The 138,631-nt window shown below is 40.3% G+C and overlaps 1 protein-coding gene across 1 annotated transcript; it reads right to left on the reverse strand.

Moving 5' to 3' along the window:
• Positions 1-52,346: 52,346 nt before the first annotated feature.
• fam199x (family with sequence similarity 199, X-linked) lies at positions 52,347-112,704 on the reverse strand. The gene is made up of 7 exons (XM_077235714.1): positions 112,398-112,704; positions 105,680-105,853; positions 75,760-75,979; positions 75,473-75,625; positions 74,964-75,125; positions 59,935-60,183; positions 52,347-55,372 (listed from the first exon to the last, which is right to left on the reverse strand). Exons 2-7 carry the CDS (start codon positions 105,844-105,846, stop codon positions 55,202-55,204), a joined length of 1,122 nt encoding a protein of 373 aa, XP_077091829.1. The 5' UTR covers positions 105,847-105,853; positions 112,398-112,704; the 3' UTR covers positions 52,347-55,201.
• Positions 112,705-138,631: the final 25,927 nt, after the last annotated feature.

Consider the following 138,631-nt stretch of genomic DNA (forward strand, 5'->3'; position numbering starts at 1 on the left):
AGGGCGTGGCTAGGAAGTGTTGAGGTGATTCATGATTGGCTGTTTGCTGCCCCGAGTCAAACGAGACCACCCTCATGTTTCTATGACAATTCAGTCCAGAGATATCCCTTCGATCTCTTTCAATGGAAGTCTATGGGAGTTGTTGCTAAGGTGCTCTAAATGGTTGCTAGGGCGTGGCTTGATAGCTTCACAATGATCCTGAGAGACTGATTGGTTGTCTGAGTAAAATGAGCCCGCCCCTTTGTCTCTACGACACTGTGATCCAGAGTTATGTTCAATATAAAAGCGGTTTCTATGGTGTAGGACGGCCCATTTCATGGGCCGTCCTACACCATAGTAAGTCAATGGGGAAACTTTGGGCAGCTCCTGCCCCCCAGGGGTGCAACTTTTACCCCATTGTGTGGTATGTTCTTACAGAGTCTGTCAGCCTCTTCAAATGTGGTAAATTACACGTTTCTGCGACATCCTCGTTCCGAGCTACGACTCGTCAAAGTTTGACGCAATGTTAAGTCAATGGGATTTTTCGGCCGGTTTTTCGCCCCTGGGGCGAACATCGTACCCCCGATCCCTTATAAAAGTCATAGCACACCATTCCCGAACAGGCCGCACGTTTTGACGCCTCATTCGTGGGTCTGTGACAAAAACTGCGGGAGGAGTAGCGCGTCAAAAAGTGGCCAGAAGAATAAGAATGAGAAGAATAAGAATAACTAGAATGTACATTTCCAGAAGAAAATGTGAAGTGGTGCTTGCAGTGGCAAAACTCGGCACTCGGTTGCTAGGGTGTTGTGGGTGGTTGCTCGGGCGTTGCTAGGGTGTTATGGGTGGTTGCTAGGTGGTTGCTAGGGTGTTCTTGGTGGTTGCTAGGCGGTTGCTAGGGTATTCTGGGTGGTTAGGGCATTACTAGGTGGTTGCTAGGCTGTTCTGGGTGGTTGCTATGGTGTTGCTAGGCAGTTGCTCGGGTATTCAGGGTGGTTGCTATGGTGTTGCTAGGCGGTTGCTAGGGTGATGCTAGGTGGTTGCTAGGGTGTTCTTGGTGGTTGCTAGGCGGTTGCTAGGGTATTCTGGGTGGTTGTTAGGGCGTTGCTGGGGGTTTATTGGTGGTTGCTATGGTGTTGCTAGGGTATTCTGAATGGTTGCTAAGGTATTCTGGGTGGTTGCTAGGGTGTTGCTAGGGTGTTATGGGTGGTTGCTATGGTGTTGCTAGGCGGTTGCTAGGGTGTTCTGGTTGGTTGTTAGGCGGTTGCTAGGGTATTCAGGGTGGTTGCTATGGTGTTGCTATGCGGTTGCTAGGGTATTCTGGGTGGTTGCTAAGGTGTTTTGGGTGGTTGCTAGGGTGTTCTGGGTGGTTGCTAGGGGGTTGCTAGGGTGTTCTGGTTGGTTGCTAGGGTGTTGCTAGGCGGTTACTAGGGTGTTCTGGGTGGTTGCTAGGGTGTTGCTAGGCGGTTGCTAGGGTGTTCTGGGTGGTTGCTATGGTGTTGCTATGCGGTTGCTAGGGTATTCTGGGTGGTTGCTAAGGTGTTTTGGGTGGTTGCTAGGCGGTTGCTAGGGTGTTCTGGGTGGTTGCTAGGGTGTTGCTAGGCGGTTGCTAGGGTATTCTGGGTGGTTGCTATGGTGTTGCTAGGCGGTTGCTAGGGTGTTTTGGGTGGTTGCTAGGGTGTTTTAGGTGGTTGCTATGGTATTCTGGATGGTTGCTATGGTGTTACTAGGTGGTTGGTAGTGTTCACATTTGGCTACTATAGAGTTTTTATAATGTTAATGGCATGATTTAGCACTTAGCTAATCAATATTAGCATGTAGCTATTCACAGCTAGCATGTTTAGCATGTTGAAAGTCCTGTGTGCTAGCATGAGTCAAAAGACCCAAACCCCATCTCTATACGATGTTCTGATGCAGAGATGTAGGTCTTGCAAAATGGTTGCTAGGGTACTCTGTTTGGTTGCTAGGGAGTGGCTTGGCAGCTGCCAATCATGAAACTCCAAAGGCTGCTTGTCAGTATGAATTATATAAACCAACCCCCATCTCTATACGATGTTCTGATATAGAGATGTAGGTCTTGCAAAATGGTTGCTATAGTACTCTGTTTGGTTGCTAGGGAGTGGCTTGGCAGCTGCCAATGATGAAACTCCAAAGGCTGCTTGTCAGTATGAATGATATAAACCAACTCCCATGCCTCTGTGACATTCAGAATGGAAGATATTCCTCTTTGGATTTTGGTTGCTAAGGTGCTCGACAATGGTTGCTAGGGCGTGGCTAGGAAGTGTTGAGGTGATTCATGATTGGCTGTTTGCTGCCCCGAGTCAAACGAGACCACCCTCATGTTTCTATGACAATTCATTCCAGAGATATCCCTTCGATCTCATTCAATGGAAGTCTATGGGAGTTGTTGCTAAGGTGCTCTAAATGGTTGCTAGGGCGTGGCTTGATAGCTTCACAATGATCCTGAGAGACTGATTGGTTGTCTGAGTAAAATGAGCCCGCCCCTTTGTCTCTACGACACTGTGATCCAGAGTTATGTACAATATAAAAGCGGTTTCTATGGTGTAGGACGGCCCATTTCATGGGCCGTCCTACACCATAGTAAGTCAATGGGGAAACTTTGGGCAGCTCCTGCCCCCCAGGGGTGCAACTTTTACCCCATTGTGTGGTATGTTCTTACAGAGTCTGTCAGCCTCTTCAAATGTGGTAAATTACACGTTTCTGCGACATCCTCGTTCCGAGCTACGACTCGTCAAAGTTTGACGCAATGTTAAGTCTATGGGATTTTTCGGCCGGTTTTTCGCCCCTGGGGCGAACATCGTACCCCCGATCCCTTATAAAAGTCATAGCACACCATTCCCGAACAGGCCGCACGTTTTGACGCCTCATTCGTGGGTCTGTGACAAAAACTGCGGGAGGAGTAGCGCGTCAAAAAGTGGCCAGAAGAATAAGAATAAGAAGAATAAGAATAATAAGTATGTGAGATAACAATAGTGTTGCTTTGCCATAGGCAAGCACCACTAACTAGAATGTACATTTCCAGAAGAAAATGTGAAGTGGTGCTTGCAGTGGCAAAACTCGCCACTCGGTTGCTAGGGTGTGGTACATGATTGCATACTAGGCAACAAACATGTCTGTACTATGTTCTGGTGCTGAGATATGGCTTATTCATGTTGTTCAGGTGGTTGCTAGGGCATTGCTAAGGTGTTCTGAGTGGTTGCTAGGGTGTTTTGGGTGGTTGCTAGGGTATTCTGGGTGGTTGCTAGGGTGTTCTGGTTGGTTGCTAGGGTATTTTGGGTGGTTGCTAGGGCATTGCTAGGGTGTTCTGGGTGGTTGCTAGGTGGTTGCTAGGGTGTTCTGGGTGGTTGCTATGGTGTTGCTAGGCGGTTGCTAGGGTATTCTGGGTGGTTGCTAGGGCGTTGCTAGGCGGTTGCTAGGGTATTCTGGGTGGTTGCTAGGGCATTGCTAGGCGGTTGCTAGGGTGTTCTGAGTGGTTGCCTGGGTGTTGCTAGGCGGTTGCTAGGGTATTCTGGATGGTTGCCAGGGTGTTGCTAGGCGGTTGCTAGGGTGTTTTGGGTGGTTGCTAGGGTGTTGCTAGGTGGTTGCTAGGGTGTTCTGAGTGGTTGCTAGGGTGTTGCTAGGCGGTTGCTAGGGTATCCTGGGTGGTTGCTAGGCGGTTGCTAGGGTGTTCTGGGTGGTTGCTAGGGCGTTGCTAGGCAGTTGCTAGGGTGTTCTGGGTGGTTGCTAGGGTGTTGCTAGGGTAATTTGGGTGGTTGCTATGGTGTTACTAGGTGGTTGGTAGATGTCAAAGATGGTTACTGTTCAGTTTGTAGCATTTTATTGGCATGATTTAGCACTTAGCTAATCAATATTAGCATGTAGCTATTCACTGCTAGCATGTTTAGCATGTAGCAAGTCCTGTTTGCTAGCATGAGTAAAAAGAGCCAACCCCCATCTCTATACGATGTTTTGATGCAGAGATATAGGTCTTGCAAAACGGTTGCTAGGGTACTATGTTTGGTTGCTAGGGAGTGGCTTGGCAGCTGCCAATCATGAAGCTCCAAAGTCAATGTGAATGTATAAACCAACCCCCATCTCTATACGATGTTTTGATGCAGAGATATAGGTCTTGCAAAATGGTTGCTAGGGTACTCTGTTTGGTTGCTAGGGAGTGGCTTGGCAGCTGCCAATCATGAAACTCCAAAGGCTGCTTGTCAGTATGAATGATATAAACCAACTCCCATGCCTCTGTGACATTCAGAATGGAAGATATCCCTCTTTGGATTTTGGTTGCTAAGGTGCTCGACAATGGTTGCTAGGGCGTGGCTAGGAAGTGTTGAGGTGATTCATGATTGGCTGTTTGCTGCCCCGAGTCAAACGAGACCACCCTCATGTTTCTATGACAATTCAGTCCAGAGATATCCCTTCGATCTCTTTCAATGGAAGTCTATGGGAGTTGTTGCTAAGGTGCTCTAAATGGTTGCTAGGGCGTGGCTTGATAGCTTCACAATGATCCTGAGAGACTGATTGGTTGTCTGAGTAAAATGAGCCCGCCCCTTTGTCTCTACGACACTGTGATCCAGAGTTATGTTCAATATAAAAGCGGTTTCTATGGTGTAGGACGGCCCATTTCATGGGCCGTCCTACACCATAGTAAGTCAATGGGGAAACTTTGGGCAGCTCCTGCCCCCCAGGGGTGCAACTTTCACCCCATTGTGTGGTATGTTCTTACAGAGTCTGTCAGCCTCTTCAAATGTGGTAAATTACACGTTTCTGCGACATCCTCGTTCCGAGCTACGACTCGTCAAAGTTTGACGCAACGTTAAGTCTATGGGATTTTTCGGCCGGTTTTTCGCCCCTGGGGCGAACATCGTACCCCCGATCCCTTATAAAAGTCATAGCACACCATTCCCGAACAGGCCGCACGTTTTGACGCCTCATTCGTGGGTCTGTGACAAAAACTGCGGGAGGAGTAGCGCGTCAAAAAGTGGCCAGAAGAATAAGAATAAGAAGAATAAGAATAATAAGTATGTGAGATAACAATAGTGTTGCTTTGCCATAGGCAAGCACCACTAATAAGTATGTGAGATAACAATAGTGTTGCTTTGCCATAGGCAAGCACCACTAATAAGTATGTGAGATAACAATAGTGTTGCTTTGCCATAGGCAAGCACCACTAATAAGAAGAATAAGTATGCACAATAACACTAGTGTTGCTTTGCCATAGGCAAGCACCACTAACTAGAAACAGAGCATTTCCTGCGGAACATGCGTGTGAATGCTTAAAATGCTTAACTGAAATGCAAAGAAAGAAAGAAAGAAAGAAAGAAAGAAAGAAAGAAAGAAAGAAAGAAAGAAAGAAAGAGAAAGAAGGATTAGTTAGAAAGAAAGAAAGAAAGATGGATTAGTTAGAAAGAAAGAAAGATGGATTAGTTACAAAGAAAGAAAGATTAGGTAGAAAGAAAGAAAGATTAGGTAGAAAGAAAGAAAGAAAGAAAGAAAGAAAGAAAGAAAGAAAGAAAGAAAGAAAGAAAGAAAGAAAGAAAGAAAAAGAAAGAAGGATTAGTTAGAAAGAAAGAAAGATGGATTAGTTAGAAAGAAAGAAAGATGGATTAGTTACAAAGAAAGAAAGATTATGTAGAAAGAAAGAAAGAAAGAAAAAAAGAAAGAAAGAAAGAAAGAAAAAGAAAGAAGGATTAGTTAGAAAGAAAGAAAGATGGATTAGTTAGAAAGAAAGAGATTAGGTAGAAAGAAAGAAAGAAAGATTAGGTAGAAAGAAAGAAAGAAAGAAAGAAAGAAAGAAAGAAAGAAAGAAAGAAAGAAAGAAAGAAAGAAAAAGAAAGAAGGATTAGTTAGAAAGAAAGATAGATGGATTAGTTAGAAAGAAAGAAAGATTAGGTAGAAAGAAAGAAAGAAAGATTAGGTAGAAAGAAAGAAAGAAAGAAAGAAAGAAAGAAAGAAAGAGAAAGAAAGAAAGAAAGAAAGAAAGAAAGAAAGAAATAAATAAATAAATAAAGAAAGAAAGAAAGAAAGAAAGAAAGAAAGAAAGAAAGAAAGAAAGAAGGATTAGTTAGAAAGAAAGAAATATGGATTAGTTAGAAAGAAAGAAAGATTAGGTAGAAAGAAAGAAATAAGGATTAGGTAGAAAGAAAGAAAGAAAGAAAGATAGATTAGTTACAAAGAGAAAGAAAGATAGATAGATAGATAGATAGATAGATAGATAGATAGATAGATAGATAGATAGATAGATAGATAGATAGATAGATAGATAGATAGATAGATAGATGGATAATTTGGACACAGAAAGTCAAATAGTTAGACAGGCAGATAGATAGAAGAGGATAAAAGGAGGAGTAGAAAGGAGAAGAGATTAGGAAAGGAGGGGAGAAGAGGAGGAGTACATTTACATTTATTAATTTAGCTGACGCTTTTATCCAAAGCGACTTACAATTGCTATGTATGTCAGAGGTCGCACGCCTCTGGAGCAATTAGGGGTTAAGTGTCTTGCTCAGGGACACATTGGTGTCTCACAGTGGATTCGAACCCGGGTCTCTCACACCAAAGGCATGTGTCTTATCCACTCTGCGCCATCACCACCCCAGTAGAGGATGGAAGGAGGAGAAGAGGAGGGAAGAGGGAGGGAGAACAGGAGAAGCAGAAGCATAAATGCAACAAAAACCTGTAAAGTTCCTTCAGAAAAGAGCTCAGTGACTGTGCACCAATCAGAACACAGGACCAATTATGTGTGTCTCCCTTTGATCTGTGCCCCTTTGATCTGTGCTAATCAACATCACCTGTGCAATTTAGACAGAGGGCAAAATCGCTGATACTTGGCCTCGAACAAACCTCCCTAGAGACAAAACTATAGGTTGTATCGGCGAAATGACCTGACCGTGAGCGAGACAAGGCCTTTGTGAACGATGAGATGTATTTTTTGTGTGGATAGAGTTGAAAAAAGAGACCACTTTGGCAAGTTGAAAAACTAGTGATCAGAGCATTACGGACCAAAGTTTGACCTGAATTTATAATTGCTGCCAATGGAGGATTGTCTGTCACTCTTGTCCTTTGGAAGGACACAGAGGAAAAACTGTAAGTCCGAGGGATTTACTAAACACACGTGAGGAAGCACAACAAAAATACCTACGTTTCAAGTATAATTACATGCCCGAAGAGTTAAAATTGTGGCCAGGCCAGCGATTTAAAAATTATTTTTTACGATTAGTTTTCAAGCTGGCTCACTCTAGCAGATGACATCACGTGCTCTAGCTCTGAACAGTCTCTCTCATCCGCTTCCATTAAAATCTGAGAAACGGCTTGAAAAACTTCATGAGACTAAAGTAGAGATTGTGAAAAAAGTATAAAAGATTTCAAAAAGTTGAATACAACGTTAATAGCTTAAAGATTTCTCAACATTTTAAAGTTGAAATGACAAAAATAGCTGAAAGTATCCAGAAGTAGTGGGCTTTGAAAGCAGAAGGAGCATAAAGCAGGATTTGAAGAATTCTCCATTGACTTACATGTTAAAAAAATGCACAAAAAGATTAATAATTTAAAAAGTATAAAAGTTATAAAAAAGAAAAATAATAGCACACATGTCCTTGAAAAGCTGAACATTTTGATACTTGAATGGTTTTTGTAGCACAAAGTAGAGAGGAGTTGAAAGCGACCACGGAAGAATACGGAATAATAATAATAAAGATTTGGATTTCAATAGTGTGAATGCTTGAAAGCATTCACACTAATAATAAGTATACACAATAACAATAGTGATGCCCGCTAATTAGGATTATATTATATTAAGTAAACATAACTGGTGTGTGTGCATGTGATAAATCTTTCTGATTTTATATCTGTTATATAGGCTATTATTAGCTACATGGACCTACAGTGTAATGTAATATAAGGTAGGGGTGGAACGGTACATGTAGCCTATTCGTATTGAACCGAATCGGTACGGGCGTCACGGTTCGGTGCACAAATTTACACGTAGAATAAACGGTATAAAAATAAATAAAACTCTAAATAGCGATAAAATTCGCTCAATTCGGTTTGGGCTGTGTGATATTCTTTGGTGCATATACATGAGGAGGCATGTAGATAAATTAATGTGAATCTTTATTAACAGATGCAGAGCGGAACGTGCCTCTTAACACCGGCTCAGCAGAAGACGTGAACCCTATACAAAAACCCATGCTGCCCTCTACTGGACAACCTTGACTATAGCATAATTACTACATCCCCTTTTCCCAGATAACACTAGCTTCCAATAGTATTTACATTAATCTTTACAATATATCCAGTTTATAACTTTTGTAAATTTTACCAAGTTGTAATATGTAAGGAACCCACACAAAACCATAACATGTGTGCATTTACAACATAAACTAGGGACTTTGGGTGGACTACCTCCGTCCCAGTGAGTTCCAGGACGCATTCTTGCCCTGTGGCTGGGGAACTCACTTCTAACTACTCATAATCCTGTAAGTATCTCGGAGTCTTCTTCTGTCTCGTCGACCTCCTTAACTCTACATTGTCTTTCACCACAGGATTTTCTGACCTTAACACCCCCTTGGTCGTTTCATCTGTCTGATCCCCATTAGTGTCTTTGGAGATTGTGCCACCCACGATTGATGTTAACTCTTCCCCCTCTTTCCTAGATGTTTCCTCCAACACCAGAGTTTCCTCTGAAGGCCCAACATGCCTGTTCCTCACTTGATCTATGTGCCTGCGCACTATCTGGCCATTCCCAAGTGCAACCGTACAAGACATCGGTCCCGTCTGTTTCTGAACTGTCCCAGGAACCCAAATAGACCCTGATCCAAAGTTCTTAGTGTACACTTGGTCACCTTCAGTCACCTGTCTCTCCCTAGCATGTCGATCATGGTAAAATTTTTGCTTCATCTGTTTTTCCTGCACTTGACTTTTAAAGTCAGGATGGATGAGATCCAGGGTAGACCTTAGCTTTCTTCCACACAACAGTTCCGCAGGAGATTTCCCAGTAGTCGACTGTGGTGTGATCCTGTAACTGAACAATGCTCTAGCAAGCTTTGTCTCAATGGAATCTCCTGTGCTCTTTTTCATCAGACTTTTGAACGTCTGCACTGCCCGTTCAGCAAGTCCATTAGAAGCTGCGTGATATGGTGCTGTGGTGATGTGTTTGATGCCATTTCGGGTCATAAACTCTTGGAACTCTGCACTTGTGAAACTGCTGCCATTATCCGACACCACCATTTCCGGTATCCCATGTTGGCTAAAACTTTGTCTCAGACATTGAATGATTACAGTAGAGGTAGACTTATATAACGGGTACACCTCTAGCCATTTAGAGTAGGCATCCACTAAGATTAAGAACATTCTCCCTAGCCACGGACCAGCATAATCAATGTGGATTCGTCTCCATGGCAGGTTTGGCATCTCCCATGGATGTAAAGTTGCACAGGGGGGAGAATTCCTATTCTCTTGACATGTGGCACAAGTTTTTACCATCCCTTCTATTTCCGCGTCCATCTGTGGCCACCACATGTAACTTCGTGCCAAACCTTTCATTCGGGTTATTCCAGGGTGATTGATGTGTAATTGTTTCAATAGAGCTGCGCGGCCCGGCGGGGGAACCACCACGCGCGCTCCCCACAGAACACAACCTCCCTGTACACTGAGTTCATCTCGTTTCTTAGTATATGCTCCAAAAACGGACTCGTCCATTCTCTTTGGCCATCCTCTGAGCACATACTCTCTCACTCGAGTTAAAACTGCATCTTTGTCTGTCCATTTCCTCACTTGTTCTGCTTTGACAAGGGGCACATAATTTTCTTCAAGCAGAAGTACTCTTTCTTCCTCTGCTTGAGTCTCTATTCCTTTCTCTGTTAAAGGCAGTCTGCTTAGTCCATCCGCATTTTGATGTTCCTTGCCAGCTTTGTATACAATGGTGTATTCATATCCACACAGTGTCACAGCCCATCTCTGTATACGTGGCGAAGCCATTTGTGGCACTTCTGACAGTTCATTAAATAATGAAATCAGCGGTTTGTGATCCGTTACAATGGTGAACTGCCTCCCATACAAGTATGTGTGGAATTTCTTTACTCCAAAAATGACAGCTAGACCTTCCTTCTCTAATTGGGAGTAATTCTTCTCAGCTGCATTCAGAGTTCGTGACACAAATCGGATCGGCCGCTCTGTGCCATCCTCCATCCTGTGCGACAACACAGCTCCAACCCCGTATGGGGAAGCGTCACAAGCCAGAATGATCGGTTTCTTTATGTCATAATGCACTAGAATGGCTGAGGACTGCAGAAGGTTTTTTGACTTTGCGAAGGCTTCTTTTTGTTCAGAGCCCCATGCCCATTTTGTCTCCTTCCTCAACAGTGCATGTAATGGTGCTAACAAGGTGGATAGACTAGGCAGGAATTTATGATAATAGTTCAACAGGCCTAAATAAGCCTTCAATTCACTCACAGACTGCGGTGTGGGGGCTTCCTGGATCGCTTTGACTTTTTCTGCGACTGGATGCACACCTGCGGCACTGATTTTGTGGCCAAGAAATACCACCTCCCCTCCAAGGAACTCACACTTGCTGCGTTTCAATCTCAGCCCACTTCTTTCTAGCCGAGATAATACCTCTTCCAGGTTTCTTAGATGTTCTTCCTCACTAGTCCCTGTGACTAAAATGTCATCCAAATAAACTGTGACGTGTGGCATGTTTTGGAAGATTCTTTCCATAGTGCGTTGGAAAATGGCTGGCCTCGACGCTACTCCGAATGGTAGCCTACAGTAAGTGTACAGTCCCTTGTGTGTATTGATAGTGACATATTTCTTGGCACTTTGGTCAAGCATGATCTGCTGATACGCGTGGCTCATGTCCAGCTTTGAGAATTTCTGCCCTCCAGCTAACTGTGCAAACAAATCGTCCACTTTAGGAATAGGATATTGTTCCACACTGGATGCTCTGTTTACTGTGAGTTTATAATCCCCACAAATTCGAATTGAGCCATCTGGCTTCTTCACAGGTACAACGGGTGCAGCCCATTCTGAAAACTGTACTGGTTCTATAATTTTCTCTTCCACCATTCTTTGAAGCTCTGCCTCCACCAGGGGTTTTACTGCAAAGGGTAAACGTCGAGGCTTATAGAATCGTGGCTGTGCTTCGGGGTTAACATGAATGTTCGCTGTGGTGCCTTTAAGCTGTCCCAGCTCTTCTTTGAACACTTCCGTGTGCCTGTCTAAAACTTCTGACAATTTTAGCGCTGAAGTCGTTGTTACTTTATTTACCAGCTGTGGTAGCAGCCCTAAGTCTTTTAGCCAACCACGGCCCAACAAATTTGGTCCTGCCCCTTCTACTACGACCATTTCCAGTTTTTTTTCTACTTCCTGGCATGTCACTCTTCCTGTGACTTCTCCCAGCACCCCCATCTTCTCACCTGTATATGTCTTCAAGTTCAATTTGCATGATCTCCACTCGGGCATGTCTGTTCTTTTCCATAGCTTAGAATATTGCTCCTTACTGATGATTGTGACACCACATCCTGTGTCCACTTCAAAATCCACTTCCATGCCATTCACCTTTAACTTTTGTGTGATAGGAGCCACTTTAGGTAGGTTTTGTGATACACTGTAAATTGTATTGATATCACTTGCATCCTCTTCCTCACTCACTTCCTCCTCTTTGACTAAATGTGACCTCCTACCTTTCTCTTTTTCCTTTCTCTCCACTCTTTGGCCTTTGAACGGTGCTTTCTGTAAACTAGCCCCAGCTTGCTTCGACTTGCATGCTCGTTTTATGTGTCCCCGCTTCCCACATTTATGACAGAGTTCGTTCACAAACCGGCATTCCTCGGGCGCATGATTTCCTTTGCATCTATAACACACAACGTCTCTTTCCGGGCCTTTCCTTTCCGCTGAGTACACTTTATGCACCGGTGTTTGTCCTTTCAGCATCCTCGTTGCTTGCGCTGTCTCCTCTGTTAACATTCCTTGTAAATCTTTTACATTTTTGTTTGCCGACTCCATTGCAATGACAATATCAAGCAATGACAATATCTGTCATTGCTTGACAGATATTAAATGCTTTCTCAAAGTTTAAGTCCACTTCTGACAATAGCCGTCGCTGCATCCTGTCATCATTCACTCCACACACGAGTCTGTCTCGCAGCATTTGCGAAAGTGTTGCCCCGTACTCACAATGTTGTGCTAACTTTTTCAACTCAGCCACAAAGTCAGCAACAGTCTCTCCATTCTTCTGTGTGCGTGAATTAAATTTATATCTTTGCACGATTTCACTCAGCTTCGGATTATAATGGGCTTTGAGCATGTTTATCAACTCCTCATATGTTTCTCCCCTGGAGTCATGGGACACAGTAAACTTCTCAACAAACTATAAGTGGCTGCACCTACCCCACTTAATAGCACTGCTTTCTTTTAGTCAGCGTCGGTAATCTCATTTGCTTGAAAGAAAAAGTCCAACATTTCACTGTATTCCTCCCATAATTGTGTCTCACCGTCAAAAGGGCTCACCGTTCCTAACAGCGCTGCCATCGTGTTTATCCACAATCTGCTCTTCCCTGCACGCAGTCAGCACTCCGTGTAAACTTTTCAGCCTGGTTCTTCAGTGCCTTTTAATCCTCGTCGCCATTTATGTGATATTCTTTGGTGCATATACATGAGGAGGCATGTAGATAAATTAATGTGAATCTTTATTAACAGATGCAGAGCGGAACGTGCCTCTTAACACCGGCTCAGCAGAAGACGTGAACCCTATACAAAAACCCATGCTGCCCTCTACTGGACAACCTTGACTATAGCATCCCATTTACTACAGGCTGAACGCAGCATATTGAACAGACTGCGATGTCAATATTGCAATGCTGAACTGTGTGTGTACGCGCGAGAGAGGGAGAGGCGCGGGCGCGATCGAACTGTGTGTGTGTGTGTGTGTGTGTGTGAGAGAGAGAGAGAGAGAGAGAGAGAGAGAGAGAGAGAGAGAGAGAGAGAGAGAGAGAGAGAGCGAGAGAGAGAGAGAGAGAGAGAGGCGCGAGCGCGATCGAACAGTGGAAACAAAAACATACTCCGTAAACATATAATTCAAACTGCAAAGTGTTTACATATATTTCTGTACACTCGCAATAAAACACAACAGTGTGCTTTTGTCACACTGTCTTGTCAAACTGTAACCTACAACTATCACCCAACCAAAATCGCACACACACACAGTTGTACTTTTAAATTACACATTCTACATTGGTTAAAAAAAGAAAATCAAAGGTGGTTTTTAATGGTAGCCTAGTATTATTTTATACGCTAAATCAATTATTTATCATGAGAATAAAGTTAGGGTTAATTAAAATTAAGAAAAACAAATATATTGATCTGAAATATGGCAAATTAATTTTAAATTCATTCAAACATACCAAACATATCACAAGGTCTTTGTCTTTTTATTAATTTAATTAATAAACTAATTAAATTACATAAAACTATGGTCAGTGCACTACAAATAAACTGGTTCTATGCCTTTATTAATAAAACTTATTTAAAAAATACAAGGCTTAAGACATTTATAAAAATGCCTTCTGCATTTTTGTTTTGCTTTTCACTCCATTGTACTGAAATCGTACCGAACCGTGATGTCTGAACCGAGGTATGAACCGAACCGTGACTTCTGTGTACCGTTCCACCCCTAATACAAGGATAACCAGAGGTTTTCACATATTGACTTTTGCAGGCAAGAGTAGTTGAAGAAAGTAGCTGGAGCCTAACCATTAAGGCTAAAAGTCCTTGGACACAATTATTGTACTTTGTTTTTTTATATTTTCATTTTGCTTGTTATAATTTTACTTTTTAAAAGATGCACGGTTATGTTTTGTTTGAACACTGCACTGGGCTTATTCCTGTTGTGAACCTTTTTAGTGTATAAGGGGAATATTAAACAATAATACTTTGTTTTTGTGTTTGTTTTGTTAAAGCAATTCACATGTAGGGATTCCCACCGTCTGCCCCTGCCACCCTGCCAAGACCTCTTGCCACCAAATATTTTTTTTTTTTAAAGAGGAGATTAATGTCATTTTAGAGGAGGTGGAGCTATACAACATATTTTATTCAGCGGGTTTAAGGGCAGTCATACAAATAAAACAAAAACAAAAAATCTGGGAGATTATTGCTACAAAACCGACAGCAACTAGGGGCATTAAAAGTTCAGGGAAGGAGGTCAGGAAGAAGTGGCAGGACTTTGCCAGCCTTGCTAAAAGGAAAAGGGCACTGCAGAGGACAAAATTTAATAAAACAGGTGGTGGTACCAATTATTCCCCCTTCTCACAGCAGAGAAAGAAAAGGCTGTGTCAATATTGGCACAAGTGCTTCAGATGGCATTTGTGGTGGTATTGACATCCATGGAGGAGTAGGGGTAACTCAACCTGAGCCTAGTCAGGTCCTTCATGCTCAGAGGAACCATCAGTTTCATCTGCCATATCCCAGCATCTACCATCTCCTAGTCCTCCAAACAACCCTCCCAGGCCTCAGCCTCCATCTTCTGTTGTCCAGACTGCAGCCACAACATCTCAGCAGTTTGAGAATGTTTGTTGTTGTAGTCAGGGTATATGAGAGTGTCCTTATATATAAGGAGGATGAAGAGGTGGAGAAGAACAAAGATGGCATGGGACCACATGATGGCCAACCAAGAAACAGGCTACATGGCTGGTTTTCGTGCATGTCAGCAAGTCATTGACATATTTTTTTAGTTCATCCTATTTCCCCAGTCTTTGAGGATATTACACCTTTTATTATTTTTTTGTTCATTCATTTAATTTAGATTTGAATTATTAGATTCAATTATTTCTTTTTTTGTTTTTGTTTTCTGCCCTTTTTAATTTTTTTATTTATAAATTCATTTAAACAAAAACGAGTAATAAAGTGTACAATAAAGTACAATCAAAACCTTATATTATAATCACATTGCACTTGAATAAATTTAAATGACTAATGTGCCGGTTGTCCTGCAGGTGACCTCATAACTCTGTCTTCGTCGATGCACTTGGGGATTTACGATGCTTTTGGGAAACAGACTGTAATATTAAGATCATTCGTACGATCGTTTTTACGATCTTCTTAGGCTTACGATGCTTTTCGGAAACGCAGCCAACTGGTAGCCTAGGCACTACGCAGCAGTTCGCGCGAGTCTCTTCAAACGAGCAGCAGGTAACGTTTTACGCTAATACGAAAAATTACATTTATCCTACCAACACCATGCTACTCTAAAAGTTGCTTCAGCATGCGAGTTATTCTTAACTACAATAAAAGCAGAGCCGGCCCGAGCCTTTTGGGGGCCCTAAGCAGAATTTGATTTTGGGGCCCCCTCCCACTACGCGGAGTCACCTGTGCTTGACGATTATTGACACAAATACCACGCAATAATGATACATTATAAATTAATACAGTGAGGTTATGTCTTATTAATACAAAATAAATACTTAATAAAAAATAGATAGCCTACTTAAATAAAAAAGTTTTAACTTTTACTTTACTCTTTTACTAACTCTCTGAAACTTATTAAAACAAACTGTTTTAAAACATATCAAATAAATTATTTGCTAGAATAATGACAAAACTGAGAAATCAGAAACATAAGAGCAAGGGTTCAACAATGACAATTATTGTTGAAAACTGTAAAAAATATTATTATTTCTCATTATTTTTTTTATTTTTTTTATTATTTTTTTTTGATTATTATTGTAACAGACTTTGTTGGATAGCACATGACAGAATCCAACAAAGCCTGTTACTATAATACCGGTAATGATGTACTGGCGCTCGTTGTATATGTGTGTATGCAATGTATTTTCCCCCTCGGGGCTTGCCGTAGGTAGGAATGGGTCAATTGCTGCAAAAAAACATACCGTGAATAATAATGCAAACATACTTTTATCTTGCTCTTTTTGTCTGCTACTCTGTCATTTTTTCTATCTATTTTCGGCACCAGAGGGATACGTCCTTTTTTGCGACATGGCTTAAATATTACTGTGACTATGCGCAGTTGCGCACGAATTGTCAATGCACGCGCGATGTGTCTAGATTATGCGCATGATTTAAACGCTGGCAGACACAGCAGCAGTTGTAGGCAGGTATATTGATCATGAAATCAGAATTTTCTTGTCTTTAATTATTCATTCATATTAATTCATTCATTTATGTCACTTGTTTAAGTCATCTAATTTTTTTTTTCGATTTTTCGACTCGATTGGGGGGCCCCCTGGTGGCCAAGGGGCCCCAAGCAGCCGCTTGGTTCGCTTATGCCTCGGGCCGGCCCTAAATAAAAGTATAACTCGATTTCAGACGCATTCTGAGTGACAATGTCATTCGTTTTTATCCAAGGAATACAAGTTCAAGGGGAAATACATCTAGCAGTTAGTTAAATTAAATCTTAAGTCCATGTCCAACTCTAAATTGTAAGGAACTTATATCTTTGATTTCATAGTAACGCTTTACAATAAGGTTCATTTGTTCATTACTCATGTATGAACTAACATGAACTAACCATGAGCAACACATTTGTTACTGTTGGCTATATTTTAGTTAATACTACAACTGTTAATTGTTTATTCATGGTATGTCACAGTCAGTGCATTAACTAATGATAACAAATACAACTTTTGATTTTAATGTTTTAGTAAATGCTGAAATTAATATTAACTAAGATTAATAAATGCTGTAGAAGTGCAGTTCATTTAGCTAATTTTAACTAATGAAACCTTATTGTAAAGTGTTACTGATTCATGACATCTAACACTGTCTTTCATACATATAATACATAGCTAAATTAAATTTACAACATGAACAAAACTAAAAATTAATTTTCCATCATTACCTTCTTGATTCTCACTGTTTTGTTTGGTAAAGTAAATCATATTTAGTAATTATCATAATTTCCCTATTTTCATTTGATGTGTTATGCATTCTAATAATTGTATCAAAATATTTTATTATAATGCCAAGGAAAGAAAGAATAGAAACAAAAAAAATCAAGAAGTAATAATTTTTTTTTATTTAGTGCCCTTTTTGGTCCCTCCGCTCCTGAGGAGGTCTGTGCACGCCATTGATCAATGCTATAATTAGCCTAAACAGACCATGTCAAATATATATATATATATATATATATTTTATGTGCCACGCACGTTTAAAGAACAAACAATAAAATCTGAACCAGCGCTTCTGCTCCTGTAGGCTATTGAGAGATAACATGCAGCGCGTTTCAGTTACGATCCTGGTTCCAGTGGCCTTAATAGGCTACATTGATTCGCGGCTTTTTAAAATGTCACAAAGCGTTTTGAGGTGGTTTTGAACGAAATATTAAAGTTTATAATTAAGTATTTTGACACACCACGCCGAGTGCGTATTTTAAAATCGGGTTTTATTCTGGCATTGAATTAGAGTTCGACAAACGCGGCGGCGCGTTCACTTGAATTTATTTTTCTCATAACAGCTAAAATAAAATCATCTTTTAAAACTGTAAAAGGTCTACTTTTTTCATGTAAAGTAGGCCTACAGTCACAATAGGCTAACGACAAAACGTTTTCTCGCTCATGTGAGCGAACACACACTGGAGATACAAACGTTTAATGGTTGAATTTACGATTCGAGCATTGAGATGACACGGGTTCAAGGCCCGATCAAACATGGACTACTGTAGTCAAATTTTATATTTAGGCTATTAAAGCAGAGTGATTTGTCTAGTTCTAAAACTCTGTTACACCATTTAGTTTTTTGCTTATATTTATAAAATAAAATTATCATGCATTTCCATTTTACACTAAGGAACAAATAGTATCCAACAGAACGACTTTACATCTGTATAATAATAGCAATCGTAATTTCAAAAGCAGTTCTGTAAAAATAAATAATAATAATAATAATAATAATAGCCTAATAATAATAATAAAAATAATAATTTGATTTTTAAGGTTTTAAGTAAAGTGCGATTTGCCAGGGGGACTTCCTTCTGGTCTAAACATCCCTGCTTCTGCTGAATTATTTTAATCCCCACACCCCTCCCTCCACAGTAGCCTAACCAATGCTATAGGCTACTTCACCAATAGACAATAAATATATAAAATAAAGATAGCCTGCAGTAGGCACGTTTAAACGACAAACAATAAAACCAAAACAATTGTTTCAGTTGTTCATTAGTTCCAGTCGCCTTAATGCATTCAGGGCTTTACAAAATGTCACAAAGCGTTTTGAGATTATTTTGAATGAAATATTGTGTTTTGGCACACCACGCCGAGTGGCCATATGCATTTTTCTAAAATCGGGTTTTTTTCTGGCATGTTGAATTATTGTCGATGCATCGTTCTTGATGCCTAACTGTTTATTAGCGAGTTTATTGACTGTTTATTTATTTAAAGTCAAACGTTTTGTTTAATTAGCAATGGCAAATTACAACCTTTTGCTACATTTCTGTAGAGCCGCTACACAGACAACAAAACTGATAAAGGAAGATTGTCAGCCGATCGCGTCAGAAAATGAAAAAGCTTGTCTTCAGTCTGCTAAATTATTGTGTAAAAAAACCACTAAAATCACTTAAGCTTGAAACCCCATCGAATACTTCAAGGTGTAAATAAAGTGTCGAAACTGTTTTTTTTATTTATTTAAAACAGCTGCATCCAGTTTAGAGTTTCCTTTGCGATGCAAAATAAGAAACACAGAATCTTATTCTTGCGACATTTTAAATTTGTATTGCCAAAGAAATTGCATATAAATTAAACAATTAAAACAGTACAAAAAGAAAATAGTCAAAAGCAACATAAATTAAAAACATGCGTTTTTCTTTGCCTCTTTCTCGCGCTGGATCTCTTTTTAGCAAGTTTATTTAGTATCCCTTGCTGCGCGCGCCGTTTCTCTCTCGAAATTAAACATTTCAGGATAAAAACACATCATACAGCTGAAAATACTGAATATGTCGCTAGGTGTCATCCATACAAATCGCGAAAAAAATACAGTAACCAATTATTTAGCCTTTGTTGCTTCAAAGACACAGCATGCCTTGTTGAATTCACCTTACAATAAAACGAGGTTGATCGCGAATTAAAGAGCTCTGTATCTGCTGATCACTCACATTCGTTTCTTGGCATGAACGCGTTTCGTCAGCAGTTCATGTTTAGATAATGCCAGATTGTTGTTAATCATACACACTGCTCAAACATTCTAAAACTCCACAAAACCAGTTGAATAAACTGGATAGAACACTTCAATAAAATTTTTTTGTGATTTTTTTAAAATATGCTACAATAAATAAACTACAATATTTATAAGATATGGGGCCTGCATTTGGACACATCGAGATGTTTAGGGCCTAACCTTAAAATAATTTTGCCTTTGCTCATCATCCAACACTCTCCATATGAAAGAGGAACATTAACACCTATTGTCCTGCACCCCCATGATAAACCAACTGAACTGTCCCTCCAAACCCCCCACAGGCTATCTGAGTTTGAGATTGACTTAAAACAAAGTTTTAAGCGCAATTCACGCTTAAATCGCTATTCTAGACATTAGCATTAGGCTATTAAAGTGTTGATAATGAAGGAATTAAATGATTTAAGCTACATGTAGTGATATTTCTGTCATAAAAGTTTATTACTAAATATATAATTATTTCAATAATTTAAGAAATAAAACTGGTTTGGGCCAGTTTTTTTCCAAGCAAATCTAAATTTCACGAGTTCACACTTACATACAATTAAAGGAAATAAAGTATAATGCGTATTTGGCATGCTGTCCGGGGGGAGGACTCCGAGCTCGGAATTTGGCCCGAACCCAGAGTACTCCCCCCTGTATGTAAAGTGGTTTAGGACTAGAAGAGTGGAGAAGGGGAGGTGGAGGGATGCTGCTAAACTGTCAGAGAAATGAGGTGAGACTGCTGAGTCTATATATACACATTTTAATCATGATTGTTGAGTGCTCTCCACCCGTGTTAATTATCTGAACGTGCTTCTCCCGAACTTGTTAATAAAACATCATTTGTTGAGTGCTCTCCACCCGTGTTAATTATCTGAACGTGCTTCTCCCGAACTTTGTTAATAAAACATCATTTCACGAGTTCACACTTGCATACAATTAAAGGAAATAAAATATAATGCGTATTTAGCGTGCTGTCCGGGGGGAGGGCTCCGAGCTCGGAATTTGGCCCGAACCCAGAGTACTCCCCCAAAAAGCTGGAGAGCAGAGGACAGCCGCCGGACTAAAGACCCCCCAAATTAGTGCCGATTTTGGCGAGCTGGCGTCTCGTGAAAGGGTCTGGGCGCTTGGTCGGGAGGGCCCGTGGTGGCGGCTCACTGCGCTGGACTGACGGGCCCTGCCGACCTGAGGATAGGGAGCAATTGTAATTTGTAATGGCAAATTTAGGAGAGTTGTGCCTTCTTGATGGGAGCTGTTCGCGCAAATCACGGACAATAGACCGAGAGGCCCATGTAGCTTGTGGAGTGGCCTTGCTGGAAAAGAGGAAACGGGAAAGAGGAAAATGAGTACTCGACCGGGAGATTTTCTCACACTGCGTCGCTGGACGAAAGAGAAAACATAAGTGCTCTACCGGAAAAGTTCTCACTGCGTCCGCTGTGGGACTGAAGCCTGCTGGGCAGAAAGAGTAAACTGGAAAGATAAAAATGGTTACTCATCCGGGAGATTTTCTCACACTGCGTCGCTGGACGAAAGAGAAAACATAAGTGCTCTACCGGACAAGTTCTCACTGCGTCCGCTGTGGGACTAGAGCCTGCTGGCCAGAAAGAGGAAACTGGAAAGAGAAAAAATGATTACTCATCCGGGAGATTTTCTCACACTGCGTCGCTGGACAAAAGAGAAAACATAAGTGCTCTACCGGACAAGTTCTCACTGCGTCCTCTGTGGGACTGAAGCCTGCTGGGCAGAAAAAGGGAAACTAGCAAGAGAAAAAATGATTACTCATCCGGGAGATTTTCTCACACTGCGTCGCTGGACGAAAGAGAAAACATAAGTGCTCTACCGGAGGAGTTGTCACTGCGTCGGATGGGACCAAAGCCTGCTGGGCAGAAAGAGAAAACAGGAAAAGAGAAAATTGGTACTTGACCGAGATATTTTCACACTGCGTCGCTGAAATGGTGGGGTGGATTTTTGAGTCGATTTTGGAGGTGATAGCGAGTTCCAAGCATCTAAGAAAACGAAAGAAAGCTAGGGTGAACATGCCGTCAAGTGTGCGAGCGGTGTTGAGGGGCTGGTAGCTTGAGCGGAGGGTATGAATACATTTGGTGAGAATATCAAGCGTAATGGGTTGTCTGGCGTCGAGATGGATGGGCTGGGATCTTTGGATCCCTTTGATCAGCAAGACGGTTTGTGGATTATTTATCTCAGGGGAGGGAGCTCCGTACGTCAGTTTATGAAAGAACTGTATGCCGCTCAAGTAACCTTTGATAGACCCGACTTGCAGGCCCTTAACACTGTTAAGGTAGGAAATAAATGAGGTGATAGAAAGGAGAGAAAAATCAATGACCTTTATTATTGCAATGCACTGTTGCGTCGTTGTCACAATGCACTAGAATGCTACTAGCAGACCATTCTTTTCCCCACAGGAAAGCTGCTACCACGAGAGGGTAGAGCTCAAACAGGGCTGAGGATTGAGATGTACCCTGGAGCTGTGGTGGCCACGTAGACGCGAACCAGCGACCTTGGTAGAATCCCCCGAAACCGATTGAGGGGGCTGCGTCTGTGAACAACTGGATGTCAGTGGGGGACAAAACGAGATTGTTATAGAAAAAAGAAAGGCAGTTCCATCGTTTTAGAAATACTAACCATAACCCGAGTTCGTCGCGACATGCTTGGGTTATGGAAATAAGGTCCTCTAGTGAGTGAACGGAGGACGCGAGTGAGAGGAGGTGCGATATGAAGGAGCGGCCCTGCGGGATGATACGCATAGCGAAGTTTAAATGGCCGAGCAGGGATAGGAGTTTGCGTTTTGAACATTCTGATTTTTCGAGGAGGGTGGCTGAGACGAGAATTATTCGGTCGATTTTCTCTTTAGGTAGGGATGCTTGGAATTTGACTGAATCCAGGTTAATCCCTAGGAACTCGATAGAAGTTGCGGGGCCCATGGTTTTTTCCTGTGCGATGGGGATTCCAAGGTCGGAAAAAACGTTTTGGACCGTGACGAAGTGTGCGGCTGGGATGGCATTGGGAGGCGAGATTATTAAGAAATCATCTAGCAAGTGAATGAGGTGGGGAATGGCGTAGTTGTTTGTCAAAATCCAGCATAATCCAGCATAAAATCTGATAACATCGAAAATTTTTGGACTGCTTTTGCATCCGAACGTCAAGCGTACTGCAAAATAATATTTTCCGTGCCAGGAGACTCCGAATAAGTGCCAAGAATCTGGGTGAATAGGCATTACTTTGAAAGAGGATGTAATGTCGAATTTAGCCAGCCAGGCACCCCGACCTGTGATTTTGATCAATTCGATTGCCTGATTTATGTTGTGGTATTTGAGTGAAAATTCATAGAGGGGGATTAAGCTGTTTATGCTAGGGAACGAGGAATTGTGTGGAGCTGACAGGTCAATTATTAGGCGTTTTTTGCCCGAAAATTTCCTTGTAGCCACTCCGATGGGGCTAATACGAAACAGATTGAATGGAGGATCGTCGAACGGGCCGATCATGAAACCTGACTCGACTTCTTTTTTGATCAGCTGGTCTACTACTTCGGGTTCTAAGGAGGCGGATTGAAGATTTTTTGCATGTGATATTTTGGGAGAGCGGGCACTCTAGACGTTTAAAAGACGTTTTTTAGACCTGACAGCAAATAATCAGTAAATTCAGCGTTCGGGTGATGCGCTAGTTCAAAGTGCATACGCGAAATATTTACTGGAGTCGACAAGTAATCTTTTGGTTTTTTATTCGCAGATTTGTACACTGGACATATGATGCGGGCATGGGCGCCGCCACAAAAGCTACAGATATGCAAGAACCGGCAGCGCGGTCTGCTACATTTGCCTGAATTGAAATGATTGCAGGGTTGTCGGTTTTCCACGAAAGAGGAGACTCTCCTCTCAGGGTCGTAGTTTGCGCTGGTTGCTACGCGGGGCACGTAACTGGTGGATTTTGCGGTGCTTGTTCCTGAGCAGGAAAGAGATGAAGGGTTAACCTGCAGGCATGTTGATGTTGAGTGCGCCACTGATCTGCAGGCGGCGCAAGAAATGTTTTTACATCCTAAAAACACCCTGCTGTGGAGATCCGGGTCTAGCGCAACCCAGTAAGTGCACTGGTTCCACTGGGCGACACGCATGTGACTTTTGACTGAAAACAGTTTGTGATAAGTGAACTGAGCAGATGAGCAGAAGAGAGATCTACGTCCGCACCTGAAAGAATCTGTGCACGGATACTTTGGGAGACTGTTGGTGGTTCCATGGCGATGGCATTGGACGGGACGGGCATTGGATATGCTGTGAAAAGAGAATGTACAGACTTGAGAGCTGAGAAGGGTATGAGCCGGGGCTGAGAGTGTTGGCGGTGGCCTCACTGTTGGATTACCCGCTGGGGCTTGAAAAGGAAAGTTAGTTGTAGGATGAAAAGGATAGGAAGGGAGGTAGAAAGAAGAGTGGGCTTGCGGAGCAAGCTGAGGCAGGCTCGCACTCATCTCAGCCGCTGGAGCTGCAGGCCACTGGATGTGGGCGGGGTTGAAACCTGTTGGGTGAAACTGTTGAGAGGAGTGGGTTAGTGAAGCTAGCGGCGGTAGCCTCGCGCTAGCATCTGCTGCTGGAGCTGGAGGCCACTGGAAAGAAAAAGGGTTAAAAGCAGTGTGAGAATGGAACTGAGAGGCTGTGGAAAATCCGCTGAGACCGGCTGCATGCGGCTCTGCTACGGCGGGAGCCGTGATGGAGAGCTGGTTCTCGTCAATGGGTGGGAGTTGGCCTGAAAAGGCCGGATCTGGGGCACGGCCCTGGCTCGCTGAAGGCCTGCGACTCGGTGGGCGAATCGAGCCAGATCTAGTGCGGGAGGATGACGGTGGAGGCTGGGCTGGTGATTTTTGGGCCCTGCGGGCTTTGCTCTGACTGTGAGACTTTTGGGAGTGGTTAGCTGACTCCGTTAAAGTCACATACAGATCGTACAGCTCCGCTTTGTTCATCTTCCGCGAAGCCTGTACTTCTGAATTGCCCAGTGCTTGCCTCAAACCAGCCACGGTCCATTTCCCGATTGGTGGAATCGTCGGAACGGCCGAGCTGTATGAGGAGGCCGGGGAGGAAGGTGGAATCCTCGACGGGGGCGGTGAAGAGTGGCCTCGGCGTCTTGGTGAGCGTGGGGCTGATCGGGCCGGTGTACGGCCGCGTGAAGAAGCCTGGGGCTCTGGTGCAACGTCCGGCGTAGGGTGAAAGTTTGAGGGGCCGGCGGAATGGGAGGGCGCATCCGTGTCGATGATTAATCCTTCGTCGGAAGAGCTTGATAGTTGGGACATGGTAGCGGCTGAGAACCAGAACTAGTAGCTATGCTGCTAAACTGTCAGAGAAATGAGGTGAGACTGCTGAGTCTATATATACACATTTTAATCATGATTGTTGAGTTGAGTGCCCTCCACCCATGTTAATTATCTGAACGTGCTTCTCCCGAACTTTGTTAATAAAACATCATATAATCTTTAAACGCATGTTCTCATGAATTCTCATTTGTTGTCATGAACAAAATGTTCAACTCAATATTAAATTCTACAGGGATCGTTAGATCCTTACAACCAGGGTGCATGCAATTTGTGAATTAAGTTATTATTATTATTATTATCATTATTATTCAAATAAATCTCGAACCACGGTGCTTCGTGGTACTGCTGCTAAACTAAATAACATTTATAGAATAATTATGAACTTAAATGAAATAATATCGCAACATTTTGACAAATAAATAATTTGATCTGTTTTTACATTTTAATTCAGGGCGATTTAGCAAATTAGAGCGAGATTTTCACCCTTGTCATTTTCTCATTGTGAAGCGCTAACATGATGGCTAAACTGGTAGGCCTCTCGTTTTCTTATGGATTACATAATCAGAACACATTTATTAGCCTAAATGTTTAGACATTTAAAGGCTTTAGTTTAGACCTAGCCGATTTCTTATCGTGACTGAGCTGAGGCAAGTGGCTTTCGGTTTCATATTTGTGACGCGCAATTCCCGGAGACAGAGACGACAGATAGGCTACACTTTTGTCGTTAGCCTAATGAATAAAAGTTTACAGTTTTGAACGATGTAGGCTACTCTACTCTTATCTGTATGACCAAAAAATCACGGAGTAGCCTATTAAGTTATTTTTTATGAAAAAAATAAATCCAAATGAAGACGCGGCCGCGTTTGTCGATGCAGTTAAGCATCCGACAGTCTCATGTCATAGCGTTGACCACTGAGCTACCGTCAGAACATTGTTCGATCAATGTCTTATGCTTTTTGCAAAGCCTCATTGATGTAGCTTAATATGTTTCTATAGCAATGTTTTAAGTTTTCATTATTTATTCAATTTTATCTCAGTATTTTCAGTATTGTGATTATGAATTATTTTAACTACGTTTCACGTGAATTCATCTGCTGCCAGCTTTCAATCGCTCTGAATGAGCCGCGGCGCGGCGGCAGATTACGCAATAGAGAGGATAAACGGATACTATTCAAAGTCTGTGATTGTTGCGCCTCTTAGCGGTAAAAGGCAGCAAATACACCCCACATTTTACGCCGCGGCAGAACGGCGGCGGTAAAAGTTTTATTCTGGTTGTCCACCTACTATAGCTTCCCCATTAATATTAGTCATCAATCTCTGCAACAATTAAATATTGGGATATTGAAATGAGGCACTCCAGACGAGGATTAAAAAAAGCCTAATTGCAGTTCTACCACTGCTGTTAGACTCTCCATAGGGAACGTTCTGAAGATTTCTCGATACCAGAGTGAGAGTGAAGGGGGTCTAGATTGAATCCACTCAATTAGAATGTATTTCCTAGCAAAACTCAATATATTCATTACTGAGATTTTTCTCCCATGTGCACAAGATATGATTAATATCAATATCACTGTGATCCATTGAATTGAGAAGAACCTAAACTTTTGAAATAAGATGTTGCGTATCAGTCAATTTCAACAAAAAAACACAGTATCACTTGTAGCCTGGCCACATAGGGTTTAATAATTGTATGGTTGTTTAGTATAAATGTTATACTTTGTAATATAGCTGCAATAATGTGATTATTTTTACCGTGTTTTGTTGCCCGCAAGTCTTGGGCTGCGTTCCAAACCGCATACTCAATGAGCAGGGAATTAATTTCAATGAGTAGCCTACTTACTTAACGAGCGCTAAAAGAGTAGGTACTTTATAGCCAAATCTCGTTGAGTATGAATGCGATCCGGACATCATCCGCCATGTTGACGTTATCATGTGACCTACGACACGTTATCACAAGCGCAACAACTTAAAAGATGAACGACACGTTTAATTCATCTATCTGTAAATATCTTGATATTGATGAAACTTGTTCATTTTGTGGTATTCTTGAAGAAACAGCTGCCAATTTATTTTGTGAATACATTTAGGGTTGATTTAAGTTGTTATATTTTAAACCCTTCTAATGTGACACACAGTTACTTATAACGATTTTTTAAGAAACCCCCAAATCGTTATCTCTTGAATATGTTGTTAATTTCTTTATTTTATACCCAAAAAGTTTCTCCTTCAAGTTTTCCTCTTTTCTTGATGAATTTACCTCTCGTTTCATCCCTCAGACAATAACAACAAAACTATTGTTTAATGTATTATGAAGAACTATTTATATTTAAAGATATTTAGCCTTGTTATTGTTCTTTTTTCCTGTGTATAAATATCATATTATGATGTACACAAACCAATGATCTTTATGGTTTATGTTTTGTCATTATGATTGTTCATTGTTAGATACAACTAGTATCTTTCCATGATCTTTATGTAATAAGTTTATAAGTTTAAATTATATGAGCGACAGGTGCACTAACACTTCATAACATCAGTAACTCGACAGCACAACCTAGAACAGTTTTCCTCTGCGTTTACTGTCTGCAGTGCACAAAGAGACGGGCCGCTGCTCGAAGATCTCCTTTGGAGAAACTGTTGACTTTATACTCGAAAAATGCAAGTATCGCTCATAAAAAATTAATATTACCTCAGAATGAATTGCATTGTTAGCCCACCCCAAAACTTAAACAAAATAATATTAAATGCTGACCAATACTTAATTATATTACTTTTTTTTATATACTAAAAATGATATAATTTAATAAAACAAGCAAAATGTAATTTGTTTTGTCATATGAGTTATGCATGAATACACGTGAACATCTCAATTGTCAGTCAAGCAATGAATTAATGCATACATTAAATAATTATATTTTATATACTGACAACAATAAGAAACATGAATAAATGAGTAAAAGAACAAATAAAAGTAACCATCACACAATAAAAAAATGCATGCACATGAAACAAATCTTTATTCAAACTACAAGCATGTATTTGGGCGCTGAAGCCCACATCCTACTGCCATCTCAACACAGCGGTTCCCATTCTGCGGCTTTATTCTGATGAATTCACCAGAGGTGACCGTGCCCTCGTGCCGGAGCTTGTTGCTGCGCTGCGCTTCACAATCTGAGGCGATAAGGGCAGATGGAGAGATCTTATGACAGTCTCATCCATGGCACTGTTTCCAGGATTCAGCTCTGGGCTCCTCATCCTCAGTGCTCACACCAGTCTGAATAAAAACATGTTTAGTTACTTTATAGATTTATTTATTTACCTTATTTACAGCACATTAGTCTAATGTCAACAGTGTTGACAACAGTGAATTAACGTTATCCTATCCTATGATAATGCCACACATACATCACTCAGATGTCTTTTTCATGTTGTGATGTGCTCATCTGCAATATGTCAATACTTACAATATTTTCCTTTCAGATGTAAATAGACATTTTAAATAAGCGTGTTTAAGATGTATATGGTTATGTAAATCCACTTTAGAGACGTTACGTGTGCTTAGAGCTCCCCTGTTAGCTATACAAAACATGGTTTTACACCAAAATCACAACTATATACTGTCTAACTACTTTACACCTTCAACAGTTAAAACGTCTACTCTATTGTAGTTTAACACATAAGGAACCGTGTTTACTCACATTTGAAAACCCCCGGCGTCGCTGATCTCCGTGATGTTTGATAATGACGTATGCTCTCGCGTGGCCTCCTGGGATAGAAGAGTATAGGCTTGTTTGAGATGCGCCTTGCCTCGCCTGAAATGTAGTCGAGAGTAGGCGGCTGCAGAGAGAGGAGGAGTGAAAAAAGCGCAGGCAAGCCAGACAGTTCTCGTTTCTCGCAGTGGATCTGACCCTGCGAGATCAATGATGGATATCGCTGGATTCACGGGATTCACGCTTGTGCACAGTGTTGCTAATAAACTGGATGCAATTTAATTTCTGTTGCCTTTATATGAAAATAAATATAACGAACAAGACAATAACAAGTACTTGTTATTTAATTCCATTCCAAATAAGTGTTTATCAATCATTTTTTCTGTAATACAGACATAGGCTATGTGTTTGTGTGTGTGTGTGTTTAATAATAGGCTAAAATGACATTGCATAACTCATAGAGATCGCACTGTCCGAGAGTAGCCTACATATACGAGTATCCGAGTTTTAAAATCAAACATTTTAAAAGAGAACAACACATCACGGTTGTTTAAACCAATCAGCATTAAGCTGTGTCGTCAGCAAGTCGTTTCCCATCATGCTTTTGATCAGCGCAGTCCGTGGAGAGCAACTGCGCGCGACTGCAGAATCCGACACATGCGCCTTGCGCTCGCGAGAGCTTTTTGACACACGTCAGCATGACATCAGAGCAAGGCGGACCGCATCTCGGACACATTTCTAACCAGCATGCATTGCGCACTGATCACCGGTGATCGGTTCTGAGCAGATTTTGCTCGTCTCAAACAAGCCTTATCCATCGGTTGAGCACTCAAAAATCGGGCCGGAAGCAGTAAGCCATCCGGGAACTTCTCCCCTACTCTTTTATGAATACTGATGTTTCGAACGTACTGCTTCCTTCACGTACTGTTTTCGCCTACTATACAGTAGGAAAGTAGGCACATTCGAACGCACTTAAGTCCAAATCTCGCGATAATTGGTACGTCACCCAGGTAATTCTCGCCTACTCTTTTGGATTAATACATACTTTTTCGCTCGCCAACTCTTTTCCCATACTAAATAGTAGGGAAGTATGCGGTTTGGAACGCAGCATTGATGTTATAGTAGGCTTGTTTGAGATGAGCAAAATCTGCGCAGAACCGATCACCGGTGATCAGCGATTAATGCATGCCGGTTAGAAATGTGTCCGAGTGCGGTCCGCCTTGCGCTGATGTCATGCTGACGTGTGTCAAAAAGCTCTCGCGAGCGCAAGGCGCACGTGTCGGATTCTGCAGTCGCGCGCAGTTGCTCTCCACCGACTGCGCTGATCAAAAGCATGATGGGAAACGACTTGCTCACGACACAGCTTAATGTTGATTGGTTTAAACAACCGTGATGTATTGTTCTCTTTTAAAATGTTTGATTTTAAAACTCGGATATCATGTTTTATGTGTATATGTAGCCTACTCTCGGACAGTGCGATCTCTATGAGTTATGCAATGTCATTTTATTATTTAAAAAAACACACACACACAAAAAAAAAACATCCATGTCACAGCCTAGGCCTATGTCTGTATTAAAGAAAAAATGATTGATAAACACTTATTTGGAATGGAATTAAATAACAAGTACTTGTTATTGTCTTGTTCATTATATTTATTTTCATATAAAGGCAACAGAACTTAAATTACATCCAGTTTATTAGCAACACTGTGCACGAGCGTGAATCCCGTGAATCCCGCGATATCCATCATTGATCTCGCAGGTGTCAGATCCACTGCGAGAAGCGAGAACTGTCCGGCTTGTCTGCGCTTTTTTCACTCCTCCTCTCACTGCAGCCGCCTACTCTCGACTACATTACAGGCGAGGCAAGGCGCATCTCAAACAACCCTAGTGTTTTGGTTTTACTATCGCGAGAGCTCGCGGAGCTCCAGGGAATCCCCCGTGACGTCAGTCAGGATTATTGACTTTTACTTCCGTTTAAAAGAGCCGGGAAATCGGCGTTGAAGGAGAACGCAACAATTGCTCTTGTGGAACTAGCGATCGCTCGCGCGGCTGGAGATATACTGAGTAGGAAGGACTCCTCGTGGAAATAGGATTATTCAATTGGATTATTTCACCTGCGATCACTACACAGGACAGCGCTGTTCCTCTACACGGGCACGGACTTTGGTCGGCTCACCGGTGAGGCCGATTCAACACACACACACACACACACACACACACACACACACACACACACACACACACAGGACAGAAACACTCATACTTACCGGCCTCAATGTATATATTATAATTATTGTTGGTGTGGTTATTTAATACATTTTGTGGTTATCCATCCATCTTGTTGTTTATTTTAGTTTTCAATGTGAACAAGTTTATTTTACACTAAGATAAAAAAGTTTTTTTCCCCCGAATTATATTTTGAGGTGTAACCTGCTTCAAGTGAGGCTTAGCGTTACATATTGGTGGCCCTTTATTATTGTGTGTTTTTTTATTTCTTACTCAAGATGGATGTCAGAAATACTGCTAATGTTACAGAAGTTGTAAATACAACTTTTTTTATTCACAAAAATACAAAAGACTTAGTTACATTTGAAGATGGCCAGCAAGATATGGAAGTAACCAAAGTTCAAGAGATGCCAAGTTCTTTTGTGAATAGATATAATCCCACTGCTGAAATAACATGTCACGGTTCATTGATTCACTGACTCTTTCTCGCGCTGTGTTTGTGCTGCTCGTTAGTAGGGGCGTGGTCGCTGATCAGCCACTGATTGTCATCAGCGCCAGCTGATCCTGATCAGCGATCTCTATTTATACCCTGGTCTTTCGTCTTGTGTTTGTCAGATCGTTGTTGGATGTATCCTGTGCTGTTTGTTCTTCGTCTGGTGTTCCCGTTCCTGTTTTGGAGTCGTGTTGAGTTTACTGTCTGCCTGCCGTCGTGTTGAGTTCCTGTCTGCCTGCCGTCATCGGAGGATTCTGTCTCATCTCTTCACTTCACGGATTATCGGGTGGCTCTCTTCACTTCACGGATTATCAGGTGGCTCTCTTCACTTCACGGATCATCGGGTGTCATCGCATCACGGACTGTCGGGTTGCTCATCTGCCCCTGCGCTACCATTGTGCTCTGGACTGTGTTTTCTCACCACCTTCATTCTGTGTTCAATAAATCTGTTTTTCTGCACTTGCATCTTCTGTCATCATTCCCCCCGTTACATAACATCAATGATTAGCTCTTTATACATTTCTGATGATGAACATGATGAGGGTGATGAATATGATGATAAGGAAAGTATACAGAGTGTAGAAATGGTACAAGCAATACAAACAGACATGGCTCAATGTAAAGGTGATTTATTGGCCCTAAACCAAAAATTACAAAACCGGCATTGGACAGTACCTTAAATCGTGAAACAAGTTTCAGACAGGCGGTGGATTCTAGCTTGGCAGGGCTGGAGGATTATTTTATGAATGCGCTGGAAAAGTTAGAAAAGGGGGTTACCGATTGTTTTCTGAGGAGGGATTCTAAATGGGAAAGTCAGCTGAGAAAGCAGAAACTCACTAGTACTCCCACCATCACCAGATTACAAGAATATTCTCCAGATCATTCCCGCTTTTCCACTGTTCAGTCATCACGAGCACCAGCGCTAGTGCCCAGAGGGCAAATCCACCCCCATAAGCCCCTCAATGATACGTATGACATTCAACATCCTAGCAATGTTAGACCCTCTAGTGTGCTTACGTCCACAGTAGTGACTGGTTCATCCTCATTCTGTGCCCGACCTCCTATCCGCAACGAGTTCACTTGTTTGGGGACGCAAGTGGGACGGCGGAGGTGCTTAACTTCATGGAACAATGTGAGAACTTCCTGGAGATCCGTCCACTTCCCACTGTGGAACTCATAGGAACCTTGAACACAGTGCTGAAGAGACCCGCTCAGAGCTGGTGAAAGGCGGAGAAGCTCAGGGTAACGGATTGGAAATCCTTCAAGAAGGCATTCATGGCTGCTTTTCTGCCTGATGATTACCTCTCAGAAGTGGAAGAAAAGTTGAGAACTATGGTTCAGCTGCCACGACAACGCCTGAGGGACTTCGCATATGACTACCGAGCCCTATGTCTGAAATGGAAGCCAGAGATCTCGGAGGAGGAATTAGTACATCGAATACTGAATAACAGTGGCAGGATGCCAGAGGGGAACCGTGGACCAGCTTGTGAAGGTGGGGTCGATGTTGGAAAAGGACCACCTGGGAGCCAAAGACTACTGGCATAAAGTCGACTCCCAGAGCAGCAAAGAGAAGATATACAAGAAATTTGCTGAACCTTCCTTTAACCCTAACCTGGCCGGAGTAACCCTAGCACAAGTCCAGCCAGTTTCAGCTCTCCTGGTGGTACCTGTAAGGGTGAATGGGAAAGAAGTGAAGGCGGTTTTAGACACTGGTAGCACTTTCACCTTAATGCAAGAAAACCTGTGGAAACAGTTGAAAGGAGAGGGTCCATCCATCCTTTCCTCCAGCCCACAGAAATTCATCATGGCTGACGTAACGGTTCACCAGTCCAGAGACCTGCAAAGGATCAGGATTCAAAGGCATGACCAAAACTGCAGTATGGATACGTATATCTTGAAAGACACTCGCCTTGCATTTTCTTTTATTGCTGGGCTGGATTTCCTGAGGACCATGGGAGCTGTGCTGGAAGTAGGACGAGGACGATATGGGTTAAGCTCTGAGAGAGGATACACCTATTACCCTTTCTTACCATCGCAGCTTCCAGCAGGACCAGCTATCACGTCTCATCAAGATCTTTCACATATTACTGCAAAGATAAATTTATATTTTGCATTACCTTCCACTGGTAGAATTCCCGAACTCCTGGATGTTTCCCCTGAGGTCAAGACCTGGGACTCTGAAAATCAGGAGAAATTGAGGAAGTTGCAACAAGCTTGGCCACGTTCAACCTCGAACCACCTGGGAAAGACATCCCTTGTACAACACCGAATTACATTGTCTGAAGACATACCTCTCAAATCTCGGGCTTATAGAGTTTCTCCTTTTAAGAAGCAAATAATTGAAGAGCAAGTTGATCAGATGCTGAGAGATAAGGTCATTGAACCCTCCTTCTCGCCTTGGTCTTCACCGGTTGTCCTGGTCCCATAACCTGACGGATCGTACAGGTTCTGGGTGGATTACAGGAGGCTGAACAGCAAGACGGTATTTGACGCATATCCAATGCCGTTGATTAACGGCATCCTTGAATCACTGGAAGGAGCCTCATGGTTCAGTTCATTGGATCTGCAGTCTGGGTACTGGCAGGTGGAGATGGAGCCATCGAGTAAAGAAAAGACTGCTTTTATTTCATCCAAGGGGCTATTTCAGTTCAAGGCGATGCCGTATGGGCTCAGAAATGCTGCTGCAACCTTCCAGCGTCTAATGGAGAGAGTCCTGGCTGATTTGAGGGGAAAAATTTGCTTTGTGTATATTGACAATATCATCATCTATTCAAACTCACTAGAAGAACACAGTCACCATCTTAATATACTTCTCCATAGACTTACCCAGGCGAACTTGACGTTGAACATGAAAAAATTCCACTTCTTCAAACGTCAACTCAAGTTCCTCGGCCATATAGTCTCTGGGAGGGGAGTTGAAATTGACAGAGTGAAGACCTGGACTGTGGCAGAGTTCCCTCCACAACAAGACCTCAAAGCCTTGCAACGGTTTCTAGGCCTGGCCGGGTGGTATCATAAATTTATCGCACGCTTCGCTGACATTTCAACACCATTGAACAACCTGAAAAAGAAAGGAGTCAAGTGGGAGTGGACCACTGAATGTCAAGCAAGTATGGATGCACTGAAACTAGCTTTACAAAACTCCCCCTGTGTTAATACAACCAGACACCACCAAAGACTTCCAGGTTCATACGGACGCTAGTGAGGTAGGACTGGGAGTCATCCTCACACAACAGTTGGAGGAGGGGGAAAAGGTGGTGGCGTATGCTTCAAGGACCTTAACTGGAGCTGAAAAAAATTACAGCACCTCGGAAAAAGAATGTCTGGCAGTGGTCTGGGCGGTTGAAAAGTGGAGACATTACCTAGAGGGAAGACCCTTCGACGTCTTCACTGACCATGCGGCTCTAGCATGGGCATTCAATTGCCCCAAAGCCTCCTCACGTCTAACACGCTGGACACTTCGCCTGCAACAGTTCAACTTTCAGGTACATCACCGGAAAGGTTGCCTCAACATGGGACCGGACGCTTTGTCTCGGGTCCCGGAGATACCTGATGTTGATTCGGGCACATTGCCTTTCCATTGCTTCACCACATGCTATTACATTACCACACTCTCTGGAAGAATTTATGAAAGCTCAACAATTAGACCCTACCATCGCTGACCTGCACTCTAATATCCCACCTCGATCAGTCAAAGCAGAATCCGTAGTCTTTGAAGATCTCCAAGGGGTGCTGTACCGTAAGGTTACTTTAAAGGATAATAGCGACAAATATCATTAGTTGTACCCCAGACGTTAATCACTGAATTCTTGCATTATTATCACGAGAATCCACTTGGAGGGCATCTCGGACAGCTGAAAACTCTGCTGAGGATTCTTGACGTGGCATGGTGGCCGTCTGTTAGAAAAAACGTGTGCCAATACGTCAAAAGCTGTGAGATATGCCAGAGGTATTAACCCAGCAATACAAAACCATCTGGATGGATGCAGAGCACTCAGGTCACGGAACCTGGACACACGCTAGGGGTCGACCTAATGGGACCCTTTCCCCAGAGTAAGAAACAGAACATGTACCTCCTGGTCATAGTAGATTATTTCACGAAGTGGGTGGAAATGTTCCCGCTGAGAGACAGCAAGACCCAGAAAATTGTCAAAATCCTTAGAGAGGAGATTTTTACACGGTGGGGGGTACCCAAATACCTGGTGTCAGGTAGGGGTCCTCAGTTTACATCAGGTCTTCTGAGCGAGTTATGTAAAACATGGGGTTGTGTGCAGAAACTCACCACGAGTTATCATCCACAGGCAAACTTTACGGAAAGAATCAACCGGACAGTAAAAACGATGATTGCTGCTTATGTGGGGCAGCAACATAAAACTGGGACCAGTGGATACCGGAGTTTCGTTATGCCATTAACACCACTCAGCAAGAGACCACCGGAAAGACACCCACGGAGCTCATGCTGGGCAGGCAAATACTAGGACCACTGGAGCGTCTGATTCACAAACCACCTTCACCTGATCAATCTGCTTTTTCCTTGTAGAAAGACAAAAGATCTTGATGGAGGGAGTGAGGAATAGAATGAGGATGAGCCAAGCCAAACAAGCTAGGTATTATAATAACCGTAGAAAAGATGCGCAGTTTCATCCGGGTGACCTGGTTTGGATCAAAACCCATCCTCTCTGTAGTTCCTCAAACAAATTCTCTGCCAAGCTAGCGCCCAAGTGGGAGGGTCCAGCTGAAATCAAAGGTAAAACAGGGCCAATAAATTACACAGTGTGCTGGGGAAATCCACCAAGAATGAATATTATAAATGTGGTCAACCTGAAAGGCTATTATGGACGCTCTTCCCCGATGCCGCTGGCTTGGGGGGGGGGGGGGGGGATTATGTAGCCTGGCCACATAGGGTTTAATAATTGTATGGCTGTTTAGTATAAATGTTATACTTTGTAATATTGCTGCAATAATGTGATTATTTTTACCATGTTTTGTTGCCCGCAAGTCTTGGTGTTATAGTGTTTTGGTTTTACTATCGCGAGAGCTCGCGGAGCTCCAGGGAATCCCCTGTGACGTCAGTCGGATCAGGTGGATTATTGACTTTTACTTCCGTTTAAAAGACCCGGGAAATCGGCGTTGAAGGAGAACGCAACAATTGCTCTTGTGGAACTAGCGATCGATCGCGCGGCTGGAGAGGCTTGTCATAGAATGAGTAGGAAGGACTCCTCATGGAAAAAGGATTATTCAATTGGATTATTTCACCTTGGATCACTACACAGGACTGCGCTGTTCCTCTACACGGGCACGGACTTTGGTCGGCTCACCGGTGAGGCCGATTCAACACACACACACAAACATTGGACAGAAACACTCATATTTACCGGCCTCAATGTATATATTATAATTATTGTTGGTGTTGGTTATTTAATACATTTTGTGGTTATCCATCCATCTTGTTGTTTATTTTTGTTTTCAATGTGAACAAGTTTATTTTACACTAAGATAAAAAAGGGTTTTTTTCCCCCTAATTATATTTTGAGGTGTAACCTGCTTCAAGTGAGGCTTAGCGTTACACACTGTATACTGGCATGTCCCCAGGGGGCTTAAGGTTACCCGAATTTATAAAATGCGACTCTGGAGGTATCCCCCAAAACTATCGCTTTCAAGATCGCATTTCTCCTTTAGTTAGTTAATTGTCATTTTGGTGTTATCCCAAACCACTCTTATCCCCTTCCCATGCCATCAATGAAACAGATTTTTGAATGCCAGGAAGAAAATCTCTATTGCCCATTTATGGCGTCAAGCTTTACAAAAAGCCCCTTCTCCCTGCAAATTTCATAATATTCTGCCGTTAACTGTGTTGAAAGTAATATGATTATTTTTAGGCAACAACCTAAGACCCTTACTCTTTGTAAGTAGACTTAGCAATGAGTAAGGCATCACAGCCCACTTAATCCACACAGGGCTTCTAAATGAGAATGCAGCCAATTCCAAATTGTGTGGGTATGGCAAGCCCAATTGTTAAACCTTAAGTTAGGTACCGCTTGTAAGAAATAAAGGTACATCATCTGCATATAACGCAATTGTATTAATTGACTGGCCAATCTCAACACCCTGGATATCAATGTGAGTTCTAATAGTCTCTGCAAGGGGTTCCAGAATTAAGGAAGAAAGGAGAGTGGAAAGAGGGCAACCTCCGTGCCAAAACCACCAGGGACTGGAGCCCTACCACCTTTCAAAGACTTAATTGCCTCCAGCACCTCTACCTTTGAGATGGGCTTATTCAGGTCTGCCTGTTGCTCATCAGATAGGCTAGGGAGTTAAATTCAGTTTAAAAAGGAATTATATGAGTCAACTATATGTACTATATGAGTACAAATTCTGATAAAACTGTTTCATAATAGTGTTAATTTGTTTTGAATTATGAGTTGAACTGCCCTTGCCATCTTTGAATGAAGAAATCATGCTTGCCTAATTCCTGCCACTAGCCAATTGTGCTTGTAAACGACATGGCTTTTTGCCGTATTCGTAAAGCCTCTGCCTTGCAAAGAGCATTGAGGTCTTCGCCTTCCTAGTTAAGATTTGATTAAAGGCTGAGCGAGCTGCATCTAATTCTTTCCGGAAAACATGTAAGGGGTTGTTAATAAACTTATCCTCTAAATCCTTAAAGCTGCAGTCTGTAGTTTTTCCCCTTTGTCGCCATCTCTGTTCAAAGTCTGCCATTTCAGTTATTCGCAGAATTATCAACTTTACGTGGGTTGTGCCTCGGCACGGCACCTTGTGAATCCAGTGTTTTGAGGAGAATGTGCGGCTGTCGTGTGGATACTGTCTTTCGGAATCACAGATTCTACTTTTTGGAAGTATGACCAACATACGAATTTTCACCGGAAAATGTCATCTGAACATGTAAGTAACATCCACTTTTGTTCTGACTAACTAAGCAGAAAAAAGTTTTGCAGTAAATCGCGCCGATTAAATCTAACGATCGCTTGTCATATCACGTCAAACCGTGCAAATTATACTTTGTTCTCAAATTGTTAATGTTAACAACATCAGCATTGCGTCACTAACAGAGTAGGGTATAACGCGTTACAAAGTAACAAAGCGTTACTGTATTCTAATTACTTTTCTTGATAACGCAGTAATGTAACTCATTACATTTAAAATTTGATTACAGTTACAGATGTCAATAAAATTAAGTTACTTGCGTTACAAATGTATTGTTAAGAAAAAATATTTAGTAAAATGCATTTCTAATCACGTTTGGCCGGCTGCGTCAGTTAATGAGCATGCACTTTAATGAATTACCGGAGAACACGCTTCATGAGGAACACACGCAAGGTCTCTCGCTCTCTCCCTCTCCGCCGTGCACGCGCTACACGGTTTGGAGCACAGTCTCTTCTGTCTCGCATGCGCGCTCTTGCTCGCTCTAGATTCCGGGAGATTTTAACTAATTTGCGGGCATAAGGGAGCCGCTATCAATATGCGGGAGGCTCCCTGAACTTCCGGGAGACTTGGGATGTCTGCAATATTAAATTACGGAAATAACAACCCGATCTCACGACAATTCGTACGAATTTTACGAGGTGGCTAATTCGTACGAATTCATACGACCTCACTCGTACGAATTAGTATGAGTTTTGCTAAATCGTACATGTATTACGAGTTGCCCAATTCGTATGAATTCATACGATTGACCTACCCCTGACCCCACCCCTAAACCTTCCCATCACGTGGGTTTAGACAAATCGTACGAATTAGCCACCTTTTAATCACTCGTACAAATTCGTACGAATTAGTCGTGAGATAGCGTTGAGTTTCACTCTGTAGAGTATTCTTGTAGTTTTAATAGGTTTTCAAAGTAACTTGAATGTAAAGTAATTAGTCATCTGATTACTTTTTACATGCAGTAATCAGTAATGTAATCAAATTACAATTTTAAAGGAGTAATTAGTAATTTGTAGTGACTACTACAATTTAAATTGACTACATTTAATGCCCTTCCGATATTATCCTTGTTTTCGCATGGGCCAGGTTGCAGTCTCTTTTTTTCTGTAGCCACGAAGTCCGAACAAAGTCTTTTGCATTTTACAAGGGATGAATCTGCAGTTGTAACTGGTGATTGTCGTTTGAACCTTTCTGGATCCGCCATCAAATTGATAAGTTTAATTATATCAAGTACTGTGAGAAAAGGCTATAAATCTCCACCTCCAACATCCTCACACGCTATATGGCATACTAGCCGTGACTCCTTATTTATGTGTACAGATGTGACGTAATGACGCGAAGACATGCTCAAATTTCCTGCGGAAATCCACCAGTAGGGGAGAGTGGGGTAAGATGAGCCAGTGGGTAAGTTGACCCACCCCCTGTTTCTAGTCAATTATAAACATTTGGCGTCATGTGACCATACATTCTGAAGGACTCAATCATTTCCATTTTGGTGTGAAGAGGAGAAGCACTTGGGACAAAAGGTAAGTTTTTTTTTCACAAAGTTTTGCTTGTTAAAGTTAATTTTCTGCATTGCAGGTATACTAGCTGTTGTGCCAAAGCAAATGTATCTAAAGTTGTGTATGGTACATGTTGGTGATTTGTCAACATATAAAACCATGTGAATCATTAAGCTAAAGGTTAGCCTGAATTGCTAAGCTTGGCCGTTTTTACCAAAATGGGGTCTATGGGGCAAAGTGAGCCAGATGATGTGGGGTAAATTGAACCAGTGGTTCAACTTACCCCTAACTTAAGGCACTGAAGTTAAGTTAAATTTTAAGCATAACATTGTTTTAAATATAGTATTACACAACTGTTAACCATACATTATACATTTCATAAAAGCTATCATGCCAAGAACCTACAAAAGAAGAACCAACTGGGGCTCAACACCCTTAGAAGAGATGGAGAGAGCAGCCATTGATGTTGAGGGTGGAAAATCAATCAGATCAGTGGCGAAGGATAGAAATATTGACAGGTCAACACTGCGGAGATACATAAAAAAGAAGGAGGTAAAGACAGTCAAAACAGTAGGGTACAGTGGAACAGCAGAAGCCAAGAGGGTCTTCACATTAGAGGTGGAAAAGGAGCTTGCCAATCACATCAAAAAGTTGGCTGAGCAGTTCCATGGCCTCACTCCAAAGAAATGCTGTAAACTGGCATTCCAGTTTGCACTAAAAAACAACATCCCTGTCCCCAACAACTGGAAAGAGAAGGGTTTAGCGGGTAGGGCGTGTAGAAAATTACATTATTCATTAATACAGGAAAGGCTGAAGTCTGTGGTTTCATGCCACAGTATCATGAAATTAATTCTACTTTTATTAGGTCGAGATTGGTTCAAGAAATTTATGGCACGCCACCATCTTTCCTGTCGTATGCCTGAAGCAACATCTTTAGGAAGAGCAACAGCCTTCAACAAAACAACAGTCAGGGAGTTCTTTGATAATCTGACAAAAGTGATGGACAGGTGACAGAATTAATATATTTCCATAATATTAAAACAAATGAATGGCAACTATAGCAAGATACAAGAGTAAACTACATTTACTTTACAATAAAATGGCATGTGTTTTATTATCAACCACAGTTACCAGGATATGCATTCAGGGCTGTTTAGTAGGATTTTAGCATTGCTTGAAAATCTTAACTATTCTGAATTTTTGCATCATGGCTCTTGTCTTTGTTATATAGGTTTAAATTCCCTCCAAACATGATTTATAATGTTGATGAAACGGGTGTCACAACAGTGCAGACACCAAAGCAAGTTGTGGCAGAAAAGGGAAAGAAACAAGTGGGGGCCATCACATCTGCCGAAAGAGTAGAGCTTGTGACGGTGGTCTGTGCAGTCAATGCTACTGGGAATGCAGTGCCTCCTATGTTCATCTTCCCAAGGGTTAGATACAAAGATCATTTTATTACAGGAGCACCACCAGGATCAATTGGTTCCTCCACCAGATCTGGCTGGATCAATGAAGACATCTTTGCTGAGTTCCTTGAACATCTGGTTCAGCATACCAAGTGCTCCTCTGACCATCCCATGCTGCTACTCCTTGATAACCACGAGGCCCATATTTCACTGAGGGCACTGGATATAGCAAAGAGTAAGGGGATTGTTATGCTCACAATTCCACCCCACACATCTCATCGCCTGCAGCCCCTGGACAAGAGTGTCTATGGTCCATTCAAGACCTATTACAACAGAGCTCTTGATGGTTGGATGAGATCTAACCCAGGCAAAACAGCCAGCATATACCACATCCCTGTATGTGTGAACGAGGCTTTCATGTCGGCAATGACACCACGGAATATCTCTTCTGGATTCAGGTCCACAGGGATTTTTCCTTACAACAGAGATATTTTCTCTGATGCAGAGTTTGAACCATCCATGGTGTCAGACAGGCCAAACCCTGATGTGCTGTCTACTTCTGAAGAAGATCCATCCATGGCTTCAACCTCCACCTCGACTGAGTTGCCTTCACAGGCATGTTCTTCAACATGTGGAACAAATTCACTCCTCACCTCCCCTGGATATGTGTCTCCCACTGAAATTCTGCCCTTACCCAAAAGCCAGCAGCCTAGGGCACAGACAAAGAGAAAGCGAGTGAAGACAAGGATCCTGACTGATACACCTGAAAAGCAGGCAATAGAAATTAAACATGAAAAGAGAAAAAACAAACTGAAGGGGAAACAAGTAACCAACATCAAAGAACAAGGAAAGTCCAAGAAGAAACAAACCAAGAAGAAAACCCTAGTGTACAGCAGCTCTGAGGAGAGTGATGTTCCCATCCCACTTGATGACACATCTGAGTGTGACAGCTCCCAGGATGAAAGTAGTGAGCCAGACATCTCAGATCTGTCAGTTGGTGACTTTATTATCGTGAATTTCACGACCAAATGCAACAGCTACCATTATATTGGCTTGGTTGAGAGCCTTGAGGGCAATGAAGTTAATTCAAGATGCATCAGAAGAATCCGAGGGAGTACTGGCAAAGACAAAGCCACCTTTGCATTCAAAGAAAATGATGTGGGATCTGTCCCACTGAATGATGTGCTGAAGAAGCTTCCTAAACTTCGAAAGGTTGGAGGAACTGCAAGGAGGGAGCTCAACTCATATTTCCCTGCAACCTTGATGGATGGAATGTCCAATAGTCATTTTCACTGTGCTGAGGTCTGGAAGTTCAAACTGTTCTTTTGTTCTCACACGTTCAAAACTGTGAAACTGTTCAACAAAATTGGAAATTAGAACCAAACACACTGGAGAGACGTTCTTTCTGCCAAACACATTTGTTTGTTTGTTTGTTTGTGTGTGTGTGTGTGTGTGTGTGTGTGTGTGATTGGACTTGACTTGATTAACAGCATAAGAAATTCAGCATATAACCATATTTCTTGCTCCTGAAAACTATGCTGGCAGTCCTTCACTTAACAGAAATTGTTCACCAATACAAAAAATAAAAGATTAAAGGGAAAATTAAACTTTAATTGGTTTGTTTTGTGTTGTTTGAAGTAGCTTCAAAAAATAACATTGTTTGGAAAGGTAAGTGTATTGTTATTTTTTTTTTTATTTAAAGAGGCAAGTTATTATTATTTTTATGCTTGCATTAAAACGTGAAAAATAGTATGGTCAATTTACCCCCAGATGGCTCAATTTACCCACTGACTGGGATCAACTTACCCCTAGCCTGGGGTAACATCCCAAATTAACAGTAGATGTCTTCATTGTACTTTTGTCTCAATTTCCCTTGCCTGGAGATCCACATAAGTAAAAACTGGCTCATCTTACCCCACCCTCCCCTACCACTGTGAAGGGTTGGTCAAAATCCCTTGCCTCTTCAAATACATCTATAATCATATCCTTTTGAATGTATATACTTCCTTTATAAAAATCAATAATCAAATATATTCATTATCACATAATAATTTTTATATTCTTTGTGCTTGTGAAATTATATTGTCTTAAATGCATGTGATGTAAGTAACCAGTTTCTTTTAGGTGCATTCCAATCTTACTTTGAGATTGCACGCAGTACACGCAGGACACGAAGGCCACGTAACCCACAAGGCCGTTTGTCTCTTTCTCTGGTATCAGTAGAGGGTCCTAAAGGCAGCGTGGACACATATGATTCTTCGCTGGACATATGGTCAAGCTATATTGAGCGTTACTATATCGAACTTTAATTGTTGTATTAAAATGTATTCTTTCCAGTATATTTCCTTCCTTCGGAGTAAATGCCAGTGATCTGTTTTTCTCCCAAATGAGTGAATGTTTTAGCATTATGTTTTGGTATACTTAACTGATAATAAGGAGCTCAGACTCTCTTCAGCCTTGATGGGAGCTGTTATTTGCTAGTGTCTGTTATGTGTGTGTGTGTGTGCGTATGACATTCTATGTAGGTTCTGGACGTTCGGACCAGACACCCCGGCGCCCTTCTCTAACCTGCGAGGCCACCACAGACTAATCTAATGAGTGGACGACAACTATCTTGACTAATGGCGATAGGCACCCCTATCTCCTCACATGTGTTAAATTGTTTAGGCTCTTAATGTTTCTTAGCCAATGAGAATCATTCAACCTGTAAGCAATGACGTAGCTTAGACCTTGGAAATGGTATAACTGCTGTGATCTTTGTAACTGTAAGCGGGGCGGCCTACGAACTCCTGTGCGAGTATTGAAGCTGACTTCTGCTGATGAAACTGCAAACTATCTTCAGTAAATATTTTCTTTAATTTTTTATAATTCTGACTCTGGGTCTTCATTCTTCATATCTGGTTCTGGGTCTTTAACTGTACACCCCTTACAACTGGAATTAAAAACATTATTACAAGCTTACCATTTTTTTATCGAGCTAAGGCAAGCAGATAGTTTTGAACACTGACTCGTTATGTACATGCTCAATTTTATTTTGGATCATTTTTAACCCAAAAAAGTTACGGAATGCAGCATTAACAAGGTGTTCTAACTCGGTGGTCCTTCAGGACAGGTTTGGGAAACACTAACACTGCACGTTTTCTTTGTCTCCCTAATCAAACAAACCTGATTCAACTCATCAGTTAACTAGCAGAGCATTCATTTAGTTCGCTATTAAATAAGAGATCTAACGCTAAAATGTGTGTTTTTTTTTTAAAACAAGCTGAACGCTCGTTGGCGCGGCGATCGGTTGTCATGGATACAGTGTTCTCTTGTGGCGCGCAGCGCGCGCAGTCTTCACTCGGACGCGCGCTTCAATCTATCGCTGTTGCGAAGACTCTGAGTGTTTCTCAAAACCAAGAATGCAAAGAACGGACTTGTGTTCTTGGGGAGAACGCTCTTGCTAGTTGTTCTTGGAAGAATGAACTCACAAGGTGACGAGCACACAGAACGCTGCTGACAGTTTGAGACGATGTGTTCTTGCTGGTATTGCGCAATAATTCCCCCGCACAGACGCCGTCTGCAGTACCCAAACATGACGAGAATTATTGACGATAACAGCCAGGCTTTATCGCCCAATACCCTCGGCTCAATGGATTAATCTACAACTGTACACTACAATGTAATTTAAGTTATATTCATAACAATAAAGCAACGCCTGTCTACTTTCATTCTGCTTCTGTTGTTTGTTTGTGTACATCACTAGCCAAAGGCGGGAAAAAAACGCCGGTAAAGGGCAAGCTATTGGTTGTCGTTAAGGTAGTCTATTGTTTGGAGAAGATCAAATAATTAAGGTTAAATAACTGTTAGTTCAAAGATGGACCGGGTAATGTTAGCAGTCACCATGGGTATACTTTACCAAGAAGCAGAAAAGGAAGCTGCTGAGCTGAGAAGGCGTATACAAATGAGGAGAACTAGGATGAGGAGGAAGATGGAACGGCAATATGCTATTTTAGCGCTTGTCTCTGATTATGTACGTACATTATCTTATAAAGTTGACTTAAATCAGCACTTAACTTAAATAATAGTGGCAAACATTATACCCCCAGTACCATCACCTCCTCACAAAATCCTAGGGGAGAACGCTGGATGAATAGGAAAAATTACTAGTTTATAGTTTCCTTATCCAATAAATTGGGATTAGGTAAATGGAATAGCAATAGCTTGTTTGAGTAGCTTAAATTACAGTACGCTCTGCACTACCTTAGACCTGTATCAAAAAAGGTTCACACTCACATTTTCAGATAAAACAACTCAGGAAAGCATTGTACAATAAATCAAGTAAAGTTTATTAGAACATCTATAGCCTACATAATTTTAAGAAATACATATAACCAGACTAGAAGGAATGGAACTTACCATTTTACTTTCCATTGTGTTGGCCTTTCCTTGCTTTACCAAAATTATAATAATAAAAAAATAATTTTAGAATGTTAATCGATGATAAGTAATATATATGTGTGTGTTTTTCTTTTTTAAACACAGGATCAAATGCCTTCTCAGAGGTATGTACAAATAAATAACTATGTGCCAATCCTCACATCCTTTTTCTCTGAAGCTGACCTAAAACCAGCCTTTAGGCTCTCCAGAGAAACCATCAACCTGCTGGTCCAGATGTTGCCTCGGCAAAAGCCACATGGATGGAGCCACGAAATCGAGGTGGCTGTCTGTCTCTACTGGCTTGCATGTGGCACCTCATACAGAGTGACAGCAGACATCTTCGCCATACCGAGAGCCACAGTTGGCAGAATAGTCCACAGTATAGTGGATGACATGATGGCCATTGTTCACAAGGTGATTCATTTCCCCAAGCCAGAAGAGATGGAAGAGGTCGGGGCAGGCTTTGCTCGCTTGGCTTGCCATGAGGCATTCCGCTGTGCGGCTGGAGCAATAGATGGGTGCCGCGTCAGAGTACTTCCACCTGCTGAACCACAAAAGAAGTGTTACTTCAATCGCAAGCTCTTCCCTTCTGTGGTTCTCCAGGGTGTGTGTGATAGCAAAGGGAAATTTCTGGATATTTACATTGGCAACACCGGATCAGTCCATGATGCCCTTGTCCTCCGGAGATCTCCAATGTACAAGGAGTCCCTATATCCACCAGCTGGCTTCTTTCTTCTTGGAGACGGGGGGTACCCATGTCTGCAGCATCCTCTCACCCTCATGACGCCATACCGCCAGCCTGTAGCGGGTAAGAATACACAGAGACAATTTTTATTGGATTTGTTACTTTGCATTTGAAACACTACATATATTTTTACATTACCTGTATTTTAATCATCAGGCCAAGTTGAAGCACGCTTCAACAAGCACCATGCCAAGGCCAGGAACATCATTGAGCGTACCTTTGGAATGCTAAAAACCCGCTGGCGAGCCATCTTCCTGAGGGCTTTGGAGATTCGGCCTCTATTTGCCCCTAAAGTTATTGCAGCATGCTGCATCCTACACAACCTCTGTCTCTCGACAGATGATATCCTGGAGGAGGAGGAGGAACTTCACGATGAGGATGAAGATCAGGGGAACGTTCCTGATGATGAGGATAGGGAGCTCTCAGGAAATACTCTCCGTGCCAGACTTGCTGCACAGGTGTCTGCCCCTGGAGAGCTGCCTGCATGTCTGAGGGAGCATGATTACGACTGAGGGGATAAACCTGAGTGAATGCCCAGGGACAATAGATGCAAATAAGCTGCTAGCTAACTCAGTTGCAATTATTTTAAGTGTGCACTGTCCCTGTCAAATAAATAGTGAATAAATGAAAATGAAATGTAAATGAAAATGTTACCTTGAAAATATGAATATATTTATTTGTATCATTATATTAGTTAGACTGTAAAATTGTTTAGTTGATGAATAATTAAAAAATACTGTGTATGTGGTCATTGACTGTTTTTTTTAAGCACACCTAGCAGAATGGCAATGACAACAGGAAAAAATACCTATTACCTATTTTAGTTGAAAAGAAACATGCCAAATTTGATGGCTGTCTACAAATAATATCAAAAAGAAGGCATGATTATGACTGCCGTTGTAAGACTTGCTTTATCACCTTAAGTCAAAATATGTCTTTCCTGCAATTTCAAAAATATTTATAGAAGTAGTAGATTGAGCGTTACAATTGTTGCAATACAACAATCGTAAATCAAGAACAGTTCAAATAATACAGGCTATTTACAATTTATTTACAAGTCTCTCAAAGAGAGTTAAGTATCTATCTGCCCTGTCAGAGGCTGCTCTTTCCCTCGCCACTGCCTCCTGCTCTCTCTCCTCTTCCCTCTCTGCCTGCTCCTTCATGAAATCCAGGAGTGCCTCACTGACCCTGGCCCTCTTCCTTGGTGGCGGATTGGCCCGTTCTTTGGGAGGGGCAGAGGACGGAGAGGTGACAACGCCACCTGTAGTGGCAGTCAGATTTGCTGACACTACCAGGGACGGACTTATTGAGTGCTGCCCCTGGAGTGCAGCATCCATCTGACTGTACCACTGCCAGGTAGCAGCAGTCACCCCACCTGCCTCCACCCCTTTCCCTGTTGGAGGATCCCTAAGTTCCTAAAAAATCATTTATAATGGTGAAAACTGTTATTGAACATATTTGTAGTCCCAAAAAGTTTCCGCAGATGAATGGATTCACAAATGTTTGCTGCAATGCTATCCTGTATATATTCCCTTCATGTCAAGATATTTTAAGTTAATAGTTATTTTAAGATATCTTGCAATAATGATAGAAGTTAAAATACTGATGCCAAACATAATATACATATATATATATATATATATATATATAAAAGTATATTATGTTTGGCATCAGTATTTTAACTTCTATGTATATATATATATATATATATATATATATATATATATATCAATATTGATATAAATTTTCCACACAGAAAAAAAAGAAAGTTTGGATATGTTGTTTAGTTTACAATTTCTTAAAAGTGTTTGATAACGTATATCCTTGCCCTATAATACTTGTACTCCACTTGTAAAAAATAATTGCATATTAACTTGGTAAATCTAAAAAACTTGGTAAGTCCCACTACATTAAATGGTAGGTTACCTTGTATTTTTCCTTAAGGTTGTTCCATTTCTTCATAGCTTGTTTGGCTGTGATAGCCAGGTCAGACTGGTTCACAAATACTCTGAAAAAAGCAAAAAGAAGAGGACAACTTAAACACAATTACTAATATTACTACTAACAATAATTATTATTGTCACTCCTCTACTCCCTGCATGCATGTACTATCATACACTTAAGTGCAATACTGCCTCCAAATAACTTTCTGCATTCATATCATAACCAAATCATAAATGTCACATGTAACTTACTATTTATTTTGCTTGTCACTAGTATTTTGATTTCTTAGTTTTATAGTATGTATTTGTTTTCTTTCATTTTGATGCATAAAACTCTTCTGACTGGCTGGCAGACACAACCAAACACACCAATCGACCAACTACCCTTAGCGTACAAACCTTTTTATATAACAGTCTGTAGTACAACAAAATACAGATTATGCATAACGTTACTCACTCCCATCCATTTTTGGAGGAATTCCTCCGACCAGTGAATAGAGCCTCGTTGGCCGCTCGCCATGTAATTAATGCTGCGGTTTCCCTAGATGTCCCTTGGTTTCAATTATTATCACATTATTCAGAATGCAATTACATAATAACAGCGGTACGAAAAGTAAAACTGTCTTACAGATGTGGGTCTGGCTTTCTTCTGCCATTATTGCTCCGCTTCAATTGTCTCTTGACTGTGGGATAAAACGAGTCTGTGAGCAGACTGGCCGGTTGGCTCGCGCTTTATGGAGATTCCACTTCCGAAAACGTTTGAGCACATTTTCGATTCGCCATAAATTTTCGTAAAAATTCCAATATTTGAAATCTACACAGTTGATTTCTCGCATCAAATGTTCTCAGAAGTGAATTAAGTGATGAAATAGCGTACGAAATTGTAGAAAAACGACTTACTGTATTGACTTGCCTCTCCTTCCTGGTATGCCGAAATGAATGCTGGGATATTTCTGCCGTCAAGTTCACACAAGTTACCAACCGATGCATCCTCGGTAAAATGGGCGTGTCAAGAACACTTCCGGGATTTTTAACCGTTCTTGTCAAAATGCAAACTTGTGTATTGGGACAGTATTTGGGCCACGAAAGATGACGTTTCACAAGAACACAAGGACACAAGTACAGACAAGAACACAGATTGAGAAAGGCCCCTAGTTCGTTCCTGCTTCTTTTTTTACTTTCTGAAAAAAATTATAAATGAATTTCACTGTATGTAGTCTTAAGTATGAAAGAAATGTATGTACATTTTTAGAATAACTAATTTCTACATTAAACACAACAATACGCAATCGCATTCGCGACTCTCCTATGATTAAAGGCGACACTTCCGGTTTTCTTCCCACCGGAGCCTCGCTTTCGATTTCAAAATAAGGCTGCGTGAAATAAGCATATTCATTCCGGTGAAATCACAAAATAAAATGCAGTTAATGCACACACACGTGTCCCTGCTTGATATAGACTGTAACCACTGATGAACATATTCAGTTTTGATGAGAGAAAAAAAAACTATATGGGTGCGGATTAGAACCCGTAACCTCTGACACACTTGGCAAAAGATCTCCCGATAGACCATTTAAGAACTGTAATTAATTTTGCGGATCGATGCATTTATTTACGGGTTGAGCAAAGAGGCTGTACAGTTTGACCAGCGAATTGCATAGTAAAACGAATACCGCGCTGAATCAGATCTTCGCAGGATTTGTTGAAACTGGGCAGTAACAGTAATTGCTTAATGTGAAAAATATTGCCCAAAATGCATTGTTTTATAAAGTAATAGAAAACATTACTGTTTTAATGGAAAAACAGTATGTTACAGTCAGACTTTGGTCGTGTTTTAACAGACGTGTTTTAACAGTCGTGTGTGACATAAGTGATGTCATATAATGAAGTTGACAAAAGATTTTATTGGCTGGTCATGTCCCCTTCATTTATATAGTGCTTTTAACAATATAGATTGATTCAAATCAGCTTTACAGTGATAATAGGAAATTAAAGTAACAGGGATTATTTTGGCTTTACAGCAGCTCTAGAATAAAGTTAGGTTTCACTTTATTTTGATGGTCCCTTTTACACATTCGGTTGACTATAATTAACATTGCACCTACCTGTCTACTAACTCTCATTAGAGTGTAAAATGAGTATTAGTAGACTGGTAGGGTTAGATTAAGTTGGCATGTAGTTGCACAGATACTTATAGTCAGTAGAATTTGTGTTGGAGGATCATCACAATTAAGTGTTAGCAGATATTAAGTAGACTACTATAATGAGTTAGTTGACATGTAGTTGCAAAGTTGATTATTAGTGAACAGTATGTTCAAAAGGGGCAATCAAAATAAAGTGTTACCTAAAGTTATTGTCCAACTGAAGTTAGTTTTGATCAATTTACTTCCGTTGCAAAGATCATTCGTTATTAACTTAGGGGCCGCTTACACGACACCGTTCTAACAGAAAACCCGTAAATGCTAAACATAGGCAGGCAAAAGTTAAACACAACTACAGCACAGTTGTCATTGTTTACACACAGCGCCTCAAAATTGTTCACACTTGTTTCTAATGATGTGATCAAACCAACTGTATAGAGTGCTCAGGTGACACAGGTGCACTGAATGTTGATATGAACAATAGATGGAAACAACCTGAAAAGGAGAAGAAGAGTATGTGTAAGATGTGGTGGAGGAGGAGGAAGAGGATGAGAAAGATCAAGGCGAGGACAGTGTTGTCAAGGCTGGATCCATCACACCAGAGACGTCTGTTCTGACATTGTCTGCGAAGACATCACGCTGAGGCTGAATGAATCTCTCACTGACTTTGATTTTGCAGTTGCACAACTCTTGAGTCTATGTAACATACTTTTCATTTAGAGTAAAAAAATAAATAAAACTTTTTGGCTACAGTATGCAAGTGCTGAATATATAGAAATATTCAATACAAACTTGTAGAGCACACAGTATAGTTTAATCACTTTACTACTGTAGGTTGCGATTACTATACGTTTATACATAATTGCAAAATTTGTTTACTGTTAGAATATTTTTTTTTCTTCTGTAACTGCATGCTTTGGATGCTGTATTCTCCTTAAAAAAATGTTTGTGATCGTTAGAATATCTATTTCAAGTAAATACTTGGTTATTGTGGAATGCATGCATGAAAATTTTTTTTTTAGCTTATGTCTTTGTTGTAATTTTACAACGTTGGGATAGAATGGTAGTCAAAATAGCATGTGCACCTTGCACATCACATGGAGGCATTGCACTTCTCAAATGTTCACATATAGGAGAAATACTTAAAGAAATATAATGTATTTCATGATTCACAATTTCTAAATGTGTTATTTGTTAAAATGTTCAGTTTAGATCAGATTTGAATCATTCTAAATGAAAAATTATTTCTGGTTGCAGTTTTAAGTCCTTTCAGTACCAGTATTTGAAATTGTTCCTGTATGTTAGCAGTAAGTATAGTTAACTGTTTTTTTTTTTTATCTGGGCTTTGTTTGTTTGCCCAAATATCTGCTTGTTGCAAGGCAGACACTGTTTGTGGAATGCTTTGGAGGATGGCTATTAAAGGACAGGTCTGGATGTTCAGACATATAGGGGGTTGCATGGTCCATTGTTCAGTGACTGGTGTTAATGTTCTGGAATGTGTAGGATACAGGAAGTGCAATCTCCGTCTCTGCTTTTCAGAGGAAAGGAACTGCTTTTGGGATTACCATTGCAAGTGAACAATGGACACTGTTTCTTTGACAGTTTTCAAACTGTAAATATAAGAATATGACTGTTGGGTGATCATTATTATTATTGATGATATTTACTGTTATGGTGCTATGTAAGCAATCCAAACTTCAAATGAGCCCTTAGTTGTTCTGTATATTTGTTCTGACAGTAGCTGCGTTTACATGGACCCTTATAATCAGATTGACGGCTCAATCGATCTGATTGAGCTCAATGGGATTGAAAGGGGTGGTTTATTCCTTTTGTAATCCGATCGAGAGAACATGTAAACACTTGATCGGATTGAAAAACGAAACTGAAAGGATTGCGCATGTGCAATGACGTTGAAATAGTGTAATGACGTATGACGCACGGAACGAATTGTTCTTCCTGTTGAATAAAGAATAAATGCGTGAATTAAAGTTTGGATTTATATCCATTTTGCGAAAACACATTTATGTGACCAGGTGTAAATAGATCGGATAGCTATCTGATTTATCAAAACGATTCTGAGAATGTTATGTGGTTGGAGGATGAACCCAAGCGCAGAGAGCAAAAGCCTTTCAAATATGACTAAATAAATATTGATACATATTTATAAAGAGTAATAACTCTCGAAACTGTTTAATTCTCATTTATAAAAATGCTAAATGTTTGACTGCACAATTACTTGCATGACTGCCAAGACAATACACTTTCTGTAAAGATAGATTTAAATGCTGAAAGTAGTTCATGTAAAGAAAATATATAATTGACACAAAAGCTAGTATGATGTGCAATATATTTCACACCTCAATCGTGTCATACTTTGATTTTATTTGATGAAATTAAGAATATTCAGACATTTCAGCAAAGCAGTTAATTTCATACTAACTTCATCTTACACATTTATATGTCCGGATCAAAATATCTATGTACTAGTCTTACAAATAGTGTAAGGAATGACAAAATGGTCTTCTCTAAAAATGTGTTATTTAGACACATTGCAACTAAGCAGATTTTTGGGAATTATCCCATTGTTTGAATATCTGCGCATTTATGTTTAGAGAGATCAAAGAAAAAATACTTTTTTAAGGTTAATCCCCCTTTTTTTTTTATTAAAATCTTAATTTTTGCACAATGTTGTTTTCTACACATTTGCAATAAAAGGATGTTTAAATGGAAAAATAATCCTTAAATAACACATTTGTAAGGTTTAAAAAAAATGAAGTTTTGTAACTACACTAATGCTAACCATAAGGTTGCATAACCGTAACAAATTCCAAAATGTAATGTTTTTTTACACTAAAAAGTAGCCCCCTCACTTCCAATAACCCAGATTACATAAATATAATCACAATAAAAATGTGGAAATATTACTTTTCTCCAACTTGGCTAAAAGAGAGCAAAGTAATATTTTTTCAGGTATCGTGTTCTATTCGTTTTTAATATGAAATTAAAATGACAAAAAGTTCAAAACCTTATTTGTATGACCTTTCAAATTCATTTTAAGTAGATACAAAATGAAGGCAATGACTTCATTTGTCAGTGTTCCCTCTATGCCTGAGTTCATATTGTATGTACTTCAACAAGCAATAATTGCCCAATAAATGATGTACATACGAATTATATCATTGTATAACATGATGAAATATATTTTCAAATATTCGTCACTGTCCTTTTAATGTTTTTAAACACCATTTAACAACTTGAATTCATAAGGTACAATGCACATTTAACTGCACTGTTACAAGATGTCTGGATGTTTTATCTTCTGGGCAAGTGTCAAAACCTTTTTTTTTCTTATGTAAACCAAATATATATTTTTTCCAATGCCCTCCATATTTATCAGACTCTAAGGTTTAGCGTTCATCACTAGTCTGGTGAACCATTAAAAAAAAATCCCTATCATTTACAGTATGTGCTGACTAAAATTGTACCAAGTACAGATTAAACTTGGTAACAGATGCAATTGTGTGCTTGCTTAATTTTTTTTATTTTCCCAAAAAAGTGTTCAATTTCAAATACATTTTTGCTGTGGTACCAAGAATCATGAAACTTCGTTGCCACTGTAACAAGGATACATTTTACTAGTCAGTACCAAACAACTTTAGGAGGCAGCAGTCTTTTATGGGTCTGTGGACTGCATGCACAACTCTTCTTTCAACCAATTTCGTGTAGGTATGTGCACCTATGATTTTACTTAAGAAAACTGATGAGATGTACATTAACTTACATTTACATATATGATAAACGCTCACTGGACATGTTGGTCAGACAGCATTTACGGTTAGGATAACTGCATAGAAACAACAAAAGATCTGGGGCCTCATGTACAAAACCTTGCGAAAATTTCATCCTAAAAGTGTGTGCGAAAAATTCCCTTTATAAAACCCAGTCAGCGGAAGATTGTACGTACATGCACCTCCACCTCGAAATAACTATATATGGAGCTAGTTTCATTATGCATATCATTATCATTATCTGCATATCATTACCATATGCATATCCCCATCCACCTGATACCATGTTTAACGGTACAAGACATTAAGAAAATATGAGATATGAACTATAAATGTGGTCAAATTACAGAATCCTTGTCTTGTTTTAGAATAAATATATCAAAATATCTGCAAAAGCTAAATTGTATAAAATAAGGCCTACTTTTCGGAGAAGGTTTTTTTAGAGAAGAGCTATTCTCTTTCTTTTTCACTGGCCAAACAGTATTTTTAATTATTTTAAACAAATAAAATCAATGCAATTGTCCCTATAAAGGTAAATATATGTTTTAGAATGTTTATATATTTTTAATGGAAACAGACCGGCCTTATTTTTTGCAGTGTAAATACAACTGTCTGAGTCTTTGACAAAACATTTTTAAAATAAAATGTCCAAATCTTAGTTTTCTTCAAATACAATTGTATTTTTCACAATACTGGGAAGATCACAGGAGGAGTAATCATTAGGATACCGTGCTAATGACATCAACAGAACACCTGCGTGCACCAGTGGTTGTACAGTGTTGTCATCGGACCCATTCAAACCGGCCAATGGACCTTGTTTACCGGTCCAATGGACATTGTTTACCAGTCCAGTACTGATTTGTCTTATCAGTGAACAAAAGTGTGCATCATTGATTATTGTTCTCGCGAGAAATATTTTCTCAGAACAAGAGTAATGGAATTTAGATTAAAGAGGAATTATCATGCGCCAAGCACTCTTCGATGTCATTAAAACATGAAAATGTAGCATGCCACAGGAAAAGAGTTCAAAGCAGCACATCCACTACAAATATTTCTAAATTCATAATTTTTGTTTAATTTCTGGATAATGACTAAGTAATTTGAGCGCTTATTTCGATTAAATATTCCACTCATTAATGGAGTTGTGTATGAAACACATTAAAATGAAAACAGTTTATAATCATTCTGTTTACTTCATTACTTTGCTCACTCCAGTAAAAGAATGCGTACGCACATTATTAACGCTAAACTTCTTTTTTTTAAATCCTGATATATGCCAGGAAAATTACATACACATATTTCAATGCCTTCTTTTGTGCGCACGCAACGTTTATACATCAGGCCCCTGGTTGCCGAGAAATGTCTAGAACAGAGTTATTAAAGCTGCATTGGAAGAGGCTTAGAAGGAACACTGAATAAATCACTCTCGTCACATCAATACATCAACATCATCACAATGGTCTTCCTCTGTGACTTTAAGTGAAAGGACCTCCTCATTCAGGAAGAGGCCGCTCAATCTCTCTTTGCGAGCCTGTCTCTGCTCCTTCAGCTGGCGCTTGCGTAAAGCTTTCTGCTGCATCTTCCTCTGCTTGGAGCGTTTCTGTAAAAGATGATGATCACAACATTATGTTTTTACTATTAAGAATAGCAAAGCATTTAAAGTTGTGATTTCACCAATCCAGTCTTTATAGGTAAATTAAGCTTAATCCACACAGACAGCAACTTTGTCGCTTGGACAGTGATACAGTGAATCTCTATCGTTGGTTACCATAGACCAGGGTTGGTCTTAGATCAAGATCTTCTGGATTTCTAGAAAAGTGTGTTTGTTGGAGTTGAACCATGTTGGACATTGGCCCTCCAGGAGCAGGATAGGAAACCCCTAGCAGCACTGTTTACTCAATATTATTATTAAAATATTAACGGTTATACAATACATCTTTTGTATTTATATGGTTTTGGATGTGACAGATTTTAAATCTCACATACGCTTTTCCATGCATTATTTATCTTTAAAGTATATGTATGTATATATATATATATATATATATATATATATATACACACATACATATATATATATATATATATATATATATATATATATATATACCTATATATATATATACATATATATATACCTATATATATATATATATATATATATATATATATATATATACCTATATATATATACCTATATATATACACACCTATATATATATATATATATATATATACACACCTATATATATATATATATATATATATATATATACACACACATATATATACACATAAATACACATATATACACACATATACACTCACCTAAAGGATTATTAGGAACACCTGTTCAATTTCTCATTAATGCAATTATCTAATCAACCAATCACATGGCAGTTGCTTCAATGCATTTATGGGTGTGGTCCTGGTCAAGACAATCTCCTGAACTCCAAACTGAATGGCAGAATGGGAAAGAAAGGTCATTTAAGCAATTTGGGCATGGCATGGTTGTTGGTGCCAGATGGGCCGGTCTGAGTATTTCACAATCTGCTCAGTAACTGGGATTTTCATGCACAACCATTTCTAGGGTTTACAAAGAATGGTGTGAAAAGGGAAAAACATCCAGTATGCGGCAGTCCTGTGGGCGAAAATGCCTTGTTGATGCTAGAGGTCAGAGGAGAATGGGCCAACTGATTCAAGCTGATAGAAGAGCAACTTTGACTGAAATAACCACTCGTTACAAGCGAGGTATGCAGCAAAGCATTTGTGAAGCCACAACACGCACAACCTTGAGGCGGATGGGCTACAACAGCAGAAGACCCCACCGGGTACCACTCATCTCCACTACAAATAGGAAAAAGAGGCTACAATTTGCAAGAGATCACCAAAAGTGGACAGTTGAAGACTGGAAAAATGTTGCCTGGTCTGATGAGTCTCGATTTCTGTTGAGACATTCAGATGGTAGAGTCAGAATTTGGCGTAAACAGAATGAGAACATCGATCCATCATGCCTCGTTACCACTGTGCAGGCTGGTGGTGGTGGTGTTATGGTGTGGGGGATGTTTTATCGGCACACTTTAGGCCCCTTAGTGCCAATTGGGCATTGTTTGAATGCCACGGCCTACATGAGCATTGTTTCTGACCATGTCCATCCCTTTATTGCCACCATGTACCCATCCTCTGATGGCTACTTCCAGCAGGATATTGCACCATGTCACAAAGCTCGAATCATTTCAAATTGGTTTCTTGAACATGACAATGAGATCACTGTACTAAAATGGCCCCCACAGTCACCAGATCTCAACCCAATAGAGCATCTTTGGGATGTGGTGGAACGGGAGCTTCGTGCCCTGGATGTGCATCCCACAAATCTCCATCAACTGCAAGATGCTATCCTATCTATATGGGCCAACATTTCTAAAGAATGCTTTCAGCACCTTGTTGAATCAATGCCAAATAGAATTAAGGCAGTTCTGAAGGCGAAAGGGGGTCAAAGACAGTATTAGTATGGTGTTCCTAATAATCCTTTAGGTGAGTGTATATACACATATATATACACATGCATATATACACCCGGTATGCAGTCAGAAACATGTTTTATACAATTGAAAAACTGCAAACAGCAAGGATACATTTTTTCTCCATTCTTCCATCACCCGCAGTAGCTGAGAGGAAGTGAACTGTCTTCTAATGGTTGTCGCTGGACACATTCGGTCGCCAGAGCATGTGGTCGCTCGTGTCACTGGATGTTGTGAGCTCTCTTTGAAATGGTTTTGATTTAATCCTGTGATTGGCAATCAGCCAATCTTTCTTAGTTCTCTCGAATTCTCTCATTTACTAAACCTCATGAAATTCCAAATATATTACTTTTTCTTCAGATGAACACAAAGATTTTCAGAAAAATAACCATTCACTTATGTGAATCCATAAGTGAATGAGAGCAAAAATGTTCAGCCAACAGTCTTGTATGCATTCATGAGAGGGTCAAATTTATGCGATCTCTCAACATGACGCAAACATGCTGTGAAGCTTATGCGAGAAGTAAATATAGCGGAAGTGCAGAGGAATGTACATAATCCATACACCTGTTACAAAACTGTCAGGAAATCTGTGCTTCTGTATTTTTATCCACACTTTTAGCATGAAAATCATGAGAAAAATCACAACACCCATTTGCCCAAAACGTTCATATAAAGCGTTTGTGTCTTTTCAGAAGACTTAAATTAAACTGCTCGATACATATGGATGTATCTTGCGATCTCTATGAAAGTTTTAAAGCATCAGAGTTTTAGGTGAATAGACTTTCAATGTAGGGACAGAAATCTCTCAGATTACATTAAAAATATCTTAAAAATACAGATACAGTTAAATTAGCAAAGAACCAGTATATTTATTTAGATGCATTAATGATAGAGCAATTGAGTGTGTGAATTATTAAATTGTGAAGCTGTGGGTTGTAGTTACTTCAAAAGTAAAAAAAAGTATGCTATAACTGTTCACATACAGGACAGCGTTGACAATGAGTTTCTGCCCTCCTGAATGTTTCCCCGTGCGCGTTATCTTCATGTGTGTCTGTAGGAGTGTTCGTGTGCCACAATGTATCAGCGAAGTAGTTCAATAAAATGATACACATCCGATGATCTAAAAATCGCTGGAATGTTGACTCCGGCAAGCCTTAAAACACATACAATTGACAAAGTTGAATGAAAACGAAGTGAAAGTGATCTGGCTTCCGGGCTCACACGATGTCAGAGACACAATGTGGCTTGGCTCTCTGTGTCACAGAAAGCAGCTCGCGAGCACTCAAGTGAGATGTCGTGCGCTGTCTGCGCGTGTGTGTGTTCTTTACTGAAGCCAAAATGTGTCCAAACAACAGACACTGCGTTTTTCTTTAGTACAAGCTGCTCCTGTTTCTCTGTTGACTCAGAATCTGAGTTCTCCTCCATGTTGCTTCCATGCTGCTGACTGGACAGGGTGGAATCATGTGACTACACATACGGTAGTATGTTTTTAAGGGGAAAGAATTAACAGGATTAAAAAAACAAATAACCAACATGGGAAAATTGTCGGTTAGAGGTTCTGCATTTCGGTTTCGATTACTTTTTGATTAATCGTCCAGCCCTAATCTGGACTCGTGCCAAAACCATGTACTAGTCAACAAATCTCTTATTTACATTGTTTGCACTGTTAGTTATGATGAAACCATGAGTTAGTGTTCAGAAATCGAGTTGCAATGACGAGATCGCTGCATTCATGCGCTCAACATGTCTGTGACCGCCTACAACGCTCATCACTGCAACCTTTTAATGTCATGCTCTAAATATAATGCTTTAGATCTAAATATAGTTCTATAATCAATACTTTTCATGATTAGTTAACCTTGAGAGCTGTAATAGTAAAAACGTGTTAAGTTTTTGAGAGTTAAAATTTAATACCAAACGCTTTCACATACAAAGATGTTAGCCAATCACAGCAGTGGGCGTTTACACTTAAGTCTCACAGCAGACATGCCCCTTAAATTTCAGAGGGCTAAATAGGGTGGGAAATATGCCTTTATTTCTAAATTAGGGCAATTTTTGATGTAAAAATCATACTAACATTATAAGTGTACAGGGAACATTATAAAACCATGCAGTTTATGACACCTTAAAGACTTGCAATGTAAACACAGATGTAAAAATCATACTAACATTATAAGTGTACAGGGAACATTATAAAACCATGCAGTTTATGACACCTTAAAGACTTGCAATGTAAACACAGCCATGGTCACAGATCATTAAGGAAACTAAACACCATATTAAAAACCAAAGGGATGTAAAACTTTAAACAAGACCATTTGTGTAAAATTCATTTTTTGTTTTGTCTTGTGGAATATGTATAAATATTTGTTACATGAAACAGGGAAGTAAAAAAAATTTGTGAATATCAGGGAAGTATTAAAAAAAACATCACTATAAGTTACTGTTATTTAGTCCGTACAGTGAATGATTTGTCAGACTGATTCAATCTGTATTTTTTTTTTTCATTCAAGAGAAATCACTTAAGAGAGACTACACTAGCTGCACTGTATGTTTGTATTAAGACATGTCACCTTAGCAGTACACTGTCTTGTGCTATTTTTCTTAATGTCTTGAAGTAAATGAGTGGTGAAAGTACCTTAGAGTCTCGTATTCGCTCTGCAGCGGTGGCCAGGTTTCCATCGCTGTGTGCACGGCTGATGCTTGTGGAGGAATTGGACCCTGTGGAAGTGGTGCTACTGCTGGCACTGCTTACTATGCTGACATTACTGCTGCTGTGAGCACTCACACCACTGGTGCTGCCACTGCTCGCCATGCTCCTCTTCCAGCCATCACGTGTCATGCTAGGACGCTGCCGTGGACTGTGCTCACGGATGTAGCTCCTCACCTAAATTAACAATAGAAATCTGAATGTTTTTAAAAGTTTAACTGACCAACACATCTCAGATTAACCAGCAACAATTTTATGCTCATCATATGATACTTCATACTTCATTTGATGAACTCCGCTAATAAAAAAAATTCTCTTTAAATAACGTGCTAGTGGATTTGACTTAATTTCTATAGTGGAAAGAAAAAATTTGTGAGGCGTTTCACATGGCTTAGTTCGATTTACTCTTGTTGATGCCGCTGAAGCAGTGTATGTACTATTTGATTCTCCAGCTGAAGCAGTGTTTGGGATTTTTGAATGTTTGAATCTGACGGGTTGGGGCGGAGCTGTGGAGTGCCGAATTTGAGTTTCCCTTTAGAATCGTCAGACCCTGACACCCCTGAGTAAAAGTATTGTGTCATGACTTTTAATTAACTAACTACACTAAATTGTTATAAATTGATCAAAACCTTATAGGTTTCATTCCATTCCTAATTCCAATTTACAACTACTAGAAGTATATCCAACTTGACCTGCACGTATAAAGCACAGGGTTGCCAACTTTGGCTGTCTGGCTGGAGTGAGATTTTGATGACATGGGCTGAATCAATGACATGACCCTATTTGAGGTTTAAAAGATCAACCATTCATTTTTATTTCGTCTTAATGCAAATTACCCAAATAATTAAAGGTGCAATGTGTAAAAATTTTGAGTGTCTATTAACAGAAATGCAATATGACATCCATAACTATGTTTTCAGTGGTGTATAAAGAGCTTACTTAATATACCGTAATGTTTTTATTACCTTAGACTGAGACATTTATGTCTAGATAACCGCGGGCACCCCCTTCTATGAAGGTCGACATATTGTGACGTCATGTTTCTACCGTAGCCGAACGCGAACAAACAGCGCTACAGAGCGTGTTTCGTCACTACCTTGAAAGAGAAGCAGCAGAAAGCTAGAAGCTATCCACAAACACCGTGAGTAGTAGCTTTTCCCTTGTCAGTGGTGTAAAATATGTAGTTGGATTGTTTCATGTAACTTAGTTCTTCTCCCTCGCTGTGTTATGGCTTTGCTATGTGGGGATAAATGTGCTGGTTACGTTCGTGAGACAGCTGATTAGTGCTCTTGTCATTGAACGTAAAACAGTAACGTTACAGGAATCACCAACCCGTCGATCGCGGTCGACAAGTCGATCTTGGAAGCATTTTAAGTCGATCGCGAAGAGTTTTCAATATCAGAGAAAAAAAGCCTATTGTGTGTAGTAAATGGTGTCTAGGGGATGCGGAGGCGCACGCGCTGTTACAATCACGTCATTTTTGCCGCGCGCAGCTTTGGGCTCATGCGGACGCGTCGAGTTTAAACAAGGCTTTACGCTTTATCCAGCTCAGCCACTGTAACAGCTAATATTTAGCCAGCTAAACTTTTACTACCCTGTTAGAAAAAATATATAGTTGAATAGTTTCATGTGGTTCTTCGCTGTATTATGGGTTTGCTATGTGGGGGGAAATGTGCTGGTTACATTTGTGAGACAATCAGCTGATTACTATTATTATATTATATATTAAGACCCTTGATCCTCACCTGATTATGGCTTTGTAAACTTTATCCATGATGTGGTTTATAATGGACTGTGGTACAGAAACAGTGACAAAGTTACACACTCTTGGCTTACTCTGGCTACTCTCTGCTGTCTCAGACGACGATATGTTTGTCCTATTTTAGCCACCGTAGCTTCTTCGAAAGGGAGGTGTGAGCAGTGGGCTGAGCCCTTAGTGCAACTCGCAGCCGAACCGCTAAAAATCACACACTGCACCTTTAAGTCTAATGTTGTAATTGATGCATTTTTTCAGTAGTCAACATTTGAAGTGGATCAAAACCATTCATCAAAGTTATACATGAATTTTGAACAATGCCTGTTCTTGTCTTAGGACAACAAACTTTTTTGATCCACTTCAAATGTTGACTATTTTAGAAACTGTACCTGTTAACTTTACCTACCATATTAGCTAGTTAGCTAATATTACCAGCCAGTCAGATTTCTTACTAATTAATTTTAAAATACTACATTTCTTTTTGTATGCTCTACATTGTGTGGAAAAACAATGTAGAATAGGCCTGTACATTATATTAAAATGTTGTATGCAATAAGCTAATTTGTCCACAGTTGTAAAGCAAAAAGATCACTTAAAGATAATGACAAACAAAGGGAATATACATTAGCAGGTCAGAGGTAGAATGTTCCATAAGAACACACATATTCAGTTCCCTTATGGTTAGTGATCGACCGATATTGATTTTTTATAACCGATACCGATTATTTGCATGTTTATGTGCCCGATAACCGATATGCAGAACTGATATTTATTTACTGTTATACTTCTGTATAAAATTAACAAAAATTAACTGAACAAACCATTTTATTTATAACAATCACTCCCTCCTATATATATATATATTCCGATAGCCCCGCGTCACAGGCCATTCTTGAGATTCGCCTTCGACGGTCGGGTATATCAATACACCGTCCTCCCATTCGGCCTATCCTTATTACCCCGTACATTTACGAAATTCATGGATACGGCTCTCGCCCCCTTGAGAGTGAAAGGGCTGCGAATTCTGAACTATTTGGACGATTGGCTGATTTTAGCCCAGTCAGAGATGGAACTGATATCTCACAGAGCTGCGCTTCTCAGCCATCTGGAAAGCTTGGGTCTCACGGTCAACTGGACCAAGAACTCATTACTGCCCAGTCAGTCAGTTTCCTTCCTAGGAATAGAACTGGACTCGGTGGCTATGACGGCCCACTTATCGACACAGCGCGCGCGCCATGTTCAAAAGCTAGCCGCGTCTTTCCAGAAAGGCAGCATTATACCTCTGAAGACATTCCAAAGGATGCTAGGCTGTATGGCATCAGCTGCGGCTGTGCTTCAGCTAGGCCTGCTGCGCATGCGCCCGCTACAACGCTGTGCCTCACCGGGCTTGGGTTTCAGGCTACAGGCGAATTAGAGTGACTCAGAGCAGCGTTACGGCTCTTCAGCCCTGGTTAGCGGCCGACTGGTACCAGCGGGGAGTGACGATGGTACCAGCGGGGAGTGACAATGGGGGCTGTTTCACACCGATTGGTCATCTCGACGGACGCCTCCAACCTGGGTTGGGGCGCCGTCTTCGAGGGCAGACCGGCCCTTGGCCTGTGGTCGGACCAAGATAAACACTTCCACATAAACTGTCTGGAAATGATAGCGGTCGAGAACGCGCTCAAATGTTTCCTCCCGTTCCTATAGGACCACCATGTACTGGTCCGCTCGGACAACATGTCGGTGGTGTCCTACATAAACCGTCAGGGCGGCGTCAGATCCAGAAACCTCTGCCATCTGAGGGAACGCCTTCTTATGTGGTCTCAGGGCTGCCTGCGCTCGCTGAGAGTCACGCACGTGCCAGGCCATTTGAACGACGGTCCAGACACACTGTCCAGGAACCAAATCCCCCGCGGGAATGGTCCTTGCACCCCCAAACAGTCCAGTTACTATGGCGCCTTTTCGGCAAAGCGAAAGTCGACCTCTTTGCGTCAAAAAGACAACGCTCATTGCCCGCTGTTCTTTTCAAAGAACGAGGATTTGCTGGCCCAAATCTGGCCCAGCCTCCCACTTTATGCTTCAAGAGAATCAGGGAAATGCGCCACTCGGTGCTCCTTATAGCCCTGCGCTGGGAGAATCAAACTTGGTTCCCGGAGCTGATGCGGCTGTCCCACACAGCCCCTTGGCCAATTCCGGTGAGGAGAGACCTCCTCTCTCAAGCTCGCGGCTCAATCTGGCATCCCCATCCAGAGCGCTGGTCTCTACATGCATGGTTAATCAACGGATACCCGTTGTACTGCCAGAGGGAGTGATGAACACGATCACGCAATCCAGAGCCCCCTCTACGAGGCGGCTTTACGCGTCTAAATGGTCGGTGTTCTCCAAATGGTGCGCCGATAGAGATCTAGACCCACGAATATGTGGGGTCCCGGGGTTACTTAGCTTCCTTCAGAAGCTGTTGGATAAGGGCAGGTCCCCATCCACGCTTAAAGTCTATGTGGCGGCCGTTGCAGCGTTCGCTGAGTCGACGCGCGGCTAGCGAACAGGAAGGAACAAGCTCGTCATTCGCTTCCTTAGATGAGCTAGACGTATGAACCCCCCGCGACCCCCCTCGGTTCCCATCTGGGATCTTTCACTGGTCCTAGAGGCCCTGAAAGCTTTCCCCTTTGAACCGTTTTTCTAACAGCTCTGTCATCAGTTAAACGTGTGGGGGATCTACATGCGCTATCTGTTAGTGCTGCGTGTCTTGAGTTCGGGCCAAATGACTCTAAAGTCATCCTCAAGCCAAGACATAGTTATGTCCCAAAAATATTGGGCACCCCATTCAGAGCGCAGGTCATTTCTCTCTCGGTTCTGCCTGCATCCGACAGTGAGGGTGATGTGAATCTCCTTTGCCCCGTCAGGGCGCTCAGGATTTACATTACACGTTCCGCCTCTTTCAGGCGTTCGGAACAGCTCGTCTCGTTTGGTGGGCGCACCAATGGTCTCGCCGCCGCGAAACAGAGCCTGTCCAGATGGATAGTGGAAGCTATCACATCTGCTTATATGTCTAAAGGTCTGCAATGCCCTTTGGGCATTAGGGCGCATTCCACCAGAGGCGTGGCCTCGTTGTGGGCTTGGTCCAGCGGAATTTCCATTCATGACATTTGTGAGGCGGCAGGCTGGGCCTCTCCGTCCACATTTATTAGGTTTTATAACCTGGAAATTCCTTCTGTCAGACTTCTGACTAGACTAGAGCAGTGTGTTGTCCTGCCCAGATTATTATGCGCGGACTTCCCTCATGGGCCATTAGCTCTCCTGGTTGAGCTGCACTATTGGTTGAATAGTTATGGACCGGTAACGCTGCTCTGTATACCCTATATGTGCTTATAACATGTGCTGGCCCGCATTGCTGGCCACCTGTTTCCCACTTATCTATGTTCCCCGGGAATCCCTGGGACTCATGAAGTGGAGGCTGGGCGCGCACGGCGTTGACAATGGGTTCCCGTAGCGTAAGCTAGCTTACGCAATAAGAGAGAACCTCTCGTAAGAGAACGATACCGTAACTAACGTAACCTCGGTTCTCTCTAGAAGAGGGAACGAGTATTGCGTAACCTGACCCTGCAGGCGCCACAAGCGTCTTATCGCTTCAGCTGATGAAACCATTGAGACAACCTACGCGCCTGGGTTTTAAACGCTAAGCCACCCCCATTTTGGCGGGCTATGACGCGTGAGGGCGCAAAACGCCCTCATTGGACGTGACATCATGCGAGAGGCTCAGTGGTAGGTTGCAGCAGTTGCCGCAGGGCAACCAATGAGCACGCAATATGGCCTGCTCTAGGTCTGCTAGCTGCTGCACTGCGTTGACAATAAATATACCGGCTTCAATATCTCGAGCAAAGATGACTTTACCCCGTAGCGTAAGCTAGCTTACGCAATACTCGTTCCCTCTTCTAGAGAGAACAGAGGTTACGTTAGTAACCGAGTATCGTTTTCACTGTTATGCTGATGATACTCAGCTCTATATTTCCTCAAGCCCTGACGAAACTTACCAATCCACAAAATTAACGGAATGCATGGCTGATATAAAAAACTGCATGGCTAATAATTTCCTACTACTTAATATTGAAAAAAAAGATTCTAATTATTGGACAAAAGACTTCCTCACATAATAACCAAGAATACTGTCTAACACTTGATGTCTGCTCGGTCAAGTCCTCATCGTCGGTTAGGAACCTGGGTGTGCTCTTTGATACCAATCTTTCATTTGAAAGTTACGCGTCTAGTATCTGTAAAACTGCATTTTTTCATCTTAAAAATATATCTAAATGACGTCATATTCTCTCACTGAAAGACGCAGAACAAATGGTTCATGCGTTCATGACATCAAAGCTAGATTATTGTAATGCTCTACTACTGAGTGGTTGCCCTGCACGTTTAATACATAAACTACAGCTGGTCCAAAATGCAGCCGCTAGAGTTCTTACCAGAACCACGAAGTATGACATATTAGCCCGGTTCTGTCAACACTGCATTGGCTCCCTATTAAACCACATATACATTTTTAAATATTGCTGATTACTTACAAAGCATTAAATGGTTTAGCTCCCCAGTACTTGAGCGAGCTCTTAATGTATTATAGTCCTTCACGTCTATTGCGATCTCAAAATTCTGGCCAGTTGATAATACCTAGAATATCAAACTCGACTGCTGGCGGTAGATCCTTCTCCTATTTAACACCAAAACTTTGGAACAATCTTCCTAACATTGTCTAGGAAGCAGACAGTCTTTCAGTTCAAATCTAGACTAAAAACACATCTCTTTGGTCTAGCATACACATAACACATTATAGACTTCTATATTTCAATGTTAGGCCGCATAGTTTAGATCAGCCAGGAACCGGGAACACTTCCAATAAATCCTGATGTACTTGGTACATCATAAGAAGGATGGTGTCTACGCTAATGTTAGTCTCTCTGTTTATCCCGAGGTTTACCGCAGTCTGCCGGATCCAGGCCGTATCCGGATCTGATGAAGGACCTACACTTGGACACGACGACAACGCAGTCCTGAGGTCTCAACTAGTCTCTCCCTTGTGAAGGCCTCCTTCCCTCTACCTCTGTACTGATAAAATGTTGTCGGGATAATTTCGATTCACGTAGCTAAGCGGAAGCGAAGTTAAGTTAACCCCTAAGTTAACGACTAATGATTGTTGTGACGAAAGTGAAACAATCAAAACTAACTTTAGCTGGACAAAAACTCTTTATTCTAGAGCTGCTGTAAAGACAAAAAAATATCAGTTACTTTAATTTCCTATTATCACTGTAAAGCTGCTTTGACACGGTCCATATTGTTAAAAGCGCTATATAAATGAAGGTGCCTTGACTGCTGCACCCCCAAACCTGGCCCCGGATAAGCGGAAGAAGATGGTATGGTATGGTAAGTGTTTTAAACAGAATGTAAAAATTTTTAATCTATGTGATGGAAAAATGCAGTCAAATCTCGAGTTAGGGGGTACTTTTTGTTAACCGTTTATCATATATCTTAGAAGTAATAATTAGGAAAAACAACTGTGGATAAATGAATGCCATTTTGTTTTGAGTGGGCATTAACCCCCTGGGGTCGGAAAACGCGCCAGTGCGTTTTGCTCGATTTTTTTCACATAGCAGCAAAATAGACTTAAAATACTCCGTCATTTCTGGTCATTCAGATTTAAGAAATATGAAAAAATAAACTGTTAAATGTCTGCTTTTTTTATGTGTCCACTTGCAATCGAAAATAAAACATTGTGCTTTTGTAAAATAAAGAAAATAAACAGGGTGTGCTTTCTGGCTCTCCGTCTCCGTGAACTTTTTTTCTGGAGCACGTCTCTAAACAAACAAAACTCAGCGAATACTATTCACCCAGGCATGAGCAATATATCTTTATAATCATTTAAGTGTGTACTTTTAAATTATCTAATTCAAAACTAAATCAGAATCAGAATCAGAAAGAGCTTTATTGCCAAGTGTGCTTGCACACACAAGGAATTTGTTTTGGTACTGAGGCTTCCAGTGGATATATACAAATACAACATGAAACATAATACTACAAATTATAAGAATAAAAAATAAAAATATAAATATATGAGAATAAAACTATCACAGTTGGTGTTTTGAATATTATAAATAAATAAATCTACATATAAGTATCACCTGAGTTGTGGGATATTGCACTAAACAGTGGGAGTATTGCACTTACAGGCATATGCCTTGGGAGGAGTGTTAACTGTTCAGGAGGGAAATGGCCTGTGGGAAGAAACTGTTCCTGTGCCGAGATGTTCTTGTGGCCAGTGATCTGAGTCTCCGTCTTGACGGTAGCAGTTCAAACAGGTGGTGTCCAGGGTGAGTGGAGTCTGTGATGATTTTACCTGCTCATTTCCTCACTCTGGAAGAGTACAGGTCCTGGAGGTTTGGCAGGGGGGCACCAATAATCCTCTCCGCAGTCCGGACTGTCCGTTGTAGTCTCCTGATGTCTGATTTGGTAGCTGAACCAAACCAGACAGTGATGGAAGCGCACAAGACAGACTCAATGACGGCTGAGTAGAACTGAATCAGCAGATCCTGTGGCAGGTTGAACTTCCTCAGCTGGCGAAGGAAGTACAGTCTCTGCTGGGCCTTTTTCACAGTGGAGTCAATGTGATTGTCCCACTTCAGGTCCTGAGAGATGATAGTGCCCAGGAACCTGAATGACTCCACTGCTTCCACAGTGCTGTTCATGATGGTGAGTGGGGGGAGTGCTGAGCTGTTCCTCCTGAAGTCCACGATCATCTCCACTGTTTTGAGCGTGTTCAGCTCAAGGTTGTTATAACTGCACCAGGCAGCCAGCTGTTCAACCTCCAGTCTGTAAGCAGACTCGTCACCGTTTCGGATGAGACCGATGACAGTGGTGTCGTCTGCAAATTTCAGGAGCTTGACAGTGGGGTCTTTAGAAGTGCAGTCATTAGTGTACAGGGAGAAGAGCAGTGGGGAGAGAACGCACCCTTGGGGAGCACCAGTGCTGATTGTGAGTGTCTTGGATGTGTATTTCCCCAGTCTCACTCGCTGCTGCCGGTCCGTCAGGAAGCTGGTGATCCACTGACAGATCGAGGATGGTATGGAGAGCTGGGTCAGTTTGGCTGTGAGAAGACCAGGCATGATGGTATTGAAGGCCGAACTGAAGTCCACAAAGAGGATCCTTGCATAAGTCCCTGGTCTGTCGAGATGTTGCAGGATATAATGCAGTCCCATGTTGACTGCATCATCCACAGACCTGTTTGCTCTGTAAGCAAACTGAAAGGGATCCAGCAGGGGTCCAGTGATGTCCTTCAGGTGGGCCAGCACCAGTCTTTCAAACGACTTCATGACCACAGACGTGAGAGCGACAGGTCTGTAGTCATTAAGTCCAGTGATTTTGGGTTTTTCGGGGACAGGAATGATAGTGGAGCGTTTGAAGCAGCAGGGAACTTCACACTGCTCCAATGATCTGTTGAAGATCTGCGTGAAGACCGGGGCCAGTTGGTCAGCGCAGGCTTTTAAACAAGCAGATGAGATTCCGTCTGGGCCTGAGGCTTTCCTAGTCTTCTGTTTTTTGAAGACTCGGCTCACGTCCTCCACACAGACCTTAAGCTCAGGTTGGATGGCAGGAGGGGGGAGTGATAATTGGAGAACAGGAGGTGATGCTGAATGTGTGAAGTGCAGATCAGACCGGGTGTGTGGTGTGAATGAGGGCTTTTCAAACCGACAGTAAAATGAATTTAAATCGTCAGCCAGGTGTTGATTGTCCACAGATCGAGGGGATGGTGACTTGTAGTTGGTAATGTTCCTCAGGCCATTCCAGACTGATGATGGGTCGTTGGATGAAAACTGGTTTTTCAGTTTATCAGAGTAGTTCCTTTTAGCAACTCTGATCTCCTTTGTCAATCTGTTTCTGGCCTGGTTATACAAGATTTTATCCCCACTTCTGTAAGCATCCTCTTTGGCGTGACGAAGGTGTTTGAGTTTCCCAGTAAACCATGGTTTATCATTAGTGAATGATAAGAATGTCCTGGTAGGAATGCATGTATCCTCACAGAAACTTATATATGATGTTACAGTATCTGTGAGCTCATCCAGATCATTGGTAGCAGCTTCAAAAACAGTCCAATCAGTGCAATCAAAGCAGGCCTGTAGATTCTGCTCTGCTTCATTAGTCCATCTTTTTACAGTCCTTATTCCAGGTTTAGCTGATTTCAGTTTCTGCCTGTAGGTCGGTATGAGATGAACCAAACAGTGATCAGAGAGCCCCAAAGCTGCCCGTGGGACGGAGTGATATGCATTTCTTATTGTGGTGTAACAGTGGTCCAGTATATTACTGTCTCTGGTGGGACATGTAACGTGCTGTCTGTATTTTGGTAGTTCACGGGAAAGATTTGCTTTGTTAAAATCCCCAAGAATGATTAAAAGAGAGTCTGGGTACCTTTGTTCCGTTTCAGATATTTGTTCAGCCAGCTGTTGTAGCGCCGCGCTCACGCACGCGTCTGGAGGGATGTAAACATTCACGAGAATGGAAGAGGAAAATTCCCGAGGCGAGTAGAAGGGTTTACAGTTTATGAAATGTGCCTCTAAATTAGGAGAGCACATCTTCTTCAGTGTTGTTACATCTGAACACCAACTTTCGTTAATGTAGAAACACAATCCACCACCTCTCGTTTTCCCCGTTAGCTCCGCGATGCGATCCGCTCGGAACAGCTGGAAGCCCGGCAGATGTATTGCGTTGTCCGGTATGGCTTCACTCAGCCAGGTTTCAGTGAAGCACAAAGCAGCAGAGTTTAAAAAATCCTTGTTAGTGTGGGTGAGGAGAAGTTCATCCGTTTTGTTAGGAAGGGATCGGAGATTCGCGAGATGAATCCTGGGGAGTGCAGTGCGCAGGCCGCGCTCGCGGAGTTTAACCAGCGCGCCGGCTCGCTTCCCGCGTTTGCGTCTGAACGCGCGTTTGAACAACAACGCTGCCCCTCCGACGAGAATGTCCAGCAAAACGTCTGAATAATCAAAAACTGTAGAAAAGGTTTCTGGTGTGTGTTTCCTAATGTCCAGTAGTTCGTCTTTGGTGAAACTGATAGGAAAAGAATGACTAAACGCAGAACAAACGAACAAAAACAACACAATAGCTGGAGAGCTCCACACCGAGGCAGCCATCCGCGGCGCCATCTTGGATCGAAAACAATTATAAAACACCCTGATCGAAAACAAATATTCTTTGTATATGTAATCTATATAAAAAGAGAGATGTCAGCCGTTCTCATTATCATTCTCGCCGCTCATTATTCTGTTAATGTGACACGCTCACGGAGAGCGCACGCTATTCAAACGCAAATGATCCGAGGCAAAACATGCAAACGTGTCAACGCCCACATCAACTGGATAAAACACACCAAGTTTAATCAGATTAATGTACTATGTCGTTTTGCGAGACTGTGAGGAATAATCCTGAGATATTTACCTCAGAAGTCAAGTCAAGTCAAGTCACCCTCATTTATATAGTGCTTTTAACAATATGGACCGTTTCAAAGCAGGTTTACAGTGATAATTGGAAATTGAAGTAACAGAGATTGTTTCGGCTTTACAGCAGCTCTAGAATAAAGTTATTGTCCAGCTAAAGTTAGTTTTGATTGATTCACTTCCGTCGCAACGATCAATGGTTATTAACTTAGGGGCGGCTAACACGACACCGTTCTAACAGAAAATTCTTTAATGCGATCCAGCCGCTCATTTGCATAAAACAGTGCCTGGTGGCTCTGAGAATTTTTTATCGCTTCCGCTTAGCCACGTGAATCGGAATTATCGCGACAACGTTTTATCAGTACAGAGGTAAAGGGAAGGAGGTGTTCACAAGGTAGAGACTAGTTGACACTTCAGGGATGCGTTGTCGTTGTGTCAAGGCGCGGGTCCTTCATCAGATCCGGATACGGCCTGGATCCGGCGGACTGCGGTAAACCTCGGGATAAACAGAGAGACAAATTTTTAGAGTAGACGCCATCCTTCTTATGATGTACAAAGTACATCAGGATTTATGGGAAGTGTTCCCGGTTCCGACTGATCTAAACTATGCAGCCTAACATTGAATTATAGAAGTCTATAATGTGTTATGTGTATTCTAAGCCAAAGAGATGTGTTTTTAGATTTGAACTGATAGTAGGGCTGGGACGGTTACCGCATTACCGCAATACCGCGGTCACGTGACTCCAACCGCGGGTCTGAGCTCGTCACCGTCATCCCTGCAAAAAAAAACATTGGCCTGCACATGTGTGCACGTTGTGTCAAATTATATGGATTAATTGATTCTAATGACATGGATTATGTATAATGACGTTATGTCTTACATGGATTCAAGGTTTTCTAAACTTATAGACGGAACAAATCCGACCTTTCGCGAGTTGGGGAGCGCAATGTTCCATGACATAATATAACATTCCATTCGTATTAGAGATGCGCGGATGGGCTATTATTTCATCCGCAACCGCATCACAAACTCATCATACGTCCGCCATCATCCGCACCAACGTTTACGACCAATTTCCATTTAAAGCGGTTTACCGCTATACCGTGTGAATTTCTTGCTTTTCAACCACGGTTAGAAAAAATCCATACCGCCCCAGCCTTAACTGACAGACTATGTCTGCTTTCCGGACAATGTTAGGAAGATTGTTCCAAAGTTTTGGTGCCAAATAGGAAAAGGATCTACCACCAGCAGTCGATTTTGATATTCTAGGTATTACCAACTGGCCAGAATTTTGAGATCGCAATAGACGTGGCGGACTATAATGCGTTAAGAGCTCACTCAAGTATTGGGGAGCTAAACCATTTAGTGCTTTGTAAGTAATCAGCAATATTTTAAAAGGTATACGATGTTTAATAGGGAGCCAATGCAGAGTTGACAGAACCGGGCTAATATGGTCATACTTCCTGGTTCTGGTAAGAACTCTAGCGGCTGCATTTTGGACCAGCTGTAGTTTGTTTATTAAGAGTGCAGGACAACCACCCATAAGAGCATTACAATAATCTAGCCTTGATGTCATGAACGCATGGACTAATTGTTCTGCATTTGTCATTGAGAGCATATGACGTAATTTAGATATATTTTTTAGATGGAAAAATGTGGTTTTACAGATACTATTCACATGACTTTCAAATGAAAGATTGCGATCACAGAGCGCACCCAGGTTCTTAACCGGCGATGAGGACTTGACAGAGCACCCATCAAGTGTTAGACAGTATTCTAGGTTATTACGTGAGGAAGTTTTTTGTCCAATAATTAGATTCTCTGTTTTTTCAGAGTTAAGTAGTAGGAAATTACTAGTCATCCAATTTTTTATATCAGCTATGCATTCTGTTAATTTGGTGAATTGGTAAGTTTCATCAGGGCGTGAAGAAATATAGAGCTGCCATGCTTCCTAATGATTTCTCCTAAGGGTAGCATGTACAGAGTCAGCAACGGTCCTAGTACTGAGCCTTGTGGTACGCCATACTGAACTTTTGATGGATAAGACATCTCTTCATTTACGGTTACAAACTGATAACGGTCAGATAAGTATGATTTAAATCATGCTAATGCAATTCTACTAATGCAAACATAATTTTTGAGTATTTAAAAGAATGTTGTGGTCAATAGCATCAAATGCAGCACTAAGATCGAGTAACACCAATAGCAAGATACAACCATGATCAGATGATAAGAGCAAATCATTTGTGACTCTAATGAGAGCTGTCTCAGTAATATGGTAGGGTCTAAATCCTGACTGAAAATTCTCAGAGATACCATTTCTTTCTAAAAAGGAACATAGTTGTGAGGATACTGCCTTTTCTAGTATCTTTGACAGAAAAGGCAGATTTGAGATCGGCCTGTACTTGACTAATTATGTAGGAGCAAGTTGCGTTTTTTTAACAAGTGGTTTAATCATAGCCAGCTTAAAAGTTTTCAGTACGTATCCTAGTAACAAAGATGAATTAATGATATTGAGAAGAGGATCTATGACCTCTGGAAGCATCTCTTTCAATAGTTTAGTCGGTATAGGGTCTAACATGCATGTTGTCGATTTGATGATTTAACGAGTTTAGAAAATTCTTACTCTCCTATAGCAATGAATGAATCTAATTTTTAGTCAGTGAGACTACAATGCACTGGCTGATGCGATACTGTAGTAGATGGTTGCATATTTATAATTTTTTTCCTGATATTATCAGTCTTATAAGTGAATAAGGTCATAAAGTCATTACTGCTGTGCTGCTTGCAAACTTCTGGGCTTGAAACTTTATTTTTCGTCAGTTTAGCAACTGTTTCGAATAAATACCAAGGGGTTTCGTTTATTTTCTTCTAATAGGGTTGACAAATAAGCAGATCTAGCAGTTTTTAAGGCCTCTCTGTATGCAATAGGGCTCTCCTTCCTTGAAATGCGAAATACCTCTTGTTTTGTTTTCTTCCAGTTTCTCTCCATTTTTCTGGCTGCTCTCTTATTAAATTATTTATTATTGTTTTTTATTAGTGACACATTTGGGGAGAGGATATATTCCAAAACTTTCTGAAAATACAGTATGAGAATTCACTGCATAGTTACTAGAAATGTTTACCTTGGATATTATACAATTTGCATGCATACAAAATAAGTCCTCACATTCTTTCTTGTGTGACACACCTGAATGAAAGGCTTATTATGAGTCTCATTATGCAGGTCATTGTCTTCTTAGGTGTGAATCAGAACATTACTCATGATCCACCATGCCCCCATGCATATTGCCTTTCCAAACAAAAAGTGTTTTACAAAATTTAAATCAATGTATTGTTTTATGTGAATGATTAGGCAGGATGATTTTCAGATCATTTTGAAGCAAAAACTCTAGGCGACAACAACCATTAGTCAAAAGTCGCATGGACATATTTTTAGTATGCGTTTTGTGGCCTTATTTCACAAACTTTAATTTTTAGTTTTCTCAGTAACCATGCATAAACAATATTCTCTCAAAAATACAAACATGTACATACATGTTGCTCACATATTATGGTAGCCCTGTTTGTGCTAAAAATAGTGTAATGACACCTTTGCCATTAATATGTTTATAAGCAACTGAAAAAAGCACAAGTGTCAGGGCATCTCAAGGACCCCAAAAACACCTTAGACCCCAGAGGGTTAACCAGGTCACTTCCCCTAACTCATTTAGAATGGCATGTAATTAGTGTAATTCATTACCTGTTTAAGTTTTTCATCTGTGAGGCAGTTTAGTTCAATGATGAACTCGCTATCTGTCGGCAGTATTTGTGCGCTCGGGTCGATTATTTTTATGATATCAAGTTGCTCCCGAAGTCCCATCTCTGTGCTTACTTTTCGACTTAAATATTCAATATATTCAACCTGAAAGCCAAAAATCAAAGTTAGCTTGCATTAAGAACAGTAGAAGCACTAAAGAAACAGAACAACAAGTAAATGCAGAGAAAGTCTAGTTAACATTTTTCATTACAAACTATATTATCACTATAACAATATAAGAGTTATTTTGAAAAAAAAATAGGACATTACTAAACATTTCTCAACATTTTATATATCCCATGTTGATTTATTGACAACAGCACTGGAGTTGACATGGACAAAACCTGATGATTCATGTTAAATATTGTTATTTGGTTGTCTCAGACTCCTGAACACGACAACACATACTGGGTGTGTTTTATATTTTCATTGCATAAATAAAATAAATCAACCTGTTCATCATTAGTCATGGCACTCCAGGGCAGCTCATCCAGATTTCGGTGTGGTTTGTTTTTTCTTTTGGATACAAGGCAGGGTGAATTGGGCACGCTGGGTATGATGTCTGACAACACATCACTGCCACTGGCTATGTCACTGCCTGGTAACTACAATGGCACATTTTTTGTTCAGCAAATTCTTCAATAAAATATCAACAGCTTGTCCATATGTTAGGAAATAAAATACAATGAAAGTGACATTTAAAAAAAAAACTAAAACGGCTTCAAAACTAAGGGCTCACCTGCCACTCAAATTCGCTGTCTGACCAGTCCCAATAAGTGCTGATGGAGGAGGACACGTCGCTGCAGACACTGCCTTCTGGGAACAGGTCAAAGGAGGTGAGTTCCTGATCATCCAGGAGGGAGTAGCAGTCATCCTGATCGCCCACAGAAACAGAGGAGAAGAGTTCCTCACTGCACTCTGAACTGGCAACACTAGTGCCGCATGATGTCAGGTTCCATCTGCAATGAGGTGACAGTTGTTGACTTAAAGCAGTTTACATTAGAGGTCTTCACGGGTCCACTTGGATCCGAAAACCCGAGGTCTGACCCAAGAACCGAGCGGGGTTGGGTCCAAAACTTTGACTAGTACCTCGGACAGTGATCGGTCCTGATCTTAGTGGCCACAGGTTTAGGGTAATTTAAAATAAATGTGCTTTTACCAAATGGACCCAAGAAGACCCAAATTATTATAACATTTTCTGTGCTTCTTGATATTAACATAAATATACATTTCCATTTCATTTAAGGGTGAAACAAAGCTTATGAGCGGTTTATCTACTTGGAAGTAGAGGTCGACCGATTCATCGGTTTTGCCGATATATCTGTACCGATAGTTGATTGGTGGAACTATCATTATCGGCAAAAATCCACAGCGATAGTAGTTCCGGGTTGCGTCCCTTGCTGAAGCGGCTGAGAAGGGTGTCATTTCACAGTATCAGAGCGCTGAGAAGAGTATACTGTCATTATACAGAGCGGAGCGGACTCTAGAGGGCAAATAACAAACTATCACTGACTGAGTTGTTTCCTTTCACATGTGAGGTTGCGCACAGCACGGAGATCACGCATTATACAGAGAGCGCTGACACTTCAGATGCGCATTTAAAACACAGACAGCAAAATGGTATGAATACAGAAGACTAAAGTACATATTGCCATGTCATTATAAAGTAATTAATAGGGATGGGCATTCGATTAAATTTTCTTAGTCGATCGTCGGGAGAATTAACGATCGACTATCGATTAATCATTAATATTTTTTTATTCAAATTCATTATTTATTTAACTTTTTATAAATTAAAAAGGCAATGAAAATACAAAAATACAGCGTGTTTTCCTCGATTAGATCTTTATTACAAGATGATCAACTTGTGGCAGTCGGTTAGGCTAAACTTGAAGATATATATGCGCTGCGGTGCTCGAAAGCAACGGAACCTGCAGCTGCGAGTTGGCGTTCTTAAACAGAGACCCTTGTTTGTTCCAAAATAATAAATAATAATAAAAAATCATGTTAAACAATAACTTAACCAAAAACATAATAATACTTAGATCTGACAGGTTTTGTCAAAATGTAACTCAAAACTATCCAAGAACAAAGTCGAGAAAGAGGGTGAGAGAGATTACTGTAACAATCAATTAGGCTAGGCTACTTAACAAAGCCTCATAAAAAATAACTAGTAACTCACATACAACTTCTACACCAGTCTACTGATTTTTGTTGAGAAAGATAAGCATGTTGATGACATGATCTGGGGTCAGACGCGACCGCAACTTGACCGTCAAGCCTCGTTTACACTTTCGCCTGGCTCTGCAGCGCGAGTCTCCGCAGACTGCGCGCGCACCTCCCCAAACAGACGAGGCGTTTATACTCGACGCGCTCGCCTGTGAAACACCGAATACCGCAATGACGTCATTTTTGCCGCGCTAACCTTCGCGCTCGTGCGGACGCCTCGAGTGTAAACAAGGCTTCAGTCCAGCCGCTGAAAACACCTGCTCTGAGGAGACTGACGTTGCCGGGATGCACAGGTACCTCCGCGCTAACTTGACCAGCCCGGGGAACACGTTCACTTTCCGCAGCAGCATTAGTTTAATGATAATCGATAACAAATTAACGTGATCGACGAAATTCTTAATGATCAATAATCGATCGTCGATTAAACATGCCCATCCCTAGTAATTAATTTGTTTACAAGATGCTGCATTAGCAGAGAAAGTACAGAAGTATGTTTGCCGTCGAGTCTGAGAGGACTAACATTTGTAGTGGCTATACCTCAAGTGTAGGGCTGGGCGATATGGCTGAAACTGTATCACGATATAAGTGTTTCATATCGGTCGATATCGATAATTATTGATATTTTTATGACCTATTTAAAGGACCAGGAGACAAATATATTAGACTACATTTAAACATTTTTTTTTTAAACTTAACCTTCCTCTGATTATAATATATTAGCAGAAATGTCAACACAACCATGGAAAACATCAAATAATTAAAATGTAAACACAAGTCTAAAATCACAATGAACACTTAATTATCTCTTAAAATTAAGGTGCAAAATTAAATGCATAAGAAATGCTTTAAAAAAAAAAAAGAGTAATAAAATAGTGCAAAGTGTTAAATAAACAGAGAAACCGACGACGGTCTTGCATTATTTGCAGACATTGGTCTGACTACGGTCAGACTTATAAAATTCAAAAAACTGCCATACTGGCGAGCTGACTTTTCCTGTTTTATCAACAATCGCTGCGGCACTCATTTTCCACTTATCACTCCACGCCTGCTCTGTTACTGAAGAATCCAACACGAGACAACAAATGGCGCAACCATACTGTTAAGGGGGTCGCACACTGGACGAGAAGCGCCGCGTCGCGTCAAGAACAACTAGAGGTATCACAATGTGACAAAAACACACGGAAACCTGACCTAAATGTTTTATGTTGCAATTGTTACTATCTATTTGCATTAGTTTAAATCCAGCTGGTCACTTTTATGCAGTCATTAGCTGGCGAAGTTTAATATAAAGCTAGTGACGTGATTGCTTTCTCAACATTGATATGTTCATGTAAGTGACATAAACATAAACAAATGGGAAACGCATTTGCGTTCTTTTTTTATCACCACAAAACATAGCTATTTTGATTAGATAATCATCAAGTGTTCTAAAATAGAAGCAAATAAAGTCAGAGACTATGTAATATAGGTCTACATTTATGTACTTTTAATGCTCTGGCCTTTGCAGATATTTAAATATGGCCATCTTCTTTAAGCATGTCTCATATGAAATGGTAACACACAATAAGATTACAATTTTAAGTATTTTTCATTGTTAGTTTGTTCATTTCATTATTTACGAATACATTTTAAATTGAGTTTTAATTTTAATTTTATATGTTATTACCTTAGTTAATATACTATGAACTCACGTGAATGATCAAGGTACAATTGTATTGCTCAAATATTATTACATGCAGTAAAAACGTATATTGCATAATGCATGGTTCATGAAAGCTAGCTAATACATCCTTGTTAACAAATGGGACTTGCAAAGTGTTACCTATGAAATTTACATAGGCTATGTTTCTTGGTTATAGCTTAAGAAACACCCATTTGACCTGTAATATTTTAATGTTTAAATTATTTTCTGCAGTTTGTTCTGTAGAACGTGTCATTTTAACATATTCACATTTATAGATTTATTTAATTTAGCATATTTCAGTTCAGCACTGTTTTACTTGGAGTGTTATGTTTGTTTTTAATCACAGTATCCATTTAAAAAAATATTGGTTGAATAATCGGATATCGGCATGTACAGTCAAACCTAAATATCGGTATCAGTAAAGGATAAACTGTTGTTAGATTGATTACAGAAAACCATGTAAATGCAGTTGAGATCAAACTAATCAACTAAATCGAATTAACGAAAATTAACCCATAACTATATTTTCATGTTTTATGTAACAAATTAGCTAAAAATAAATATTAATAATAAATCATAACTTGTAATAAATAATTATGAATATTTGGATCAGGTAATATAATTAATTTAATGTAGTAAAATTAATATAACAATCAATTAACCTGTTCGTCCCGTGAACACTCAGTGATAATGGTTAATTAATTCTAAGAAATGTTCATTTCCAGGGGAGGGAAATGTCATTCTTACTGTACAATACTACTAAGAGCCTATAGTCAAAATCTAAATCGTAAAATAAACTGTTGCAAAGCATAGAATCAGAACCAAATACTTATTGTGCACAAGTTTCATTAACTAAATCATAAACATAATTAAAGCTGCAAGCAGCATTGAAAGGGCCCTCGCACCTGTGCCACCTCCACCCGGTGGCTTTAGGAAGACAGAGCACGGTGGGCATTGTGCATTTAAGTAGGTAAATATAGGAGGAGTATGTCAAAGTCAGTTACAAAAATGTCCTTTATTATGGGGATAATAGCATGCGTTATCACTCAGATAAGTGTTGCTAGCATGCTTTAGCATGTTTAGAAATCAATGGCATATTTAATATGTTGCTAGTACTGCATCACAGTGTAAAATATGTCACTTCCTTTTGACAGTAGGTGGCGCTATTACTTTAACTTAAAATTGTCATGTAGATATGTTCAGGGCAGGACTCTTATCAAACGTGTGAAGTTTAGGGCAGATTGGACATTGCCTTCTTCAGTAAAAACAACTTCCTGTTTCATTGCATTAGTATGCGTTACCACTTAGCTAAGAATTGCTAGCATGTTTTAAGATGTTTCTAACATGTTTATAAGTCAATAACATATTTACTATGTTGCTAGTACTGTATCACACTGTAAAACATGTCACTTCCTGTTGCCAGTAGGTGTCGCTATTACTTTAACTGAAAATTGTCATGTAGATTTGTTCAGGGCAGGACTCTTATCAAACGTGTGAAGTTTGGGACAGATTGGACATTGCCTTCTTGAGTAACAACAACTTCCTGTTTCATTGCATTAGCATGCTTTAGCCCTTAGCTAAAAATTGCTAGCATGCTTTAACATGTTTATAACATGTTTATAACTCAATGGCATATTTAATATGTTGCTAGTACTGCATCACAGTGTTAAACATGTCACTTCCTGTTGCCAGTAGGTGGCGCAATTACTATTACTGAATATTCTCATGTAGATGTGTTCAGGGCATGACTCTTATCAAATGTGTGAAGTTTGGGGCAGATTTGACATTCCATGCTTGAGTTACAGCAAATTCCTATTTAATTGCAGTAATAGCATTCTTTAGCATTTAGCTAAGTGTTTGCTAGCATGTTTCTAGTATGTTGCTAGCATGTTTAATACTTGCTGGCACTTTTTTATATATTATTAGGAGTCCACAACAGTGTTAAACATGTCACTTCCTGTTGCCAGCAGGTGGGGCTATGACTGTAACTGAATATGAGCATGGACATGTGTTCAGGACAGAACTCTTATCAAACATGTGAAGTTTGGGGCAGATTGGACATTGTTTGCCTGAGTTACAGCAACTTCCTGTTTCATGGCGAAACATCGCAATTTGTCAGGCCGCCGAGGACACGCCCTTCGATGAAAACTCAAGATCTTCGCAATTTAATTGAAGATGATCAGATTAAAACTGTATGAGGAGTTTGTTAAAGTACGAGGCCTGAAAATGGCAAAAACTGCATAAAAATCGGAGAGGAAGATCAAAATGGCTGACTTCATGTTGTGTTTAGGGATACGCTCCAAGAGACTTTTTTGTAGGTACATAAAAATATACAAATTATTTATCTAAACCCCCTCTCCCCCTCACACACACACACACACACACACACACACACACACACACACACAGACACAGAGACAGAGACATAGACACACAGAGAGAGAGAAAATGACCACATTCAAACCAAGATATCTGACTTCCTGTTGGTTGGAGCTAATGACTATAAATTAGAAAGTTGTCCGGCTTGATGAGAACAATATATGTACGGAGTTTTGTTACTGTGGGTAAAACTAACCCCCCTTTTTCTCAAAAGAATTTAGAAAGTGACACACTTCCTGCTGCCAGTTGGTGGCGCTATAACTTTGACTCACAATAGTCGCATTCATGTGATCGGCCTCTTACCACGAACACACTGCTTAAGTTTCATCAAGATCAGATAATGTATGCAGAAGTTATACGACTTTGTGTTTCTCTTTTCTCGCCATAAATTCGCTTCCTTGCCACGGCCAAACCGTTCGAGATATCAAAAATCCGTCCGCAATTTAGCATCCTCAATGTCTTGACTTCATGCACACCGAGTTTGCTGACGATCGGATGCAATCTCTAGGATAAGTGTTTCAAATTCCAAAGCATGCGTTTTCCATAGTTGCCGACTTCCTGTTGGGCTGGTGTAAAACTTAGAGCACGAAAGTTGTTCGGCTCGATGAGATCTATATGTGTACCGAGTTTCATATTAATTCATGCATGTGTGTTTGATATATGGACCAAGGTTTCAAACCCCGTTCCAGGGGGCGCTGTTGAGCCCCCCTGCCACGCCCGGGTACCAGCTTCAGCCCGTCCCTGATGGTCGCGGGTTCTGACCTGTGTGCAAAGTTTCAAGAGTTTGAGCACGTTAAGGGCTCCAAAAGCCACCGAAACCTTGAAAAACAAGAATAAAAGCAAATCTCACGCACACACACACAGAGACGCAGAGGCAGAGACTGAGAGAGACAGAGAGGGAGAGAAAATGCTTGAAAAATCCACATTCAAAGCAAAATATCTGACTTGCTGTTGGTCGGAGCTAATGACTTTAAATTAGAAAGTTGTCCGGCTTGAAGAGTACAATATACATACCGAGTTTTGTTACTGTAGATAAAACTAACCCCCCCCCCCCACTTTCGTCAAAAGGGGGCGCTACTGAGCCCCTGCACCACGCCCGTTTCTGAAACTTTGCACATGTCTACTGGCTAATAAATGTGATGTGTCTGTCAAGTTTCATGCAATTTCAAGTATGCTAAGAGTCTCAAAAGCATCAAAAAATAATCTTAAAGTTTGATGCGTTACCACGGCAACAGTATCTAAGATATCAATCCTTTCACAGGTCTACATCTGCCGTGTGTTTACATTATACACATAAAGTTTTAAGCAAATCGGGTAAAAATAAGAGGGTGATTTAAAAGCATTTTGAAAGTGACACACTTCCTGCTGCCAGTTGGTGGCGCTATAACTTTGACTCACAATAGTCACATCCATGTGATCGGCCTCTTACAGCGAACACACTGCTGAAGTTACATCAAGATCAGTCAATGTATGCAGAAGTTATAACACACTTCCTGTTTCCATTATTCGCCATCAATTCTTTTCCTCGCCACGGCCAAACCGTTCGAGATATCAAAAATCCCCTGGCAATTTTTCATCCTCAATGTCTTGACTTCATGCACACCGAGTTTGGTGACGATCGGGTGAATTCCCTAGGAGAAGTGTTTCAAATTCCTGAGCATGAGTTTCCAAACAACCCATAATAGCCGACTTCCTGTTGGGCTGGCGTAAAAAGTAAAAGTACGAAGGATATATGAACCACTGAGATCTATATGTGTACCGAGTTTCATAGTATTACATGCAAGCGTGTTTGATTTATGGACCAAGGTTTTTTACCACTTCCAGGGGGCGATGTCGAGCCCCCCTGCCACGCCCGGGTACCAGCTTCAGTCCGGCCCTGATGGCCGCGGGTTCTGACCCGTGTGCAAAGTTTCAAGAGTTTGAGCACGTTAAGGGCCCCAAAAGTGCCCAAAAGGTAGTAAAATAATAATAATAATAAATATAGCTGCGAGCAGCGATTGCGGGCCCAAGCCGGTGGCACCGCCACCCCGGTGCCTTTACCTAAAGGCACCGGGGTGGCGGTGCTGCCAGCTTTGGCCCTTCATCGCTGCTCGCAGCTATATTTATAAATATATATATACACATGTATATATACATGTATACATGTATATATATATTTATATATATATATATATATATATAAATAAGAAGCCGCTGACACCGCCACTCCGGTGCCTTTAGGGTTATTGTGCACGACGTGCAAAAACGTAACCCCGCTTTGACTGTTGAAAAGAAGTGTGCTGTAGAGCTTGCATCAGTGTGGGCTCTGCAAAAGTGCGCATCGAGGGCACATATCAACCACAAAGTATGCGTGAGCCAGAGATGGGAGTAAGTCAAGTCTCAAGTCCCTACCATCAAGCAGAGGTGGAAAGTCCAGGGGTCAGACAGTAAAAGTTCTGCCATATTTTTATTCCACCCATGAACTCACACAGCAAAAACTTCAGTGTTAAATCAACTTTCCTAAGAGTTCATTTGGCTCCAGACTCAAGAGTGTTAAAATGTTAAAATGAGTGTTAAATTAACACTCAATAGTGTTAAAGTTAATGAGCTAATTAAGTGATTGATTGAGTGATGATTGACCACTATTGAAGACACTTGATGTTAACAAGCAGAATCACTGAAGGAGAAAATCACAAATTGTAAGCCACCGTTATGGCGATAAGTGTTTGCTTTAATTGGGCTCTTAAACCTTATACATTCACTTTAAACTTGTTTTTCTGCTGTTATTTTTTTATAACAGTCAAATGAACAAAGAAAAGTGTGATCTGATAGTGTTGGTTGTGTTATGGCATAATCGTGCTGTGATCTGAAAATAAAACTTATTGAGATAGGTTGGTTTAACTTACTAGCAGCAGTTTTGTGATTCTACAGCATATATGAATATCAGTATGTTTCTTATAATCCAAAATATTTAATAAATATTGTTCTGATCAAAACACTTTCAAATTAATTTATTTAGAAACACAGGCATCAATAATCAGCCTTTGAATCTCAACAATGGTGACAATAATAAAGCATGTTGCAGTGGCTGCCACCAATCACAACTCATTAATGACTCCCATCATGCATTGCGATATGAATAAATTATGATCTGAATTGTCTATGTAATTTACTTTCTGCCCGTCACCATTGTTGAGATGCATAGACTGAATCTTGACGTGTGTGCCTAATAGAAAGATTTTTTTTTTTTTTAGAAAACAACTTTTAAGATATCCTTTTATATTCTATCTAAAATTCTGGATATTTATGCAGAATCACAGTTATGCTGTAACCAACAACATAAATCAAAAACACAAAACTTCAAATGATGATGAATGATGAACACCATCAGATCACTTTTTTTCTTTGTTCATCTGGCAGATGGGAGTAAGTCAAGTCTCAAGTCCCTACCATCAAGCAGAGGTGGAAAGTCCAGGGGTCAGAAAGTAAAAGTCCTGCCATATTTTTATTCCACCCATGAACTCACACAGCAAAAACTTCAGTGTTAAATCAACTTTCCTAAGAGTTCATTTGGCTCCAGACTCAAGAGTGTTAAAGTGTTAAAATGAGTGTTAAATTAACACTCAATAGTGTTAAAGTTAATGAGATAATTAAGTGATTGATTGAGTGATGATTGACCTATTATTGAAGACACCTGATGTTAACAAGCAGAATCACTGAAGGAGAAAATCACAAATTGTAAGGGGGCTTTTCCACTGGGCTCGTTTGCTGCGGTCCGAGCCCGAGCGTGTTTGTTCCCGGCGCCCCCCGCAGCGTTGGTCTGGTTTCACACTCAACTTGATTCTATCGAACTCTGGTGCGTTTGCGTGCATCTTACGTCATTGCAAACGTGCACGGCGCATGATAGAAAACACGACGCGGGTCAATATATTGTGTTTTTTATTAATTTGGTGCCATTATTCATAGCTGAGTAAACAACGCAGGTTAACTGTGTGTGTGTGTTTCGCATAAGCTGTTTTTCCGCTGCTTGCAAATGGACTCTTTTGAGGAGACAGTGGATTTCCATTAATTTGTTGCCCTGATTGCACGCACTATGCGCAAATACACTGCAGACTCACTCTTGCTCGTATCCAGGGTAAATCTTCATCCCTTACGTGTGTTTTATTTAACTAAATACATCATAATCGACTAAAACGCATGCGCAGGATACTTTACTTCCTGAACAAGTGCGCACCCGAGTCCATGTAGTTTTCACATACACGCGAATCGCAGCACGGTTCGGGAGCAACCGAACTCAGACCACCTCCTCCAGGTAGTCTCGGGTTCGGTACCCCAGTGCGCACCCGGGTCCCATGACAGCGTTCACATTAGCGATTTTTCATGCGAACCGTGCCCCGTTCCGAACTAAACTGCCAGTGTGAAAGCCCCCTCAGCCACCGTTATGGCGATAAGTGTTTGCTTTAGTTGGGCTCTTGACCCTTATATTATTAACTTTAGATTTTGTTTGGCTGCTGTAATTGAGTTAGATGGGAGCAAGTCAAGTCTCAAGTCCCTACCATCAAGCAGAGGTGGAAAGTCCAGGGGTCAGAAAGTAAAAGTCCTGCCATATTTGTATTCCACCCATGAACTCACACAGCAAAAACTTCAGTGTTAAATCAACTTTCCTAAGAGTTCATTTGGCTCCAGACTCAAGAGTGTTAAAGTGTTAAAATGAGTGTTAAATTAACACTCAATAGTGTTGAAGTTAATGAGATAATTAAGTGATTGATTGAGTGATGATTGACCACTATTGAAGACACCTGATGTTAACAAGCAGAATCACTGAAGGAGAAAATCACAAATTGTAAGCCACCGTTGGGTGTGGGTGTATTCACAACACATAGCATACGATATAATATCTTAAGATTATTCATCATTATGTTGTCTCTGCCTTTTCTGTTTTAATGATATTCAGAACAGAAAAGCTAAATGTTCCTTATAATTTTAATTAACACTAACTTTATTCTCATCTGAATTATAAATAATTGATTTCCGTATAAAATGATTTCAGCGCCTCTCTCTCTCTCTCTCTCTCACTCTCTCTCTCCCTCTCTCTCTCTCACACACACACAAAGGTCTATCGCGCCAGCGCGCCTCTCTCGCGCGCACACACACACTCCAGCTTAAGAGAGAGGCGCGCGCCATCAAACTGTGTGTGTGTGTGTGTGTGTGTGTGAGAGAGAGAGAGAGAGAGAGAGAGAGAGAGAGAGAGAGAGAGAGAGAGAGAGAGAGAGAAGTGCGGGCGCGATCGAACTGTGTGTGTGTGTGTGTGTGTGTGTGCGCACGTGTGAGAGAGAGAGGCGCGGGCGCGATCGAACTGTGTGTGTGTGTGTGAACAGTGGAAACATACTCCGTCATTTTTTTCATTCAGGACATCATTCAGACTGCAAACTGTTTACTTATATTTGTGTACACTCGCTATAAAACACAACATCCTCAGTCACAGAGAGAGAGGCGTGCGCGATCGAACTGTGTGTGTGTGCATGTGTGAGAGAGAGAGGCGCGGGCGCGATCGAACTGTGTGTGTGCGTGTGACGGTACTGATCCACTTGTCCGTGCGACACATCAGTCGCGCCGCACTCCGCTTTATTCCTATGGGTGAAGTCACGCAACTTTAAAGCGCCCGCAAAGCATCCCGGGAAGGCGGCGCTTCATTTGGGAAAAATGCTGCGCGTCAAAAAGCTGGCCGATGCCCATCTTTATGCAAATGAATCCGTCAAACGCGACGCGTCTATCCAATAGAAGTAGTCTCTCGAGGGGCCTTTGTTCTAGACTGGACGCTGGGTCAAAACCACGCCCATAACGGTAAACTTGAGGAACGCCCATCAACTTACAAATGTGGAGAGGCGTGCGACACCACGCTTCAGTCGTGTCGCAAAAGTGGATCAGTACCGTGAGTGTGCGTGTGTGAGAGAGAGAGGCGCGGGCGCGATCGAACTGCGTGTGTGTGTGTGTGTGTGTGAGAGAGAGAGAGAGAGAGAGAGAGAGAGAGAAACGCGGGCGCGATCGAACTGTGTGTGTGCGCGTGTGAGAGAGAGAGGCGCGGGCGCGATCGAACTGTGTGTGTTTGTGAACAGTGGAAACATACTCCGTCATTTTTTTCATACAGGACATCATTCAGACTGCAAACTGTTTACTTATATTTGTGTACACTCGCTATAAAACACAACATCCTCAGTCACAGAGAGAGAGGCGTGCGCGATCGAACTGTGTGTGTGTGCGTGTGTGAGAGAGAGAGAGGCGCGGGCGCGACTGAACTGTGTGTGTGCGTGTGAGTGTGCGTTTGTGAGAGAGAGAGGCGGGGGCGCGATCGAACTGTGTGTGTGTATGTGTGAGAGAGAGAGAGAGAGAGAGAGAGAGAGAGAGAGAGAGAGAGAGAGAGAGAGAGAGAGAGAGAGAAAGAAAGAGAGAGAAGCGCGGGCGCGATCGAACTGTATGCGTGTGCGCGCGTGTGAGAGAGAGGCGCGGGCGCGATCGAACTGTGTGTGTTTGTGAACAGTGGAAACATACTCCGTCATTTTTTTCATACAGGACATTCAGACTGCAAACTGTTTACTTATTTGTGTACACTCGCTATAAAACACAACATCCTCAGTCACATACATAATATATTTATATATAAATATAATTTTGGACACAAGAGGGCAGTATAGCCCTATTTATAATTTTGTGTTTAAACTATCACTGGAAGAGACCCCCCCCCCCCGGTCGTTAAACTTAGAGCACGAAAGTTGTTTGGCCCGATGAGATCTAAATATGTACCGAGTTTCATATTATTACATGCAAGCATCTTTGATATATGGACAAGTGTTCGAATCCCATTCCAGGTGGCGCTGTCGAGCCCCCCTGCCACGCCCGGGTACCATCTTCAGCCCGGCCCTGATGGCCGCGGGTTCTGACCTGTCTGCAAAGTTTCAAGTGTTTTCGAACACGTTAAGGGCCCTAAAACCTTGAAAAACTAAAATAAAAGCCTTCTCACTCAGCAGACAAATCCCCCTCCCCCCAAACAAACGGAGAGACGTAGGGTCAGAGAGAGAGGAAGAGAAAATTCTCCAAAACATCCAGATTCAAACCAAAGTATCTGATTTCCTCTTGGTCTGAGCTAATATCTGTAAATTAGAAAGTTGTCCAGCTCGATATGAAGAATATACATACTGAGTTTTAAGATTGTAGATAAAAGTATAGACCTAACTCCCCCTCTTTTGTCAAAAGGTGGCGCTACTGAGCCCCTGCACCACGCCCGTTTCTGAAACTTTGCACATGTCTACTGGCTAATAAATGTGATGTGTCTGTCTTTTGAATCTCAATCTTTGGAAGATGTGTCAGGTTTTGTTAGTGCTGCACCAGTGTCTCATCTGACATTTGAACAACAAAAACAATTGTTGTTAATTCAAACACATACTAAAAAAGAAATGCTAGAGGCACAAAATCGCCTTGAGATATCTAAATTACAGTTACAACAACAACAGCTTGAACTGGAACGTTACCGGTTAGATCTGATAAAATCCCTCGCCGGTTTGAGCCGGTCGTGACACATGTTGTTAAATGAGTTTATTCCAAGCGCGCTGTATCTTTGTATGAGCATGAGCGATGCTCAATTTACAAATGAATCACTCTGAGTCAATTCTGTTCAAAGACTTCATCAAACAGGTTGGCAGATCTGTCTAAATGGGTTCGCGAATCAGTCTGAATGATCTGTTCAGTTCCTCACGCACTGAATCGTCTGAAGCGCGTTCAATCACACTCGAAACGGAGTCGTAACAGGAAGATTTAAGAACATCAAGAGCGTTGGATGAAGTGGCCATGGATATCTACAGTTTAGTCTAGTGAAAGCAAATCTGCAAATGCATCATATTTTTGCCAGCGATGAAGATATTTATTAGTTGAACATCTTCGTATGCTGTCTGTGAATGAATGATTCCACAGGACGATACATTCGATTTCATTTCATTCAGGTAATGCATTTTACAACCAAACAGATTATTACGCCACGATAGCAATACTAAAAAGTATGACATTATCCGTTTTTTGGACATACGTTAATTTATAGGCTACAAAAAACGCTTCAGAGCGTTGGCTCTTTGGCAAAGGTTAACAGGTTAAATAAGCTAATGTTACCATTGTGTACAGTTTATGAAATGAACACCCGCCATCCCGCGGTAATGTGTGTGTATTGCGCAGGGGCATAGTCACACGAATAGTTTACATTGATTGAAAACTAATTTGTTTAAAAAGGCTAAAAAGAGGCTATTGCCGGTAAAGGCAGGTTCACATAAAATCATTATGACATATGACATTATTTTTTGATCTAACGAGCATCTGGTTTGGCGATGCAAAAACGGACTGTAGCCTATACGTCGTGCTTATTGTTTTTTTTCTTCTTCTAATTAGCCTACTGTGCGTTTTTTTTTTTCGAACAATATTTGACTTTTGCTCCTCTATTGTCGAATGGCAGTTTTGGCAGAAATTCACATCCCTACGCGAGGCGAACTAATCTCAAAGACTTACTTTTAGTCATTATTTTAGTCAGTAGCACACATATTCTGAATGCCTTCGGCATAATTCAAATGAGCCATTTTAATCTAGATTAATCTAGATTAATTCCAAGATTACAGTGAGATTAATCTAGATTTAAAAAATTAATCTATGCCCACCTCTAATTTATATATATATATATATATATATATATATATATATATATATATATATATATATATATATATATAAAAAGAAGCCGGTGGCACCGGCACCCTGGTGCCTTTAGGGTTATTGTGCACGACGTGCAAAAATGTAACCCTGCTTTGACTGTCGAAAAGAAGTGTGCTGTAGAGCTTGCATCAGTTTGGGTGCATCAAGTGCGCATTAAGGGCAAATATCAACCACAAAGTATGCGTGAGCAACCTTCTGAAACCTAAAATGAAAAATGAGACACCTCATCCATGGGTCTCATGGATTTAACGGACACATGAAATAAGTACACAAGACCGAGTATTCATATGAAGTGTGCCATTTGGGACAGGGCCTATGATCTTGAACCACAATAGCCACATATATGAGATAATTTAAATATAGAATACTTTTTAATGTGATAGGATGTCATAGCTCAATATGTTTTTCAGCACTTAAATGTGTAAATATAGAAGCCTAGTATTTATCTGGAGGTCTTTGTACAGGTTTATTAATGTAATTATATTTTACGCTTATGTGTCCTATGATATGCAATGGAAGTAAATTTTAATGTTTAACATGTATTCAAAACACATAGCATACGATATAATATCTTAAGATTATTCATCATTATGTTGTTTCTGCCTTTTCTTTTTTAATGATATTCAGAACAGAAAAACTAAATGTTCCTTAATTTTAATTAACACTAACTTTATTCGCATCTGAATTATAACTAATTGATTTCCGTATAAAATTATTTCTGCGCCTCTCTCTCTCTCTCTCACACACACACAGTTCGATCGCGCCAGCGCGCCTCTCTCACGGCCATACACACCCTACACCTTGAGAGAGAGGCGCGGCGATCGAACTGTGTGTGTGTGAGAGAGAGAGGCGCGGGCGCGATCAAACTGTGTGTGTGTGCGTGTGTGAGAGAGAGAGGCGCGGGCGCGATCGAACTGTGTGTGTGTGTGTGTGTGTGTATGTGTGTGTACAGTGGAAACATATTCCGTCATTTTTTTTCATACAGGACATCATTCAGACTGCAAACTGTTTACTTATATATGTGTACACTCCCAATAAAACAACATCCTCAGTCAAATATGCAATATATTTATATATAAATATAATTTTGGACACAAGAGGGCAGTATATCCCCATTTATGATTTTGTGTTATCACCCGAAGAGACCCCCCCCTCCCCCTCCCCACACAGACACACACACACACACACACACACACAGATTGGCAGGGGACACTCTGTCAGAGAGAGGGAGAGAAAATGCTCAGAATCCACATTCAAACCAAAATATCTGTCTTCCTGTTGGTGGGAACTAATGACTGTAAATTAGAAAGTTGTTCGGCTTGACGAGAACAATATACACGCCAAGTTTTGTAACTGTAGGTAAAACTAACTAAGTTATAACACACTTTATGTGTCCTTTTTTAGTCATAAATTCATTTTCCTTGCCACGGCCAAACCATTCGAGATATTAAAAATTCGTCCACAATTTAGCATCCTCAATGTCTTGACTTCACGCTGACCGAGTTTGGTGACAATTGAATGAATTGCCTTGGAGGAGAAGTTAAAATTCCAGAGCAAGCGTTCTCCAAACAACCCATAATAGCCGACTTCCTGTTGGGCTGACGTAAAACTTGACCGAGGGAAAGTTGTTCGGCCCGATGAGATCTATATGTGTACCGAGTTTCATATTATTACATGCAAGTGTGTTTGATTTATGGACAAGTGTTCAAATCCTATTCCAGGGGGCGCTGTCGAGCCCCTCTGCCACACCTGTTTCTGAAACTTTGCACATGTCTACTAGGTAATAAATCAGATGTGTCTGTCGAGTTTCATGCAATTTGAAGAATGTTAAGAGTCTCAAAAGCATCCAAAAAGAATATTAAAGTTTGATGCGTTGCCATGGCAACAGTATTTAAGATATCAATAATCCTTTCATAGGTCTACATCTGGCGTGTTTTTACATTATACACAAAGTTTGAAGCAAATCGGGTAAAAATAAGAGGGTGATTTAAAAGCATTTTGAAAGTGACACACTTCCTGCTGCCAGTTGGTGGCGCTATAACTTTGACTCACAATAGTCATCCATGTGACCGGCCTCTTACAATAAACACACTGCTGAAGTTTCATCAAGATCAATTAATGTATAAAGAAGTTAAAACACACTTCCTGTTTCCATTATTCGCCATAAATTCATTTCCTCACCACGGCCAAAGCGTTCGAGATTTCAAAAATCCCCTGGCAATTTTTCATCCTCAATGTCTTGACTTCATGCACACCGAGTTTGGTGATGATCGGGTGAATTCCCTAGGAGAAGTGTTTCAAATTCCTGAGCATGCGTTTCCAAACAACCCTAAATAGCTGACTTCCTGTTGGGCTGACGTAAAACTTAGAGCACGAAAGTTGTTTGGCCCGATGACATCTATATGTGTACCGAGTTTCAGATTATTACATGCAAGCGTGTTTGATATATGGACAAGTGTTCAAACCCCATTCCAGGGGGCGCTGTCGAGCCCCCCTGCCACGTCCGGGTACCAGCTTCAGCCCGGCCCTGATGGCCGCAGGTTCTGACCCGTGTGCAAAATTTCAAGAGTTTTTGAGCACGTTAAGGGCCCCAAAAGTGCCCAAAAGGTAGTAAAATAATAATAATAATAATAATAATAATAATAAATATAGCTGCGAGCAGCGATTACGGGCCCAAGCCGGTGGCACCGCAACCCCGCGTTTGGCCCCTCATTGCTGCTCGCAGCTATATTTATATATATTTATATATATATATATATATATATATATATATATAAGAAGCCGGTGACACCGCCACCCTGGTGCCTTTAGGGTTACTGTGCACGACGTACAAAAACGTAGCCCTGCTTTGACTGTCGAAAAGAAGTGTGCTGTAGAGCTTGCATCAGTGTGGGCTCTGCAAAAGTGCGCATAGAGGGCACATATCAACCAGAAAGTATGCGTGAGCAACCTTCTGAAACCTAAAATGACAAATGAGACACCCTACAGACGGTCTCATGGATTTTACGGAAATAAGTACACAAGACTCAAAATTCATATGAAGTGTGCCATGTGGGACAGGGCCTATGATCGTGAACCACAATAGCCACTTATATTGATTTTGCCCGGCCATCATTTCCCATGTTTGATTTCTGTATTTGACCGATTATTTACCGTTGCTGACTACATTGTGCCTGGCCCAATCTGGATTGTTTATTGGACTCTGATTCTTGCTGCCTGCCTCGGCCCTTTGCCTGTCAACCTGGTTTGTCTCTGCCTTTTCTGTTCTGCTCTGTTTGCCATTGCTCACCCTTTCTGTCTTGACCATTCTTGATAAAAAGCTGCAAATGGATCCCCCTGGCCTGACCCTGCCTCGTTACAACACATATGCTGCATCTGCTCGCTATCTGCCGAAGGCTCTGGTAGTTCCGCTTCAGCACTGATGATGTTGTAGGAATAGTGCGCTCTGTTTGGTCTGGATTATTTGAGATTTTTTATTTTATACAGAAATAAGTTATTTATAATTCAGATGAGAAAAAAAGTTAGTGTTGATTAAAATGAAGGAAAACTTTGATTGTATTGATCTGAAATATAGAACATTAATTTTAAATTAATTTAGGTTCAATTACCAAATATACAATCTTAATTTAATTTAAAGCAAACAATACATTTAAATACATTTAAATACATTTATGGGTTATATGAATATTTTGGAGAAAAAATAATATGTATATATATTATTAAAAATAATAATATAATAATAATAATAATTATATATATATATATATATATATATATATATATATATATATATATATCCAAAAAGACAAGGCCTTAAACTTAAGCTTGAACAAGTGATAAACTCTTGTCACTAACAGACACCAAGGCACAATCACACACACACACACACACACACACACACACACACACACACACACACACACACACACACACACACACACACACACACACACACACACACACACACACACAGTTTAAAAGCAAAAAGATATTTATCCAACCCCATTTAAAAACAGTCTGTGAGTGGACATCCATCATATTGCATAGGTTTTCAAAAATTTTAAGGAAAAAATATATATTGATCTAATATATATATATATATATATATATATATATATATATATAGCACATATGTATAAATGAACAGGCTTGCGATGTCAAGATTGCAATGCTGGAATGTGTGTGTGTGTGTGTGTGTGGGTGTGGGTGGCTCAGCGCGATTGAACAGTGTTACACATAAAAACATACTCCGTCATTTTCTTCATACAGGACATCATTCAAACTGCAAAGTGTTTACTTATATTTGTGTACACTCGCAATAAAACACAACATTGTGTTTTTGTTAAATAAATTAAAGTAATACATCCACCCGAAATGGCACTAATTTTTAAATTAAACTAAAATGCTCACGGCTGCACGGGCATTCATAACTGTGCGAGCCCACGGTGAGGAACGAGCAGAACAGAGTGAACGTTGTTTAGTTCATTCCTACTTCCATAGGAATTAATTGAAAAAGCTCGCTCTACTCTGCACCATTATTAATGTCTTGTGCGGACGTCCGTATTTTACTTCCACTTCCAAGTTAGCGATTTTAAAGCTCCCAGCGGTGTCACAAGTTGATTAACCGGTGGGAAAATATTCCCATAGTAACATCCCTAATATTTATATATAAATAAAATAGGCCTACCTGATTTTGAACACAAGAGGGCAGTATAGCACTATGTATGATTTGGAATTATTTTATTTTTTTTGACTAAACAACCATTTTGGCTGTTTTTAAACTTAAACATAATTCTTTATTTGAAAAAAAATAATAAAATGGGTTTAGTTCTAATATTTGTATAATTTTATATAAAAATAAATTGTGTATAATTACATTTTAGAAAGATATGAGACATTTCCTGATTCTTTTTCTTGACATTAATTTAATCCCTCACCATAGCAAAACCGTTTGAGATATTCAATATCCGTTCACAATTTAGCATCTTTAAGGTATTTTCATCATGTTGAAAAAGTTTGCGTGAATAAAATAAACTACTTAGGAGTAGCTAAAAACTCAGAATCTGAAATACACATTCAAACCAAAATATCTGACTTCCTGTTGGTCGTAGCTAATGACTGTAAATTAGAAAGTTGTCCGGCTCGAAGAGTACAATATACATACAGAGTTTTGTTACTGTATATAAAACTAACCCCCCCACTTTGTCAAAAGCATTTAGAAAGTGACACTTCCTGCTGCCAGTTGGTGGCACTATAACTGACTCACAATAGTCACATCCATGTGATCGGCCTCTTACAGCGAACACACTGCTGAAGTTTCATCAAGATCAGTTAATGTATGATGAAGTTATGACACACTTCCTGTTTCCATTATTCGCCATAAATTCGTTTCCTCGCCACGGCCAAACCGTTCGAGATATCAAAAATCCGTCCGCAATTTAGCATCCTCAATGTGTTGACCTCAAGGTGACCGAGTTTGGCAGTACACGGATGCAATCTCTAGGAGAAGTACTTCAAATTCCAGAGCAAGCGTTCTCCAAACAACCCATAATAGCCGACTTCCTGTTGGGCTGGCGTAAAACTTGACCGAGGGAAAGTTGTTCGGCCCGATGAGATCTATATGTGTACTGAGTTTCATTTTAATTCATGCAAGCGAGTTTGATCTATGGACCAAGTTTTCGGGACCCCATTCAAGGGGGCGCTGTTGAGCCCCCCTGCCACGCCCAGGTACCAGCTTCAGCTCGGCCCTGATGGCCGTGGGCTCTACCCTGTGTGCAAAGTTTCAAGAGTTTGCAAGCACATTAAGGGCCCCAAACGCCCCTGACACCTTGAACACCATTAAAATAATAATCAAATTCCCCAAACCCCACACACAGAGACAGAGGGAGGGGGAGGATAGAAAATTCTCCTGAAAATCACATTCAAACCAAAATATCTGACTTTGTGTTGTTCGGAGCTAATGAATGTAAATTAGAAAGTAGCTCGGCTCGAGGAGAACAATATACATACCGATTTTTGTTACTGTAGGTAAAACTAATACCCCATTTCTGACTAAAGGTGGCGCTACTGAGCCCCTCACCACACCCGTTTCTGAAACTTTACACATGTCTACTGGCTAATAAATGTGATGTGTCTATCGAGTTTCATGCAATTTCAAGCATGCTAAGAGTCTCAAAAGCATCAAACAAGAATATTAAAGTTTGATGCGTTGCCAAGGCAACATTATCTTAGATATCAAATAATCCTTTCACAGGTCTAAATCTGGCGTATGTTTACATTATACAGATGAAGTTTGAAGCAAATCGGGTAAAAATAAGAGGGTGATTTCAAAGCATTTTGAAAGTGACACACTTCCTGCTGCCAGTTGGTGGCGCTATTACTTTGACTCACAAGTCACATCCATGTGATCGACCTCTTACACCGAACACACTACTGAAGTTTCATCAAGATCAGTTAATGTATTAATTGTATCAGTTAATGTATCAGTTAATGTAGTTATAACACACTTCCTGTTTCACGTTTCTCGCCATAATTTCGTTTCCTCGCCACGGCCAAACCGTTCGAGATATCAAAAATCCCCTGGCAATTTTTCATCCTCAATGTATTGACTTCATGCTGACCGAGTTTTGTGCCATTTCTCTAGGAGAAGTACTTTAAATTCCATTGCATGCGTTTTACAAACAACCCTAAATAGACGACTTCCTGTTGGGCTGGGGTAAAAAATAAGAGTATGAAGTATATACAGTGGGGGAAATAAGTATTTGACCCCTTGCTGATTTTGCAGGTTTCCCCACTTACAAAGAATGCAACGATCTATAATTTTAATCATATGTACATTCTAACAGTGAAAGACAGAATCCCAAAGAAAATTCCAGAAAATCACATCATATGAATTTATAAAAATTGATAACCATCTGATGAGGAAAAACAAGTATTTGACCCCCTGGACAAACAGCATGTTAATATTTTGTAGAAAAGCCTTATTGGCCAGCACAGATGTCAAACGCTTTTTATAGTTGGTGACAAAGTTTGTGCACATTTCGGCAGGGATGTTGGCCCACTCCTCCCTGCAGACAGCCTCCAAATCTTTCAGGTTCCGAGGTTGTCGCCTGGCAACTCGAATTTTAAGCTCCCTCCAAAGATTTTCAACTGGATTCAGGTCTGGAGACTGGCTAGGCCACTCCAGAACCTTGATGTGCTTCTTCTTCAGCCACTCTTTTGTTGCTTTGGCGGTGTGCTTAGGGTCGTTGTCGTGCTGAAACACCCATCCTCGACCCATCTTCAGCTCTCTCACTGAGGGAAGGAGATGTTGGTCCAGAATTCCACGATACATGGCTCCGTCCATCCTCCCTTCAATATGATGGAGTTGTCCCGTCCCCTTGGCTGAAAAGCACCCCCAAAGCATGATGTTGCCACCACCATGCTTGACGGTGGGGATGGTGTTCTTTGGGTTGTACTCGGTGTTCTTAGCCCTCCAAACACGACGAGTTGAGTTGAGGCCAAAAAGTTCTATTTTGGTCTCATCTGACCACATCACCTTCTTCCAGGCCTCTTCGGAGTCGTCCAGGTGGTGAATGGCGAACTTCATGCGGGCCTGTACATGTTTCTTCTTGAGCAGGGGGACCTTGCATGCGCTGAAGGATTTCAATCCATGACAGCGTAGTGTGTTACCAACCGTTTCTTTTGTAACTGTGGTCCCAGCTGCCTTCAGTTGATTCATCAGTTCCCCCCTTGTGGTTTTGGGATGATTCCTCACCGTTCGCATGATCAGGGACACCCCGAGAGGCGAGATCTTGTGTGGAGGCCCAGACCGAGGGAGGTTGGCGGTGGTGTGGTGCTTCTTCCATTTCCTGATAACTGCACAGACAGTTGATCTTTTCTCTCCAAGTTGCTTTCCGATTCTCTTGTAGCCCATCCCAGCCTTATGCAGATCAACAATCTTGTCCCTGATGTCAGTAGAAAGCTCTTTGGTCTTGCCCATGTTGGTGATGTTGGATGCTGGTTGTTTGGGTGTTGACAGGTGTCTTTTATACAGGTAACGAGGTGAGGCAGGTGTATTTTATGTAGATAATTGGTTGGGATTGGGGCTGTGTCTTAAAGAAAGACTAACTGGCTTGTAGGAGCCAGAATACTTGCTGTTTGGTAGGGGGTCATATACTTGTTTTTCCTCATCAGATGGTTATCAATTTTTATAAATTCGTATGATGTGATTTTCTGGAATTTTCTTTGGGATTCTGTCTTTCACTGTTAGAATGTACATATGATTAAAATTATAGATCGTTGCATTCTTTGTAAGTGGGCAAACCTGCAAAATCAGCAAGGGGTCAAATACTTATTTCCCCCACTGTATGAACCGATGAGATCTATATGTGTACCGAGTTTCATATTCTTACATGCAAGCGTGTTTGATTTATGGACCAAGTTTTCAGACCCCGTTCCAGGGGGCGCTGTCTAGCCCCCCTGCCACGTCCAGGTACCATCTTCAGCCCGACCCTGATGGCCGCGGGTTCTGACCCGCGTGCAAAGTTTCAAGAGTTTTCGGGCACGTTAAGGGCCCCAAAAGTGCCCGAATAGTCGTAAGAAAAATAAAAGAGAAAAAAAATTAAAAGAAATAATAATCCGTAGGAAAATTATAGGGCTCTGCGCCCTTTCAGGGCTTGGGCCCTAATAATAAAAAGAAGAAGAATAATCCTTAGGAAAACAATAGGGCCTTCACCTTTTCAAGGCTTGGGCCCTGAAGAAGAAGAAGAAGAAGAAGAAGAAGAAGAAGAAGAAGAAGAAGAAGAAGAAGAAGAAGAAGAAGAAGAAGAAGAAGAAGAAGAAGAAGGGAAGAAGAAGAAGGAAGAAGAAGAAGGAAGAAGGAAGAAGAAGAAGAAGAAGAATCCTTAGGAAAACAATAGGGCCTTCGTGCTCGGGCCCTAACTATATCTAAACACACAACATACAATCACACATACTTGGGTAAAATGGTAAATGACAGAATGTAGCCGGACGCAGGAAATGGAACTATGGAAAGATCCATTTAACTATGAAAAGAACCATCAGCTTATCATTTTCAGAGCACCTCATTAAATGTATACTTGCATGGCCTTTGCAGTGAAAACATTTTGCGATGTATATATTATATATTATATCTTAGACTTCATCATATATTTGCTGTCATGTAAGTTATTTTATGCCACGGGGTTCTATCCGAAGCCAGATTTGATTTCCACGTGTGAGTGTTTCACGTTACAAATCTTTTAGTTCTATCTGAAGATTTTAATCGACGCCTGATCTTTCTGAGTGGGTGTTTTCACAGTTTTGTGTGCCTATGGTGCGAACCGAGGACGTTTTGTTGACAGTCATGGATCATACCTCTCTAATCTCGGTTTCAAGTTGCAAATTGTGTCCGAATACGCTTCTTCCCGACGACGGACACGATCGATGCCCATCATGTTTAGGGATTCAACACCTGAAGGAGGCTCTGACTGATCAGTGTTTGCATTGTAGTATGCTACCGTTGTCAGAGAGCCAGCTTCGCCTTGCTGAGTTAGACACCAACTCGTCTGTTAGTCTTGCAAAACAACCACGGCGCTATCAAATGCATTGCACGTCGGCAGCTGCTGGCACTCCGCCGAGCAAGAAGAAATCTTTACCACAGACAGAAACTTTGCTATGTTTGCTATCGAAGACTGTGGCAACTCCCTCTTCAGATATGGCGGAGATGAAATGTCTTCTTCAGTCTCTACAACCCCCAGTGTTAGCCACAAATATACACACACACACACACACACACACGTGGATGAGAGTGATTTCAAACCCCCACATGCTATAGATTTAAATGCTCTCTCCATGACTAAATTTTCTTAATGCAGAATTGGTGGAACCTGCCATGCAACCAACCCTCCCACATGATGTTTTCTCCAGCCTATCTGCTGCAGGTGGTTCGAGCAGTGCATTCATCAGACGCAGACTTATCTTCTCCAGATTATGTTTTATCTGTTCTGCAGATGGCGGTGGCTCGTTTTGGTCTTGACAAATCGCCTGTCCAGACCGTTCAAACCAAAGTGTTCTTCAGACAAGCTGCTGATAGTAATGTGTAATGTTTGAAAGGCCACCATGTAAGGACTTTGTGACGGAATTTTCCAGTGCACTAACAGGTCCCAATGTGCCTAGAAGGAGCTCAAAGACAGCCAGCACTCTTGCAATTTTTTTGGCCCCAATGTTTCTGTGGTATTGGAAAAGAGAATGAAGTTGTCAGAAGCTACATGACATCTAACAACTAATCCTTGGGCACTACTTGTAAGGATGCCATTGGCTCCGGCTTACTAACGCTGCCCAGGCTCAGAGCAATGAGTGTGTCAACACAACGATTCTCAGCTTCAAGCACCACAGCGACATAGGGACGCCATCCTTTTCACTGTAACCATCGGAGGGCCACGTCAGCCCACCACCCCACAGGTCCTAAAGGCAGAAGTCAAAAACCCTAAGCTCTGGGGCAGTCGGTTGGGCGTTTCACCATGCAACATCTAGATTACTGGAAAAATTCACAGTGTATGACCCCTGAGTTCTGGTGACTTTGAGCAGGGGATACATTCTGCAGTTCCGACGCCGGCCACCCCAGTCAAGGAATCCTTCTGACTGTTGTGAAAAATGTAACCAGTTCAATGGCCCTTTCCTTAGAAATTCATTCAATGTTGCTGAAAGGATCCATTGAAGTTCCTCCCCTCAGTAAGAGGGACGAGTTTTACTCCATGTCCTTCCTTTTTCCAAAGAAAAATGGCGGTTTTCGACCAGTTCTGGACCTGAGATGCCTAAATGTGTTCTTAAAGTCTCTTCCTTTCTGGATGTTACGCAAAGTCGACTTTCTTAAATCTGTGATGAAAGGAGACTGGTTCGTGAGAGTGGATTTGAAGGATGCTTACTTCCATGTTCCCATTGCTCCCCACCACAGGAAGTTTCTAAGATTCTGATTTCTCAGGCCTCTTCAGATTTTGTCATTGCATGATTGTCGTTTCTCTAGCATTTCGTTTCTGTCCATGCACTGAAACCCTGGAAATCTGGAGTGCCACTAGGAGTGATGTCCTCCCATCAAGAAGTGATCACGACCGATGCTTCACTGACAGGATGGGGGGGGCAACGTGGAACCAGAGGGGAATTGGTGACATGGTAATGAAGGCAGTGTACTTAGCTCTACAATGCTTCTTATCAAATTTGATGGGTCATCAAGTGCTTGTCCGGTCAACATGTCTCCGATCTTTCATTTGAACCATCAGGGCGGCAACAGGTTTCTTGCTTCTATACAGCTAACTCGCAAGATACTTAAATGGTCTCAGGGCCAGCTGGCTTTGTCAAGGGCAGTTCATCTACCAGGATCGGACAATCAAGTGGCGGATGCTCTGTCTGATCTGCTGCCCATGAGTGGCTGAGTTCCCTGTTGTATGTGTTACTTTCTCTTCCACTTCTCTGGGAAACATTACACCGAATATCTCAGTATAGAATAATAATGCTATACAAGCAGACGGTGCTTTTACTTTCATCGTGATGGCCAGCAAGGTTTCCTCTCCTTCTGAGTCAAGTAGAACCCATGGCAGCTTCCCATTAGACGGGACTTTGGAATTTTTAAAATATTAGCATTGGCCGATAAGTTTTTATGATTAGCCGATGTGTTGGAAGCGGAACTTTTATTTTGACTGTACTACGGACGTGTATTTTGACGGGCAGCGCTGAGAACACCAGCGCCTGAGAAGAGAATGGCAGCACCTGATCACACAGCGCTCTCTCACATTCTCCATCTTCATTAGTTTACGATCTCTGTCAGTCATATCTAATACTTTGTTAGACAGAACTGGTAAACAAAGAAAGTAAATGGTATGCGAAAAAGTAAAGCGTTTGCTTTTATATTATTTGTAACAGAAAAGGCAAACAATCAGGCTAAAATACTTTCTCATTTACCATCAATATTCAGCAAATGTGCATCCACATCATTTAAATAAATCTCTGAATATCTAATAAACATTTAATTTCAAAAACCTTGCAGATTTAATCGAATCCAGCTGTGATATCTTGTGTGCATTTATAGCCTGCATAAATGTGTTACTGCAAGTGACGTTCAATTCGTGCGAAGTGAGTGAATGCAAACAGAATATCAGCTTCACAGGAGACGTGAACAAAAAACTTTAAATCCTTCATTTTAAAATATGCTATATCCAGTTGCCCACTTAGTCATATTCATATCGTTTTCACTGTGTGCTGTATGTAAAATTAGCGTTACCTTGTCAAAAGTCAAAGTCAAAAAAAGTATTTATTTGAAAAAATATGATTACCAGTGCGCATGAAATTACCAGATTACTGGGTGCCCTGTAAAAGAGTTTACTTTTTATTCATATATTAATATATTTTTAAACAATTACTTTATTTGTGAAAAATACTGTAATAGGATTGCAGATTCAAGAAGTTGCCATCTAAAGTATAAGCATGTTTATTTTAAAGATTTTTTTCTAATTTATTTCTAATTTATTACATTTTGATTCAAATAAATATAAAGTATAAAAACAATATCGGTCGACCACTAGACGGGACCTCCTTTCTCAGATGCCCAGCTGTGTTTGGCACCCAGATCCAACTCGCCTTGAGCTCTGGTTTTCGTCATTGGGTACGGTTCACAATTAATGGATTGTAAACCAGCAGCAATAAACACTAACCGCCTTTCACTCACTCAGATACAGAGAGGGGGAGGCCTCATCTTCGGTGTCCAGTATGAGCTTTAAAGTGCTATGTTAAGTCTACCACTTCTTTCAGACAGACGGATCAGTTATTTGTCTGTTACGGTGAGGTAAGCAAAAGTGCACCTTTATCCAAACAGAGACCATCACGCTGGATTGTCGAGGTGATAAAGTTGGCGTATAACAAATCTCATAAACCCTTACCAGTGGGTGTTACTTGTCACTCCACTAGGGCCGTCTCTTCGTCTTGGGGCACTTTATAAGGAGTTTCCTTGGCAGATGTCTGCGAAGCTGCTACCTGGTCTTCTCCATGTACCTTCGCACGGTTCTACAAGGTTAACATGGCTGCTTCCCATGATGTGGGCTCTGCAGTCCTTCTGGAGCAACCCGGATGTTTGCAGGTGGGTGGCTTTCACCTCATATGTTGATATGAATCATCCACTACTGTCTAGCACCATCTCTGGCGGTCAGGAGGAATGAAACAGAGCTAGTTACTAGTTACGTATCTAACTGTGGTTCTGTTAAATCTGGTTCTAGTGAGTTAAGTGTTCTTGTGTTATTGTGTTGATTCTTGTGTTAGTGAGGCCAGCAGGGGGCGCTCACCCTGTGGTCTGTGTGGGTCCTAACGCCCCAGTAAAGTGACGGGGACACTACACTGTCAAAGAGCACCGTCCTTCAGATGAGACGTTAAACCGAGGTCCTGACACTCTGTGGTCACATATCCCAGGATGTCTTTCGAAAGAGTAGGGGTGTAACCCCAGCATCCTGGCCCAATTTGCCCAGTGGCCTCTGTCCATCATGGCCTCCTAATCATCCCCATATATATACTAATTGGCTTCATCTGGGTGCTTCTCATTTCTTATTTGTGCATCCTCGTTTCCTTTCCTCGGTTCCTTTCCTCGCGTCTCAGCTCCACCCCCTGTAGGATGCGAGGGAAGGCTGCAAGGAAAGAAAACGAGGACGGAGGACTGGAATGATAGCTTTTTTATACATTGGAATACTTGACCAATCGAGCGTCACTTCACAGCGTCATCAGCAGCGCTCAAAGGATCTGCCCTTATGTTGTTGAAGTTTGGTTATTTAAGAAATTCATAATAAATAACAATGAAGCAAGATACCCTGTTGAAATATGTGAGATGTGTGGATTATATCAACTGCAAAGGTAAAGTATAAATTAAAACGATTGCGATCGATGTGAAGGGAGAGGAGAATTGATACGTGCGTCACGTTTAGTCGATAAAATACTTCCGCATAGGATACACCTGTGTATCCTCGTTCATGTCTCCTCTGGAAGCCTCCTCACTCCTCGTTCCTCGACTCCTCGCGGTGCAATTAGAGAATTGAGATGTCCTTCAAGATGGCTGAGCTCGATCGGTTTCCGGGTCATAGGATGGAGGACGGAGGAGAGAGGAGACGAGGAGGGATATTGAGAAGCACCCTCTGTCTCCTCTCCACCAGTAAGCTGGTGTGTGGTGGGCGTTCTGGCGCAATATGGCTGCCGTTGCATCATCCAGGTGGATGCTGCACATTGGTGGTGGTTATGGAGATTCCCCCTTCTATGTAAAGCGATTTCAGTGCAGAGAAAAGCGCTATATAAATGCAATGAATTAATTAAAAATGTAATGAATTATACGTAACTAGCGTTACTACACAGGTATTTGCCCATACAAAAGACAGAGCACAGTTTGGAGTTCAGGCTGCAAATACATCATAAATAATATTGCATGTTTTCTCTCTTAGAAATGCACATTTGACAGTGGCTTGAGTTATGCAGATGTAAATGTATGTTCATTAACAAAAACAGTTAGGGGTGTAACAATACATCAATATGGATCGATGCGTCGATCCAATGTCTAACAATACGATGCATCGATGCCACAAATAAAATATCTATATATGGTACCTTGATTTTGACACTCCACATCCTCGCGTAACGTTTCTCAGCTGAAAAAAAGACTGACAAGATTGACTGAACCCTAAACATGTTTTGTCACAAAAGCTGGTATTGTCCACTGTCAAGGCATCGCGAGTTCATGTTTTACAGCAAAAACTGACAACCACCCTTGTTGTTTGTGAACACAACCCGATAAGTCAATTTTAGCGAATGAGCGAGCAGTATTCAGGACAGGTGACAAGACAGGTAATCACTTTGAAAAGACTCGCTAGCTAAGAGGAGTTTCGCAAAGCTGACTTAAAGTGATCGAGGATGGATAATTTCAACAAACTTAATGAACCCATGAAATCTTCTTCGGGGCGTAAAAGGAAAATAAAAGCTCAAGATTTTTTCAAGGAACTTGCTAAAGCAGCACGTTAGTGGTGAGGGAAAAGATCCCTGTATTGCGTGTTATCACAACAACAAAGTTTGTCAGGCGTCTATGTCAGCTGAGGAGATTAACGTTACAAAGATTAACCGAGTGTTTTATTATGTATCATAGCAATTACTTTGTTTGGATTAACTGACTGAAACATGAAATTTAGTTATCTGCTTTTGCTAAAAAAAAAAAAAAAAATTACAACTTTTAATATATAAAACACACACTTTCAATTAACTTTAATTTGGTAAGTTACCTGTATTTCTTTAGTTATTATTACTTAATCAAAACAAACCAGCTGCAGTTTGATTGATATTACTTGGAATGTACCATAAAAAAAAACATGATTTATGAAAATGAACAAGAACGGAGCTATCTGTTTTTGCAAATGAACTCTTTTGGAGAGGGTGTGGAATTTTGAATTCTTTCTGAAGCTTCAAAGTGCATTGCATTGCTGTCAATGGAGAGTACAGAAAGCTCTCAGATTTCATCAAAAGAATCTTGAATGAACAAAAGTTAATGACAGAATTTTCACTTTTGGGTGAACTATCTCTTTATATTACTATTAGCATTCCCCTTGAACATTACTAATAAACTCCTGCCTAATCACCAGTCACTTACCTGCTGCTGTGAAAGCGGTGTAAAGGGTCTGTTCGGTGACATGATGACAATTGACACCCAAAGTCGCTAATATCCAGTGTGGCATTTTCACTGAAGTTTCCTCCCTGTGAAAGCAGTGGAAACGGCTCTTCTGGAGCAAGGAACTTCTCATAGACATGCTCAGACATCAGAAAGCTATATCACAAGAGCAGATACTGGCATCAGAATTGACCTTACAACAGATTAAAGACCGACAGCCTAAATATTCAATAAAATTGCTGCGCTGAGAAGCCTTGTTGCTATCTGCCATTTTGTTAGTTAAGCTTTAAAGCTTATTGAACTGTCAGACATATACAAACTTAACCGTAACTACACATTAGAACAGTTGATGACTATTTCCGGCGACATGACAACACCCTAATTTTACTACTACAATTTATTATCTTTATTATATTTAATTATAACATTATTTCAAGACTTTTACAAAGTCTTGATTTTGTTTCTGGGGTGTACAAGAATATGTTTTCATGCTTGATTGTTCAAAAAACGCATTATTTTTCACATATTTTACATTATTACAGCTCCTCTCTCCCCAGTCTGATAGAACGCGTCGTTTTCGATTAAGCCTCTCCTTCCGAAATACAAAATATGCTGTAATTGGTTAGCTGGCCCAGTGTGTTGTGATCGGCAACGTTTAGTGCATGTTCGGGAAATTTCACGCCCCTTCATAACAGTGAATTCAGCTCTGGTGTTGATAATTAAGGATGGCATAATTTTTGTAAATTTCTTTCTTCATCTTCTCTAGCGCAGCTCAACTAGGCCTAGCCCCCTTTTTTTATTCTATGGGCGGTTATTATATAAATGAGTAACATTATGACTTCACAAGATCCAGGAAAAAAAACTCTGTAACCTTTTTTAGATATTTTTTTTATATTCAAACATCAACATTACAGACTAACTAAAGTTGAAAAAGCATTATAGGACCCCTTTAAATCACAAAATATGTGTTGGAAATTCTCTGAATATTAAGACACCCTTTTTCTTGGTTTCACAGTACTCACTTAATGATTGTAAACTGTGGTTGGTGTCTTTGGAAGAAAGTACATTAATCACAACAATCCTGTGCTATGGGCACAGCCATTGATTACGCTATTTGAAGCTTCCGCTTTTCGAACACGTAGCTAAGTGAGATAAAGGCCTATTGTGTCAAAATGCCCGTTTTGACAAGCATCCACGTAAACACAGTCTTACTCTTAAGTGAACCTAAAGAGTTAAGAAAATATCAGATGCGTGTCAATATAAGGTGACATCATTAGGTGTTCAACGACAGCCGAATCATATACCTTATGTTTCAATAATGTTAACCAAACAACAAAAGAAAAAGAGATAATCACTCACTGCTCTTAACTAAATAACTTATGTAGCTTTAATAGTATCTTTGTATGTTTACTTCATACAGTAAAACAGTTTTCACAAAAGCCTACTGTAAAGAGTTTAATTTGTATCTTTGTTATCTTGTATTTATTTGTGCTATTGCTTGAAATTAGTTTATTCCTTATTTTATAGTTGAATGTTTACTTGTCTTTAATGTTTGAACTATTTTAGTTAGGCTAGTATTAGCCTAGTTTTTGCTGTGATCATAAATTGGAATCGAGAATAGTGTAATTTCACTGCCATCTAAAATGTTGGTATCATAGGGTTACTACATAGGTAGAAAACGACTCGGTTACTAACGTAACCTCGGTTCCCTGAGAGGAGGGAACGAGTATTGCGTAAGTAGCTTACGCTATGGGAAAACTCCTTTTCTCGAGAATATTGAAGTCTTTATGTAAAACGCATTGCAGCTGCTCAGCAGACAGCAATGAGCGAAGGAACTCGGTCATTGGCTGTGCTGCAGCAACTTGCTCGAACCAATGACGGGGCGACTCTGAATGCGCGACCAATGAGCGCGACCAATGAGCGCGACCAATGAGCGCGACCAATGAGCGCGCCCAATGAGCGCGCCAAGATGGGCGTTGCCAAGAGCTATATATTGGGCGCCCCGTCATGAGAGTTCTTTAGGTTAAAACGACTGAAGCGAACTAACCAAGCACAAGCACGGCAGCTTACGCAATACTCGTTCCCTCCTCTCAGGGAACCGAGGTTACATTAGTAACCGAGTCGTTCCCTTTCGAGAGGTCTCTCCCATTGCGTAAGTAGCTTACGCTATGGGAACACCATGCAAAACGCCGTGCGTGCTGAACTTCGCCTTATGATAGCCAGAGGCAGGTGCCTGAGCTAAAAAGCAAAGTTATCATCCAACTAGCCGGCAGAGGCGAGCTTTATATGTTGGAAAAAAGTAAAGAGCGGCTAGAAGGCGCTCAGTGTGACACAAGCACATACATAATCTAGATACAAACTCATAGTTCTACTAGCATCATGCTGATAGTACATTGGAATGCAATGTCGGGACCTGTAGGTTGTAAAACCTGATAAATGTGGACGGTGAGGCCCAGCCTGCCGCCGCACAAATATCCTCGATCGGTATCCCGCTCGACCCCGCCCAGGAAGAAGCCACACTCCTGGTGGAGTGTGCTTTGACTCCCCAGGGGCATTGAAGTCCCTTGGCGTCATAAGCCAGAGCTATAGCCTCAACTATCCAGTGAGAGATTCTCTGCTTTGAAACGGCGGAACCCTTCGTATGGCCGCCAAAGCATACAAACAGTTGTTCTGTCTGTCTGAATAGGGCAGAACGCTCCAAATACACTCTGAGAGCCCTAACAGGGCAGAGTAGGTTAGCGTCGTGTTCGTCTGCTGGAGACGATAGCGCATTTAGGGAGATAACCTGTGCTCTGAAGGGAGTGGTGAGCACTTTAGGAATATACCCATGTTTTGGCCTAAGGACGACCTTGCAGTCATTAGGTCCGAATTCCAAGCAGGCAGCACTTGCCGAAGCGCGTGCAGATTGCCCACTCCACGGCCCTCGGCGTTACACCAGTCACTGAACACTTTCCATTTCTGGGCATATAAGCGTCTTGTGGAGGGCGCCCGCGCCTCAACGATGGTTTTTAGCGCTCCACTCGTGAGGTTCCTGGGAACCCGTTGAGGGGCCATGCATGAAGGGCCCACAGATCGGGGCGGGGATGAAATATCATCCCGCTGGCCTGACTGAGGAGGTCTGGCCTCAGTGGAATCGGCCGTGGTGCAGATTGGATTTGCATCAATTCTGGAAACCATGTTTGGTTCTTCCAGAGTGGGGCTATCAGGAGCACTGCGTTTTTCTCCTCTCTGACCCGACTGATGACCTGTGGCAGCATCGCGATCGGGGGAAAAGCATATAAGGGGCGGCTCGGCCAGCTCTGGGCGAGCGCGTCCGTGCTTTTCGGGAAGAAAAGAGAGCAGTGTGCATTCTCCTTGGAGGCGAAGAGGTTGACCTCCGCCTCACCAAAGATTTTCCATAACCACTGAATCGTCAGCGGGTTGAGAGCCCATTCTCCTGGGAGAATCTTGTCTCTGGATAGCATGTCTGCCCCTTGGTTCAGCGCGCCTGGCACATGCGCTGCTCTCAGCGAGCGCAAGTTGTGCTGGGACCATAAGATGAGTCTCCTGGCCATTGAATGCATGGAGCTTGACCTGAGTCCACCCTGGCGATTTATGTACGACACTACCGTCATGTTGTCCGTTCGGACCAGGACGTGTTCGTTCTTTAGATGTGGAAGCAGGGCTCTGAGAGCCAAAGCGACCGCTTTCATCTCCAGACAGTTTATGTGTAGGCGCTTCTCCGGGTTTGACCAAAAGCCGGAGACAGGCCTGCCCTCGTAAAGGGCCCCCCAACCTATTTTGGAGGCATCTGTTGTGATCATCTTTCTCCTTGTGTTCACACCCAGACTCACGCCTGACTGGTACCAGTCGGCGGCTTTCCAGTGCGTCAGGGCTTTTATACAGCCGTGGTTCGCTCTGATTAAAAGGTGGCCCGAATGCCACGCGTGAGCAGGGACGCGGCTCTTGAGCCAGCGTTGGAGAGGACGCATATGCAACAATCCTAGCTGGAGTACGGCCGATGCTGAGGCCATGAGACCCAGCATCCTCTGAAACCGCTTGACGGGGGCGCGCGCGCCAGCCCTGAATGATGTTGCAAGGCGCCGGATGGTGAGCGCGCGCTCTGATGAGAGACGAGCTGTCATTTGCATCGAGTCTAGAACTATTCCCAGGAAAGAAATCTTCTGGCTGGGAGATAGTATACTTTTTGCAAAATTGTGTACAGATATGGGCTGAATACAGGCTAGGGGCGGGCCGCTGTGACGTAGGGACCCGGCCAGCGAATCGCCTGAGCTCGTAGCTCTCAGAGGCGCGGGCGTGCGCTGAGCAGCTGAGTGAATGGGCACGTGTGTGATTACAACAGCGCGCGCTATGTCTGTAAGACTCGCAGCCTGAGCTGGGGTTGTGTTTGACACTGTAGGGACAGTGTTTATAAGTGGGGGTGCATAGACAGTGGTAGGCACACGCGTCACTTTTATAATGTTTCCCGCTTTTACTGGGGATGAATTCATAACTGTGTGAACAGTGCTTGTGTGTAGTGGTGCGTACATGACCGTAGGCACGTGATCTACATTCATGGGGCGTGCAGCCTGAGCTGGGAATGAATTTGGCACTGTTTTGACAGTATCTGGGAATGCACACTTTGTGGACATGTGAACCCTTAGTGACACAGGCAGAAAAAGACTCTTTTTGTGTTTTCTGTGTGTCGCCGTAAAAACGGCGTTTGTGTGCAGGTGAGCGAGCTCTGTGACTGGCCCATTGACTGCTGTATAGACATTTCCAGCCGCCTGTACGGGGACTGGGTAATGTTTGAGATTTTGCAGAGAGAGTGGTCCGGCTTTTGCGAGACACGCACTCTCTCTTCTCATTCCTGTGGCTAGGAAGGCTTTCGAGGCTCAGGGTTCAGCACAATCTTGGGCCGAGGACCCCGTCGCTCAGGAGGCGGCTTGCGGTTGTGGGAGCGCGAGCGGCGTCGAGCGTCAGTCTGAGGCGCGGGCTGAGAGGCGGTGGGGGCTGCTCTAGTCCGCTGCGGCTGTGGCGGCCTCTGTCTGCTCTGCGATGAGCTGGAGCGTTTAGGCAGGAAATGGCGCATAGCTTGTGAAGAGTTCTGGGCCTCAGTGAAGCGTTCGGCGAAACCTTTAACTGCCGGTCCAAACAGCCCGCTGGTGGAGATAGGCGCGTCGAGAAACGGGCCCTTATCCGCGTCCTTCATCTCCGTCAGAGTCAGCCACAAATGGCGCTCGAGAACAGTCAAATTAGCCATCGCGCGGCCAATAGACTGGGCGGTGGCCTTCGTGGCTCGCAGGGCTATGTCAGTCGCGCTGCGTAGGTCCTTGAAGGCTTCGGGTTCGGGGCCAGACTCGTCCAGGGAGCGGAGAATTCAGCGAAGAAGGTGTTCGCTGAAGGAGATTAAATCTGAAGAACTCTCATGACGGGGCGCCCAATTTATAGCTCTTGGCCACGCCCATCTTGGCGGGCTCTGACGCGCGCGGGCGCGAGGCACGCTCATTGGTCGCGCATTCAGAGTCGCCCCGTCATTGGTTCGAGCAAGTTGCCGCAGCACAGCCAATGACCGAGCTCCTTCGCTCATTGCTGTCTGCTGTGCAGCTGCAATGCGTTTTACATAAAGACTTCAATATTCTCGAGAAAAGGAGTTTTCCCATAGCGTAAGCTACTTACGCAATAGGAGAGACCTCTCGAAAGGGAACAACAAAAGCAATGACTTCATTTATTTAAGCAAGGCCAGTGAATGATTTGACAGGGCAAATAAATAGCTAATCTAAATAAAATAAAAATCGAACAGTGCCTTGAGTCAATATTTTTCGCTAGTTAATAGTGATACTTGTTAATGACTTGTTAATAATAATATGATGACAATGTTCTGTTAGTAAAACAGTAGCCTACACGTGTACCGATTTGAACTGTACTGCAGAAAGACTGGTATTGTATAATTGGAAAAAAATGTTTTTACTGATTTAGTACAAATGTACTACTTTTGACTGACTTTATAGTAATATAGTGGTGTCGATTTAAAGATGCACCACTTAGGCAATGGTCTCTTTGCTACAGATTGAAGCCAAAAGCCCCACTGAGAATGAAATCCTATAACCAACCCTGCACTACAGGTAATCAGAAATGAAATTCAGCAATAAAATGTTACTATACTAATGAATTCATTTAGAAACAACAACAAAACATAATAAATAATGAAAAATTAATTATTTTGAATAATTTTCAAGAGAAAAGGATAAGGTAGCGAGTGGAAATTTTAGAACACAAAGTCCATGCCATTGAAACATGTATATGATGATAAATGGTCATAAACAGCCATACTTTAAGTCTGTAAAATATAACGTTAGCGAATATAACAGTGTATTAAATGCTCTCCTGTCTGAATTAAATGATATTGTGATGCAAGTAAGTTAACGTAGCAGGCCAGCTACCATGCTACACAGCAGCTATAATCATCAGTTAGGCCTATATTAAATCACATTTTAAGAATAAATAACTTATGTCGTACATTTAGTGGGAATAAGTAACAACATTTAATTGATTTCTTCATTATATTAGTAACGTTAACTTAACAAGGATCTCATAATATTAGCGATTATCCTTCCACCTCCGTAAACTCATAACCGAAAACATTTCACTATCTAACCTGCCTGATAACTGCACTCGGAATAAAATAAACATTGATTAAATATTTATATTTGACACATACCTGCTGTATTATCTGTTTTAAGCGTTTAATTTGACCAGAACGACCATCAGATCTCAATCCTCATCCGCTTGATACGTCACTCAATTGACGTCATTGTTTTCCTTTGATGTTAATGTACGTCTTCTTCTTGGTGAATGGCTAACCACTCTTTAGAAGCATTGTCGCCGCCTACTGTGCTGTTTAACGAACCGTTTTTCTTTCATGGGTGATGCCGTCAAGCCTGGATTATCATTTATAACCATTGCGTACTTTTAAAAAAAAAAATGTATTGAACATACTTATTTACAAAGTACAATTTACAAAATCTCTCGTTGGGAGACTCATGTGCAGAACATAAACACAGTTAAATAAAACAAATTCCAATAAGAGATTAAATACAAATAAATATAAAATAAAATAAATTAAGCAAAGGCACTACAGTCCATAAGGCATGTAAAAGTTCTTCACGTATATAAATTGTCCTCAGTCTTCATATATTCTTAAAATAAAGTTCCATGGAAGCTTTACAAATTATAATGACAAATATTTTTAGACATCTTCACATAGAGAGTAAATGTTGTTATCACTGAAGACTTTCCAAAGTTTCAAAGAAGCAAAGTATTCCCTCAGTTCAATTTTAAACACCATTAGGGATGGATTTTTATTTTGCCATTCACATTTATAAATATGGTGTTTACCCATAATTGTTGTGATATTGTAAATTCTAAGAAGTTCCTTCGGAAGGTTTTCATTACCAAAAAAGAATTTGCTCCACCTTTAATTGTATAATTCTCTCCATTTTTAATTCCAGATAATGCATGACATCTTGCCAGAAACTTTTTATCACTGGACAAGAGAAAAACAAATGTTCAATAGTTTCATCTTCCTGGGAACAGAACACATATTGCTCCACTTCAAAACCAAATCTTTTTTTAGCATTTCTGCTGCTGGATAATATCCATTTATAATTTTGAATTGCATTTCTTTAATTTTAGGAGGTATAGGCCATTTCATGAACCTGATACATTTATTTGTTATTTTTTCATCATAATATCTTATTTTTATATTTTGGTCAAAGTCATGAAGTAGTCTACATTTGAATATTTTACTAATACAAGTATTGTTACATTTTTTGCTATTTAGGGGAATATGGTTTAGTTGCAGTATAGGCAAATTTATTTGACTTTTGGAATAATGTAAATAGTTTTGTATTATATTTAATAGGGCTATTGGTATTGCTTTACATACCTTGTTATAATCCCTAATTAAACTTTGTATATTAAATTTTGTTTTAAAATCCGAAAACCTAAGAAAATTACCTTGTTCATCTAATATATCTGTGATGAAAAGATCACAGATATATTATATGATTATGATATATATGATTATATATGATTCCCTTTTCAAAACAATTTCTGAAAAAAAGTGTTTTTCTACTTATTTTTATTACACTGTTATTCCACAAGGTAGAGCCATGTGGTGTAAAATTATGAGTAAATACCATCTTCAAGTAATGAAGAACTTGTTTATGATATTCAGACAGTTTTACTGGCAATTTGGATACCTCGAAATCGCACTTTAAAAGGAACTCTAAGCCTCCCACTTTATCAAAAATATTTTTTTATCATAAATATGATACCATGGAGAATCCGGTTTATCTAAAAAGGCTTTTACCCAGTTAACTCTAAAAACACCAACCATAGATTCAAAATCAATAGTTTTTAACCCCCCTTTATTATAGTCCTTTACAAGTTGTGATTTTTTGATGTAGTGCGTTTTATTACGCCAAATTAATTGGTAAATTATAGTATTTGCTTTGTGAACTAATATAGAGACAACAGCTTGGGTAAATTAATTTAGAATAGTTAACCTAAAATAGTTAAGTCTCTTGTTAACCAATGATTAAAGTTTCTTTTTATTTCTTCAAATTTATCTGTGATATTTTTGGATTCTCTTATTGCCAAGTTTTTAGATAGATGGATGCCCAAGTATTCAACATCATTCTTAACTGAATCATCTCCAAGTCTCTCTCAATGCAGTTATATAAAGGTAATATTTCACATTTTTTTAGATTGAGGCAAAGGCCTGATGCCCTGGAAAAAACAGAAATTTAAAGCCTTCTGAAGAATTGATTTGTCCTTAAGAAATATCACTGTATCTTCAGCAAATTGGCTCATTTTCAATTCGGTGTCACAAACTTTTTTCCCTTCAAGGTCATTATTATTTACTACAAAATAGGCCAAAAGCTGCGTACAGAGAATGAATAATTTTGGTGAAATTGGGCACCCTTGTCTTATTCCACAAGAGATATTGATTCTTGGAGTGATGTCTGATTGAAGTGAAATAACTGTATACAGGGTTTTTGGTTATAAAACATTCTGATTACCATACAAAAGTTATTACCAAACCCAAAAAGTTGGAGCGGTTCCAGTAGAAAGTCATGTAGAATCAAATGCCTTGAAAAAATCAATAAACAATATTAGGCTTTCTGTGTTAATAAGGCTCTGGTAATCTAACATGTCCATAATTAGTCTCACATTATTATGAATATGTCTACCTTTAATAAAAGCTGACTGAAATTCATCTATTAACTAGTTCAAGACATTTTTTACTCTGTTAGCATATACCAAAGCTAGTAATTAATAATCAGTGCAAAGTAGAGTTATAGGTTTCCAATGATCTAATATTAATAAGTCTTTATTGTATGGTGGCCGAGAACGCTCAACGTGCTGCAACCTAAAGAAGATGCATGCAAATTGAAAAAAACACCACCAAATTAAAAAAAACATCTTCATCAGTTTCACAACACACGTGCTCCAAATATCTAACAACACAACCAAATACAGAAACGCGCTGCAAAAGCTCACAACACAAGCAAATACAGAAACGTGCTGCAAAAGCTCACAACACAAGCAAATACAGAAACGTGCTGCAAAAGTTCCCAACACAACCAAATACAGAAACGCGCTGCAAGTAACACAGACCACAATGGAAATGTTTCCGGGCAACCAAATAAGTGACGAAACCGGCTGGGACGTTCTCATAGACGTGCTGACAGCAAAGAACGTTTATTGACAAGAAGTGAAAAGCCTATATTTTTTTTATATAAATAAACTATAATATTAAAATAATATTGTATATATAAATAACATTATAATATTATATTTTTTTTATAGTTCGCCTATACTTTATACTCTTTGCTTACAGTTCAAAATTCTGCTTTATTTTATTTCTTTTAACTTTTTTTTCGCAAAACACAGATTACATTTTTTATGACATACAACTTGTATACAATATACAAAATGTATTAACAAAATGTTCAATGTCATCAGAATACAAATGAGAAAAGAGCAATGAGCTGAAAACTAAAATAAATAAATAAAAAAGATAAAGAAGAACATGAAGGCAAGATATTAATCTATACATCAGTTACACCAGGGGTTGTCGTTAGGCCCTTTTTATGGGGGCTTCAGACTTCTGCCTAGCCCCCCTAAAAATGTGATTAATGTAGGCTACACAAATTCGTGTTCGCTTCAGTCTTGTTATCAGATTCAGCGCGTTCTTCATCTTCAGTCCGCAGAGGCGCCGAGCAGAGAGCACGTCAGACACAGAGGACAGGGTGTGTGTGTGTGGCTGCGTTCCAAACCGCATACTCAATGAGTAGGTACTTAATTTCAATGAGTACTTACTTAACGAGCGCTAAAAGAGTAGGTACTTTATAGCCAAATCTCGTTGAGTATGAATGCGATCCGGACATCATCCGCCATGTTGACGTTATCATGTGACCTACGACACGTTATCACAAGCGCAACAACTTAAAAGATGAACGACACGTTTAATTCATCTATCTGTAAATATCTTGATATTGATGAAACTTGCTCATTTTGTGGTATTGTTGAAGAAACAGCTGCCAATTTATTTTGTGAATACATTTAGGGTTGATTTAAGTTGTTATATTTTAAACCCTTCTAATGTGACCCACAGTTCCTTATAACGATTTTTTAAGAAACCCCAAAATCGTCATCTCTTGAATATGTTGTTAATTTCTTTATTTTATACCCAAAAAGTTTCTCCTTCAAGTTTTCCTCTTTTCTTGATGAATTTACCTCTCGTTTCATCCCTCAGACAATAACAACAAAACTACTTTTTAATGTATTATGAAGAACTATTTATATTTAAAGATATTTAGCCTTGTTATTGTTCTTTTTGTATATATGTGTATAAATATCATATTATGATGTACACAAACCAATGATCTTTATGTTTTCTGTTTTGTCATTATGATTGTTCATTGTTAGATACAACTAGTATCTTTCCATGATCTTTATGTAATAAGTTTATAAGTTTAAATTATATGAGCGACAGGTGCACTTACACTTCATAACATCAGTAACTCGACAGCACAAGAACAGTTTTCCTCTGCGTTTACTGTCTGCAGTGCACAAGGAGACGGGCCGCTGCTCGAAGATCTCCTTTGGAGAAACTGTTGACTTTATACTCGAAAAATGCAAGTATCGCTCATAAAAAATTAATATTACCTCAGAATGAATTGCATTGTTAGCCCACCCCAAAACTTAAACAAAATAATATTAAATGCTGACCAGTACTTAATTATATTACTTTTTTTATATACTAAAAATGATATAATTTAATAAAACAAGCAAAATGTAATTTGTTTTGTCATATGAGTTATGCATGAATACACGTGAACATCTCAATTGTCAGTCAAGCAATGAATAAATGCATACATTAAATAATTATATTTTATATACTGACAACAATAAGAAACATGAATAAATGAGTAAAAGAACAAATAAAAGTAACCATCACACAATAAACAAATGCATGCACATGAAACAAATCTTTATTCAAACTACAAGCATGTATTTGGGCGATGAAGCCCACATCCTACTGCCATCTCAACACGGCGGTTCCCATTCTGCGGCTTTATTCTGATGAATTCACCAGAGGTGACCGTGCCTTCGTGCCGGAGCTTGTTGCTGCGCTGCGCTTCACAATCTGAGGCGATAAGGGCAGATGGAGAGATCTTATGACAGTCTCATCCATGGCACCGTTTCCAGGATTCAGCTCTGGGCTCCTCATCCTCAGTGCTCACACCAGTCTGAATAAAAACATGTTTAGTTACTTTATAGATTGGTTTATTTACCTTATTTACAGCACATTAGTCTAATGTCAACAGTGTTGACAACAGTGAATTAACGTGATCCTATCCTATGATAATGCCACACATACATCACTCAGATGTCTTTTTCATGTTGTGATGTGCTCATCTGCAATATGTCAATACTTACAATATTTTCCTTTCAGATGTAAATAGACATTTTAAATAAGCGTGTTTAAGATGTATATGGTTATGTAAATCCATTTTAGAGACGTTACGTGTGCTTAGAGCTCCCCTGTTAGCTAGCTATACAAAACATGTTTTTACAGCAAAATCACAACTATACTATAGTGTCTAACTACTTTACATCTTCAACAGTTAAAACGTCTACTCTATTGTAGTTTAACACATAAGGAACCGTGTTTACTCACATTTGAAAACCCCCGGCGTCGCTGATCTCCGTGATGTTTGATAATGACGTATGCTCTCGCGTGGCCTCCTGGGATAGAAGAGTATCCATCGGTTGAGCACTCAAAAATCGGGCCGGAAGCAGTAAGCCATCCGGGAACTTCTCCCCTACTCTTTTATGAATACTGATGTTTCGAACGTACTGCTTCCTTCACGTACTGTTTTCGCCTACTATATAGTAGGAAAGTAGGCACTTTCGAACGCACTTAGGTCCAAATCTCGCGATAATTGGTACGTCACCCAGGTAATTCTCGCCTACTCTTTTGGATTAATACATACTTTTTCGCTCGCCTACTCTTTTCCCATACTAAATAGTAGGGAAGTATGCGGTTTGGACGCAGCATGTGTGTGTGTTCATCTGCGCCTCATTGGTCTGTCACTGCTCGTCAATGTCAGAATATTTGAGATTACCAATCAAATCAAAGTAGGCGGGCTTTGAGTTCACAGACGCTGCTGAGCGCGAATTTTAACAGTGCGACTCGACTCGTACGGTCAAGTGTGAGATAAGATGTAAGTAGCTAAACTTAACATTTCATATTTGACTTTTTTTAGGTCATAAATGTTAAACGAATGACAAAAATTAATCAGGCAAACTAATATAGGTTTGTCTAATTTCGCCATTTTGAACTGAAAACAGGCCTATGTAACGTGACTTATGTAATGTAATAATTAGTTTACTGTCAGGACAAGGAACATTAACAAAGCCGTTTTCATCATGTTAGACACAAGATTAATAATGAATGTGTACATATTGAGAATATAATACAAATTGTAGCCTTTAGTAAATTAAAAAAGCTCAGGTTTAGGAAGGGAAGAGAAAGATGAAGAGACTGAGAAAAAAAGAAAGAGTGATGGAGATGAGGAGGGAGCAGGTATTGACAAATAATCTACTGCCCACTGACATGGTTTTAAAGTTATTTCTTATCCTTTTTTTGGTCTTAAAAACGTCTTAAAATGCACATCAGAGAAAAAAAAAATTGAACCCCCTACCAACCTCAAATTTAGGACCTCTTTGATTATAAAGCCCTGTCTACGGCCCTGTATTAGGCATAAGATCAATAATGAATGTGTGGCCTACATATTGTGAATGCATTTAATAAACTTTACCTAGCTTTAGTAGCTTTCAGTGAATAAACACGTCTGAGAAAATGATTCATAGGCAAAATCAACCTATCAGTTACCCTATGTTTACTTTCTTCACTGATAGACAAAAATGAAAAGCCTATATCAGTCAAAGCTCAGCTTTAGGAAGGGAAGATATAGGGCAAGAAAAAAACAAAGAGAAAAAGATTGTGATGCTGATGAGGAGAGAAAAATAATCAGCTGCCCTCTGACATGGTTTTAAAGCTGTTATCCAAATGTTTTGGCCTTTAAAACATCTTAAAATATGTAGATAAGAGAAATCAAAATATCAAAATTTTCTTGGGGAAACCCGAGCCCCCTGTCTGCCCTACCTCACATTTGGGACCACAGTGATTATAAAACCCTGCCTTTGCATGGTAATGAAACTGGTTAATAGTGAACATTAGATCCTTAACTAAAGTGTTACCCTTTTTTAGAATTAAAAAAAAAAATCATACCCTCATTGGGGGCTTAGCCCCCCTAAAATGAAAATCCTAGTGACGCCCCTAAGTTACACTATACAAATTGTTTCATGTTATGTTTAAATTTTCATAAAGAAACGTTTCATAAGAAATGTTAGGTAATCTAGATATAAAATGCATATTTTAACAGTTTTTTTGTGAAGTAAAAATAAAAAAAATGAATTTATTTGCAAACGTTATGTTAACAGCATTATATTTCTGTCGTCAGAACAGCTATTCAGCTGATGGACAACGTGCTGCGTTGTCATGGGAATATCCCAGGTGAAAATATTTACATTGGAAATTACGTTGTCTTTCATTGCTCCCTTCATCAAGTGCGTACCAAACGGCTACATAAATGGCACACTAGTGCCAAGCTCACTTCAAAGTCCTACTTGAAGAGCTCTGCCGTCTGCCCTTCGAAGGGAGTAGGGCATAGGGATGCTCACGAGCAATAAGCAAGTCCCGGCCGGGTCCGTCACTTATTTGGTTCCCCGGAAACATTTCCGTTGTGGTCTGTGTTACTTGGAGCGCGTTTCTGTATTTGGTTGTGTTGTGAGCTTTTGCAGCGCGTTTCTGTATTTGGTTGTGTTGTGAGTAGTGGTCGACCGATATATCGCCACGAGATACATCACAAAAGATATTTGGCTTTTTTAAAATATCGGCATCGGCGGATAAGTTTTTCTGATTGGCCGATGTGTTGGAAGCGGGACTTTTATTTTGACGGCGCTGAAGACTTTTATTTTGACGGGTGGCGTTGAGAACACCACACCTGAGAAGAGAACGGCAGCGCCTGAATCGGATCACACAGCGCTCACTCACATTCACCGTCTCTCTGTCAGTCATATCTAATAGTTTGTCAGACAGAACCGGTGGCTACAGAAATGTTAATCAAAGAAAGTAAATGATATGTGAAAAATTAATGCGTTTGCTTTTATATTATTTGTAACCGAAAAGCCAAACAATCAGGCTAAAATACTTTCTCATTTACCGTCAAAAATTCAGCAAATGCGCATCTATATCATTTAAACAAATCCCTAAATATCTAATAAACATTTAATTTCATAAACTTTGCAGATTTAATCGAATCCAGCTGTGATATCTTGTGAAGTGTGCATTTGTAACCTGCATAAACGTGTTCCTGCGAGTGACGGTCCGTGCGAAGTGAGTAAATGCGAACAGAAGATCAGCTTCACAGGAGACGCGATCGAAAAACTTTAAATCCTTCATTTTAAAATATGCTGTGCTATATCCAGTTGCCCACTGTGTCATATTCATGTCGTTTTCACTGTGTGCTGTATGTAAAATTAGCGTTACCTTGTCAAAAGTCAAAGTAAAAAAAATATGATTATCAGTGCGCATGAAATTACCAGGTTACTGAGTGCCCTGTTACAGTGTTTACTTCCTTTTTATTCATATATTTTTAAACAATTACTTTATTTGTGAAAAATACTCTAATAGGATTGCAGATTCAAGAAGTTGACACCTAAAGTATAGGGCCTAAGCATGTTTATTTTAAATATTTTTAAATATTTATTAAATTTATCTAATTTATTAAGTATTGATTTATATGAATATAAATCAATATGTGTATATATATATATATATGTATGTATATATTATATGTGTGTGTGTGTGTATATATATATATATATATATATATATATATATGTTTGATATATAAATATCGGCTTTATATCGGCCATCGGCCACCCTGCTCTCTAAGATATCGGCATCGGCCATCAAAAAACCCATATGGGTCGACCACTAGTTGTGAGTATTTGGAGCACATGTGTTGTGTAACTGATGAAGATGTTTTCTTAATTTGCGGGTGTTTTTTTCTATTTGCATGCGTTTTTTCTATTTGCATGCGTTTTTTTCTATTTGCATGTGTCTTCTTTAGGTTGCAGCACGTTGAGCTCTCTCGGCCACCGTATTATTGGGTTTGGGCAACAAGGTTAGTTTGTTAGTCAGACCAGTTTTCATTGTTGGGGATAACTGACCATTTTTTATGCAATCGAGATACGCACTAAATAATACATTTTTAATATCTGACCAAAAAGTCTTAAATTCTATGGATAAACCATCAATGCCCGGTGATTTACCGTTTTTCATTTGTTTTAAAGCTGTTTCAATTTCTGTTAAGGTTACATTTCTTTCTAGTAAGAATTTATCTTCATCTGTCAGCTTTGTTACATTTTTTCTTTACACTTTTCATAAAGGCATCACAATCGTCACTCTGAAAGTTTTTCTTAATATAATTTGCTATTGAATTGACATACTTCCTCTGTTAGTTTATTTGTGTCTTGAATGATATTTCCATTTTGGTTTAGTTTTGTTATACATTTTTTAGTCTGTCTCCGTTTTTCAAGGCTATAAAAATATGAGTTTTTTTCCCACTGCTCAATCCATTTGGCTTTTGATCTTACAAAGGCGCCTTTTGCCTTCTCCAAGTAAATAACATCTAATCGGTTCGGGAGCGTGTGTAACTCTTGTGTCTCTTCTACCGTTACGCTAGGTTTTCCCCATAATAAACGTATCTTTACAACTATTTCCTTCTGTTTACGTTTCAGTTATCAGCTATTTTCTTTCCAGTTCCAATAGCCTGTTGCTTAACTCGAAATTTAAACCACTCCCATTTACTTATATCTGATAAATCCATGTCATTAATTTCAAGACATAATATTCAAATCTGGCTACAGAATTCTTCGATCAGCAACAAGGTATTGTTAAATTTCCAAATATTGTTTGATTTATGTTTTTGTTTGACTATTGAGAGTGACAAACCAAATAAGACAATGGTCCGTGAGAGGAGATCATTGAATATCACATGTTTGGTGTAAGAATAGTAATATTTGGAGTCATAAGCCAATAATCTAACCTTGAGCATAGATTAGCATCTGCTGGGCTGATCCATGTAAATTGCATTGCTTTAGGGTGTGTAACTCTCCAATAATCTACCAAATTATTGGATAAACAAAAATTGTTTAACAAGTCATTATATTCTGGTTGTAGCCCCTTTGGAGCTTTTCTGTCAAGCCAGGAATTAGGTGCTATGTTAAAATCACCTCCTATTATTATGCTATCCGTGCCATAAGTAGCACTCCATTCCCTGCACTGTAAAAATATTGGTTTAACTTCAAGTAAGTTACCTGGTTGCCTTAAAATATTAAGTTATTTTAAATAAAACATTTTAGGTAATGCAATGAAGGAGATTGATTTAATCAAGAGAAACTCAAAATATAATGTTATCTGAACTACATTAATTATCTAAGTTGATTTGACAAAATAAAATAAAAAATTGTGATAAATCATGAAAATATTTTTTACAGTGTAATATCTTGAGTTAACTTTAACATCATGTTTCTATTGAGAGACCTGTTATTGTATCCATTAATCAAAATCATTTTAAAATCAAATACTTCCACCACAACCATTAGCCATTAACCATTAGCCACAACCTGCTTCATCACTTTTATAATCAATTAGTTTCCCTATAAGCCTAAAAAATAAAATCATCACTCCTGCAGAATGAGTTCAATGTGAATACAAAATATTGTCTCCCCATTGTTGCTTCCAAAATTTTTCATCATCCTTGTTAGAATGTGTCTCTTGTAAAAAAATAAGATTGACTTTGACTTCCTTACAAAATAAAAAAATGGCCTTACGCTTAATGTTATTCATTAACCCTCGAACATCGAACTAAAGACAATAGACATACGAATGAAACAAAATACACGCTCTTAAATGCGCTTGAGATGACAATCTGTCATAGATTTCAACTTTGACATTAACAGTCCCCTTAATCAAATTTTTTGAATCCAGACTGACACTATACCTAACCTGTGAAAGGTGCCTCCACTCTTTTTCCGTCTATAATAGCATACCCCTCCTTCAAGTAAGCTTTCTTCCCGTTGCGTCTGGCCTCCTGTTCCGTTGGATACAGCTTTGCCCGGGCTTCACGATCTTTTTTTGACCAGTCCTGTCTGAATTGGACATGCAGCTCCTTGCAGACTCTGGCCTCCCTCGACCTCCTCCAGATCTCGTCCCTCGTCGTCCGCATGCCAAACTGCATAATGATCGGTCGTGGTCTCATGTTAAAGGCGGAATAATCTTTCTTTCCCAGACGATGGACAGTATCAACCTTGTCTCGTATTTTTTCCACAGACATCGGAATCACTCTTGTGAGGAAACCGATCAACCTTTCTTTAGTATCCTCGTTTTCTTGGGGGGCGTGGCAAGATGGCGGCCATGGTGGATGTTATTTTTTAGCTACGAAAGCCTTGGGGTGTTTTATTCCAAATATCCGTGAAGGGAGAAATTCATTTACACAATTTTATAGACTATGCTGCATGTATTTTAAGTTGGATTACTATAGAGGATAGATTTTGAATTCATTCCCCCTCAATTCTTGGATATTGGTTTCCTCTCACAAAATGAAGCCGAGTAATGTTAAGAGCTCTGATGGTGCAATTAAACGATCGGTGGAGACAAGGAAAAGTCAAGAAGAAGGGATAAGCAGTGAGATTCAGATGGCAGATCACTCGTCGTACTCTATCGTGAAAGATAGTCTGCGTGTACCACTGCCAGATACGCCAGAAAAACCTTGTTCCAAAAAAAAGAAAGACGAACCATCGCTTCTTGAGATGCAAGATAATATTGTAAATCTCTTGTCCAGAAAAAATTAATGAGAGTTCGGGGCACCTGGAGAATCTGATTCGGGAAAATACGCTCAGCATTGGAACCTTGAAAAAGTCAATTGATTTTGCGCTGCATGAAGTAAAAAGACTTGAAAGATGAAATGAAAGTGGTGAAAGAACTCACTAAATCGCACGAGCAGAAAGTTGCTGAGCTTGAACGAAAAGTTAATGAAGCAGAAAGATATCGAAGAAGATGGAATCTGAGGCTCCACCCCAGGTAGCAAAGAATTCTGGCCCAGATTTGGCATAAAGCCGGCACAGCTGGCATTCAGTCGGCACTGGCATGAGGCATGTAAACCGAACATGGCCCGGTTATGGGGGAGATGGTACCGTCTTTAAGGCGGCAAACAGGATATGGGCCAGTGGTTGAGTGTATTATTTGGCCCACATGTAAAATATAGAAATGTGGCCGCCATATGTCTAGCCAGACTTATCCCACATGTAATTTCAGATATTTTATAATTGATAATATTTTCATAAACACAGCTGTTTCCCCTATTCCTGTTTGCAGCGTGGGTTTATTGCTCTCTATCAACAAGGTTTAATTAATAATAATTTTAATTATGAAACACCATAAACTTTAAATTTACATTAGGATACTATATGTGTGTGTAATATATATATATATATATATATGTGTGTGTGTGTGTATATATATATATATATATATATATATATATATATATATATATATATATAAATAGGGAGTGTGTTACAAGGTCAAAGCAAGATAGAATAGAACTTTAATTGTTTGATTGTCTCATTTCATGCACAAGATAAGGCCAATCTTCTCACATATTTCTTCTGTCTTAAAATGTCCTAATATGGCAACAACAAAAAAAAGTTTTAAAAAAGTTTTACCAATCAGGTCGCATCTAGAAAAGCGCGCCCAGAAAGCGCGCCTATTACGCAATGCTTCATGGGTTTGAAGTTTTACCTCATTGTAGTCTTTACACACAATCTTGTACTTTTGTCTTTTTATATATATATATATTTTTTTCTTCAATTGAAACTCTGTAATCTTGCGATTTAGCCGGTTAGAACGCTTCACCCAAATAAAAAAAATATATATTGATTCTCCCGGATCCAGCGCTGCCGAAGTTTAAGAAGTGGGCGCGGGCGGGGACTGATGCACTTGAGGCTGCACTTCACTAATCGACGGCGTACCCCCGCAGACCCCTCTGCGTCGCCGCGAACCCCTCCGCCGTAGCTCGACGTGCACCTCCAAAAAATTGTAACTACGCGTCGAGGCGACGCAGACCACAAGGGCTGTGATTGGTCAGATGCACCGCGATGCAACTCAACCTGACGCAGAACCAAAAAACGGCAACGACGCCGTAGGAGTGACGGCGTACCTATACCGTGGAGTTGACGCAGAAGCATAATGAGGCCTTAACGGTTGTGTGAACTTCTCACCTCACCTCTAGAACAAAGCAGGCGAAGTTTGGTAAGTGATCATTTTGAATTTTAGAGTTAGTAACGTTATGAGTTAACATAGTCGGAAAGTTAAATATTAAAGATGTGCCACAATGTATAGCCTAATTATAGCTGTTTTCTCACAATTGCGAGTTTACATCTTGCAATTCTGACTTTATAACACATATTGCGAGTTTATATCTATGGTTCATATCTCGAAATTCTGACATCTTTTCTCAGAATTGTGAGATATAAATTCGCAATTGCGAGTTATCAGGCCAATTCTAAGGAAAAAAAAAGACTGACTTTTTCCCCCTCAGAATAGTTTATATCTCACAATTCTGACTTTACAACACGCAATTACGACTTTATATCACGCAATTCTGACTTTATAACACGCAATTGCGACTTTATATCAATCAATTCTGACTTTATATCTCGCAATTCTGACTTTACAACAAGCAATTGCGACTTTATATCACGCAATTCTGACTTTATAACCTTCAATTGCGACTTTATATCAATCAATTCTGACTTTATATCTCGCAATTCTGACTTTATATCACGCAATTCTGACTTTATATCTCGCAATTCTGACTTTATATCATGCAATTCTGACTTTATATCTCGCAATTCTGAGAAATAAAGTCAGAATTGTGAGATAAAAAGTCGCAACTACATTTTTTATTTTTCATTCTGTGGCGGAAAGCTTCCATACTGATGGATTAACATACGAAATTGTGTAGCAGCAATTGGCACCTGAAACATCACACAAAAATATAAATACAATAAGGATATTGATTTATTTAGTTTATATTCTATTGATTAAGGATTTTAATAATTTTGTGCCCTTATAATATTTATATCTATAGAGATTATCAAATTTAAAGTTCGATCATTTTTAATGCTAATACACGTGTTATATAAACGCCATAACCCCACAAAACCCTCTTAAAATTACAAATATGCAGAAACACAGAGATAAGATCAGTATTGTAAAAATTATTATTATTTTTTATATATATTTATGAAGCATCAGTTTTTTTTTCAATTATGCTACATCATTACAGGTATTAGGCCATTATCATGTCTATTACACACAGTCAAAATTTTTGAATAACTGTTTGACTGTATTTTTTAGCAAGAAAATGTAGCCATGGTGAGTAAAAGAGAAAAGGTTTTTAATTAGATTTGGACCTCCTAAACATTTGACATCAAGTGTATGTTTGTGTATGTGTTTGCATTTCTAATCCATTGTGGATTTCGTTGTGGTGTCACTCATTAATTTCTGCAGTTTGTTCTGCATTGTAGCACATTTTTGTTTGACAAATTATGTAACAAGTGAGAAAATGGGTTTATGGGTTTTGATAGTTTGTCTTTCAATTTGAAATTAAATAAGCAGAAATGGGGAAAAAAACACCTCTATTCATTTTTTTGTTTGTAAAAACAAAAGATTTCTGCTGTGAACCAAAAAAGGAAAATATAATCAAAATTTTATATTTTTGTTTATTTTTGGAACAAATAAAAAAAAACTATTTAAGGTCCCATTTTCTTGTTTCTGCTTTATTTCATTTTAAATTGAAAAACAAACTTATCAAAACGTACACGGACCACCTTGTAGTCTCATTAATTTATGATTTTCTTGATTGTTTTTGTTTGGTGTGTGTGTGTGTGTGTGTGTGTGTGTGTGTGTGTGTGTGTGTGTGTGTGTGTGTGTGTGTGTGTGTGTGTGTGTGTGTGTGTGTGTGTGTGTGTGTGTGTGTGTGTGTGCTTTCTATATTATTAATAATTTATATAAATATTTTTTCAATTTGTAATGTTCTCTTTTGTTTGTTTCAGGTTGAACAAAAGACCTGAGTAAAGCCACGGTATGGAAAAGACTTGGATGTACAAGGATAGGGGTAACTCACGAAGAAGGGCATTAAGGCTAGTTGGTAAACTAATGGAAAATTAGCACCATAGGGAAGGAAACGTGAATGATGAGACAAGTGTTTATGTTGATGATGATACAGAGGAATCTGACATGCAAATTAGTGATGAGGATCTAGTTGATGGCATTGATGATAAGGAAGTACATGAAAATACTCTAGCTTCTGTTGAGGATCTGCCTGATCTTGGAGAACAGTATAGTGAGATGGATGGTGATTTGCAGAGTTCTCTGGCAGACTGGGCAATTGAATTTGGAATATCTCTAATAGCTCTGTCAGATCTTCTCAGTATCCTCAAAATCTGTCATCCTTCTCTGCCAAAGGATGGACGAACGTTGCTGAAAACAAATACAAGCTAAAAAATTAGCAATGTAGCTGGTGGAATGTTCCATTATTGTGGGATTCTGAATTCTATTCTGAAAATTCTAGATGTAATTTGGTCTATTGTGCCAGACAGACAGTGGGTGCTTCTCAATATCCCTCCTCGTCTCCCCGCTCCTCTGTCCTCCATCCTATGACCCGGAAACCAATCAAGCACAGCCATCTTGAAGGACATCTCAATTCTCTAACTGCATCGCGAGGAGTCGAGGATCGAGGAGTGAGGAGGCTTTCAGATGAGATATGAGCGAGGATACACAGGTGTATCCTATGCGGAAGTGTTTTATTGACTAAACGTGAAGCACGTATACATTCTCCTCCCCCTTCACATCGTTTACAATAATTTGAATTTATACTTTACCCTTGCAGTTTATATAAACCACACATCTCACATATTTCAACAGGGTATCTTGCTTTATTATTCATTATGAATTTCTTGAATAAACAAACTTCAACAACATAAGGGCAGATCCTTTAAGCGCTGCTGATGACACTGTGAAGTGACGCTCGAGTTATCAAGTATTCCAATGTATAAAAAAAGCTTTCATTCGATTCCTCCGTCCTCATTTTCTTTCCTTGCGTCCTTCCCTCACATCCTACAGGGGGAGGAGCTGAGGCGCTAGGAATGGAAGCGAGGGAAGGAAACGAGGATGCACAAATAAGAAATGAGAAGCACCCATGTTTTTAAACTACAGTTGAATTTTGATGGTCTGCCCCTCTTCAAGAGTACTTCTACACAGTTTTGGCCAATTCTTGGTTTGTTACAAGGATACACCAAGAAACCAATTTTGATTTGACTGTTTTGTGGTACTTCTAAGCCAAATTCATTGACTGAATATCTTTATGATCTGGTTCAAGAGCTGATAGTGTTGAAAGATGGGTTTCTGTTCAAGCAGAAAACCTTCTTTTTGAATGTTGTTTCTGTTGTGTGTGATACCCCAGCCCGAGCCTTCGTCAGAGGTGTAAAGTCACACACTGCATATTATGGATGTGACAAGTGTCACCAAACAGGTGTCCGCAAATCTAATAGAATGACATTTCCTGAGGTCAATGCAAGGCGCAGAACTGATGATAGTTTTAGGCAAGCAACAGATGAAGCACACCACGTCCAACACTCACCTCTTACAGAGGTTGGCATTGACATGGTCACTTGTTTTCTATATGATTATATGCATCTTGTTTGTCTGGGTGTAATGAGGCGTCTCTTAGACTTGTGGATCAGCACCACTGGTCCCTTGCACTGTCGCATTTCATCTAGTCAAGCGTCTATGGTTTCAGATAGACTTCTTGCACTGAGAAATTACATTCCAAGTGAGTTTGCTCGAAGGCCACGGGCTCTGGCTGAACGATGTAGGTGGAAAGCCACTGAACTATGCCAATTCTTGTTGTACACTGGTCCAGTTGTGCTAAGGGGTGTTCTACAGCCTCAGATCTATGACAACTTCATGCTGTCAGTAGGCGTGTACATTTTGGCAAGTCCAAAATATTGTTTGGAGTTGAATGACTTTGCTAAAACTTTGTTGGTGTCATTTGTTGAACACTTTGGTCAGCTTTACGGTGAAGAGTTTTTGGTTTACAATATTCATGGTCTGGTGCATCTCAGTGAAGATGTCAAAGTCCATGGCAATTTAGACCTTATATCAGCATTTCCCTTTGAAAATTTCTTAGGAAAACTTAAAAAATTGGTTCGAGGGCCACTTAATCCTTTGACTCAGGTTATGCACAGATTATCAGAGATGGAAAATGGCAGCAACTCAAAAACTGGAAAATGAGCATATGGATGGGCCAGTGCCAGAATGCTTCTCACGACAAGTTAGTCAATATAAAGTGTTTGTTTCAGATGATGTAGTTGTGAAGGTCAAAGAGAGAGATTGTTGCATCAAAATTGAAAACAAGTTGGTGTTGGTCCAGAACATTGTTGAGGATAAAGGAGTAGTGTACATTGTGGCCGATGAATATAAACAGGTGGAACACTTCTTTACATATCCTATTGACTCAAGAGAGCTTGGAATTTATGTTGTTTCCAACCTCTCTACTAACATCAAATGTTTCATGATTAGAAACATGCCCCAGAAGTTGGTGAGATAACCATTCCAAAACCGATTTGTTGTTGTTCCACTGTTGCATTGAGACAAATAGCCCTTTCGCTTTAGTATTTCAGTAGGCTAAAGAGTATGTTTCTGTGGTTTTGATTTGTTTTATCTTTATATGTTTCACATAGTTGTTTTTGACAAAACCAATGAGGTAGAAGTTATGCCTTCCATCTGGATAAAAAATGGAGAGTGCATGTGGCCTCCAAATAAAACTGATATAGCAAAAGCTATAAAATTGCAAGAATGTCCTGGAGATGAATGGAATCCCCATAAGGCCAGAATTATTTTCACATCCCGTAAGTAACATTCTTTCACTTCTTCCTATAAACTGAACTAATGTTATGTATTACTAAAATGCCTCATGTATTACTTAAAATTACTTTCCCAGATGACTACAATGAAGCTAGAAGAAAACTTCCTCAAGCTGTTGATCACACTGACATTGGAAGTGATGGAGGGAACTCACCAAGTCAATTCAAAAGAAAAAGAATGTAGGGGAAATAATGTGTTTTAATGCTTTGTTTTGTTTTGTTTTTTAATTAATTGGTGGTGCACAACATTTACTAATAATTGCATATCTTGAATTTATGGAATATGTTCTTAGACCTAAAAGCAATCTTTTCCCTGGAGAGGATGATGATGATGAGATGGAAAGCACTGTGAAAGAAAAAAAGTCAAAGAGAGGGTAAGAATCTTCTGCAATTTTAAATTATAGTTTATTTTATCATACCAAATAAAGTCCTAAAATCTTTTGTACTTCTGAGCAGAAAGTTGCCCAATGCTCCAAAGATCGTCAGGCAGCACAAAAGTCCTGCATTAGAACCAGTAAAGCAAAACAGCCCCAAGCTTCACCAAAGAAGCCACAAAGCTCATCAGGTCCACCCAAAAGGCCACAGCTCTGCTGACCTCCACCAAAAAGACCACAGGACTACTGACCTTCATCGAAGAGGCTACAGCAGTCCTGAGCTTTTCCCAAGTGACGACAGCACTCCTGAGCTCTACCCAAGAGGCCACAGCACTCCTGAGCTTTACCCAAGTGACGACAGCACTCCTGACCTCTACCCAAAAGGCCACAGCACTCCTGAGCTCTACCCAAGAGGCCATAGCATAGCCATACCTGACCTCTACCCAAAAGGCCATAGCAGTCCTGAGCTCAACCCAAGAGGCCTCAAAAGTCATAAGCTCCACCCAAGTCAGCACTATAGCACTAATAAGTTATCTTCAAGCAGGCACATCATCACCGAGCGCTGTACCTCGAGGCACGTCAGCCCTGAGATTCGTCCATTAAGGCATGCCAGCAGTGAGATTCACACGTCAAGCAACACCAGCACTGATATAAGTAGACCAAGTCATGCCAGCAATGAAATTCTTAGATCATGCCATGCCAGCTCTCAGATCCGTAGACCATGCCACGCTGGACCTTCTCTAGTCCCATTGAAACATACTGAGCCACACCAGTCCAGGGAGCAGACATCTAGTCTGCAAACATGTGAGTATATTTATGTTTATTATAGTTATGTTTTTTGTTTTGTGTAAAAAAAAAAAATCTATGGGAAATTGCTTCAGATATTTTGCCAACAACCTCCATAAAATAATATCTCAAGAATGTTTTGTTGAGATGTTGTAATTTGTGATGTTCCAGAAGTCCTGACGGTGATTAATCCACAATTGTTGTCATTTAGCATGTTAACTTTTAAATTTGATTTGCATTGGAATAGTTTTAGTAAGAAATAGTAATAATACCAGCAAATAGTCTGTTTTAACCTAATTAAAGTGACTGAAAACTAATATTTCTCTTTCTTGTTTTCTTCTTAGCCCTCCTGCGTAATATATTAACAAAACAGGAAATGATGATGGACCAACTGCGAATCATCTTCAAGACCCTGCAAAGTATGAAATCGACTGATGAGTCAGAGACAGACCTCGCTCGAAATTTGTTGCCACTTAAAGATGTCAGTTCTCTTCAGGACATGGAGGAACAACTGCAAAGTAATCCTGACCTCCAAAAACAGTTGGTATGTAAGCAAATGAAAACTGAGGTGACTAGCTTCAGTGTTTTCCACAGACTTGCACTCTATTTGTGGTGCCACTTCTCCTGTTAAATGTGGGAACAGTAAAGCCGCTTTTCTGTGTGCACACATTCAAAGCACTCACACACTGACAGCCACATCTCAGATGCACACACATACTGAATTGAGTTCTCTTCTGCTTCTTTTTGTGCTTGGATGAACAAATACAGACAAAATTACATCAAAATGGTCATCTTTTCTAACAGACGGATGTAATTTGTAATTTATTTTTTGAGAGAGAGAGAGAGAAATAAATGTTACCAGTGTCACCTATAGTATTCAAGTATTTCATGATGAATTAAACCATTGCTTTAAAAAAAATCATTATGATTTCAGGTACACGCATTGGCTCTCAAAGGTGGGGTGGATGTTCATGAGTGCATTTGGAGGATTATGCATGGACTGGTTACTAACGCTTTGGCCAAAAAAATCAATATGAGAGGAATAAATGGAAAAATTGGTTTCCAGCGCTTACGTTTACGGGATGTTGTGATTGGTAAGTTGTACTTAATGCCATAAGAGTGGTTTAAGTTTTAAGAATCATTACAATGTATTTAAATTCAGGTTACAAGGGGAGTAGAGGAAGAAAGCAGAGGAGAACGAGATGATGGAAATGTGAGGGATGAAAAGGGGGAGGGAGAAAAAAAAGGGCAGAGGAAAAGGAGAAAGTGGAGAAATTGGGGGATGAGGAAAGAAAAAGATGAGAGAAGGGGACAGGAAGAAGGTATATGTAGAGAAGCGAGGAGGTAGATAGTGGTGAGCAGGAGAGAGGAGAAAAAAAACAATTCTGTTATTCTTTATTTTACAGTGTCCTTGCTACATGTCACATGTACTTACTGTAATAATAACAGTAAATTATGAATAGTTACATGCAGTAACTTTAAACCAAACCTTGATACTAACACTATAGAAAGTAATTGATACATAATATTACTCTGTTCTTAAATAACAATTATAACTGTAAAAAGGACACCGTAAAACATAGTGTAACCGACAATTCCACTTAAACCGAACCCGGGACATTCTGGTTTGATATATACATACATAGACTAGTTTAAATCGAAAGTGTAGACATACATGACTGGTTCACATGATTCATAATGGACTTATTATTTTCTGCTGAGCAAATTGTGTTGAACCAATCATACCATTGCACTAAGGCCGAGATTTAAAAAAATAAATTAAAAAAGTGCAGTCGTATATCTGTCCTTATTGAATTGCACATGTCTCTGTGAAAAAGCAACTGCTTAGGTTGGATTTCTCCTGGAGCCATATTGGAACCTGGTAGGAGGATGGTGCCAGCTCATTACTGATCTGCATCAATTTACAGTCTCTATGTGTAGATGTTACAGAATGTCTTTCAATAGGTTCTGGGTTCAGTTTTAATGTAATTGTCCTTTAAAATCCAATAAACACATTGTCTTTTGATAAAGAAACTAATTTCAGACCATGTATGTTTCAGCGGCTGTGAGGCGTAACCGCCTGACATCTGCGGCCACAGAAAAGGAAATCGATTCCACCATTAAGAGATGGCTATATCTGGCCTCGGATAGGGATGGTGGCAGAAGAGAAAGGATGAAGAGAAAAGAGCGTCAGGAGAGTACAACTGGTTAACAGACTTGCGACTTGTGTGCACAGTGCCTCTTGTTCATGAACTGAATCAGATGTTGAAGAGTTGTGTGCAGTGGCTCTTGTTCATGAACTGAATCAGTTGTTGAAGAGTTGTGTGCACAGTGCCTCTTGTTCATGAACTGAATCAGATGTTGAAGAATTGTGTGCACAGTGCCTTCTGTTCACTTGTTCAAGAGCTGTGTGATACATGGCATTGACATTCAAGAAGTTTTTTGTTTGTGTGGCCAGGCTGGTGGTGGCACTAAAAGAGGAATCACCACCAGAATCTAACTGTCCCCCAGGAAATGCTCTAGTTCTGCTTTGACTAACCCTTTATACAGAGGCTACACAGGTTTATTGAAGTAAGACAGAAACGTGGTTCCAAAAGATGATATTGATAATCGGTAACTGGAAGTGCCTGAAAAGAGGATGGTCAATAATACAAATAAATAATCAAATTACAAGGGAATATAGAAGTTTATTACAAATTCGGCAAACAAGTAACTTATTTTATTTAAAACACACTCCCAGTTATTACTGATTATTGAAATAAACAAAAAGACAGTGGGCCAGGGCCAGCTGTGGGGAGGCAATCTAACTAAGAGGGTGCTCCAGGGATGCGCCAACTTATCCACCGCATGTGCCCACTGCAATCGATAGTCACTGCAAACCAGTTCACTGCAAATCGTGTCCCCAGTGCTATCAACACTACAATCAGTGAAGGAACCCACACTAGCGTGCCTAGCCTCTACCACAAGCCGACCACTAGAACCACTGAAAAGAACAAAACAACAAGTTAAATAAAACACAATAGGTCAGTTGGTTATATCTAAAATACAAGCATAATCGACTAGGGGAGTGCCACCTGGAGGCACAACAGCTGGGGTGTACCAGCAACAATTATTACAATCCTAATTTTACAAAGGCAAAACAGCAGCTGACCACCTACAATTAAAAACACATGCATATTAGCAACAAATTAATAAAAGTAAATAACAGTTACCTCAGGTAGTTATCATACCCTACTTGTTACTCCTTAAGCTTCTTATACCTTAACACAGTGTGTTCTGTAAGGAACAATACATCACGCCACTCCAGACAGGAAACCTTGGAATCAGCCAAACCACATAAAACAAGCGGGCAGCAGACTGCTGCAAAACATACAACCTCAGTCATTGGGAAAACCCAATAAAACATAAGACAGGTTTGTTTTACTCTCACCTACCTAAACGTCACAGAGGGTTCATGTGGCAACCTACAGACAGGAAAAACAGCAAAGAGGCAGCCATGATACTACAGCTGCCTTAAATAAGCCCATCTAATGAGGGGGGTTTGACCTGGGTGGAGCTAATTTGATGCTCTAGAGGTACACTCAAGAGCAAGGCTAAACACCTGTAAGTCTGCAAAGAACCACACACCACTACATTTGTTTGTTTGTTTGTTGTTTTGTTTAAATGTGAAACAATAAAAAATTGTTAAGAATACTGTTATTTTTCAGACATTTATCAGTTGGGCCAAGGGTGTGTATAAAGTGGCTAGATCAAGGTTTAGTTGAGGCTGACATGAATCAACCCAGACAGCAACATAGTGTCGGCCCAGATCCGGCCCACATCTTATACACGTGAGGCTTGTTCGACTTGAACCGGCGCTGCACAGACCGATCGGTTGATGACATCAAAGTACCGCGAGAGCGATTAGAGAGCAGACGGCTCCTTATGCTTTTGAATCGCTCTCGCGGTACTTTGATGTCATCAACCGATCGGTCTGCGCAGCGCCGGTTCAAGTCGAACAAGCCTGTGGATTCCACACGGCGCAGATGTGGGCCGGATCTGGGTCGACACTTTGTTGCTGTCTGGGAATTGTTTGGTCCTAGAAAGGACCAGAATAGGGCCAGCTATAGTCATACATTTGGCTGAGATATGACTATGCCATGGGCCATATGTGGCCCGAGTTCTGGCAACAAGACCTGGTCCAGTCATGTACCGTAATTCATTGCTGTATTTGGGCCAAGTGAAAGTGGGTCGTGTGGCCCATCACTGGGCCAAACCAGTTTTGCTATGTGGGAAGCTTCTAAGAGGTTTTCTTTCTTTCTTCTGTTTTTGTGTTCATTAAAAGTTCATGTCTTTATCTTTTTGTTCTTTCAATGTGAGGGGTATTCGAGATTTAACTAAACGAAAGGCTGTTTTTTTGTATTGCAAGAGATTTAATGTAGATTTTTATTTTTTACAAGAGACTCTTGCTTGTTCTTCAGATGTGAATTTTTGGAAGTCTCAGTGGGGCAGCGAAATCTGGCATTCTTTTGGAAGTAATCACTCAGCAGGAGTTGCAATTTTAAAGGGTTCATTTAAAGGGAAAATAGTTAATAGCAAAGTCCACAATGGAGGTAGATGGATAATTCTAACGGTATCCACTGATGGTAAAATGTTTTTGTTAGGTACTGTATATGCCTCAAATATAAAAAAATATAATGTTGATTTGTTCTCTGAAATTGAAAATGAGATAAACAAAATAATGAAAAAATGTCATGATATTGAAATTATTCTAGGTGGGGACTTCAATACTGTCGCAGATGTTAGAATGGATAGAATTCCTATTCCAATTAAACCACCTACAAATAATTCAGAGTTATCAATATTTTGTGGAAATGTAGGGTTAATTGATATATGGAGATATAAATACCACATTTGAAAGAGTACACGTGGAGTAATGGGGATAAATCTAAACAGTCAAGAATCGATTTTTGGTCAATTTCCAATTCATTAGAACAAAATACAAACAATGTATTTTGAACCATCAGTTGAACCATCAATATTGTCTGATCACAAAATTATTTATCTTCTCATTAAGATGAATAACGAAACATATAAAAGTTCTAAGACTTATTGGAAGTTTAATAATAGATTATTAGAAATTGAAAGTTTTCAACATGAAATTAAGAAAATAATACAAACATATTGGAATGAAGCTAAACGAACGAATTTATACTGTAAAAATTGGGAGCTCATGAAGTTTCAGATTAGAATTAGTGCAATTAATAAAGGCAAAGAAGTTGCCAAATCTAATAGATTAAAGGAAGAGGAAATTATTAAAGCTATTTGTAACATTACTAATAATGACAGTGATGGGAACTCTAATTTGTTAACGAATTTGCAGGCTGAGTTAGATAAATTATATATAATCAACGCAAAAGGTTCATTTGTTAGATCACAAAGACGTTGGTTGGAGGAAGGAGAAACTAATTCCAGATACTTTTATAATTTGGAGAAAAGGAATGGAGAATATACATCCATTAGAAAGCTTAATATTAATGGCCATGAAACACAGGACTCTCTTATCATATCAAAATATGCATCTGATTTTTATGGTAAATTATATTCCAGCAATGCATGTTCTGCAGACAAAATAGAGGATTTTTTAAAGCCCCTTAAACAAAACATAACTTGTATTGATGAAGATTTTAAAGCTCTTTGTGATAACGAAGTATCCATTTTGGAGATAAAAACAGCTATAAAAAAGCTTAAATTAAACAAGTCCCAGGGTAATGATGGCTTAACTGCTGAGTTTTTTAAAACATTTCAAGATGATCTAACCGAATTTCTGCTAATGGTCTTTAAAGAGTCTATTGATCAGAAAGCTTTGCCACCCTCCATGACACAAGGTCTAATATCATTAATTCCAAAGCCTGATAAAGACCTATCATCACTAGATAATTGGCGACCTATTACATTAATAAATAATGATAGTAAAATTATTGCTTCCATACTTGCTGAAAGGCTAAAGTTAGGATTAGAACTTATTATTGATGAGGGGCAGTCAGGTTTTATAAAAGGTAGACATATTTGTAATAATATTAGACTTGTATTAGATCTTATAGATTATAAGGAAATTATTAATGAAAATAGTTTTATTTTGTTTGTCGATTTTTACAAGGCCTTTGATACAATTGAACATGACTTTCAAATGTGTTTTGGGAATACATTTCAAAAAGTAATTAGAACCCTATATAATAAGATTAATAGCTCTGTAAAATTGGCATATGGAACTTCTCATAGATTCGAAATTAAAAGGGGAATTCGACTGGGCTGTCCGATTAGTCCATTGCTTTTTTTGTTGGTTACACAAGTTATGGCCATTCATATTAAGAAGGACAATTTTCGTGGTATCAAAATAGAAGATACAGAAATTAAATGCACACAATTAGCGGATGACACTACTCTTTTCTTAAGAGATTATACTGTAGTTGAAAAAGTAATAAAGTGTTTGCAGTTATTTTCATCTGTATCTGGTCTTTCCCTGAATATTAATAAATGTGAACTTATGGCTCTAGGGCATGTGACTTTACCACAATATGCAATATTCCCGTAAAAGAAGTTGTCAAATATTTAGGTATTAAGATATCAAAAACTCAGGAAGTTAGGAATGATCTAAATTTTACTCCTATAATTCAATCATTTGAAAAGAAACTGAATTCTTGGCTGATGAGAGATATCTCTATATCTGGTCGTGTGTTGTTGGTTAAAGCTGAAGGTTTATCCAGGTTGGTTTATAATGCTCAAGTGTTAGAGGTACCCCCCTCACTAATTAAAAGTATAGACACTAAACTCTTTAAATTTATTTGGAAGAACAAATCACATTATATTAAAAAAGAAAATATTTGTAGATCAAAAGTTAATGGAGGATTGAATGTTTTGGATTTTAAGACCTCTAATAATGTATTTAAAATAAAATGGCTTCAAAATTATTTAAAAAATAAACAAAGTATATGGTATACCCTAACCCTAACCCTCTAACCCATGGGAAAGGTAACTAAACATCAACTCGCAGAAGGGCTGGCAAAGATCGAGCAAAGTCAACTGCCCGGGAAGCATAAAGTGTGGTGCTATCAGC

The sequence above is a fragment of the Siphateles boraxobius genome, unplaced genomic scaffold (assembly GCF_051911475.1).
Source record: "Siphateles boraxobius isolate OS27281-9 unplaced genomic scaffold, OSU_SipBor_1 2, whole genome shotgun sequence".
Taxonomy (NCBI): Eukaryota; Metazoa; Chordata; class Actinopteri; order Cypriniformes; family Leuciscidae; genus Siphateles; species Siphateles boraxobius.

Bases quoted from the DNA above. Each gene is read 5' to 3' on its own strand.
- fam199x (XM_077235714.1), bottom strand. From the start codon at position 105,846: ATGTCTGAGCATGTCTATGAGAAGTTCCTTGCTCCAGAAGAGCCGTTT. The intron at 75,626-75,759 runs GTGAGCCCTTAG...GTGCCATTGTAG, and splicing joins ACAGCGAATTTGAGTGGCAG to TTACCAGGCAGTGACATAGC. The intron at 55,373-59,934 runs GTACTTTCACCA...CATCTTTTACAG, and splicing joins AGCGAATACGAGACTCTAAG to AAACGCTCCAAGCAGAGGAA.